The sequence below is a fragment of the Rattus rattus genome, chromosome 18, assembly GCF_011064425.1.
Source record: "Rattus rattus isolate New Zealand chromosome 18, Rrattus_CSIRO_v1, whole genome shotgun sequence".
Taxonomy (NCBI): Eukaryota; Metazoa; Chordata; class Mammalia; order Rodentia; family Muridae; genus Rattus; species Rattus rattus.
This window is the reverse complement of record NC_046171.1, coordinates 35,856,105-35,980,645: the sequence shown is the minus strand read 5'-3', so window position 1 is coordinate 35,980,645 and position 124,541 is coordinate 35,856,105. Positions and strand designations below refer to the sequence as shown.

The following is a 124,541-nucleotide window of genomic DNA, read 5'->3' as shown; positions in this document are numbered from 1 at the left end:
TTCACAGGAAAACACATAAAACGGGATGTTAATTGCATTTACTTTTGTATGAATTACCTTAATTTAAACTTGGAAATCACCTAAAATTCTTGTTTTCATTCCTTTTGTGATAGAAAAATGGGAACATATGCATGATTTGGAATTATCTTTGATTGAGTGGGAAGTAAACTAATTGAGAGATAAGGTTTTTGAAGTGCAGATGCAACATATTAAAATTACATTAGCGCGACCCTCCTTTTCTTGATCCTTCCAACATCTTTCTTTTAAATAAGAAGTTCAGATTAAAATGGCCAAAATAGTAAAAGATATTTTATGGACATTATTATTATTATTATTATTATTATTATTAATTTATAGAAAACTCACAAAAGTATGAACACTGTCTTTTCTGTGGCCATTTTTGTAGCCAGATCACAGTAGGCAAAGAAAAACGGGTAAGAGTAGATTTAAAATCCAGGAAGATGGCTCACTTGTAAACATGCTTGCTATGAAAGCATGAGACTCTAATATTGGATTCCCAGCACCCATCTAAGAAACTGGACCTGGTGCCCTACGCCTGTAACCCCAAAAGGAAATACTTAAACATATATTTGCATCTCATGTATTGGAAAAGGTTTATAGAGCATTCATCAAATCAATTTGGGGAAGCAGAGACAAGGATCTTTTGGATGCATTGGCCATACAGTCTTGCTGGACTCCAAGTGAGCTCCAAGTTCAGTAAGAGACCCTGCTCCAAAACAAACATACACATCATCATCATCATCATCATCATCATCATCAGCAGCAGCAGCAGCAGCAGCAGCAGCAGCAGCAGCAACAACAACAACAACAACAACGACATTAGTAAAGAGTGATAAAGACACTTAGGGTGGTCTAATTGAGAAGTGTCCACCAAAGTCTCAGGGATGTGTGAGGACTTAGTCTCCAGCTGGTGCTGTTTGAGGAGGCTTAGGAGGTGTAGGACTCTTTGAAACTAGAGAGTCCTAGCTTTCTCTCCCTGCTTCGTGCTTGTTGCTCAAGGTATGATCTATCAGCTTGCTGTTCCTGACAACATACCTGCTTCCTGCCCCATCCTGTCCATGGTATCCACAGACTGCCTGAAATGACTAACATCATCTTGTTCTGATTCCATTTTGTGCTTGCTTCAACAGTTCTCAGGTCTATACCTACCCCATCCCCCACGGTCATGGTTGTCTTGGCAATACATTTGAGATTTTCGTGGCTTTGACCCTGATCCAGATGTACTGACTAAAGTAATTAATCTAAAAATAAATAGAAAAGCTATGTCAAAAATAATTGGCATGTCATGTTGTGTCCAAAATAATTACTCTGCCGTGTATGAGCATTTCGAGGCTACTTCGACCCTCATGTAACTTTGATATAAATTAAGGTCTTTGTGAGTTTTGCCCTTAAAAATTGAGCTTGAGATTTATCAGAGACACAAGCCCATTCTTTGTCTGACCATCAATAAAAAGTACTTAAAACTTGTAATTGGCTTGATCAGCATCCCTGTAATAACTATCTCGTGTGTATCATTTCAGTCTCCGTCTGTACCTGTAACTGTAAATTAACTCATTCTTCCATGGGTTACCTTGGTCATAGTGTTTTATCACAGTAATAGAAAAATAGTTAATGCAATATATATTTGGGATTGAGACTGGAAAGATGACTCAGTAATTAAGTGTACTTGTTGTTCTCATACAGGACCTGGACTTAGTTCTTAGTACCTGAGCTCAGTTCTTAGCAACCACATGGCAGCTTAAACAACAACTGTCTGTGACTCTGGTTTTAGGGACTCTGACATCCTCTTCTGGCTTCTACAACTACCAGGCACCTGCATAATACGCACACACGTATGCAGGCAAAACATGCTTGTACACAAAAATAAATATTTTAAAATATTTGAGATTACTCTTTCTGTGTCATAAATGAGTCTTCCTAAGAGAAGTAAAGTCACTTGCTAACGGTAGAGAGTGGCAAAGAATACTAATATCATTGTACTATTTTTTCTTTTTGTCCGAAGGTGGGGCACTTCTCTAATTGTTAAAGGTAGAGCAAAAGATGAATATCTAGCCCCCCAAGAAAAGAAGCTACCAGAGAACTCCAAAATGTTCAAAGGAGATGAAAATAAAGAAAAACATGAACTAATTGTGTGTCGTCCTTTAAAAGCATTTTACAGTGACGACCTCACTTAATCGTAACGGCGACCTTTATGCCATAGATTCTTTCCCTTAGTATGGCGGAGGAGAAATTGAAGATAATCAGACCAAAAAGAGACGTCTCAAGTACCGTGATGACAGGAAGCAGATGTGGGGAAGGTAATATCTAGAGGACACAGCTCAGAGCTGACTCCTGGCCTCACAGTGGAAACCCCAGCTGCTGTTGGTGTGTAAGAGGCATTCTCTTGCTGGGAAGGCGAAAGGGGTTCAGACACAAGAAGAATAGAATCAGATGAATTTGGTACTTGGTTGGATTCTTTTAAACAGAATTCATGGATGTGGAGAGATGAATGACAACCCTATCTCATGAAAGTTTTAATGTCATACAGGAAGTTGTTATATATGAAATCAACTAATGTATATGTATATGCATATGTGTATGTGTATGTATATGTATATATGTATATATATACATATAAAACACTTCAAGTGTTTATTTCAAACTTAATTTTGATTTATGTGTAGCTGGATACTTAAGAAAATACAACAATTGGTTGATTTCATTTCACCATAGCTATGTACAGTAGCCAGCCAACTGAATTTGCCTGGAATTTACCCAGTTTTAACACTGAAAGCCCTTGTTCTTGGGTAAGCAAGCTGTTTACCATGCCACATACAAATTGTAAGCCTGCTAGCAAGTCAATAAAGATACCTGTCTTCAAGAGTTCATTTGGGTCAACCCCAGTTTTCTGGATTTTGCTTTTTCAGAATGTAACAATGTTATTTCTTAAACTCCATCTTGATTGTCCTAGGCAAATCTAGAGAAGGACCTTGTACGTTAAATCTCTGAATTGTTGTGTTGGAATGCTGCTAATCTTTCCTAAGGAGAAGCTGTATGCCTACAAATCCTCCACAACAGCTCTGTTGACCATGTAGGTCCAATTGCTCTGCTCCTGGCTCCTTGTGTGTTGGTGTAGAGGACAGAGACAGGAAGAGAAGAGACAAGAAGATTCTCAGACAGCTTCACCCCTGTGGCAGCAGGCAGGAGCCCAGACGTTGGACTCTGTCTGTCCTTAGCATTCTTGGGAATTTCCTCATGTCCTTGATATCTTAGCCAAATGTAATTTTAAGCTATCAGTCTGTCAACTCTGGATAATTCTTAGCTATGTCATACTGTTGTGGAGGGAATTGATTAATATTTATGAACGCATTATGTGGGAAAGTGGGGTATAAATATTACTACATGCACTGAAAGACTGTTTCCTATATAGTATTATACACAAAGAAAATAAGCCACGGCTGTCATATTCTTGGAACAGTTTTTAAGTGGCGATCAGTTATCTTTGCTCCCCTCTCATCTTTTATTTGTTTAGTGCTTTTGTGATTTAATGTTTTCAATGATGATTTCTGTTAACTTTGTTTTTTTTTATTGTTGTCATGCATTGATGTATTTTGGTTCCTGTTACGTTCAATACATCTTTCTATTTCCAGTTACAATTTGTAAATCATTGCCTGTGATTTTCTGTTTGGAAATTTATCCAGCACACTCAGGATGTCTGTCATCACTTAAGAATGGGCACCGAGACACGCTGCTGAAGAGAACAGATATGCTACTTAGCTTTATTGTATGTAAAGCTCCTATGATGGAAATTCTTCCTTTATTCTAGAATTTGTAAGCATAAAATTAGAAGTAGATTTGACTGAAAACATAGAATTTTGAGTATAATACAATTACAACTAAGTGTTGGGTTACGTTTGCAATTCATTAAGGCAGAAATAGTATATTTTTCATAACCAATGAAATATACTGGTAATAAGCCTAAACATGTTTTCAATAGCAATTTTTGTTATAGTCCTAATGTTAAAGTAGCACTTGCAAATATCATTCTTGTTTTTTTTGAGACAGGTTCTCATGAAGACTATATTAGCCTGAAATCTATTTCCCTAACGATGACCTTGAACTATGGATTCATCTGTGTTCAGCTAGTCATATTATGACTACAGGCATTCACTGCCATGCCTGGCTAGAAATATCCCTTCCTTCCCATGCTTCTAGAGTGACAAGGTGACTGTCTCCTAAACTTTTATTTTTTTTTTTGTTCTTTTTTTTTTGGAGCTGGGGACCGAACCCAGGGCCTTGTGCTTCCTAGGCAAGCGCTCTACCACTGAGCTAAATCCCCAACCCCTCCTAAACTTAAAATTACTATTGTATATGTTTCTCCATAATTAAACTGTTTTCACATTTTGACTGCATTAGTAGGGACAATTACATGGTCCTGTATGGTGTGTTTTCTCCCAAAAATGCCGTGCCACGAAAGGCTGATAGCTATTTCAGACCTAGTATTAGTGCTTTAATAGTGTCAGTCCTGATGCAGGGCCTGATCTTCAGTCATGCACAGTTAGAATCTTGGTGAAAATTAGGTTGGCCAGAAATGACCATGTTTACAAAATATATTCTAGATAATAAAACTCACAAGCCAATGTTGAAACACAACTTTAAAGCATTAATTGCTGTAACAAGTGTATACTGGGTAGTACTAGTAGATGTATTCAGAAGTCTAACACAGAGAAAGATGTTGTAACAAAAGATGCTTGGTGGAAATAAAACTCTAAAAAAGGAAAAATAGATATTACCACTTGGTTCATAATTCTCATCCTAATACATGCTGGAATATGCCCGTTTCTCATTCTTACCAAAGTTCCACAGAAATACCTGGTAATTACAATCAGAATGAATAAGAGACACATCGATCTGCTATTTTTATGCATCACTTCTTTTTTCAGTATTTGTTAATAAATCACACGAGATCTTTCTTTAATTCCTAATGACCTTCCTTAGGACAAATACATTCCATTTTAGGCCCCACTTTATAGGGGTACTTCCTTTTCCAGTTGTGCCCTATGACTTTTGCAGAGATCTAGGAAACACTAGCTTTACCAGAATCATCACTTTATTTAAAACCCAAAATTAGTTTCCCCTCCTTGAACAGATATCTAACCTTAGCTACATCATCAGCAGTGTTAGGTTCAACTCCTTAAAATTAACCCATAAATCTATGAGGTTGAAAACAGGTTATCCCTTGATTAGGTCATTGATCTATGGGAGGGGTCTCTCAGGCTCTGCTTAATCATAGATGCAGATCACTCTTCCTGGGACACCACCATCATTTATGGAAGGAAAAGGAATTCAAGTATTCAAATGTACATTGCTTTCTTCTACAAGGCATCTACCTGGAAGTGATAGGCATCTGTTTTAATCACATTTCATTGGCCAAAGCGAATCACATACACATGTTCCTTTTCACACACAGGAATGGATAATTCTGCCTTGAAAGGGAGGAAACTGGAAATACTCTGAACATGGGAACATATATCACACTTAGTAAGTCAGATGAATCTTTTTTTGTTTAAAAAATATTTTCACTTATGTAATAATGACCATCCGAGTGGGGCAAAATGTGACAGTCCAGCACACATGCATGACCACACCTGAGTATCAGCACCTGAGCATCAATACCCTTGCAGTGCCTCTGTGTGGACAACCTAATTCCTTCTGCTCTCTTGGAAAAGGTCCAGTAGTAAATGGCTGTGATCCCAGTGCTGTGCATTAACATTTACTTTTTCTACCTGCTTAGCCACAACTGGTACCCATTTTTCTTTTTTCTTTTTCTTTTGTTTTTTATCTATCTATCTGTCCGTCCGTCTGTCTGTCTGTCTGTCTGTCTGTCTACCGACCGACCGATCTATCTATCTATCTATCTATCTATCTATCTATCTATCTATCTATCTATCTATCTATCTATCTATCTTTACACTCCAGATTTTATTCCTCTCCCGATCCACATTTTGACTGTTCCACATCCCATAACTCCTCCCCACACTCACTGTCTCCTCCAGAATGTCTCCTTGCCACCCACCCTGCCAAACCTCTAAACTCCCTGGGGCTTCCAGTCTCTTGAGGGTTAGGTGCATCTTCTCTTACTGAACCCAGACCTAGAATCCTCTGCTGTGTATGTGTTAGGGCCCTCATATCAGCTGGTGTATGCTGCCTGGTGATCCAATGTCTGAGACAATTCAGAGTCTAGGTTAATTGAGACGGCTTGCTTGTCCTCTTACAAGATCACCCCTCCTCGACTTCCTCCAGCTTTTCCCTAATTCAACCAGAGGGGTCAGCAGCTTCTGTTCATTGGTTGGATGCAAATATCTGCATCTGACTCTTTCAGCTGCTTGTTGGGTCTTTCAGAGGGCAGTCATGATAGAGCCCTTTATGTGAGCACTCTATATAGCCTCAGTAATGGTGTCAGGTCCTGGGGCCTCCCCTTGAACTTGATCCCCCTTTGGGCCTGTTGCTGAACCTTTCCTTCAGGCCGTTCTCCATTTCCATCCCTGCAGCTCTTTCAGACAGGAAGAATTAGGGGTCAGAGTTTTGACTGTGGGATAGCATCCCCATCACTCAGTTGATGCCTTGTCTTTCTTCTGGAGGTGGACACTACAAGTTTCCCCCCGCCCCCCAATGTAGGGCATTTCATCTTGGGTCCTTCCCCCACCTTTGAGTCCTGAGATCTCTCACCTCCCAGGTCTCTGATACATTTGGGAGGGCCCTCCCCACCTCTTACCTCCTGAGGTTACTTGTTTCCATTCTTTATGTTGGCCCTCAGGTCTTCGGTCCTTCCCCCCCACCCAATAGCAGATCATGTTCCCCTCCCCTCTCCCCACACCTGTCCCTTTTCCCTCCCAGGTACATCCCTCCCTCACCCCTTGTGGTTGCTTTCTTCTCCCTCCCAAGTCTGACTGAGGGGTCCTCACTTGGACCCTTCAGCTTGTTGACCTTTTTGAGTTGACTGTATCTTGGGTATTCTCTACTTTTTTGGGGGGAGGGGCTAATATTCACTTATTAGTGAGTACATACCATGCATGCCCTTTTGGGTCTCAGTTACCTCACTCAGAATGATATTTCCTAGTTTCATCCATTAATCTGCAAAACCCAGGATGCCCTCGTTCTTAATAGCTGAGTAGTATTCCATTGTGTAAATGAACCACATTTTCCTTATCCATTTTTCTATGGTGAGACATCTGGGTTGTTTCCAGCTTCTGGCCACTAGGAACATAGTGGAACACATGGTGGGGCATCTTTTGGGTATATTCTCAAGAGTGGTATTGCTGTCTTTAGATAGATCTATTTCCAATTTTCTGAGGAAATGCAAATTGATTTCCAGAGTTATTATACCAGTTTGTGATCCCACCAATAATGGAGAACTGCTCCTCTTTCTCCACATCCTTGCCAACACGTGTTTCCAGGTGTAGTTTTGATTTTAGTCATTCTGATCGGTGTTAAGTGGAATCTCAGGGTCATTTTGATTTGCATTTCTCTGATCACTAAGGACTTTGAACATTTCTTTAGGTGCTTCTCAGCCATTCAAGATTCCTCTGTTGTGAATTCTCTGTTTAGTTCTATACCTCATTTTTTGATTGAGTTATTTGGTTTTTTAATGGTTAGCTTCTTGAATATATATATATATATATATATATATATATATATATATATATATATATATATATATATATGATATTAGCCCTCTATCGGTTGTGGGGCTAGTGAAGTTTTTTTTTTTCTTCCCAATATGTAGGTTGCTGATTTGTCTTATTGACTATGTCCTTTGCCTTGTAGAAACTTTCCAGGCTTATGAGGTTCCATTTACCAATTCTTGATCTTAAAGCATGAGCCATTGGAGTTCTATTTAGGAAATTTCCCCTTGTGCCAATTAATTAAAGACTCTTTCCTACTTTCTCTTCTATTAGATTCAGGATCTGGTTTTATGTTGAGGTCATTGATGCATTTTGTCTTGAACTTTGTGCAAGGTGACAAATACAAGTCTATTTTCATTTTTCTACAAAGACAGCCAGTTAAACGAACACCATTTATTGAAGATTCTTTCTTTTTTCCATAGTATATTTTTGGCTTCTTTGTCAAAGATCAAGTGTGTGGTTTTATTTCTGGGTCTTCAGTTCTAATCCACTGATCAACCTGTCCATCTCTGTACCAATACCATGCAGTTTTTTTTTTAAATCACAATTTCTGTAATAGAGCTTGAAGTCAGGGATGGTGATTCCCCCAGTCGTTCTTTTATTGTTAAGAATTGTTTTCGTTATTCTGGTTGCTTTTGACTTCCAGATGAATTTGAGAATTGATTTTTCCATGTGTTTGAAGAATTAAGTTGAGATTTTTGCTGGGGAATGCATTGAATCTGTAGATTGCCTTTGGTAGGATGGGCATTTTTACTATGTTAATTTTACTAATCCATGATCCTGGGAGATCTCTCCATTTTCTGAGATCATCTTTGATTTCTTTCTTGAGAGACTTGAAGTTATTGTCATACAGATCTTTCACTTATTTGGTTAGAGTTATCTTAAGATATTTTATATTATTTGTGGCTATTGTGAAGGAATTTGTTTCTCTAATTTATTTCTCAGCCTGTTTATCATTTGTATTGCTATCCATTTTTCAGCCTTGTTTTTCCTACTCTAATTTTCTCTGATGATCACTTTCCTATTCTTTCTATAAAACCAACCTTTTAAGCTTCTGTGTTTGAACAAAAAGATGTGTTATTGCCTTTTAGTGAGCTACCTGTTTTTATTGTATTTAACATAAAGTCTTCTAGTCACACTGCTGTTTATTTCATTATTCTTAAGAATAGTCTGCTTTTGTACACATATGATTTCTTGATCCTTGATAAGCACGGCGTTGGTTCCAAATCAATGCTATTATGATTAACTCTGGAATAAGTGTAGGATATATGCATCTCTCTGATTTGCTCATAGTACACTTTTGAGTAATGAGAGTAGACAAGCTAGTCTAAATTTAGTCTTTTGTGGAACTGTCATACTTCTATCTATTCCTCGTCCAGTGTATACCCCATCACATTCTTTTCAACACAGTATATATCCCATCACATCATTGCCAACATAATATATATTCAATCACATCACAATGTATACCCCTCTACGTCTTTTTGACACATCTGTGCTATTTACTTTTTGGCTTACTGACTCAGCCATGTAACTACAGTGAGATGAGGTTGCACTGGAATTTTGATTTATGTTTTCCTGATCATTACTGACATTGAACATTTTTTTATACTTCTTGACTTTGCATTTATATCTTATTTGAGAACAATCTATTCATATTGATTCCTTATTTTTTCCAGAAAGGGTTTTATAAAAAATTCAAGTAACCGCTCATTTTTAAATTTGATTATTCAGTGTTGATTGTTGATCTGTTCATGGGGTTTTTTTGTTTGTTTGTTTGTTTGTTTGTTTTGGTATATTCTGGAAATAATTCTCTATCAAGTGAACAGCTAGAGATATTTTCTTGCATTTGTAGGCTTTCTCTTTACTCTGTTGGTCATTTTGTTTAAGATGTTTTTTGGCTTAATATAATTTCATGACTCTAGTTTTGCTTTTGTTGTCTATGATTTAGGAATCTTATTTAAAGATGTCATTACCGGTAGTGATGACGTGAAAGTGTTCCTCTCTGTTTATATTTCTTATAGATTTATAGATTCTAATGATTTTCTTCTAGAAGTTTTAGGTCTTTGATCTATTGTATATATGTATATATATTTCATTTTTTATTTATTCTTATGCTTTTGGTGAAGTTATCAAGGATGAGTCACCTGATAATAGAGGTATTTATTTCTGGGGTCTCTATTCTGCTCATTGTTTTCGATCAATGCCATACTGCTTTGGAATTTAAAGAGGGAGAAGAGGTAGCCAAAGGGGATACTACTTCTAAACAGATTTATGCCTTCCTTGATATATATCACCCTTGTATTAATTTAGTGACACTTTTGGTGTGTAATGGTATACTTTATATAGAGGATATTTTGGTCATTTTATTTAATTTTAGACTTCAAAAAGCAGCCCAGTGTCTAATACATTGCAGAAGCCCAGTAGGTATTTGTTGAGGCAGTTAAGCAAAGGAGATAAGCTTCAAGAACTAGGAAAATAGATTCAGGAAGAAAGGTTACCACTTTATAATGGTGACTAGAGTGCATTTCCACTGTGCCATTAGATGACTTAATCTTCTAAGGTAGAAGGTATTACACACAATGCTTTTGATAGACTACCAGATAAGTGTTTCTATCATGAGGAAAATTCTAATTGGCTCTGACACTAACTAGGCAATTAAATTTCAGCAAATGACCTCTAGAAGCTGACAATGGACCCTCTGCTGGAGAAAAAAAAGTGGAGGATGGAAAAAAGAGGGACCAGTTCTATCTTTCATCCACATAGGTCTAGAGTGGTAGAGTGGATTTAATGCAAAACTTACATATATTCCTAAGCCTTTAAGTACTTCTTTTTAAAAATGTGCATTGCTGCCTGTGTGTATGTCTGCGTGAGTGTGTCAGATCCCTTGGAACTGGTGTTACAGACAGTTATGAGCTGCCATGTGGGTACTTGGAATTGAACCCAGATCTTTTGGAAGAGGAACCAGTGCTCTTTACCACTGAGCCATCTCTCTAGACCCTCCTAATGCCTTATATTATGAAATATATCTTAACTGTGTATATGCATAGCCAACCTTGTCATGTTTTCATAAAGAAGAGCACATATCACATACTTTTTATGTTTACAAACATGCATGTCATTATATTCACTGTAACAAAATATACTCGGGTTTTCCTCCAACCAAAGGAAAAGCAAACCACCTTTAGCAATCTTTTATTACATATGAGCACATTTACTTTGTCTATTCTTTATGGCACAGTAAGCCCTGGAGACTTTGTTCCTTTCTTAAAATGAGCAGTTCCAACTTTCAAGACCCAACACACCAACTGGCTGTCTTTGAATTGGTGTTCCTTACACAGCGAGCTGCACACCATAGCATAGCAGATTGTTCATTTTTCAAAATAAACCTTGTTTTAACAAGAATCATTAGGAAAAAAAATAGCTTAGCTAATGAAATCCCAGGCACGTAGCAGACACCTGAGCATTACAGAGAGGCTTTCATTAAGTCTGAAGTATTAAAAGTTATTTACTGTGTCTAAGCACAGCATTTCTTTAACCTTGCCTTTCTGTGACAGAAATTTATGAGAAAAGTGGTGCTCTTTTAAAAATCAAGGATCGAATGAAAAGACCATGCTTAAAGACATGCGAACATTCAAACAATAATGCCAGCAGTAGAAATCTGAATGTGGCCACTTAGAGATAGTCCATCATCAAAAGGAAAAAAAATGCCTAGTACATTGCTAGTTCATCAGGCGTCCAAGAAAAGGCCTCAACCAGGGAGCTCTTGGAGCCCTGCCCAATGGCTTGGCATGGACACTGGAAAATTCTAAATCTGGGAAGTTAAGTATAGTTTTTTTTCTTTGTTTCCATATAAAACCATGTATGTATAAATAAAGAACCAGTTTTTGTTGCTGATAGCATTGCTAATGACTAGTCTCTTAGAAGTCTGTGCATTAGAGATAAGGCTATTATATAGCTTTTAAAGTAAGAAAATACTGACTAGCTTTATACCAATATTCTTTTTTTCCCTTTAGGTTAAGATTATTTTAATTTTATAGGGGTCTTGCAGAAGACCCATTACAGGAAAGGGAAGCCTGTGCTTCAGGATGTATGATTGGTGGCAAATTTTAATTAGAAGGATTTGAAGTAAACGCTATTACCACAATAAAAGCAGAAACCAGGAAAGAGAAGTGAGGGGGATTTAGTTTTGGCCTCCTCTTAAATATTAATTTCAACTTCCCTCCCTTCTCCCCTTAGCCAAATCATTGTTAAATTCCATCCCATGTCCTATGTGCTGGAGGTACAGACACCCAAGTGCTCACCCCAGATCTCCTCAATCAGCATTTATTTTTACAAGATGTCCAGGTGGTGCATATGCTCATTAAAATTTGAGAGGAACATAGGCCTGATCAAGCTTGTGCAAGTTGATGCCCACCCGTGGATGCTTTCAAAGGTAAGGAACTCAGAACCCCTACTAAAATTTCCATTTCTATCTTTAAGTCTCACCAGGCTGAATCCTTTCACATCTATCTATGAAACCATGCAGTTGAGCAAGTTTTATATGTGGATATGATACCTCAGGAAGTACCAAATGAAACTGACCTTAATCACTAAAATGTACTAGTTTTTCAGTGGCTTCTTTTTTATTCTCTCTAGGACACTGAATCTTACATTGTTTGTTTTAATTTGGATATTTCATGACTATGTTTTAGACATTGCTTTTCCCACCCTGTACCTACATTTTTTTTTGCCACGTGTCTTTCTTGGGAAGCTTTTCTTCTATGTATTTTGAGGTATCTCAATAAAATTCCGTTAATAAATTAATGGATTTTACACGAATTCGTACCTAGTCTATTTGCTAATAATCCCACCAACCTCTGTGGCTCACACAGACTTGCTCTCAGATATCCAGAAGTCTCTGACATATGGAAACCAAGAGAGGAAAGCCCCGCCCCTCCCTCCTACCTTGGGGCCAGTACATATCTACTACTTCAGAGACACAGAGTTCTGGGAAAACAGAAACGTGCCTAATATTTTTGGTATCAGAATTTCTAATATTCTTGAAAGGGAAGACCCATGTTTTTGTTTTTAAAAGCTCCTTCCTATCATTAAAATGTTTCAATACCTGGGCTTCAAGTGGTAACTAACCTTGAGTAGTTGGCCCCCCCAGAGGACAATAGATGACCAACAGCTCTTGTGGTCTCACTTGCTTTTAGATACCTTAGGCACTCTCAGATATTGTCTTAGTCAGGGTTTCTATTCCTGCACAAACATCATGAGGAAGAAGCAAGTTGGGGAGGAAAGGGTTTATTCAGCTTACACATTCACATTGCTCTTCGTCATCAAAGGAAGTCAGGACTGGAACTCACACAGGTCAGGAAGCAGGAGCCGATGCAGAGGCCATGGAGAGATGTTACTTACTGGCTTGCTTCCCCTGGCTTGCTCAGCTTGCTCTCTTACAGAACCCAAGACCACCAGCCCAGGAACTGCACCACGCAAAATGTGCTGGGTCCTCCCCCACTTGATCACTAGTTGAGAAAATGCCTTACAATTGGGTCTCATCATTTCTGCAACCGAGGCTCCTTTCTCTGGGATAACTCAAGCTTGTGTCAAGTTGACACACAAAACTAGACAGTACAGATATGAATAGATGTATCTTAGTGCTAATGAGAACCATTCTGGACTTTACATTTTGGTAATCCATTTCAGAATCTTTACGCTAAATCACATTACTAAGTAAAAATAAAGTAGAATCAAAATTTTTACTCAGTTTACATAAGCTTATGTATTGTTATTTTGCTAAGAGGAATATACGAATGAAGAGGTAATGAGAAATGGAGAGAAAAGACACACACACGCACACACACACACACACACACACACACACACACACACACACACACACACACACATACCCTACTCACCCCAGATAGGAAACATATGAAAAACTAAGGTAATGACTGCACCAAAGTGAAACTTGGCAAACCATGGGTTCACTCGTTTTTTGTTGTTTTTTGTTTTGTTTTTGTTTTTACTTTTTAGTTTGTTTTTAATACCAACTAACCAAATATGGGTGAGAGGTTACTTACAGGGGCAGACAAAGATGACTCAAAACCATCATCTGCATTACTCAACCGTCCACTCCACCAATGGTGATGACTCATGAACACTCTAGCCTTGGAGCTCTCCGCAGATGGCTCTAGGGCCAGGAAATCTCTGTAGCCCAGCTGCTCAGTCTCTTTCCCCAGTCGTTGTTATTCCTCTTAACGTGTGAAGGGCCCGTGAGAGTGGTTCTACTGTCCGAGACACTGGACAGATGTTCTTTGTAACTCCAGAGTCTCTAGAGTTTCCCTTTGCTCCTAGAGAAAGTTTCAATTTGGAGGAAAATTCTATATAGCGTATAAGAATAAAATAATTTTGTATGGCTACTTTCGATGGTACATAAAGTAATTTTTGTCTGGTCTTGTCTATTTGTGTACTGTGTACCTCTTAGAACACGATAGGCATTTCTCTAGATTAGTGGCATCTTCCTTCCTTCCTTCCTTCCTTCCTTCCTTCCTTCCTTCCTTCCTTCCTTCCTTCCATCCTTTCTTGTGGCTTTGACCTGAGTTTTTCTCTTTCCTCTATCACCATTTTTCATAAGTTTGCTCTTTTCATAGTGTACCACATTTCCTGGATGTTTCAATATGCCCAGATTTTAAAAACAATTAACATTTTCTTCGACTGAGCTATCCATGTCTCCTACCATCTTCAAGACCTGAAATTCTCTTTTTGGTGCCTTTTAATCTGTTGGTGAGGCTCACCACTGAGGTTTATGTTTGCCACCTTGAGTTTTCATTTCTAGTTTTATTGTTACTTTGAGTTTTTGGGAGTAATTTTGTTTCTTTGTTAACGTCTCCTTTCATGTCTTGGATTATTTCCATTCTTCTATTTAGTTTTGTTTTCATGGTCTTTATTAAAGCATTAATTTACATTCACTTTAAGGTCTTTGAACATATTCATGATTGGTAGTTTGAAGATTGTGTTTTGTGCATCTGCTAGATTGCATTTCTCAGCGCCTAACACAATAGAGTTACTCACTTCTGGAGGAGACATATTGTCTTGGTTGTTTATACTTATGTTTTGCACTGGGATCTAGAAATATGGAGATACGATGCTTTAAGGGTTTATTGGTGTGGGTATCTGGTCTTGTCTTCGTTGGGTGGGTGTTTTGTCTTTTGGTTGCTGTTATCCACTCTGGGTCCTAACCAAATGTGGTGGATGTGGTTTAGACCTGTTCCTGCAGGTGGCAAGGAGTCACAAAGGAAAGGAGATGGGCTAGAAAGAAACGGTTGAAACTAGGGGGGCCGTGGCTGTTAGCATTTCTTCTAGGCTCTGCTCCACAGTTACCTGGCAACAGCCAGGTATGCTTGGCTTACTATAAAAAAAGGGCTGTTTGCCCCCCACTTCATTCTCTTACTTTCTTATTCTCTCTTACTCTCTTCTCCTCCTGACCCCTTTCTCCCTCTCTCCTCCTCCTTCTCCCCCCTCTTCACGTGTTCCTGTCCTGCCTCTCCTCTTGGCTGTCTGTCTGTCTGTCCATCTGTCTGTCTATCTCTACTCCCTTCCCAGCTCCACTTCCCGTCCCCTAAATAAATTCTATTCCATCCAGGGTTGAGGTGGGGAGCGATGCCTCCCCACCAAGGCACCCCTCTCACCTCACCATACCTAGCTCTACAAAACTTATCCTTGGCTCTTTTTTAAAAAAAAATAAACAACACAACAATGGGGCTTCATGAAGAGGCTGAATCCCTAAGGAATGGAGGTGTACTGGGAGCAGAAAAACATAATGCATTTTCTTTTTCTTACCATAAGTTAATGAAGTATATATTTTGCAAAGAAATTGATAGCATTTTACAGTTAAAGTAACTGAGAGCAAGCAGCCATCCATCTTATCCCAAACCACATAAGCACAGGGTGACAGGTCCTTATATTCACAAGCCATTCTGCCTCCCTTTGGCAGTATATGACCATTCCCCATTTTGTTCAGAGAAACCAAATAATATGAGGGTCCTTTGATTAGCTAGTTGGGATTTCATCTTATTTCCATAGAATCTAGTGAATGTTTAAAAGTCTTTTCTACATTAGATAGTTAAAACTTAATCTTCTGACAGGAATTCAATTACAACAGAGACAGAGCTCTTCTGTTCTTATTTTGAACAGAGTTTAGAATATCTAGGAAAGTTGAGTGCTTGGTAGTAAGAAGCTCACTGTAGTCCTACATATGCTCATGTGAAGTCTGCCCAATTGCCCATTATATATGTGAAAACATCAAAGAGAAAATCAGAGAGAGAGAGAGAGAGAGAGAGAGAGAGAGAGAGAGAGAGAGAGAACACAGAACTCTCCATGTGCTTTAGTTTCATATCTTTAGGGAAATTGTGGTGTTATCTAAGATAGTAGCTAGTGTACTTTAGAGAAATGTGAATGATAGTGTGATAGTGGAAGTGTCTGTTTAATGGGTAAGAATAGATCATACTTAGTGGACCATAGATACCCATCTCTATTCAATTTCTCATATACTAAGGCTAGCCTTTATCTGAAAATGAGCTTGAAATTTTCATTATCCCACATCTTTCTCCTATGTGCTGGCATGGTAGGCACATGTCTGTGTCTAAATTTTCTTTTTAAATTTATAATTTTTTTTTTGCTATGCTAGGTATAGAGAGTCTAGGCAGAGTCTCACAGATGCTGAACTACAACTGAATTACATGGTAGGTCAATCTCTATTTCAGAAGTGTAATTAGTTGTTTCTGGATGGTTCTTTGTAGAATTTTTTCACTTATCCTATTGGAAAGTAATCTCTCCATTCACTCTTTTGCATAAATATTTGTAGAATATTGTTTATCAAAATCTTACAACTCTAGATACTCTATGCTTATTCTATTTCTTTCAGTGTCAAAACAAAACACTCAAAGACCCTAAAGTATTGTCTTTTTTCTTTCTCTTTCTCTCTCTCTTTCTCTCTCTCTCTCTTTCTTTCTTTCTTTCTTTCTTTCTTTCTTTCTTTCTTTCTTTCTTTCTTTCTTCCTTTCTTGTTTTCTTTCTCTTCCTCCTCCTCTTCTTCCTTCTCTTCCTCCTCATCTCCTTCTACCTCCTCTCCTCCTTTAAACAAAAGCTGAATTGATTTACTGGCAATTAAGTAAAGTTCTATTAGTAAAGAAATTCAGTGAGTAGTCACTATCGGGAAAATTCATGAGTTTCAAGTGTTAAAAATGAGGTTTCATGGTTAAGCTCTTTAAGTATCAAAGCACTGAGTGCTACCTCAGTATTGATCGTCCATTGTGGTTACTGGCCAGGGAAGACACTGTGATTATGGACAGGAGGGCTCTGGCATGCTAAACTGTCTCAGAGTTTTTGCCTTTCACCATTTAACTGGTTAGATAGAACCAGTAATGGTAAAAACAGCATTTGATATTGATATCTCCTGAGTGCTCTCATCAGTTAAACATTCTCTTTATAATAGAATTTTCACATGGAAAAATAAACTAAGTTTAAATTTGCGTCCTTTCCCCCAGGTACTCTGTTAGGCAACAGCCAAAGATATTATCTAGAAAAGGCATCATTTCAGGTATTATCTAGAAGCGAACAGGAAGATTAAACTGCTGAGTGATGCCATGTTTCAGGTCTTGACATCTTCACTGAGGATGCTGCTTACAACTGAAATGTGGGATGCTTCCCTCAAGGCCGAACACATGACAATAAAATGTTTGAAAGAAGCATAACCAGTGTGTTACTTTGAATATGCCAAACATAACTTGAGGTCCCTGTGAGATATTTTAGAACAGTGAGTGGTTTTCAACCTTTCTAATGCTGCGGCCCTTTAATGCAGTTCCTCATGTCATGGTAACCCCCAGCCATAAAAATATTTTTATTGTTAGTTTATTGTAGTAGTTTGACTACTGTTGAAAGGAAAAATTTTAAAATTGCCTCCTAGACAAAAGTTGAAGCCAAAAGCGGGCCCTGGAACTGCCTGTTCCAGAAACTATATGATCACAGAAAGAGTAATTGCTCCAGATGGTTCAGCCACTTTGTTCCAGAAACTAGCTAACCATAATAGCAGCTGACCATAATAGCAGCTGACCATAGTAGCAGGAACTGGTTAACCATAAAGTTAGATTAAAATCTTAAAGAACAATCATGAGAAACAGGAGGTTCTTCCTTGTGATTCGGTATGGTTTTTCCTTTAAATACCCCTTCTTCCAACCATTCGAGGTTGAACTACTCTACCCCTGCGTGGGATACGAGTGTCAACCCCAATGCATTGGTTTCTGTCATCCCTATCAATAAACCTCTTGTTGATTGCATCAAGATCGGTCTCTCATGAGTTCTTGGGAGGGTCGCATCATTCTGAGACTTGAGTGAGGGTCTTCCTGCTCTGGGGGTCTTTCACTGTTATGAGTTGTAATATAAATATCTGATACACAGGATATCTGAAGTTGGCCCCTTGAAAGAAAGGGTCAGTCCATCCCCAAAGGGGCCATGACCCACAGACTGGGAACCACTGTTCTAGAAGGGTCAGTTCAGCAGGCCAGTAGATCAAAATGTATCTGGGGGAAATATCAGCAATAGAAGTGAAAATACAAAGGGCATAGTTGTCCTTTGTGTGTCAGAGGAAGAAAAGCCTTAACAAAGCACTTTAAAAGAGGAACACACGGAGGCAACATACATTATAATGATGCATCTTGTTATAGACGCATCAGAGATTCTGTCTAATTCCCACTCCCTAGAGTGGGAAGCTAGAGACAGGGATTCTGTGGAGGAAACATACAGTATCTCATTAAGAACTAGTTATTCTTTAACCATTTAACTATTTCTTTAGCATTGCTTAAAGCGAAACTCTCTTCCTAAGGGTGGTTCCTTAACCAAAGACTACCTGCAATATCAGGTCTCCAGCTGGGCCAGAGATCCTATTCTCTTGCCAGGAGGGTTTATTTTTTGTTTGTTTGTTTGTTTGTTTGTTTTGTTTTTCTATTCACATCTCAAGTGAGCTCTTCACAAAAGGAAAGAGATTATAGAGGAAGAAAATAGGTTGTCCAGCTGCTTCCAAACCCTTTAGTACTTTTTCACCTATGGTGCTCTACCTACTTTCCTTTTGGTCTTAGAAGAATTTTAAAGAAAAGCCCTCTCTTTGCTTTTTTTCAAAATGTATCATTATCAGTAAAGACAGGAAAGAAAGAAAATGGGTATCGTGTAAGCAGTAGAAATAACTGTTCTTAGAGGAAAGACGGTGATGTCTGTTAACCAGGTGATATTTCACTGTTGTCTTTAATGCAAGCAAAAGAAATTACATCAACCAGATTCCACGTTTCAGTGCTTTTCTGTGACAAAGTAAGCAGAGAAGGTGATGTTGTGTTTTTATAAAAGGATAAGAAGAGAAGAAATATGTTTGGTGGAGGTGCAGGTAGTTATGGGGAAAGAGGTACCTCCTCAGGCCCATGCTGAGGCATCCCTTACCCCTGAGGAACCAGCCACAGACATACAGTATAGAATATAGTTTATTCAGGCATGGGGAGGGGAGTTGAGAGGGTACTAGAGACAGAGAGAGAGACAGAGGGAGAGACAGAGACAGAATAGAGGAGTTGAGATTGGCCATGAGCACCTGTAGAGAGAGGTGGGAGGGGAATAGGGAGAGATGGGGAAGGGGGAAGAGGACAAAGTGGGGAGCAAGAAGGCAAGAGAGGGAGAGAGAGAGGAGAGGGGCGATCATCCCCTTTTGTAGGGAGTCAGGCATGCCTGGCTATTGCCAGGCAACTGTGGAGCAGAGCTTAGACAAAATGCTAACAGGTGGAGCCCACTGCGTCCGGCAGGCTGGTGAGTGACTGAACAGTAGTGTGGAGATTGAAGAACAAGACAAACCATGAACTGCCCAGAAATGGTTGTGGAGAATTGAGGCCTAACATCATACCAAACAGCAGTGGAAGTTGATGTCACAGCAGTCTGAAAACCAGAGAGGCAGGAGGAGGGTTAAGGCAGTGGCTACTGGGAGCAGGGAATACAGAGCCATAAAAGTCTCAGAAGAAGGGAAATTGGTTTTGGCTGGGATGCCCAGAGGAAGGCCTTAAGGAAGCAATAGGAATTTTATTCAGACTTTGAAATGCAGGCCAAAATCTTCTGGGAAGGAATGCTGAGCAAAAGAATGCCAGAGGAGACAGAACCAGATGTGGGAACAGATAAGGCTCTCTAGGAGCCTCAATAAACTAATTTGGTTGAACTGGAGGACTAATGCAGGGCTGTAATGGAGCAGGATGTCGAAAGGCCCTGTCTGATAGAGTCCGGATAAAGCACGCATTCCTCAGCTTTGATTCCAAGCCATATTTTTTCTTTTCTTCAGGCAATGAGGATCTGCTGAAGGTTATTGTTCAAGAGGGGGACTTTATTAATGTATTCTGGATTACACTGGTGTAGGGATTAGAGAGGACAGTTGCCAGAGCAAGGGACGCTAGCCTGGGTAGCTGGTTCAGTAAAGCCTGAAGTAAGGGTCTAAAATAAGAGCGGGGCCTTCCAAAAGCCTTCTGCATTGTGCTTGAGGCCATTTTCACCCCTCAGACTCTCTCACTTTGCGTGGGTATATAAAAAGTGTTGCTTCACCTCTAACGCCTTAAACCCATTTCCCACCTCCCTCACTTCCTCTTCCTTTCCCTTCTGTCCTCGCCATCTCTGCCCTTCCCCCCATCTCTGTATGCATCTCTCACTTTTCATTCCTGTGAACTAAGTCATTCACAAATATTCTACTACTTGCATTGTAGACGTTACCGGAGGCATCAAAGGTTTGGAGAATAGGGTTCTAGTCTGAGAAAAGCAAATAATAAGGGAACCAAGAGGGACTCAGTGGGCAGCCAAGTAAAAAGTTGGCGTCACACTTCAGGGGGGCACAGAGTACTAACCTATTATGTCAGGGAAAATGGCACTGAAGCCAATGTGGAAAAAAGACAAGGAGGTCATCAGCGGAGTGAGAGCAGGGAGGCTGCAGCATAGTAGGGAATGCGGACTCTCTTGTCGGGAGCTGTTGGTAGCAGGTAGTTTTGGGAACTGAGTAACAGGTTTTACACACAGGAATGAGAGACCATGATGTTGGGGGAGTTCATGGGTCTTTGTGTGTTTTGAGTTTAGTTTTGTTCTAAACATGCTGGAGGGTGCCGGAGAATTTAGACTTGAAACGAGGCATCGGATTTGTTTGTTTGCTTGTTTATGGAGTTGGCAAAGCCAAAGATTTATATTTTTAGGATCTGCAGGGTGCTTGCTCCTCATGATCCAACCACTTGGTGACTTTGGCCCCTTGGGCAAGCCACCTAACCTCTCTAAGTCTCAGTTTCTTCTCAAAACAACAGAGAACCAGTTAGTTCCCTCCTAGACCTTGTTCTCTAAATACTGAATCACTCACAACGTTCCTAGTATGGTTCTCAGAACACAGAAAATTAGTGCTGATACATACACGGCTGCTGCTTGTGCTTTTGCCACAGTCACTGGCCATTCACCTCAGGGTTCAGGCAAGCTGGAGATAAGAATGAGTGGGAAGAAGAGAGGTGAGGCCAGTGAAGACTCTGGAACTTTCTATTTTCTGTTCAGTGACCAGCTGTCATTCACACGGAGGTTTTTTTTTTTGTTTTGTTTTTGTTTCGTTTTTTTGGTTTTGTGTGTGTGTGTGTGTGTGTGTGTGTGTGTGTGTGTGTGTGTGTGTAATAAATCAAAAGGAAGGCTGAGCAGTACTAAGTGACTGACTAGCTTAAAGCATCCAGAGAGTGTGTCAAAGTCACCTGTCAGGCTACAAGCTTGGGTGCACAGGAGAGCTTTGGTGTCACTGACATGAGAAAATTCTTTTGTGTTGGGCTCAGGTTCCCAGTCCACTGTTCTCCTGACATCCTTGGGTGGATGATACTATTTCAGTTTCTTCACCTGCTGTGCTGGGCTGTGCTGGGCTGTGCTGGGCTGTGCTGGGCTGTGCTGGGCTGTGCTGGGCTATGCTGGGCTGTGCTGGGCTGTGCTGGGCTGTGCTGGGCTGTGCTGGGCTGTGCTGGGCTGTGCTGGGCTGTGCTGGGCTGTGCGTTTGTCACTGTCTCATCTCACAATGTTTTGACCTAGTCACAGTGAAGGCATATTTTAAATTTAGAGTAGCAAAGTGTTTGGAGTCTTAACTCCACTCACAGTTGAGTTTGGGTCCACCTCTGCCTAACGGACCTTCCAACTCTTTTTCTGTTTCTAGATCAAATAGATATATCAGGAGAGACCACAGCATCTGCATCCGTGTTTAAAGGCATCAAGAAGATACCACACCTTCATAGTTCATAGTGTTTGGCACAGAATATTTGTTATGAATCATTGGTATCATGATCATTATTTTTATTTCTGTATAAAATATGGAATTACATGTGCATTCTGTTTTGTGTCTCATGCTAGTAAAATAAAACAACAAAATACCTCTCAGAATTTGGCTTGTATCTGTGTGTGTGTGTGTGTGTGTGTGTATGTGTATGACATGTATGGTGGTTATGTGTCTATGTATGGGAGTACATGTATGTGAAGGGCAGAGGATATTGGGGCCTGCTTTGTCATTTTCAACCTTAATTCACTTCAGAAATGGTCTCTCCAGGATGGCAGATGCCTCCTGCCTCCGTTTCCCAAGTGCTTGTGGTGACAGGGTTGTAATCATGCCTGATTTTCTTCACTTGGGCACTAGAATCTAAATCCAGGTCCTCCTGCTCACAAAGCTAGCGTTTTGTCCATCTGGTTACTGCTGCAAGCCTACCTGTGTTTTATCTGCTTCTGCAAAATGTTACTTCTAAATTCTGTATATGATTCTAGGGAATGGTTCTCTGTTTTTTCTCCCATTTTCCTCTCTGAGTTGAATATTTTATTTATTTATTTATTTATTTATTTATTTATTTATTTATTTATTTATTTATTTATACAGTATCTCTCTGTACATTGTTCTGGCTGTCTTAGAACTCATTATGTGTACCAGGCTGGCCTGAAGAACTGACGGATGCCTGCCTGCCGGTGCTACCTGAATGCAGCTAAGTGAAGAGCAGGGCTTTGCCATGCTCAAGGCTATGGTTTAAGAGAGAGATTTTTGGGGCATATGGGTGGGTTGAAGCCAAGGCCTGCTAATTTCCAAGCACATCCCAAATCCCAAGAAAAAATTCTCAAAATGCCTTACACAAAACAGATGCTTTAATTTCAGCCAAATGATGCGTTGTGAGAAATTTTGTGATGTTCTCTACCAGCACAGAGTCTGTGCAGATAGGTTTGCACAGTTGCTCCTGAGGTCTAGGGTGACAGTGGCCTAGGGGAAGCAGGGCAAAGCCTACTTACTGGTGGCCTCGGAATAGCTATCTTAACCTGAGCCTTGGTTTTTCTGAGGTCCTACCACAACCACTACCTAGTCCAAATGAGTATGGACCCGAGGTCCAAGTTCAACAGACAGCATTTCTACAAATGCTCTAATCAACCAGCTACCTATTCCTTCCGTGTGCTTGGGTGTAAGCGCTACAGAAATAGCAATGTAAGGGATGTCTCTGTGGGAAAACGCAACCCTTCAGGTTCTCAGCATTTTATCCAGCTGCTTTTCTACTTTTTTTTTTTTTTCAGAAACTACTGAAGCTATTAAAATCTATTCCTGGTGATTAAAAAAAATGGTAGGGACTCAATGGCTCTTTCCCAATTGCCCCATGTCTGGCAGAACATACTTAAACTCCCAGTTTTCTCTTTTTAAAAAATTCTCTACCAGTATCAAAACAATCCTGCTCACATTTGTGGGGAAATAAATCTCTGCCTTGCATTCTGTGAAGGGAATAGAGCAAGACAGATAGCCATCTGGGCTAGCCTGTTTCTCTAGAGTATGGGTTTTGGCTGCTTTAAGAATCTGGCTTCTTGGTAAGGGGGCTGGTCTATCCTGGGTGTGGGAGGAGGGAGGGGTAAAGCTGACCTGGGAGTTCCTTTTAGATCAGACAAAAAGAAACCAGGAAGTTAGGAGGAATTATTACAGTCTGTACAGCTCAGGATGTTAAAGGCGATAACCTCCACGGCCTGGTTATTCATTAGCAAGAAGGAAAGCTCGGGGGAGAGCAGGACTGGCTCAGCTGCAGGCTTGAAGCTGGGTGAGAGCAGCTGCAGCAGGCCAGGCTGGGAGCTTTCGCCTGGAGTTAGTCTCTCCGTAACTTTTTCCTGGGACAGAGGGAGAGGTGGCTGTTCTTTGTTCTCAGATGTCCCTCTAAATAAAACCTTTTTTATTTTATTTATTGTTGGGTGCCCAGGCAGTCAGGAAGAAGCACTTTCCCACTGGACCTCCTTCTCAGTCCCCCTCTTGATTTTGCCCCAGGGCAGCAGCTACAAACAGAAAGCCAGCTGTGAGTGTCTTCTTGGCCAAGCCCAGATCTGCGGAGAGATCCGAAGCAGGACTTTATAGCTCTTCTCAGTATGGTGAGTTGTAGCTGATTTGGAAGCTGGTGGAGGAGGACAGTGGCTCTGTACAGCTTGTGGGGAGAGGATTATTCTCCCGTGCTACTACCACCAGCCGGAACACCATGGGCAGCGTCTGTATGAGGCTTTGGGCATACCTGCAGCCTTTTCTCCCCTGCTGGTCCCAAGAAGCAGACAAATCAGTGGTGATTGAGAATCCAGGGGCCTACTGTCCTCCAGAGGTCAATCGAAGCCAAGGCCAGTATTTTGTGGCTCTGTTTGATTACGAAGCTCGCACTGCAGAGGACCTGAGCTTCCATGCTGGCGACAAGCTCCAAGTCTTGGACACTTCTCATGAGGGCTGGTGGTTGGCCAGACATTTGGAGAAGAAGGGACCCGGCTTAGGTCAGCAGCTGCAGGGCTACATTCCTTCCAATTACGTGGCAGAGGACCGGAGTCTCCAGGCAGAACCGTGAGTAGCACAGGCCATACTTGATTCTCTTGGGGTTTGGATACTTAAAACTCTGTCCGACTCTCCCTCCTTCCTATCCACGGCCTCTCAGTCCAGATAGGTCCAGTGTATGGAAACACATTTCAGATGCCGTTAATTGAAATATGTCTTTCCCGACAAGTGAGAGAGGACATGCAGGTGACTACTACTAAAATGACTTTGATTATAGTGGGCACACCTACAATCCATTTAATACTGGCCCTCTGCCTCACTTTCATTAGAACGACATTTTCATTTATGGGTAACTATGGTCTCTCCTAACCCTACTTTCAAATCTACAATCTGAGGCTTTTTGTTTAGTTAGTGTTAACTTTCCAAGCATGCCAAACTAATAGTACAAATCCTGCAGCTAATGACAACCATTTCCATCCTGGTAGGGTCACAAGTGAGCTAACTCACATAGAAACAACTACACAATGGTGGTTTCTTTCTGGTGAAACCATGACAGAGAAAACTTTAGTAGGATTCCTCAATCCTGAGGTGTACTATTCCAGCTACGATAGGTTTTGGATTTTAGGATTGAAAGCTGGCCAGGTGTAGACAGCAAATTTTAAGAAGAAAAGTAATGGATATTTCTTTCAAAAGTAGATTTAGATTTCATTCTGAAAAAGTGATTTTAGAATAGCGGGGGTGGGGGGGTGGGCGATGATGAGCACATTTATTATTAGTGCTTCTTTTTTTCAGTTATCTGTCTCCAACTGTGGTGGTTAAACAATTATCTAACCTTGTTAGAAATGGACTCCAAACGTTTGTTGAATACATGTTATGAATTGAATTGGAAACATGCCCTGCAAGCTCAGGTTCTGAATCTTTTTCTCCAGTTGGTGGCGCTTCATTTGAAGTCTGTAGAAACTCGAGGGAGGGAGTTGCACCTAGGTGGTAGACAGGCCTCTGAAGAGAGTACCCAGCCTTTATTCCATCTCGCGCCTGTGTTTACCACTACACCATAACATGAACAGTCTGTCACGTGCTCTTTCTACCCTGAACTTAATCACTATGCTTGCTGTCCCATGACAGATTAAACCCTTCAGTAACTATAAGCCAAAATAAATATTTGAGAGAGAGAGAGGGAGAGAGAAAGAGAGAGAGACAGGGAGAGAGAGAGACAGAGTTTGAGAATTATTACGGTTTATAATGGCACAAGAGAGTTCAGTTAGTATTCCAATAATTTCTACTGTTGGTAATGGCATAAAAGAAGAAAAATTTATAAATTGATTTAAGCTGCATCAATTCATCCATCCACCCATTCAAAGAGCAGGCATATTGGTGGGTTTGTTAGAGCTGTGTGAGTAGGAAGTAGATAAAAATGTAACCTTGACAATGGATATGGAGGATCTGGTGGATTAGAAAGCAAGTAAAGATTCAGTGTTGGTGATGAGTTCCAATGAAATCTACTACAGGGACTATCTTTAGGAAATTGGCTTATAGTAAAGAAGGACTCCTTGCAGGGGTGATCCCTGTGGTCCCCCCATGTTCTCATCTAGAGATTTTTATTTCTGATTACTTTCTTTTATTATTATTTTAGTATGATATTTTATTACTTTTTAGAGAATTGAATACTGTGTAATTTGATCGTATACACTCTGCCTCCTCCATAGCTTTTGTTTCGTTGTGAGCTGGACATCTCTTACTGTTCCAAGAAACAGAATGGCAACAGCAGCTATGGGTCATGGCTGCTCGGTTCCAAACTTAATATTTTTAAAGAAAGGATAGTTTGGTGATTTTTCTAGATTTTTTTCCCAATACCATGAACTTTTAAAATTAAGAAGGCTATAATTTATGCCTAACCAGACAATAATTGACTTAGACTTTTGGCGGGAAGAATTGATGTTATCAAATGAGAAGATTCCCTAGCTGGGCATGGTGGTGGTTTCCTGTAATCTCAGTAACCCAGGGGCCTGAGGCAGGAAGATCGCTACATATTAGAGTCCAGACTGAGCTATAGAGTGAACACAAGGACAGCCTCAGATACACAGAAAAACCTTGCTTCAAAGAAAAGAATGAGTGAATGAGTGAATGAATGAATGAATGAATGAATGGAGTGACTTGAATGAACTCTTCATTACTGTTGTAGTTTAGATCTTCTTAATTTCACATGAAAGCGGGTAGGGGCCGAGGCACATCTAAACAGAAAAGGAAGTGTCTTTCACTCATCCACTGAGTGCTTAATTATATGTATTTCCTAAAACTTTGTTTCCATGTCAAGGATTCTGCATAGTTTACATTTAGTATAATATTCTCAGGACAAACAATTTAATGTTGATATTTAGTGCCTTGAATTCATGATCTACTGGTGTTTAATCATCGTTCACCCATTGTAGCATAGGAACTCCAATTCCTCTGTAAGATCTCTAGCTTGCTTTTTCTCATTTTGTAAGGATGTGTGAATGAAAATTCTTACTTTTAAAAAAATGTGCTGTACTCATTCTTATTGGACTATAAATGCTGCAACGGAGGGGACTGAAAGAAAGTGAGCTATCCCAAGGTGAACATACCCTCGTTAAAAGGTCAGGCATAGTGTCTGGACTAATTTAGACTGCTGTCTAGGAACACAAAATAAAGCAGCTAAAGTATTGTGGTTAATTTTTTTAATTCACAGGGGCTGTTTATAGCTAATAACATTCTTTTTTTCACTTTCATTAGACCTTTACTCTTGGAGGTGATTTTCAACTGTATTTACATCCCTGATAACTCAGTTTCCATAGTAGGTTTTCCTGTGTACTCTCCAATAGAAACTGGATGTCCAAAGAGTCTCTCATTCTGTCTTTGCCAGGACAGGATACCCGTTTCCTTCTAGATACACATGAAAGTTTCACCCAGGTACCTGATTTCTTGCGACCACTTGGCTGAATGCTACAGGTTGCAAAATGTATCTCCACTCCACTAAGAAAAGTGATTTTTAACTCATAGTTTTCAAAGTGAGGATGTCCAAGAGCCTCATACAGTACTTGTTATCAAAGGAATTATGTAAAACATTTTAATATCTTCACTGAGGTTTCTAGCCCATATTTCGGTTTTCCTTTTCAACCCTGTTCAAATTAAGGTGGTTAGTTGAGTTCAATAAATTAAACCAAAGAGCGATTGCTGTCTGTATTTACTTGGTAAATGTAAGGAGGCAATGGAAAGCCAATGAGAGAAGATTCATCTAATCTTTAATTATTTAGTTCCAAATGCAGTAGTATTTCCTTGTTTATGTCTTGATCTTGACTTTCCTTAGTAGGAAAACAATTTAAGCACTTCTGCAGTTATTGCCAACTGGGACAAATCAATTGAAGGTTTTAGTTTGTTGAACATCCACCCCCAACTTTTTTTTTTTTTATTAACTTGAGTATTTCTTATTTACATTTCGAGTGTTATTCCCTTTCCCTGTTTCCTGGCAAACATCCCCCTAATCCCTCCCCCTCCTCTTCTTTATGGGTGTTCCCCTCCCCATCCTCCCCCCATTGCCGCCCTCCCCCCAACAATCACGTTCACTGGGGGTTCAGTCTTAGCAGGACCAAGGGCTTCCCCTTCCACTGGTGATCTTACTAGAATATTCATTGCTACCTATGAGGTCAGAGTCCAGGGTCAGTCCATGTATAGTCTTTAGGTAGTGGCTTAGTCCCTGGAAGCTCTGGTTGCTTGGCATTGTTGTTCATAAGGGGTCTCGAGCTCCTTCAAGCTCTTCCAGTTCTTTCTCTGATTCCTTCAACGCACCCCCAACTTTTTAGATACCTGGAAGTAGAGATGTTGTAAGAACCAGACTATTGTTAAAATGAACCACTGTACTAAGCGGTTGTTGCTACACTTGAACATGCTTTACGTTTCTTGAGTATCTTACAGTGATTAATAGCACCGTTCTTAAAGAATTCTGGTTCTGTGAAGAATGCTTTGATTTATATTATCTTTAATTCAAAATTATACCTATATCCTCTTATAGATGAGTGCTTTTTGTTGCAGTACAAATTAAAAGTAGGCAAGACCGGTTCCCATGCGTCACCACTCCACGCTGACCCCCTGGTACTCTCAGACCTGGGCAGTCGCTCCCTGGCACCGTAGGGCCATATAGAACTAACATTAATTTATCTCAGTGGCAGCTGGTTCCAGTGTGGCACCACGCCATGTTAGCCTAGCTATCTTCTAGCTCCACTGGTCTCTCCACTCCCATTGCTAGTCAATTTGGACATCCCTGACCGGCCAGGAACTCTGGTCCCAACTACCTAGTAACATCAAGACTCAAAAAACTGTAACCCAACAATCAGACATATGTGTTAAATTCTTAATCTATGATACATCCACAGAATAAATGCATTGCCAATTAGTAAAGATAGAAACTACCCACCTAGAAAAGATAAAATTGACCTAGACTACCTGGATTGGAATCATCTTCCTATGTCAAAGATTTCCCTGGCTCCTTCTCCTCTCTTTTTTTTAGACTTTTCCACACCTACCATTCCTTCTCATCCAATGATAGGCTTCACCTTATCCTGGTCCCGCCTTGCTGCATAATGACATCATTCTACAACTTTTCTTCAACATTTTCGATCTAAAATCTGTCAAAAACTATGCTTGATGTCTTGTCACTCAGTGATCCTTTAGAAAATATTATTTGGTGTTTTTAAAGACAGCTCACATGCTGGTTACTATGTGTTAAAGGCTTGGGCACCAGTTGCTGACTAGTGGCAGGTCCTTGGGTCACTGAGACTGTGTCTTTCAAGACTGTAGGACCTCAGTCTCTTCCTTCTTTCTTTGCTTTCACATTGTGAGTGGTATTTTCTGCTGTACCCCCCACTTTCCACTTGTGCTGTTTTGCTCTCTCTGAGGTTCATAGCACTGGGGTCAACTTAGTCTTGGTCTGCAGCCTACACATTTATAAACTGAGAAGACGTTTCCTTTTTTGGTGTGTGCATGTGTACACGTGCTGTGTGCATTGTGTATGTACAGGCATGCGTATGCACATATACATTGCGTGTGGAGGCCGGAGGACAACTTTTGTGTTCCTCAGTTACTGTCCACTTTGTTATAAAGACAGATCTTTCACTGGTCTGTAAATCATCAAATAGGCTAAAATAGCTATCCACTAAGTACAAGGGAGCTGCCTCTTCTGCCTCGCGAGGGCTTGAGTTATCAGTGAATGCTACCGTTTTCACATAGGTTCTGGGGATGAACCTCAGATCTTTGTGTTTACAAAGCCCTGGGTCCTATCAGCACTGTCCAAAACAAAGTCAACAGAAAAACAGGAAAAAAAATTTCCTAGAGGAACTTCTGAGTGTTATTTTTTTAAAAATCAAATTTCTCATCTTTTCGTCTTATACTTTTGTGTGTGTTCTTACTTAAGAATCAACTGCTCTGTTCTGTGACCACCCATTCTGCCAGGAGAGCCACTCACGAAATCAGGAGATTTGGTGTATGCTTTGCTAGGTACAGAACTTGACTTTATGCTCATAAGTGTCTAAAAAGTGTATGAGGTTTCGTTCTGCCCCCTAAGCTTGACCGTGTCTTACCTCCCTGCTTGAGAGGGCTAGAGTAGACTCCAGTCCAGGAAAGTCTCTGTCTTTTGTGATCACCTGGATAAAGAACAAAACATTGTGTGAGAAGTCTTGCCTTCTCCTCTGTTTCCATCCTTAAAGCAATATTTCTTCCTCCCTACTCCCACCTTTCTTTGGCTGCCTTCACAGTATTTTAGAATGTACCTTGGGAAATATAGCAATAGTCTGTAATTGTAGCTTATGAAATATTTATTAATATATTTTAATATATATGAGTGCTTTGCCTGCAATTGTTTGCAAGTGCACTCTGTGCATGCCTGGTGCCTTTTTTAGTCAGAAGAGGGTACTCTCAGAAGGTGGAAAGGTCTCCCATGCTCATGGATTGGCAGGATTAATATAGTAAAAATGGCCATTTTACCAAAAGCGATCTACAGATTCAATGCAATCCCCATCAAAATACCAATCCAATTCTTCAAAGAGTTAGACAGAACAATTTGCAAATTCATCTGGAATAACAAAAAACCCAGGATAGCTAAAACTATCCTCAACAATAAAAAGGACTTCAGGGGAATCACTATCCCTGAACTCAAGCAGTATTACAGAGCAATAGTGATAAAAACTGCATGGTATTGGTACAGAGACAGACAGATAGACCAATGGAACAGAATTGAAGACCCAGAAATGAATCCACACACCTATGGTCACTTGATTTTTTGACAAAGGAGCCAAATCCATCCAATGGAAAAAAAGATAGCATTTTCAGCAAATGGTGCTGGTTCAACTGAGGTCAACATGTATAAGAATGCAGATCGATCCATGCTTATCACCCTGTACAAAGCTTAAGTCCAAGTGGATCAAGGACCTCCACATCAAACCAGACACACTCAAACTAATAGAAGAAAAAACTAGGGAAGCATCTGGAACACATGGGCACTGGAAAAATTTCCTGAACAAAACACCAATGGCTTATGCTCTAAGATCAAGAATCGACAAATGGGATCTCATAAAACTGCAAAGCTTCTGTAAGGCAAAGGACACTGTGGTTGGACAAAACGGCAACCAACAGATTGGGAAAAGATCTTTACCAATCCTACAACAGATAGAGGGCTTATATCCAAAATATACAAAGAACTGAAGAAGTTAGACAGCAAGGAAACAAAATAACCCTATTAAAAAATGGGGTTCAGAGCTAAACAGAGAATTCACAGCTGAGGAATGCGAATGGCTGAGAAACACCTAAAGAAATGTTCAACATCGTTAGTCATAAGGAAATGCAAATCAAAACAACCCTGAGATTTCACCTCACACCAGTGAGAATGGCTAAGATCAAAAACTCAGGTGACAGCAAATGCTGGCGAGGATGTGGAGAAAGGGAACACTCCTCCATTGTTGGTGGGGTTGCAGACTGCTACAACCATTCTGGAAATCAGTCTGGAGGTTCCTCAGAAAATTGGACATTGAACTGCCTGAGGATCCAGCTATACCTCTCCTGGGCATATACCCAAAAGATGCCCCAACATATAAAAAAGACACGTGCTCCACTATGTTCATCACAGCCTTATTTATAATAGCCAGAAGCTGGAAAGAACCCAGATGCCCTTCAACAGAGGAATGGATACAGAAAATGTGGTACATCTACACAATGGAATACTACTCAGCTATCAAAAACAACGACTTTATGAAATTCGTAGGCAAATGGTTGGAACTGGAAACTATCATCCTGAGTGAGCTAACCCAATCACAGAAAGACATACATGGTATGTACTCATTGATAAGTGGCTATTAGCCCAAATGCTTGAGTTACCCTAGATGCCTAGAACAAATGAAACTCAAGACGGATGATCAAAATGTGAGTGCAGATCGCTCCTGAGAGACACAGCCAGAATACAGCAAATACAGAGGCGTATGCCAGCAGGAAACCACTGAACTGAGAACGGGACCCCTGTTGAAGGAATCAGAGAAAGAACTGGAAGAGCTTGAAGGAGCTCGAGACCCCATATGTACAGCAATGCCAACCAACCAGAGCTTCCAGGGACTAAGCCACTACCCAAAGACTATACATGGACTGACCCTGGACTCTGACCTTGTAGGTTGCAATGAATATCCTAGTAAGAGCACCAGTGGAAGGGGAAGCCCTGGGTCCTGCTAAGACTGAACCCCCAGTGAACTAGACTGTTGGGGAGAGGGCAGCAATGGGGGGGGGGTTGGGAGGGAACACCCATAAGGAAGGGGAGGGGGGGGGGATGTTTGCCCGAAACCGGAAAGGGAATAACATTCAAATGTATATAAGAAATACTCAAGTTAATAATAATAATAAAAAAAAAAAAAAAAAAGAGGGTACTGGATCCTTTGGCACTGTCCTTCCAGATGGTTGTAAGCTGCCATGTGGGTGCTAGGAATAGATCCCTGGTCCTCTGAAAGAGCAGCCAAGTGCTCCTAAATTCAGAGTCATCTCTCTTTCTCTAACCCCAATACTTGTAATTTGTGATTATTGCTATTTGATACTCATAGGATAAAAATACTAGAATGTTTTGAAGTATGAAAATAATGGAATTTACCCTGGTTCTTTCAGGATGTATGTTGTTACTTGTGATCTTTTTATAGTGTTGAATGAGAGTTCTTTTAAAATGTTATATAACCTAAAGCCATTGCTTTAGTAGCCCAAAAAAGTAAAATGGATATTTTCTGAAATAGTCACATGTTGTTATTTTAAAACAGAGCAGGTCTTCACTGTTTGGTGGGTCATATATTGCTGAATTTAGTAATGATAAATAGAGGATACACACAGTGGGACTGGGAGGAAAGATTGTGGGAGGGAGTGACTGGGGGAGAGGTAAAGCGAATAAGTGATAAATTAAATAAATTAATTAATAGGAAAAGGAAATACACACAGTGACATCAGCATTTTCAACCCCAGTGTCAGTTACTTTCTTCCTCAGACCTATTAGAATTATACCAGACTTCTCAACAGAGACTATGAAAGCTAGAAGATCCTGGAGGTAAAGCTTTGGTCCTGAGAAGACTTGTTTCCCCAGTGTAGGTAGGGTAATGCCAGGACATTGAGGTTGGAGTAGGTTAGTGGGAGTGGAATATCTTCACAAAGTAGGGGGAAGGGGCAGGAAGTATGGGGGAGGGGGGAAAGGGAGTAAAATTTGAAATGTAAATACATAAAATGTCCAAGAAAAATAAGATTAAAAAACAATAAAGGAGAATAGTACTACTACTCAGCTCTACCATCTGGGAGTACACCCAAAAGATGCTCCAACATATAACAAGCACACATGCTCCACTATGTTCATAGCAGCCTTATTTATAATAGTTAGAAGCTGGAAAGAACCCAGATGTCCCTCGACAGAGTAATAGACAAAGAAGATGTGGTACATTTACACACAGCTATTAAAAACAATGACTTCATGAAATTCGCAGAAAAATGCATGGAACTAGAAAATATAAAAAAAGGAAAAGAAAGCTTACAAAGATACAGTGAAGTAATATTTCCATATTGGTATCTATTAAACTACATTGAAATCACAATTAAAAATTGAACTAATAGGGTTTTAAATAACTAAAAGAGGAGACTTGAGACTTCTCATTATACCTTTGAGAAGCACTATAGTACTATGGTTTAGAATCATTAAGATGAACGGGGTGTTATCTTTTCTCCAAGAAGGATTCATGATAATATTTTGGAAATCTCACTTAGAGTATTTCATTCATGACTATTTTCTATTTAGCAAAAGCATTGACTTTTTTTTTCTTTTTGAATTTTCAGTGAATTACAAACAATAGAAAAATTTATGTGAATGAGATAAATTATAAACTATGAATCCTAAAGTCGAGTCTTAAAGAACAGAACCTAAATTTCAACTTGGTCGAATTTATTTTTTGGTAACAATAGTTTAATGGACTCCAGGTAGCTTGTTTTTGTCCAGATGAGTTCATTTGTTGTCATGTCTTGGGATTTTTATGATCCCTTTTTCTTTCTTTCTTTCTTTCTTTCTTTCTTTCTTTCTTTCTTTCTTTCTTTCTTTCTTTCTCTCTCTCTCTCTCTTTCTTTCGTTCGTTCGTTCTTCCTTCCTTCCTTTCATTCTTTCTTTTGTTCCTTCTTTCTTTTTAACAAATAAAAGGTAAACATGTCCCTCATACACAATCTTGTACACAGTAAGAGAAGAGCTAACTATTCCCCCATGCTTTTTGATTTGCCCTGTGATGACTACCAACAAAGGAAAAAACAATCAGGAATTGTCTCATCTGACTGAAAAAAAATCCCTTTACATTATCCAACTTCCAATATTGTAGTGATAATTTCTATTATAAATCTTAGATCGATACTTCAGGTCTGAGTGAGACTAAAGGACTGATAGAATATAATTTTCGTCGAAGTATTATACTGATTGTTCTTTTTGCCCAAACTGTTATATGTTTCATGACAGGGGTCTGGATTTCAGGGTGGCTGATTTCACATACCTATGTCACTTAGAGCAAGTCATTGATAGCTTTCATATTGGTCCCGATCTCATTTTCTCATATAGATCATGGGAATAGTAAGGATACCTTTTTTTCTCAGGATTCATTCTATGACATGTTTCTGTTCAAAAAGTGCCTTTCAAAAATATTTTAAAGAGGTTTTAAATATTAAAAACCTCTCCATTGTAAGGATTTGATATATGTTACACTTGGAAGCTTCTTTTCTACTTCTATCTGAATGGTTCTCTCTTGTAAATTGCTATTTTAGTATAGGCTCATAATATACATTGTATATAGCAAGAATCCTACATTGGGACCCTCTCAGCCTTAGTGCAGAGCCATGCCTCATCTGGAAGTTTGATCTACAGACAGACAATTCCATTCTGTCCTCCCATTACTCTCTTTCCCCTTCATTACCTGATGAGTTGGAACTTACTGTAGTATGTCTTCCCCTCCAGTACTACCCTACCTTCTAAAGTACATTAAGAGTTTCTGTTAGGTTTTAACATCCTCTGTCATTATGGAAACTTTGGTTTTTGTGTAACTGTAAACTAAACATACGTGCTAAGAAGTAAAGCCATTGTCTTGCCTTTGTCTTGAGTTTAACATAAGTGCAATAAGACTGGTTGGGTAAATTAACAACTCAGTGAATGATTACTGCAAATTTCAGGTCTTCTTAAAGAGCAGATAAAAGGGTATCCTGTCTGAGTTCCCTTTTTAAACTTATTGGAAGAGCTATATTAAGGGCATTGATCCTATCATCATCCTTTCGAGTGGTTCATACTTTCATTTTTTTTTTAATTTTTTTGTTACATTTACACTCATAATAGCATAATCTCCAAACTCCAAAACAATAAATTGTGGCAATCTACCCCAAGACTGACAGACTATCTTTTATAACATAGAATGAATATAAAGTTAGGAAGAAACGATAAACTCTCAAGGAGATTATATCCAGAAATCATCTACATTCATTCTCAACTATAGCCTGCTTATATTCAAAGTAAAGAAACTACTGGGGCAGAGCTTTAAAATGGGAAGCAAACCAAAACCCAATTTACAAAATTAATGTTGTGGGCCAGACTTGTAATTTCAGTTTTTATGGTCAACATATATAATTTCAAATTAGTATGTTTATGAAATATATTTCAGCTTACACATGCTGAAAGTTGACTAGGGTGGATATTAATAGAGTTTCACAGTTATATTATAAACATTACCAAACAAAATAATTCTATCTTCTTTTTGCTAATTTTCTTGCTAATTAACTGCTACTTTCTCTACAGCTTTATCCTTGATTTCCATTTTTAATGGGGTCCTTAGCACTTCTTAGCACTGAAAGCATTGAGCTGCATTCTCCAGGGAAGGTAGTTATGCAGATTAATAGCAGCTTTAACAGTGTTTCAGGGCTCCTTGTAGCTATTTTCCCAAAGCCTGCAACTTTAGTATTAGTTTATGTGGCTGTTTCTTTGAAGATTAATGGACCATCAGAGTTTAGCTAAAATGCAGATATGCAGATATACATCATGTGATCTCTATTACCCACCTTATTGCTTATTTAGCCAAAATTCAGACACTACCCCTTGTATCAGATCTTTCTGTTATGTCTTGCTTTTCTCAAATAGTTTCTTTGATTAAATGTTTTCTACTTAAAATTTGTGTTAATTTGCAAGTCAAAGTCTTTAATATTCTTATGTATTTTTATAATTCATACGATGGTTTGTATTGCCTTCAAGTTTTGAAAAAATTTAATAGGAGACTTTTTCATGATTTCTCTGCCTTTTTGAGGATAAAATCCAAAGTATAATTCAAGGAATGCAATTACTAGGACCTTCTGAACTTCATGTACATAGTAATTTGAAAGGAATTTCAAATCATATTCAAAAAAATATTTCCACTAAACCAAATGTTGCACAGGTCATTGGCAGCTGATTTAAATGGTTCAGAGGAATCTTGTATGGTGCTTCTTAAGGAGCAGTATTACTGATTAGTGTCAGGTCATTACAATGCTAATCTGATCTCACATTTCTGAATATTAATCATATCATATTGAGATGCTATGCCATGAGACTGATTTTTTGTTTTCTTTTTCCAAAGCTGTTGCTCGGGACTCATTTCTAGAGGAGTTCTTGGTGCTTCTCTGTGGTATCATTTGAATACTTTCCTCTTAGTCTCTGCACAATTTCCGATCATTGAAGGGAATGAATTCTAAGTTCTAATTTCAGTAAACACTTTGCTTGTGTGCTCACTGTATTAAAAGTTCTTATATGGGTGCTAAGAATTATTAAGACAGTGCTTCTTTTTAGGAGAATTTTCTAGTCTTAAGAAGTCAGAAGAATAAGTAGAGAATCTCAATGCCTTTGAGCAAAAGCCCTTCAGTAGTGCATCTGTAGTGGTATGTGGAGAAAAGCATACCAAAGAGAAGAATGGATCCTTTCGAAGTAGAGCATTAGAAAAGACTCCTGTGGGCTGGAGAGATGGCTCAGCCATTAAAGGCTAGGCTCACAACCAAAAATATAAGAAAAGACTCCTGTATTTAAGAGTGCAGTTCTGGTGAGGGTGTAAGGAAGAGGGGGTTTGCTCTAAAGGGGATCTATCAGGAAATTGAGATGCACATGCAGATGTTTGAGCATCAGTAAATGTTGTTGAGGCAAAACTTTTTGGAGACTGAAAATGCAATTGGTAATGAAACAGTAGTCGCCCAAGTGAGCCAGGATACATGGGATTTGGTTGTTTGTGTCATTAGACAATGCCTATGATTTTGTGAATGTTCAAATATGTTGTGTAGTGATTTGGTTCCCTTTTTGTCTTGCTCCATCATGATCACAACATGATCTTGTCTGGCATTGATGGCCTATGGCATTGTTTATGTTTAATAGAGAATACCAAGACCTAGCCTTAAGTGTTCAGCTAACTTCTGAATGTAGGGGTTTCTTTTCAATGTCCCGGAATAGACAGGTGCTGATTAATGCCATAAGGAGAGCACAAACTGTCATATTGGGCACATTTGAAAAAAAATTGTGTAATGCATGAATGATGAATGAATGAAGATGAATAGGTACAGGTAGAAGAGTTCAGTCTTGATTGGAGGGTAATGAGACCTTTCAAAGCTCTATTCACATGATCTTCATTCTAGAAACAGTTCTTTATTGAAAGGATTTGCAAATCTGTTTTCCCTGTAATTTTGCCTTTATTATTAGTAGAACAAGAAGTTATAATAAGTGTTGTTTGAGAAGGGTTACCACTGTATTTAACCAAAAACACTCAAGTTAGTTTGTATTATCCTTTATCTTAGAACATTCACATGAGGTGGGCCTTTTTCTTAGAGAAATTTATAAATTTGGAAAATAAAGCTAAATTAACTGTGAAACAGGGATGTTATTAGGACTTAATTTTGATTTCTAGGACTAATTAAAGCAGAGTAGAATTGTGAGCAATCCTATGGCTCAATGTAGAACTTGAAGGCAAAGGAAATAATGTGTTTGCGTGTGTGTGTGTGTGTGTGTGTGTGTGTGTGTGTGTGTGTGTATGTGTGTGTGTATGTGTGAGTGTGTGTGTGTGTGTGCATCTTCGAAATACTAAGTATACAAAAACCAATTTAATTCTTACATGATATCTCTGTCTGTAAGTTTTCCTATCACTGTTTTCAGGGCTGGAAAATTGAAACTAAAATTAAATGTATTCTAGGGTTGTCTTATCTGGTGAGTAGTGAGGGCAAAACTAAATTAGATGAAGGAGAGAGGGCTTGGGGGACTGGAATAAACTGATTTTAAAACAGGTTTACCCCTTTTCTACCTCCATTTGCCATGCCAATTTCGAAGTCACAGTAAGATATCTCCATGGAAATATCTAGAAGAACTCTGGAAACAGAAACATCCAGACAGAGGGGCAAGTTAGTTCTGTAAAGATGGATCTTGAAGTCATTCATATGGAAAAGTTATAATGACACAGAAACGTAAGAACTGTGGAGTGCTGTGGGTTTAAAAGGATTATAAGGGCCATAGTGTAAAAACCCAAGAAACAAAGGGAGGCACAGACCAAATTTTTAGAAATATTTGTAGTCAGGTGAGCAAGAGTGATGTGTAAATTTTGGTAAAATACCTTTTGGGTTGTGTATTATATAATCATTCTCTTAGGCAACCTCCTCCTCATTAACAACTAAATCAGTATGAGTTGACTTGTTTTGCTTAGCAAATGTGGCAGGAGTAGAGACTTAAACATTTTTAAGTTAGTATTTGCCTTCTTCTCTTAGAGTTCTTCAGCTACCATGAACAAAACACAAGCCAATCTCCAGGAAAATGAAAGAAAAGTGACGAGCTCCTTCTGGTCAACCTTTCTTGCCAGCTGACTGTAGAGCCATGATTAAAGCCAGTTAAGAGCAGTGGAGCCCATCCTAAGTAAATAACTTGGAGATTGCGAGCTAATTAAATAGTTGTTATCAATTAAATATAACTCATGCAGGAACAAGAGCCACCCAAGGAAGCAATGGACTAATAGTAGATGAAAACTGAAGTCATCTTCCTCAAAATTGTTAAAAGAATGACAAACAAAAGGTTTTGGGTCACATGCTAAAGAAAAGTCAAGTGAACAAGAGAGAAAGAGGTAGTGGCCACTAATTGGTGATAGTATGCAATAAAGATACAGATTTACAGATGAGCACTGCCATTTCTGTCTGTGACTCTGTACTGGGTGGCTTAGGCCTGTTGACTCATAGTAAAAATATTGTATAAGACTTAGGTCAATCCAGAGAGTCAGCTTTAGGGAATGCATAAGCTGCCTCTACCTCTAACCAGACTTATAGGACTGTTTGATTAGGATTTATAGCCTGTGTCTTGTCTCTAGGTTATCAGTTGGGAGCTATTCAGTATGGTCTAGTGGATTCCATATTTGGCAGTTGAGATAGAATAAGAACAGACTGAGGATGTATTTTTTTTTACCTTAATCAGATTGACTGTCCCCAAACTGCATTTGAAAATGCGGTAGTTTTCTGATTGTAAAAAGCCCCCTTTTAGAGCCATATTGTGGGAAAAGTACACTTGGTGCTAGATCCTGAAAAGAAGCAAATAAACAGATATTGCTTTGAAATAAATTTGATCAGTGCTAGATTAAAATGATGACATGGTTTGGTGCTTATTTGAAAATACCAAGACAGGTTAATAACTTTAAAAATGATTCAATGTGTAGCAATATACTCTGTCTAGACATTGGAAAGTTCCTTTCCAATGGTATATTAGTTAACACTATGAAATAAAAAGAATGCCTCAGAGCTAATTATGCCTGCAACCTACTATGAGCCTCTGTGCGTTTTGGAAATCCCTGAGGACTAAGTTAGGTCTTTCCTGGTTTTTGCTCTGGCATGCCATTACTGCCTCAACAGTTCTGATACAGTAGATTCCATGATGTTCCAGATAAAAACAAAATAAAAAATGTCTCAGTTGAATCTATGCCTGTGTTATACAGTGACAAAACAGGCCCAACTGGTTTTGAGGTTGAATCACTGTGCTCTGGGCTCTGTCTTAGCAAAGGGCTGCCTTAGGGAAGTAATAGTTTACTAAAATGATGGGTACAGTATTGACTTAGGTTTTGGTAAGAAAATAGAAAGCAAAAGATGTACATGACAGTGGAGGCTAAAGAATCATGGTAAGTGATGTGTCACATTTAAAAGGAAATTTGGGGCTTAAAGAAACTCCTGATTCCTTCGGAAGCCTAAACATTTCTAAAGTTACATAGTATTATACAATATTCTAGCTTATCAATAACTTAATTTTTATCTTTTCAGATCAATGTAATAAATATAAAAGAGTGTGCCTTGCTTTTAGGGAAGTTTTGAACTAATGATCTATAAATATCATTACCAGCTTTCCAACATGAAAGCCACTACTAACAGTGGTCCCTTAAGGTTTTCCTTTTCCCAGACTTAGAGCAAAACCTGTTTTCTGTAGAAAATGTTGATAGTAACTCGGTTTTTGAAAGGAAGTGACCAGGTCAATCCAAATGCCCACCGATGAAAGAAGGATCAACTTTGGTTTATTTGTTCAATGATACATGACCCATTGGTAAAAAAAAAATGACTCGGATGACTTGCAGCACCAAGGGTGAGGTGTGAAAGCATAACACTGAAAACAGCAAGTTTCAGAAGACAGGTAAGTGGTAAAAGGGCTTGAAGCACAGGCCTATAAGTGAGTGTGATGGTTCGCCTGTCACTCTAGTGTGAGGAAGGCAAAGATCAGGATCCCGCAGAGCAAATAGGCTCTGTGTTTGACTGAGAGACCCTGCTTCAGGTAATGACATGGAGAGTAGGTGAGGAAGACTCTTAGTGTTAGCACCAGACTGTATATACATGCTCACACATGTGCAAATGCACCCACATGTGTGTACACGAACATATGAATTTTTAAATGTCATCAAATACATTAAATTAAATATATTGCTTGAGTATGCATATTTTGGAAAGTTACAAATCAAAATAAAGGTACAGTGAGTAGATTGTTGTTTGATTTAATTATTTGAGTACTGTAGATTAGGAAAATAATGAGATATTGGCAATGGGTATACAACTCAGTGGTACAGGACACTTGGTTTGTGATCTTGTGATCATGAGTTCAATCTATAACACTGGGGAAAAAAGACAACAGCAACAACAAAAACTACAAGTAACTTAGGTATAAGATCAAAGGGTGGCAAGTCTGATGACCCATAAATTAAACATAGACATTATAAGTATACCGGCCACACATGTCTCCTCCTCCTCTACAATACTGATTTTACCAAGTGCTTCTTTACTATTATATTCCTAACATGAGTAGGAAAGATCTACAATAAGTTGACTTCGTAGAGTCCAACGTCATCATTACACACTATAACTTTTAAGATTTCTCTCTACATTCTGATGCTAAGAGTCCTTGTCCTGTAGCCCATGACTGCTTTAAGATTCTGAAGTACCAGTTACATACTTTGAGATAGTTCACAAGCCTATGATATATATACATATATATATGTATATATATATAAATATGTGTGTGTGTGTGTGTGTGTGTGTGTTTATTTCCCTTTAAAACTTGATTTGGTTCATTACAACAGGTACTAAAACCATGCTCCATGGTCTTCTATGTTACCAAGAAGCACAGAGTACAACTGCATGCCTACCCAAAATAACTGAATTTGGCCTTAATATGGCTTATTTTTGTTCCCACTTGTTTTATTTTAAATATATGTTTACAATTTCTCATCAATAGAAAATTTGTATTGAGGTTAGCTTTTTGTTTTGTTTCATTTTTGGTAGGGGTCTGTATTGCAATCTATTCTAATGCACAAAGAATAATTATCAGTATAAACATAATATATATTTTAAAGCAAAAACATAAGCCAGAAAAATTTTATATGCTAAGCTCTATGCTCATTAAAGTGTACAGTTAAAAAATTGGCTTTCTCATTTATTTGATAGACTACTGCTGAACCAATCAGGGTAGATTGTTACACTGTGGGCTGGAAGTCCAGTCTTTTCTCCCTATGACCCTGCTTTCCCAAATGTTGAGTTGCTTGGTCCTGCATCCTCTGCCTCTTTCTTTTTCTTTTTTTTTTTCATTACTTTTTCAATGACAGTTGGAAACACCATTGTCTGCTAGAGAATTTGACATAACCTTTTCACCATCCTCTTGACTTGTGAGTTTGTGCACACATGTAGTCCTTTGGCTCACCTCTTACCTACAGAATCATGTAGGGAGTGCCCTTAGTAGAGAGGTTAACTCACTGAGAGCCAGGTTCATTACAAGGGAAACAAGGCATGGAGAAAAGAGGAGGCCAAGAAAAGAGGGGTGCACAGAGGATAAAAACACAGGTGTCAAGAAGGGCTGATGAAAGGAGATATAAAAGTAACCTAAAGACTCTGCTCAACAGCAGAGTAAGCAAATTAAAAGGAGATAAGTTAACATTTAAGCTAATCAAATAAAGCTGGAGTGTATGAGGAAGTAGTGTGATTACAAGAAGGATTGATAAGCAGATAAAAGCATGAACTGGTTTGTGGTTGAAAAGACTTGCCCTGGAGTCCGTGCCAAGTATGGAACTATGTCTGATACACATGACTATCTGAGGAGAATGTGGGCACTCATGGAGGCCCCAGGCTTTGATGACTATGTACTTTAACTGTATTAATAATACCCCTGGAGCTCTTGTGTTCATCTTACATAAGCACATATACCAAGGAGATGAGCAAACTTTAGCCTGTCCTTGGTTACTACATCCAAAGTGAAGTATATATAATACTGGTAACTGTCACTGACAACTCTCAATTCTTTCCTTATTCTGCCTCCTTCATGCCATTTGATTAGTCTGTTTGCCTGGATATTATGGATTCTTCCCGAAGTGAAAAGAAATTCTACAACATGTGCAACCCCATTGTGGAGACACTGATTAAGAACTGATTTGACTTGCTTGAAAGGGCATTGGGCTATACAGTAGGCATACTGGTTAAAGCGAATAGGTATTGATATGGAAACTCTTTTCTATTGGTTAATGGAAGATTGACCATAGAGCCAAGCTACTAAAAAAAACTAAATAGGAATAGTGAGAACTAAAGTAAGATAATAACCTTACTTTGGTACCCAAGGAGTTAAGAAATCAGAAGGAAAAAACCACCAATATAGTAAAATGAGCCTGATCATCTCCTCTGAGGTAGACATGGAATACATGCCATTCAATGATTGAATGCTCCAAGAAATGTTATGTAAATAGTTAGAAAAGCATGCTTATAAGTAAGATTGCAAATTGCTTTTTCAGAAGTTAAACATGGGTTGGAGATGGTTTACACAAATTTCTGCATGATTCACACATGCCACATGTCTCCTCATCTGTGTGCAATCAGTAGATGTATATTCATCCTCTCTCATTGTCTCTCATTCTTTCTTCATGGGCAAAATACAGTCTTCTCCTTCCTCAAAGAAATATTTTCAGTTGATTCGACTTTAAAAGTAACCTCACAGTAGCTGATCTTCCTCAGATACAATGGGACAGTATCTCCTAGGAAATACTGTTTGCTCAACAGTCCTGTGACAGTAAAATCCTCCTCAAAGCATGGTGTTTTCCACCTTTCTAACTGTATTGTTGAATTCTCGATGGTCTCTGAGCAGGCTTTCTGGTTGAGTTTTGAACAGTGGGCATTAGGAAAAGAATGATCTCAACTCATCTCTCCAGCCTATGCTTTAAATTAGGCACTTGACATATTTTAGCAAATCGTGGTGGCCATGATTTTGTGCCACCAAAAGGCAAGGGTAGTATAAATGATGAATAGTTTAATTTGATCCAGCAGACAGCCAATGTGTTGGCTGAAAGCAGCGGGAGTGGCCTGCTCCCTGCCTTGGGGATTCTAACAACCTCCTTTAGCTTGTGGATCTCAGCTTGTGCTGAGAGAGAAGGACCAAATAGCCCTTTGCTAGTGATTTGTCCTGAAATATTTTGCCTAGCCAAGGGTACCAACTGATCTAATTTTCAGAAACAAAGCTCATGCTCAAACTGACTCCCCAAATAGCAACCTGGTCTCATTCTGGGGTTTATTTTCTATCGAAATGCCTTCCCTGGGATTGGAAAGCAAAATTAAATTACATTTAATGGAACTTACAGGCAATTGTTAAAGAAGGGGATATAGAAGGAAAGTAGGTGGTATGAGGTCACAAATCTTTGTTCCCCCAGTGTAGTGGGATGCCAGGGTGTTGAGGTGGGAGTAGTGGATGGGAGTGGGAGCATCTTCACAGAATTAGGGGAAGGGGGAGGGGACATGGGAGAGGGGGCAAAGGAGATAACATTTGAAATGTAAATAAAATATCCAATAAAAAAAAAGAAACTGGGAAGGAGGGCAAACGATGCTGGGATTTCTATTACAAAGTTATGGCAAGTGTCCATAAACCAGGAACCTGCTCTACTATAAATAGAAACCATAGAAACGGAGGTTTCACCTGCCTGCAACTTATTCACAGGTAGTTGTTACAACACAGAAACCCTGGACAGTTAAGCTCAGCCAACAATATTGAAAAGAAATCAGTGCAGTAAGGATTAAAGAAAACATTTAACATGAACTCTTTTAGGGCTGAGTGGGTTGAGCTTTCACGTCTATGTACTCCATGTATGGCATTTTCAGTCTCTTTGCTTCTTGATTGTAGCACCGGTGACATGTAGTCTAGGCAATCGAGCCATTAGGCTTTATCACTTTGCTCGTCAAATATAGTAGTGCATTATGTCTTTGGAAGAGTCTTCAGTCAGCCTTATTAGAGGGTTCTGAATGTGTGTTCCTATTGGATGGGTAGGAGGGCACCAGAGTTGTGGTTATATTGGAAAAGAATAAAGTTGTTAGCACATTTAGGATGTATGTGATTCTGAAACATTCTCTGGGCTCAATTGAAGTGTGATATGTGGGTATTGATTTCTTATAAAAATTCTTGACTGCTCTTAAGTTCACTGCTATAATTTAAATTCTGGTTGGAAGGGCACACAGCAGCAGACAAATAAAATCGATATTCTTACCTTTTATAAAACAATTCTTGACTCCATTTCCCCTCTGGCTACTGCTTATGAAACTGCTCTCTCAAACAGCAAAGCTCTTTGAAAAAATTGTCTGAACAAGGAATCCCATTTCTTTTTTTTTTAAGTTTTAGCTTTAAAAATATTTTGTGTGTGTGTGTGTGTGTGTGAAAGAGAGAGAGACAGAGACAGAGAGAGACAGAGAGAGAGAGAGACAGACAGACAGTAACAGAGACAGAGACCAAGACAGAGGGAGCAAGCACATCTCATCTATGGAGCTCTTAGGGCAACTTGTGGGAGTTGGTTTTCTCTTCGTCCACATGAATTATAGATATTAAACAAAGGTTGTTAGTCCTGAGTAATTAATTGCCTTTTTCCACTAAGCCATCTTCCTGGTGCTGCCCTTTTTTTTTTATAGCTAAAGTATAAAACACTTGCTAAATTATAGAAAACAGTGCTTTCAATCCATCACTTACCCTCAAGAACTATCAATATATAGAATTCTTTTAAAATGTAATATTTGTATTAATTCTTCAAAACATCTTCTTAGTTAGGGCTTCCACTGTGATGAAACACCATGCCAAAATCAACTTGGTAAAGAGAAGGTTTGTTTGACTTACACATTCTGAATCGCAGTCCATGAAGGGAAGCCAAGACAGGAACTCAAGCTGGGCAGGAAGCAAGAGCTGGTGCAGAGGTCATGGTAGGGTGCTGCTTACTTGCTTGCTCCCCATGGCTTGCTGAGGCTGGTTTCTCAAACAACCCAGGACCATCAGCCAAGGAGTGGCGGCACCGACAATTGGCTGGGCCCACCTCCATAAATCACCAATTAAGAAAATGCTGTGCAGACTTGACTGTAACCCAGTTTTGCAGAGGCATTTACTCTTACCCTCTTAAAGTTCTCTCGGATGACTGTAGCTGGCGTCTATTTGATATGAAACTAGAATACTTCATGGATTTATATAGTATATTCTACCTCTTATGAACTGCTAATAATGTCTTGCTGAGTTCTGTCTGTGGCAAGTGGATAGACTCTTGCTAGGTACAGACCGATATGCTAGAATCATTCTGATTTACATCTTCTTCTCCTATTTCACATCCAGTCAATCAGTATGTTATTTTGCGTTTTTAAGTTTAGTACATACTTGTAACCCATCATTGCTCCCTCTATATTTTAAGATCCCCTTTGATCTTTCAGTCTGGTTTAGCGAGCTAGCTTTTTACCAATTTTCTCCATTTAGTCCATGCTCTACAAAAACTACACCAAACCTAAGATGAAATGTCAGAACATTAAAAAAATTATTTCCTATTCTAAATTCCCTTGCCCCTTCCTCTCTTATTCAGGTATACCCCCCAATTTCTCTGCGTGACTTACCAGACACTGAGGCTCTGTTTTTTTTTTTTTTTTTTTTCTGGAGCTGGGGACCGAACCAGGGCTTTGAGCTTGCTAGGCAAGCGCTCTACCACTGAGCTAAATCCCCAACCCCAGAGGCTCTGTTTTTATTTACCTCTCTGAGTTCTATTTTCATCAATCAGGTTTGGCTCCTCCTCCTATTTCTGCCACAAGCCATTTCTTCTGGCAAGGGTCCCAGAGACCTAGTTAAAAATTCATTTTGAAACACTTTGTTTGAATCCTCGTGTTTGCTTTCTATTTTTCAGTAAATCATAAAGAAATGGAAAAGAGTTTCTTTATGATTTATTAACCATAAAGAAATAAAAACTCTCAACTACTGTTTGATTGCTGGAGGCCTTTGTGAATGGTCTTGAGACAAGGGACCTGGCTGATGCTAACCCACTGACCTACAATGGTGGGTCCCAAGTGATCCCATATAAAAGGTAGCGCCTTTCTCCGTCTTTGAATGCACACTGTCACCCTCAAGTACTGGAAAACAGTCAGTTTTAAGTTTTATTGATATACATGGAAGTCCCACTATTCTCACCGAAAATGCTAATTAGCTCTTGTCAAGGGTTCTTCTATGTTTGACATTTCAAAAATGAAATTTGAAACATGGCTGCCTGTGTTTCATTGCATAGTCTTGAAAACAGTCTTTTTTACTCATTGATTTTATTTGCACCATAAAAGGGGAAATTTTGAAAGTCTAACAATAGTCTTTAGTGTTTCTAACAAGACAAAATGCTAGGTTATCAATAAATAGGCATGTTATATTTTATACCAGACATTTAAATATATTTATATATTTAAAGAAAGATTTGATTCTTTTAGTGAACTCATTGCAACAAGAATATTTATTAAATATCTTGAAAAAGGTAAAAATAATCTGGGCACTTCCACAGTACCCCCACAAAACAATTGTTTGAAAGATATGTCTCCCTCCCCTAAGAAGCTAAAGACAGTCATAAAATAAAAATGGATATATGTTTGCTGTAATGCCACTTGACATTTTAGTTGTAATTAATAGGACCTCTGATAGTAACCAACATTAATTAGCATGGTGAACTGTTTAAACACAGACTGTAATAACAGTACTCAGTAGACCAGTATTCATCAGTTTACTTCACGTTCACTGAAGGGATCTCTTTCAGTGCTGAATCACTGAATTTATTAAACCTATCACATGAAAGTGACTGTTCTGCTATGTTCATCGGTATGTGGTTATCATTGCTTTCTTAGATTGTGCCTCTGGAGACAGGTCATGTGATTTCAGTTTGCAGGGTATACAGAAGGCCCTTCTCAGGGTGAGAGTATAGCTGGAGAGGTGGTGTTGGGTTGGAACAATACATCCTTCCCCTGCTAATGTTTCTTGCATTAATATCATGTGTTTAAAAAATAGGGGTAAGTATTTGCTCTCTTACAATGTTAAAAACTAGTAAATGCCCACCAGGGATTGTTTAAGTAAGCACCAAGAAATATGGCTTCTGCAGGAATTCAGAATGCTGAATGCCTGCTATAATTTTCCTTTCAAAAGTCATCTTATTTCTTAAAATGAATTTTATCCTTTAGTATGATTAATTGCATCATATTTTAGAGCTAAACTCACCTAGGATAATATGGCCAAGTTCAAAACAGTGTCATCTTAAAAAGAATAGGCCATATCTACTTGTAGCTGATTCCTAAGTATTTTGATGAAGTGTGTGTAGGTTTCAGGACTGTAGGACCATCCCTGGACCCCACTTATATTTGGCTGTGATATATTAAACCTAATGGTGTGAGTCCTTATATACCCACACTGGAATGACAGTTGGGAAGAAGAGAACAGTGTTGTTCTGAGTACACTTGTTCTGGTTTCTCTCATACAGTTTTAAAAGCTCAAGTTTAAATCCAATTGGCATTCTTTCTATTTAGCTACTGCCTCTACACATGATTTTTTTTTTTGCACCTCAGAAATTGACTTAAGAATCTTTTATTCTTTATTATATATTGTCTTATGGTGACATCCAAAAGCATTATTAAAGTATCTTCAAATGTTTTACATCAAAAATACTGCACAGACAGAAGAATGTTTCCCTGACGTGTGTATGCAGGGGTCCCCTACATTGAAGTGGTTTGCGTGCATAGTCTACATTTTTTATGCATTTTATTGTAATCTACTACTTCATATTTATCTTGGTTTTTATAATTTCCATTATAATCCTGTCACATTAATGTAATATAGCTTATTGAAGCTTATTTTAGCGATCAGAATTTAAGCTCTGGGGTATTATTAACTATTTATAGTGTTTTGAATAGTACAATAGTAACTATCTTCCCACATAAAGATTCCACACTCCATATTTCGTAGGATTTTGTTAGTATTTACTCCCAGAGTCAGAATGAATAAGCCCAAGGCTGTACGGCTTGTTTTTCTTATTGCAGTTGCCAAATTTGCTTTTATAAAAGAGTCCAGTAACTGATCATATGATCGTAAAAATCCTTAAAGTTACTTGGAATTATTGTGCTCTTTTCTAACAATGGGAAACCTTATTTTTACTTATCAATTTGAATTTTACCCATACTTTTTTTGTATGTTTATGTCTATCTGTGTGTACATATATGCAGATGCTCATATATGTGCTATTGTATGTGGTCATGGGTGAGTCTGTAGATGAATAGGATGGGGGTAATCTAAGGTATTGTTCTTCAGGCTCTGTCCACCATAGTTTTTGAGACAGTCTTCCTGAACCACACCAATAGGCAAGGCTGGCTGGGCAGTAAGCCCCTCAGATCTGCCTTCTCACCTTGGGGAATCATCATGCAGTGCACCACATCTAGTCTTTGTATATGGCTACTTGGGATAGAACTCCCACCTTCGTACTTGCCTGACAAGTTCCTTATCCAGTTAGTTATATAGCCAGCTCTGAATATTCTTATAAATGTATTTTTCCTAACAAAATTTAAACCTTTGACTATTTGTAAATTTGGAATTTCCCTTACTATGGACTATGCTAAAGAGAATAACAGTTAAACAGATCTCTAAGGTACTATAACAAGATAATCAATTATTTTGTATAGGGTCAGGGGCCCATCATACTCTGAGATGACTTTATCTTAATTTTTAGGAACCTCATTGCAAATGGGGTAATATTCTGATGGGGTCTGGCAATTTAACCTATGAGCTTTTAGGGAAGGGGTGAACCTACTCAAACTCAAAATACTCATTAGTTGGACACTGCTTGATGTCAGATCTGTATTCTCTCTTTGTCTTTAAAGTTACTGTGTGAAGTAGATTAGTGATTATTGCCTTCACTCCATGTAAGCCTCTAATAACACATCTAACATGTCTTTACCAATGTATTTGAGAGCTTAGAATGCCTCAGAGACAGCTCCGTAAGGCTTGATTCTAGCCCCATAGAAGCACAACAACTTGGACCTAAAGCAAACATTATGGCCAGTGTCCAGTGTTTTGGGAGAGACGTTGTGAACTTGTTGTTATCTCTTCCTTGCTTCATGTCTTGTATCCCCCGACTCATGCTCATCTTCCTTGACTGTTCAATCTTATAGTTTTGCTATTTAATTGAACATCATCATTCTCTGAGTTTTTCCTTTCTGGAAGTCATTTGTAGAATAAGTAATAGTTTTATTTCTTCTCAAAATCTTTCCTTTACTGATTACACTCATGGACAGAGGGGCCAGCTCTCTCCAAAGGACTAGACACTTGATTCTCTGAGATACAACTTATCTGTGTTTCTGACATTTTGCCAGTAAAAAAACAAAACAAAACAAAACAAAACAAAAAACCCCACCCCCCAAGAAAAAGAAAAACAAACAAAAAAACACCTCAACACACTTATGGTCTGGTTATGTAGTTAGATTAGAATTAGATTTATATTAAGATAGATTAGATTTGGATTAGAAAAGTTAGCTACCTTTGTTATGGCTGTCACTGACAAGAAGCATGTACAGGAGGAGGGGGCTGTTTGGCTTACAGTTTTAGGGAATGCAGTCAGTCTTAAAGGGTAAACACAGCAAGAGGAACAGGAGATAACTATGTTGCTTTTGCAATCAGGAAGCATGGATCAGTAAGGAAATGGGACTAAGCTATAAATTCCCAAGGTCTGCCCACAATGACCTACTTCCTCCAAGGATGCTCAGTGCCTTGAGCTATTATATCTATATTTGCCCTCTCATTGTAATTTCATTTATACAGCAGGACTCATCTGCTTTCTCACGGGCTTTGAGCTGCGGCACACATGTTAGCCCTCTGGGACTTTTTCCTTTGATATTTTCTTGAGAGTAAATATTTAATCCTTTTCAAAACCTTACAAACATTTGCTTTGTATTTTCTTCCTTGTGGAGAGTAGAAACTGAGTTTTGAATAATGGTGTGGATACCTTTTCATGTTTTTTTTAGTCTATGGTCAGTGTGTAAAATGATGGGTGTCACGGTGACATTTTAATGCATGTGTACAACAAACTTTCATCAAATGTGCCCTTCGTTTGAATACTTTGCGTATACAGCCCTTAAATAGTTTACAGTCCTGTGTGATAGTAATTTGTAATCTAGAAATAATATTAATTTGTATAGTACAAAGAAACTTCAAGTTTTTCTTTTTCTTTTCTTTTTTTTTTATTAACTTGGGTATTTCTTAGTTACATTTTGATTGTTATTCCCTTTCCCGGTTTCCGGGCAAACATCCCCCTAACCCCTCCCCCTCCCCCTCTCTATGGGTGTTCCCCTCCCCATCCTCCCCCCATTTCTGCCCTCCCCCCAACAATTACGTTCACTCGGGGTTCAGTCTTTGCAGGACCAAGGGCTTCCCCTTCCACTGGTGCTCTTACTAGGCCATTCACTGCTACCTATGAGGTTGGAGCCCAGGGTCAGTCCATGTATAGTCTTTGGGTAGTGGCTTAGTCCGTGGAAGCTCTGGTTGGTTGGCATTGTTGTTCATATGGGGTCTCGAGCCCCTTCAAGTTCTTTCAGTCCTTTCTCTGATTCCTTCAACGGGCGTCCCGTTCTCAGTTCAGTGGTTTGCTGCTGGCATTCGCCTATGTATTTGCTGTATTCTTGCTGTGTCTCTCAGGAGAGATCTACATCCGGTTCCTGTTAGCCTGCACTTCTTTGCTTCATCCATCTTGTCTAATTGGGTGGCTGTATATGTATGGGCCACATGTGGGACAGGTCCTGAATGGGTGTTCCTTCTGCCTCTGTTTTAATCTTTGCCTCCCTATTCCCTGCCAAGGGTATTCTTGTTCCCCTTCGAAAGAAGGAGTGAAGCATCCGCATTTTGATCATCCATCTTGAGTTTCATGTGTTCTGTGCATCTAGGGTAATTCAAGCATTTGGGCTAATAGCCACTTATCAATGAGTGCATATCATGTGTGTTCTTCTGTGATTGGGTTACCTCACTCAGGATGATATTTTCCAGATCCATCCATTTGCCTATGAATTTCATAAAGGCATTGTTTTTGATAGCTGAGTAATATTCCATTGTGTAGATGTACCACATTTTCTGTATGCATTCCTCTGTTGAAGGGCATCTGGGTTCTTTCCAGCTTCTGGCTATTATAAATAAGGCTGCGATGAACATAGTGGAGCACGTGTCTTTTTTATATGTTGGGGCATCTTTTGGGTATATGCCTAAGAGAGGTATAGCTGGGTCCTCAGGTAGTTCAATGTCCAGTTTTCTGAGGAACCTCCAGACTGATTTCCAGAATGGTTGTACCAGTCTGCAATCCCACCAACAATGGAGGAGTGTTCCTCTTTCTCCACATCCTCGCTAGCATTTGCTGTCACCTGAGTTTTTGATCTTAGCCATTCTCACTGGTGTGAGGTGAAATCTCAGGGTTGTTTTGATTTGCATTTCTCTTATGACTAAAGATGTTTAATATTTCTTTAGGTACTTCTCAGCCATGACTGGCTTCCTACATGAATGCTGGGTTTGAAACTCAGGCCCTTCTTGCTCTATGATAAGCACTTTACAGACTGAGCCATCTTCCCATCCCACTCTATACTTACCAAAAGGAACCAATATTCTTGGTCTCAAAGTTGGAACCTGTGGTGAGGAATCAGTGGAACAGAGACTAAGCAAACCATGGTCTATACAGTTGAATTCTTCCATTCAAAATATGTTTGATGGTTCTAACCATTGTAAAGAATGACAAAGTCACTTTTCTGTACATGCGGCCATGAAAACAGAAAAAGCAAAGGGCATAGAAAGACAGGACCAGTGTTCTCTGGGCATTTTCTGGCTACTGGTGGATTATGTTGGTAGGATGAAGGCATTCAATAGAAATGTTAATATAGGATTCTATATTTTCCTATTAGGTTCTACTTTTCTCTTTTCAGTAGTTTTGTAAGAAGTATACACTGGGAATAGAGAATGATTACCTCACCTGGAGAAGGGTCTGCATTCAACTGGCATCATAGTAAAAATAAAAATAAGTGTAGAATTAGTAATCCTATTTTTATAGATGAGGAAACTAAGATCAGAGGTCAGATGACATCACAAGCATTCTAATTAACAACTAGCTATTAACAAGTAGCTATGTTTGGATTAAAGCATGAAACAGTGACAACTTCTTCCCTTATACCCTGTTAAGGAACTAACTTGCTTGGGCTGAACTTAATATCAGGTCATTACACTGTACAAAGATTAGTGATAAGAAGCACATTACTGAGATACAGAGTATAATAAGGAAGAATAAAACCATGTACAATGAGCATTTGGCTCTTAGAGTGGTATGGGTCATTTAAAAGGTCAAATGTATAAGCGCGCATTTACAAGCTTGATTATTTCTAGAGAGACCTTGGTTTTGTGGAAAATTATATGAATCAGATGTAAGTCTGTGATGACTTCACCATTAGCATCAGGTGTTTCAGTGAAACACTGCAGTTCAACACAGCAAAGATACCCATATAGATATTTAAAATAAAGTTCCATTCAGTTTTCTATTAAAGGTAAAAATATATTTTTTGATATGTTCCTGGTCTTAGTATGCTATTTCTGACTTCCCCACCAATTAGAAGCATATTTCACCACTTCAGTTATAGATGAGATACTGTTCTGACACTGGATCTGAGATTCTGCTAGATTTCTGAGCATTGTGGAAGTTTCTGGAGCTTTGTAAAGAAAGGAACGGTGGCAGCTGGGCTGAGGTCATTGATGTGTGTTGTCAGGCCTCACTGATTCCAATTCCTTTCCTTCCAAGAGTCTAAAATTCTTGCTGTTCTTTGATTTAAAACCCTCTCTCCAGAAGCCCTTTTGTTTTATCTTAAAGGTAAAGATCCTAACAGGAAGTAGATGTTATCTGTAAGTAGCTCGAATTTCTATATCTAGCCCTTTGATGAGAATAAGATCTTAAAAGCAGCAGAAGACAGAACAATTAAGGGTCTGATGGGGTGTGTGTGTATTTGTGTGTGTGTGTGTGTGTTATGTCTGTGTGAGACACTGTCTCCATGTGTGATGGTGAGTGTGAGGTTAAAGGAGATTTGTCTCTCTGTACGTGATGGTATGTGTGTGAGGTGTTTGGGTGAACCTGTGACTCTCTATGTCTGACAGTGTGTGTGTGATGGTGTGTGTGTGTGTGTGTGTGTGTGTGATGGTGTGTGTGTGTGTGTGTGTGTGTGATGGTGTGATGTGATGTGTGTGTGTGATGGTGTGTGTGTGTGTGTGTGTGTGTGTGTGTGATGGTATGTGTGAGGTGTTTGTGGGAGGCTTTGTTTCTATGTGAGTGATGGTGAATGTAAGGTTGAAGGAGAGTGTCTCTGTGAGTGATAGTGCTGTGATGGTGTGTGTGATGGTGTGTGTGTGTGTGTGGTGTGTGTGTGTGTGTGATGGTGTGTGTGTGTGTGTGTGTGTGTGTGTGTGTGTGTGTGTGGTGGTTATGTCTGACAGTGTGTGTGTGTGTGTGTGTGTGTGTGTGTGTGTGTGTGTGTGTGTGATGGTGTTTGTGTGGGTTTTTGTGTGAAGCAGTGTCCCTCTGTGATGGTGTGTGTTGGTGTGTGTGTGTGTGAGGGTGTGTGTGTGTGTGATGTGTGTGTGTGTGTGTGATGGTGTGTGTGTGTGTGATGGTGTGTGTGTGTGTGATGGTGTGTGTGTGTGTGTGTGTGTGTGATGGTGTGTGTGAGGTGTTTGTGGGAGGCTTTGTTTCTATGTGAGTGATGGTGAATGTAAGGTTGAAGGAGAGTGTCTCTGTGAGCGATAGTGCTGTGATGGTGTGTTTCAGTGTGTCCATGCTGCCTAGTTTTATGCTAACTTGACCCAAGCTAGAGATGGAGTTCCTTTCTCAATTGAGAAAAATGCTCTTACAAGATTGGCCTGGGGTGCATCTTTGGATGAGCAGGTCTAGAAAAGCCATGCAGAACGAGTCCGTAATCAGAGCTCCTCTGCGGCTTCGGCTCCCGTTCCTTTTTTCAGGTTCTCCCCACAAATCCCTCTGAGGGGCGTGGAAGTGGAAGTCAAATAGACCTCTTCCTTCCCAAGTTGCCTTTGGCCATGGCGTTTCATCACCACCATAGAAACCTTAAGTAAGGCAGGGTATGTATAAATAACTTTCTTTGGCACTTCATGTGTATAGGTTGCCAGATGCTCATGGCTTCGGAAACATAAACTATAGGAAGAAGTTTCCTGAGATCAGACTCTTGATTCAGTACACTTATAAACAAGGCCAATCTTGCTACTTTTATTTCCAAACTAAGGAAGCATACGGTTAATTAAAAAAATCTACGACATCAGAATACCATTGCTTTAAAAAATTTTTTATTAGTACACATTGAATGTACAAGAATAATGGCTTTCAATGTAACATTTTCTTTTAAGAGTATAACATATAAAGTACAGCATATTTTAAACATATTCCCCCATTACGCTCTTTTCAGAGAACTAAGGACAGAACTGGGATTTGGTCATTATAGACTTTGATAGATGTAAAATGTGCATTTCAAGTCCAGGTTATTTTGCTGTCCAATTAAAAAAAGTAACAATAGTTTTCAAGAGAATGTGACCAAACCTAGATTAGTTGCAACAATGCTCTGTATTCAACCAAAAAGTACATGCCTGCCCCACAAATTGGTCTTTTAATATAATTTTAAAAAGATTTACTTAGGGTGCTGAGGAGATGATTAAGAGCACTGGCTGCTCTTCCAGAGAATCCAGGTTCAAGTCTCAGCACCCACATGACAGTTCACAACTGTCTGAAACTCCAAATCCAGGGGATCTGACAGCCTCACACAGACATACCTACAGGCAAAACACATCATTTAAAAAGATTTACCTTTGCTGTATGTGTTTGTTTGTTTGCACGTTTGTGCACTTAGCATAGGTATTCCTAGCACACATGAAATCCAGAAGAGGTCATCAGGTTCCCTGAAATTGGACTTAAAGGCCATTAGTGAGCCACTAGTGCTGGGGACAGAACTCAAGCTAAGTGCTCTTAACTACTGAGCTCTCACTTTGAATCATCTCTAAGTAACTTGTATAAAGCACGATTTCACTACAGGGAAACATAGGTCTTAGGTTGCTTTTCAATGAAGTTTAGTAAATTTATGTTTATGAACCATGTATATGCACACAGTTAACATTTCATCCCCTCAGAAACTCTGTGCCTCTTTCACTCCTTCAGCCCAGTGGCTTGTTGCTGTGGCAACATTGCTCCCTACCTTTGGCGTTTAATCCTTCCAACTTATATCCTCTGTTTTTTTTTTCCCTGTGGCCATTTCTGGTTATTATCTTAGTCTTTCTCTTTTAGTATTCTTTTATATTTAATTTTTTCCTTTTATTCATTCAAAGGAATATATCTGTTACAGCCTTTAACAAGCCTTAGAGATATTTGCATTACGATGTTTTTAGGATATTTATGCTATACAAATTTTGCTACTATTGTGTTCTCTTTTTTTCCCTAGAAAATAATGTGACCACAGGTACAAATTAAATTTTGACTGATTACATACAGCACAACGGAGACCACGAGGAGGGTAGAAAGATCACAAGGCAGAAAACCCTTTTATTTTTCTTGTCAAACTAAATCCCTAGGACTAGTCTTTTAAGTATGAGTTGGAGGGACATTTGTACACCTTGGTCAGTTGCCCTTCACAGGGTCTTTCTCATAGCCTCGGCCTTTCCAGCTGCTGTATGAGGTTTTATCCATACCATTGGCATATTGATCACACATGTCAATTATGAAGCATTTCCTTCTGACACATTACTCTGAAAATGTGTTTCTCCAATTATCTGGCATCAAAATGATGAATGGCATGGTTCCACTGTTTTGCCCTTCTTTTTAAAGCAGCCTACTTGAGTGTTTCCCCAATACTAGTGTGGATAGATAAGTGAGCACAGTTTTGTCTTTTATATTATACAACTCACGGTAAACCTCAATGGATTTATGTCTTCAATATATGTTCAGCAGAGTCCACGGATGGTTCCAGGGATTTGGGGCTGACTCATGTTGGTGAGGAAATAAAGAGAAGCGAGGTGGGCACATGGACAAAAGCTGGGACCCAGTGCTCCAGCGTCTCTGCTGAGGAAACCCCAGTGCTCTGGAAGCGCAGAGTGTTTATTCTATGGAGTTGACAGGGAGGCACTGCTATTGCATATAGTCCAATCAAGGAGGTGGGCTATTTCATACAGATAAACAAGGAGGAAGGCTTACGGTGTGCAGCTGGATCGAGGAGACAATTTTAGCTAATCTTAGTAGGAGTAGTCTTAGAGGAGTACTTGTCAGACAGTAAATAAGGGTTAAAAAAAGGAAGCTTTGGTGGATGTTTTCTGCCCACACTGTCAACCTCCACACTTGGAGTAGAGGAAGGCCTTGCTATGCCTCTGAGTCTCACCGTGGGGAAAAGCTTTGCCATTTTTCCATGGGTCTGCAGCTCTTGGGATCCTTGACATGGGCTAGCTCATTTCACCAACACACAATGACTTAGGATTCCACTCAGAGCTGTCTCCATGCCCTACATTCTCCTTTTGAAGGTGTGTCACATTTATAAAACTCGTAAGATAGTCATGAGTCATAAGATCAACAGGTATCCTTGTTGAATTTGGGTTCTGGGGAAAGCTGATTTTAAAACAGAATCATTTATTCTTATTTATGTGTTTATGTGAGCCTCTGTGTGAGTGAATGTCATGTGTGTAAGTTTCCCCATGTGAGTGTCTGTGTGAGTGAATGCCATGTATAAGTGTCCCCACATGAGTGTCTAGGTGAACGAATGTCATGTGTATGCAGATCTCTATGTGAATGTCTATGTGAGTGAATGTCACACATGTATAAGCGTCCCCATGTGAGAGTCTTTGTGAATGAACGCCATATGTGTGCAGGTACCCCTAGGGGCCAGACACAGCTGCTGGATCTGGAATTGCAGTCATTTGTGAGCTGTCTGATATGGGTGCTGGGAACTGAATCTTGGTCCTGTGCAAAGACAGAAAGTGCTGTCAACTGCTGAGCGACCTCTCCAGTATCATATATATATATATATATATATATATTTATATCTATATAATATATATATCATGTATATATTACTATTATTTTTAAAATACATTTAAAAATTCTTGTGATACAAAGCTTACAAAGTTTGTGGTAAGCATATGCATGGGACCTCAGGGAGCCAGGGAGACCATGTCTTATCATTGAACTTTTATGTCTATCAACATAGTTTCACATAGAAAAACTTGAGTCTACAGCATTGACAATATAAGGGGAACTTTGTCTTTATAAAAAAATAATACAAAGTTATATCTTCAAAATTCGACAAGAAAGCTGTATTATCTTTGTATCACTAAGACCAAAATATCCCATAGAAGAAAAGAGGGACAGTACATTTCTGTTCATGATTTCAGAGAGATTTCCTTTCGTCAGATGACTGTAATGTTGTAGTGGAGTGAGCGCCTCTGTGGCGGTGGGGACATGAAGAGGTGGACTGCTGACATAGCCATATCTAGCCATAGGAGTGAGTACGCTATGAAAGCTCTAAGCTTTGTGAGCTGCCCCTGTCAGTAGACAGAGGCTCTGACGACTCTGAGGCCTTCAACATAGGGCCCCAAGAGGGGGATATAGCTTGAATGCTGGAGACATAAGCATGGGCAAACACTTCACACGCATACCAGAACAGAAGAGGACAATGTAAGTAGACTCATAGAAGAGATCATTCCATATCATCTAGAGCGTATGATAGGTAACATCTATTACAATAATTGGAGAGTGTTGACTGACATCATTCTGAGCATTTTTCCAAGAGTTTCATTCTTTCCTACTCTTCAGATGACAGTGATTTTGCAATGCTCTTTCTTTCTTAATTTAACATGCAGTTTGTGTGTGTGTGTGTGTGTGTGTGTGTGTGTGTGTGTGTGTGTGTGTATGCATGGGAGTGTTCCATGACTTGTCATATGTGTGGAGATCAGAAGACAACTTGCAGAAATGAGGCTTCGCTTCTGGTGGGATATAGGTCCATCTAGGTCCAGGTCATTCAGCTGTGGCAAACCCACTAAGCCAGCTCATCGGCCCCACATATCTTCTTTTTTTTATTGAAAGAATGAGAAACAGTTTGATTTACCTTCCGAGAATTTTTTTTTTCGAAATCCTTGTTAGTACTTTAGAAAAGCTTCTTGAAGCGTCAGCACTCATTTTATGCTGCATCATCGCTGTCAGATTGCTTAAGTATTTATTTGATGTCGCTCTGTTTCCTCCTTTCACATTTAGATTTGTAGTGGCCCAAATCAACATCCAAACAGCAGATACAGCTTAATGTTCAGCATCATAAAGTTCTATTGTGCTATTTTCCAAGAAGAAGTTTAGAACCCAAAGAGTTTCTCATCATAGCTCGTAACTGTTAATTATTTCAGACCTGCCCCGGAAAGCTTACAAACCCGTCCACACTGCTTAGTTCCCAGTTTGCCCAGTTTAAATATTTTTAAATCTTGTACTTTCAAACCAACTGTTGTTGGGGTGTGGAGGCACAAAAACTGAAGAGCCAAAAGCTTTGGAAAAGGGAATCAAACCTTGCCTAGGGGAACAGATTTCTGCATGGTTATGGTGGTAGATTTATTATAAAAGACTGAGTTCCACTTACCACGGGGTTACGTCTTAGAGCTGTGTTTAGAACGAAAGCTACCTCCTTCAGATCTAGCATGTCTGAACGCTGTGAGCCCTCCCTTTCTTTCACAGTCTTTTCCTTGGTTTACTTCAGCTTGGACATATTTGATTAAGTCTACTTATTCTTACAACATGTAAGCAACTATGATTTTACCCGATCACTCCAATCCCCAGGCCCAGAAAAGCACCAGGCATTAAATATACCTTCCAAACTGTAAAATAAGTACATGAGTGGTGAGCGAATGGTTGTGTAGGGATGTGAGTCCCATAGTCAAAATTAAAGATGACCAAATAATTTAAGACAATAAAAACTGAACACAGAGAATAGCATCCGAAGTATTGATACAGAGCAATGCATCAAGTCAGATCTGGTCAGTCCTGTAATCAACATGGGGAAAGTGACAAAAGTGCTTACAAGAAGAATTCCACCTCCACTTCAATTCCACTTTAGACATTACAGTGTCATCATCTACACTTTGGCCTCATTCTTGTGATGAAGTATAGGGTAGTCAGGGCAGGGGCGTTGATCTCAGACACTACAATAGGCTGGTGGAGAGTGAGTAGAAAGGAACCAAATTGTTTGCTGTGCAAATAGTAAGCAAGACCCCCCCCCATTACACTCAGAAACAAAATATAATTTAAATATTTTGATTTTTATATGTTTAAGGGAGATGCCTGAAAAATCCTACTTCAAATATTCCACTGTAATTCAATATTCTTTTTTGAAAACATCATGTATACATGAAGTATTCATCAAACAGTCCTGTTCCTTTTAAACAGAATCCTTTCCCTGGTTAAAGAATCATAGAGGTCAAGGAATTCCTCTGACACTGTCACAGCTTCTGTTGTGACACGTCTACACACACAGTGACAGAAAAACATGAAGTGGTAGGCAGGGTTTATTTCTCAATTAGAAGCAAGTGCTAATAGATGTTGTTCAAGCTGTAGCTAAGGAATCTTGACACTGGCTTGTCATTCTCTGAGAGTCTAGCCATTTTTTTCCCACACAACTCTGTTTCTTCTTCTGATTTCATTGACTTCAGGAACACAGAGGAAGACACTCTGAACCTGTCTCGTCATGTTCTGCAGCACATGAAGAGGACATTAAAAGCTCAGCTCTATCTCCGTTTTTGTTTGTTTGGTTTGTTTGTTTTTTTTTTCTTTCTTGTACCCATCACCTTCCAATCAGTGTGCAGTTCACCCAGTGCTTCTGCTTCCTCACTCTCTGGCTGCCTTCAGCCCATCAACCACTTATGTCTGTTCAATCTTTCTTTTTATTTATTCCACAAAAACTTGTCCCCACTCCACCTGCATGACACTGATTGCTAAATAGAAAATAGAATGTTCTCCCCGATATTATCGCAGAGGAATCTTAACTGGCCTCTCTTTCTCCAGCTTATTCCTATCACTAAGTTGCCTTGCACTCTGTTAATTGTTCTGCCTCTGTGTCCTTACAGTTGCGTGCCCTCCTTAATTTCCTACTTAGATTGTTATCACTTCCTTGATACTTTAAGACTCTCATAGGAATGGTTGACAGGCCTTTTGCTTTTTCATCTTTTCACAGTATAGTTAGTATAAAATGGATGTTATCAACATTCTGACATATTAAGTACATAGAAAATGATCCAATTACTAGTTCTGTAGGTAACAGGGTATATTAGGTTAAGAAAAGACTGCAATGCCTTCAAGTTGTTTATAGGATTTCTTTTTTTTTTCTTTTTTTCGGAGCTGGGGACTGAACCCAGGGCCTTGTGCTTGCTAGGCAAGCGCTCTACCACTGAGCTAAATCTCCAACCCTGTTTATAGGTTTTCATTAGGAGTTGACATGGTAGGCATCACTGCAGGACCTTAAAGCCTCATGTTTTTCTGTATCTGAGCTCATGGTGACTGTGTGCTTGGTAATTGGCTCACTCATCTCAGCATTTAGGCCAGTGTAGTTAATGGTAACTCCCAAAGAAGAGGATATTCTGTATAACATTCGAGTATATTCAATACTTTAAATAAAATGGGAGGAGAGCATTCATAACACTGGGAATTCTTTAAAACGGAGTAACTTAACACATTCTCTGAGAGTCTGGAGAAATGGCTCAGTGTGGGGATCAGGGTGTGGATTCCCAGCACCCAATAAAAAGTTAGGTGGCTTCTGTAAATCCAGAAATCCTGTAAGTGACAGAGCAACCCTAAGGCAAGCTGGTCAGCTAGAATACCTACACTGAGAACCTTAGGGGGTCAGCAATGCTCAGTGTATTGCCAGCTCAATGTATAGGGTAGAGAGCAGTCAAGGGAAACACCCGATGTCAAAATCTGTTCTCTGAGTGCACACACACATGTGTGTGTATCTGTACACACATGTGCCCACACAAGTGAACATAATGCGACTCCATACACACATACACACACACACACACACACACACACACACACACACACAAACACATATGTATTTACAAACACAGGCATGTCCTAAAAATTCTTGGTTTTTTCTCATGAGAAGAAATAAGCATCATTCTGCTATGAAAAGGTTAAGAGAGGCAATGAGAATAAACATTTGTGATAATTGTTGAAATAATGCATTGCTGGAACACCCTAAGGTCCGTTGCCTTTGACCTTTGTGGAACAAGAGGAAAAAACTAGCAATTAATGCTTTTGACCTATTCTTCCAGTTTCTTCGATAAACAGGACCACACCTATATAAAAACTAAGCAGACACATTGGAATTTACATTTCATTTTTGAACTGATGACTGGTGTATACTCGTTTGTATGTTATTTCATAGACTAACACTTCCTTATATGTTATTTCACAGACTAAGCAACATTCTTCATATCCTTTTGTACAAATAGGGACATTCTGAAATGACATCATGTTTTGAGATGAATTATTTCTCTGAACCTTGTTGCATTCTCTGTACTTTTTCCCATGGTGAATTCTGTGATGAGTCACATGTTCTTGCAAATCTATGAGGGAAGTGGGCTCAGGTAATAACAAGATTCTTTAAAGAACATTCATTCACCTCCTCCAATGAGGAAACACAGTTTAGTTCCTCCAAAATTTCCCCTTCGCGCTGACTGTTCAGGTGTGCGAGAGCACTGAGAAATGCTTTATCAAGTGATCCAAGAATGAACTTCCTAGTTTCTAATGTGACTAAAAGTCCTACCTGAAATACTGACCTTGAGTGATCAACATTCCTTACATATGGGCTGTCAATTGGCTTTTGTTTCAAAGGGTGGAGAAGTCAACCTTATTTTTTTATCTTTATGTTCCCGAACAAAGCTTCTCTGTCTCTCTGTCTCTCTGTCTCTCTGTCTCTCTGTCTCTCTCTGTCTCTCTCTGTCTCTGTCTCTGTCTCTGTCTCTCTCTCTCTCTCTCTCTTTTGAAGAAAAATGAGGTCAAATAGGAAGATATGGTCTAAGGCTTATTAACGTCAGAACTACACCACAGCTGGCTTCTAGCACACAGACATCTTATGCTGTAAGATATTCAACAGGCACTGAATATTACATAAAAACACGTTATCTAAAGTTCAGTGTTCAGAATCAACATGACTATAAATGCCATGCCAAAGTTCAACGCATCATTTGTTTTATCAAGAATTTTGTTAAGATCTCCAGAGGACATATTGGCAGTATTTGCCATCAAAGATCTGTGAAGGTATCATATGTGGTCCTTGGCCTAGAGAGGTCTTCAGCAACAAGTGAATTACCTAAAATAAACAATTAAAAACTGGCGCGATAATTTCTCATGCTTTGTGTCAAAGCTGAAGTGCGTTCTCTGAATACTGTAGGAATGTGGGAGAAGTAAGTCTAAGTGTCCATTTAGGCAGATGTAGGTGGGACAAGTTGACGAGTGGCTAATGTCCACATGCTCAAAGACCTGACATTCCACTTCAGTACGCTTTATTTCATAAGAAGTCTTCACGAGACAGCTAGTTCAATCAAAGCCAAACAACCAACTCACCAAACAATACCTTGTCCATGTGGTGAGATGTAGCCGGTCATATTTTCAGAGGTTAGATTCAGTGAGGTAAGCCTGAGAGACAGGCAAGCAGAGGCCATATATAAGATTCATGACACCTGTGCTTGGATCCTGCATATGATGACGAGGTAATCATGACTTTTATTAAAAAGAAGAGATGGCGCCATACTGCAGTGATCTCTGTGGGGACTAAGAGAAAGGTTGTGATGAGCGAAAAGCAAAGAATGAACAACAATCTCCTTGAAATTACCTTTTTCTCTTTGTTGTGATTATGCCATGTGAAAAGGTGTAGAGGCAGCAATAGCTGACCCTGAGCCAAGGGGACATTGAACCAAGGAAGAATTCTTGGAAGAGGCAGGGCTTGATTAGTTGGAACAGGAACTTGACAGAGGCCTTCCTGGCAGTGTTATTGAAACAGAGATGCAGGTGGATGATACAGAGTTATGGAACCACAATAGCTTCAGGTTACTCTATGTGGAATGCTTTTGTTTAGTTATGATAGGTGACTAGATACGAATGTGTGTGCCCTGCAGACTGTAGGCATTTTGTAACAGTGCCACTGACACATCCTAAGCCACACTGGTACGAGACAGTAGTTGGTTTTATTCATTAAAGTATATCATGATAGAGGACGATGACAATGTGATATCCTAACCCCAATTCCACTGTTGTGTTGTTCTAACCTACTTTCCACTTAGGGACCCTGTTTGCCAAGTTGACCTGTACTTTCCTTTCCTTGTTTGCTCATGAGACATAGTTCCTCTCTCACCTTGAGGAACTGCCTATGGCATTTGGAAGCCAGTTGCCTTAGCACGTAGGGGCGTAGTGTAAGATATTAGAGGTCAACTTGTATCAACTGTACTCAGCGTTTACCGATAGTGGCGCTTCACTTTAAAGTGTAGGAGGGAATTATATACATCTGTTCAGAATTCTGAGTGACCTAGATACCAATTTTTACCAGTTGATGCTACAGTTCAGACTCTAGTATATGAAATAATGAACTCTTAGTGACTGTAATATTACTATTTGCTTGTTCTTTTCATAGTGGCGTAAATTTTATTTATAGTGATAATATTTAGATGTGATATTATTTAACATATTTCCATGTGATATTCTTTAATACTGCTTTATTTTTGGAAGTGTATGTTGGTTTGTGAGTGGTGTGTGTAGTGTATGCAATAGTGTGGGTACATAAGCTGTTTTATTCCTTGAGATAGGGTCTCTCACTGGAAGTAGGCTGGCAGCCAACTATCCCCCGAGATTGTCCTGTCCCTGCCCTGAGCAGCACTGTCACATCCAGATATTTATGTAGGTTCTAGAGACTTGAACTCACATCTTCATGTTTGTAAAACAAGTACTCTGACCCATGGAACTATGTCTCCGGCTTCTTTATTTTTCTTAATGCTGTCTCTTTTTTCCATATATGATCACTTACTAATCATAATGCAGATTTCCTTAGTACTTTTGAATTAATAAGATGGCATTTGTCAAGGAGAACATAAAGGGTCACTAAGGACAATTAGAGATAGAAGATTCAGCTCCCATGTTAACCACAGTCCTGTCATGACTTCAAATCTAGAATATCCAAAGCACACATACAATTTTTCTCTTCATTTAGTTCTCATCAGAGCTACTTAGCATGACCATGCCTGGACAGTAAGATCTTACACATGTGATTTATTTTATTCTCACAGTAAGTGCAAGGTCAATGCTATAATTCCTACTCACAAATGATAAAGTTGAAGCATAAGGGGTTAAGTGAATTTCCTACTTCGGTGCTGCTGCCATTTCTCTCTCTCTCTCTCTCTCTCTCTCTCTCTCTCTCTCTCTCTCTCTCTCTCTCTCTCTCTCTCCCTCCCTCCCTCCCTCCTTCCTTCCCTCCTCCTCCCCTCCCCCTCCCTCTCACTGTGGTGTGTGTGTGTGTGTGTGTGTGTGTGTGTGTGTGTGTGTGTGTGTGCTCTTTTGAGAAAGGGTTTCTCAGTGCAACAATCCTGGCTATCCTGGAACTCACTTTGTAGACTAGGCTGGCCTTGAACTCAGAGATCCACTTCTCTCTGTTTTTCAAGTGCATGGGACTAAAGGCATGCACCACCATCTCCTGACCATGCTGTCATTCTTAAGTGGCTGACTGGGCTTCTGAGATGCTCCTGGAGTTATTAAGGTTTGACACCCTGTTTGACACATCCCATCAGTTTTTCTGTTCATCTGTAGCTCCCTCTCTCTGATTCCACTGTATTTTTCTTGTATCAGTTTTTATGGTCAACATTTTGAATCTTGACCTTGTAACCCATAGATTTTTATGTGTATTCTTAAGTGACTTCATTTTATTGAGTATATTAGATGTTAAATTGTTCTGCAATTACATCTTCTTACAAATCTTCACAGTGTAAAGAAGGATAGAGTGAAAACTGAAGTTCCCTGTCATTATGTTTATCATGACTCACTAATCTTAGAGATGTGTACACATCTGTATACATGTATACACACACACACACACACACATTGGTTTTAAAAATATTAACAAATATTAACATTCCTATATCCTGTAGTTTAGCATTTTAATCCAACACTCGGATCCAGGTATTTCCATGTCAGTATGATAGATGCCTGACAACTATTTGTAAAACACATAATATATGTCTTATTTGATAATATATGTCTTATTTCCACAACAGGCATCTTAAGGAAGCACTTTCTTTCTCCCAGTATCCAGGTTATCAACGTTTTCTTCTTTTGGATACCGTATGTTATGGTATAATAAAAACATTGTTTTTGTTAAGTATCAATAAAGCATATGAGTTTGTATGTATAGGGTGTCATTTTACTGAATAACTCCTTTTCACAGCTAAGTGTCAAACTCTGGCTTGTTTTTATGCATCTTGTACAAATTCTACATTCACCTGGAAGGTTTCTTATGCTCCTGACTGCTCGACCATAGCCCTGGACGGTCTGCATGAGTAGGTCAGGACTGAGGCCTGAGATTTCCCATTTTAATGGTTCCATGTAAAACTGATATTCCTGGACTAGAGACCACACTTTGAAGATCATACCTACATGACTCTCTGTGGCACTTCCTATGACTTATGATGTTTAGATCTTTTCTTTAGATCTATTTATTTATTACATACACAGTGTTCTGCATATATATGACAGACGAAGGCACCAGATCTTATTACAGATGGCTGTGAGCCACCATGTGGTTGCTGGGAATCGAACTCAGGACCTCTGGAAGAGCAATCAGTGCTCTTAACCGCTGAGCCAACTCTCCAGCCCCTGTTTAGATCTTTTCTTAACCCTCACTGTTTTTTCACTGCCCAAAAGAACAGCAGATTAGACGATGATTGAAATACTTTGGTGAACAGCCAGGCCTGAAGTATGCACGTCCTTCTAGAATGGTGCCAACTAGGTCTCTAAACGTCAGAGCCAATGACAGCAACAGACATGGCAGGAGCTTCAACCTCAAATTAAGGAAGAATTTACACAGGGGCAAAGGGCAGGATGAGTTACTGTTTCCCTGTTAGGCTCGACAATATCGCATGCTTTAAAGATAACAACCAGCAGGTACGTCATCTTCGCGTGTGAAGGATGGCATTACAATGTGGCCGTGAGCCGAGAATAACTTTTTATTTATGTTTTTCTCTTCCTGATGGGAGTAGAGCCAAGCAAAAGTCTAAGTATGACATAAACAGATACATTGAATCAAACCCTTAAATTGGATCTATGTAGGAAAGGCCAGAATTGCTGAGACAGAAGTTCTGAAAATTAGTAAATAGTTTCTCTACAAATGAAGATTGCCTTATCCTTAATCACTGGATTTACACAAATGGCTGGCTTGTATGTATCTCGCACAGAAGAAACACATCATTCATGGGCAATTATCGCAAATACAAATGCAATATATGCACATAAAACTTATATAATGGAGTATTTATACATGAGAATAAAATATAGGGGACATCATCATTTTTAAAAATGTAACTTGCTAGATAAATTGATGCATGATCAATGAGTTTCCTTTGAGTTAGGAAAATGCACAAAGCCGAGCAGTATATTTCATTTCTGTTGCTTCTTTGCTGGAAATAGCTGGTGACTTTTTTTTTTTTTTACCATTTCCGGAACTGCTTGGCAATTTTACCTATTTGTTTTTAATAAGCTTGTACATATTTTAAAAAATATGTACAGTTTTGAAAATGTGCTTAAGTTTTATATAAATGATATCGCAGTGTCGTGAATTGTTATTAGACTCTTTTTTGCACCCTTATGATTTCTTTGTTGTTTATTCCTTGTGATGGATATTTAGGCTCTGTCTTTTGTTTCAGCTTTGCTTTTTTCTTCCTTTTCTTTTTATGGTGCTGACGATGAACCCAGGCCTCACAATGTGCCAAGCAAACATTGTATTACTGAACTACATGCCGTGCACTTGCCTTCCATGTGCCAGTGATAAAATTCTTCAAATTTTCTGGTTGCATATCCTTGAGCTTGTAACACAATTAGGACATGAATCTGAGCAGCACAAAATACCCAGAACTACCAGCTGATGCTGGATTGGCCTCTGAGTGGGCCATATCAAATTATATTGCTACCACACTTGCACAGATGTTCGGTATCTTCTCCAACGCCTAACAATAGGAGGACTTGAAGTTGTTCAGTCGTAAAGTACGTGTCTATGTTTCACTGTAGTTTTATAAATAATACCTAGTTATGGATAGGCATTGGCTATGCTGTTTATTTTCATTAGTTTCTCGAGCTTTCTATTTCTGTGAGTTACCCACTTATACTCTTAGCCAGTTTTCCTGTTTTACTTTTTATAGCTTATTGACTCCACCATACAATCTGAATACCAGTCATATTTGGGTTTTGCACTTTGCAAATATTTTCAAAGGTTTGTGTCTTGTGTTTTAATTTAATCGTATAGTACATTTTTGGAACTAAAACTTAAGGTGTGTTGTAATAAATGTTCAAAATATTATCAGATTTTCTTCACTAGTGTTGCTTATCTTTTCTGTAGATTTTTTGTAGTTGTTTTTCTGGCTCGGTATCCTCAGAAAAACTTAAAATTCAACCTTTTCTATTAGAGCTCCTTGTGAAATTATTGTATATTCTGAAGACAGCATATATGTATCATTTTGTTTAACATGAACTTTTAATGGTACCCATATAATTCACTGAATCATTCATCCTTAGCAGTAATTTGCTTGTTTGGGTTTGAATTTCGACAACTATGCTTAGATTATACTGACTGTGTGAGTTTGAAGATCTCTGTAATTCTTGATTTGACCATATTCACAAGCTGTGTGTTTAGTATTTGACTTATGTGTGAGTGTGTGTGTGTGTGTGTGTGTGTGTGTGAGAGAGAGAGAGAGAGAGAGAGAGAGAGAGCACAGAGAACTTACTGTTAAGCAGAAGTCCTTTTTTATAGCCTGCTCACTGATCAAAGTTTTGATTATGTTAATAAATTTCCCATAAGCATAAGAAATAATTCCATATTGTCATGGGATTTGGTAGTGATGGAAATAGGAAAAAACATTAAGGAATGGTGAAAGTCATTTTAATCGATCCCACTTTAAATGTGGTGGAACGTTTTATGGTAGTGGTGATGTTAACGTGAGGTGTCCATGCTTATACAAGCACAAGATCTCAGAGGGAATTAATGGTGAGGAAGGGTATGGAGCAGGCATTAACCAGATTTCTGCTTTGAATTTTTATTAGTAATCCTGGAGTAGATTCCCAACATTCTGAAAAATCCTCTCAATACCAAAAAGCCACCATTTATATGTGTGATGAATTCACTGAGAATATCAAATGTTTATGATGTTGGAGTGTTCTCTTCTTGTTCTTTATAAAATGAACTCTGATTGGTTAATTGAGGTTCATGTCTCTCTCTCTCTTTTTAGGTGGTTTTTCGGAGCAATCAAAAGAGCAGATGCAGAAAAGCAACTTCTGTATTCAGAAAACCAGACGGGCGCTTTTCTAATCAGAGAGAGTGAAAGCCAGAAGGGTGACTTCTCCCTCTCAGGTATGGAAATTATCCCTTGTGATGGGTGTAGGATTTGAAATTTTGAGGTCATGAACTTACTCTGTGTATCTGAATATGGTAATGTCAAATTTTCCTGATTTATTTTAGTCACAATTTCACCAAAACTAAACCTACCGAACCTCAGGAATAACATCAAAATTAGACAATCCCTCCCACCCCCATGACTAGACATTTCTAGAAACACTTCCCAATATGTGAACTGAAATGAAATGAAAGCCCAGGCATTGTGGGATTGTGTTTCACATTACCTAAGTATCCTTTTGAAGAAATGATTACAGAGAAGCAAATATTGCTCTATTAAAAAGACTGATTTGTAAAAATGCCGTGTCTGTTCTCATCCCTTTCCCCTCTTCTTCCGCTTGCCTTTATTGATAAATAGAAAAAAAAATAGAAATGCTGAAGGAAAATGTAGTTACTAAACCTACCAGGTGCATAATGCTGTCACATACAGTTTAAGACAAAACACATAACTGCACTGCCCTAGGAAAACAGCACAGGGGACTTGAGAAGCGCCTTCAGAACTATAGGCATGCATGACTGTTTACATGTGCTCCAATACATTTGCAACAACGCAGAGTATCCTTGTTTAGAGTTACCATACCAACCCACCTCTAAGTGTGGGACTTTCTCACTCTTACCTCGTTTAGATTTTTATATGTCTAGTACACGTCCTTTTCTTTTTCATTATCATCCTTTTAAGCATGTATTATATTTCTCTGGGTAGATTAAATGTTTTTGGAGTGGGGAGCAAATGCTTTCATATCTGTTTGATGTTAATCCCAATCTTGTGTGACTCAAGATATCCTCTTGGCACACTAGAAGTTGTGATTTCTTTCACAAGACTACACTGAGCCCACCTTTTAGGAATTCAGACAGGAACCATGGACTGGTTATGCACACTTGACACCCTTATCTTTCCACAAACCTGTAGTGCCAAAGATGGGAGGATTCAAAGTCAGTGAAGCAGATACAGGTTTTGCGTTGACTCTGATGATTCTGTCACTGAATTAATATGACATTCTAGAATCAGATGAGACCCAAGTTGATGTTGCTCGACTCTATGGAAAAGAGGATAAAATGATGTTTTGATTTTTATTCTTGAGATGTACCTAAATGCAATCATCCCTGATTTTCGAGATGCTGCTGACATACTAGTAATAACATTATTTAATATTGACATTGGTCACTCATAATAGACACCCTAAAAGGTAAATCCTTTTATTCTTTTACCTGTGTAAATCCAAGTGATGGAAGTCAATATTTCATTCAATAGCTTTTGTTCTTGTTATGAAACTAATCTGTAGAAACAGAGTAAGTTTTAAAAGATCAAAGTCTACAATGCTACTAGTTTTTAATGCTGCAAAACTCTTCCTATTGGCTCCCTTCTATGGCTGACATATATTTATTTATGTATACATACTTACGCTTGCACATTCTGTGCACAGGAAATAAAACAGAGATTATCTTATAATCAGTGAACTATATACCTATGTACACCTATATTTAACACAAGTATATATATGTATATATATATGTATATATATATATATATAAACATTTAGACATCCATAATTACAAGTGTGTGATATGTCAGCCTTATTTTCTCTAACCTCTTACTTGCGTTATCCTGTGAATATTTCTACATGCTCTTTAGAACTTATTCTATACTACCATTTTAGAAGCTACAGAACTTTCCATTTGTATGAGGGGAATTATCATATTATTTGACTTATTTTGTGCTTTATTCATTGTTATTTTCAATTATTTTGCTATTGTAAAGGATGATGCACTGCAAATCTCTTCAGATAAATATTTAATATTTCCATGAGACCATTTTCATGAGAGGACAATCAAATCTTTTTAAAAATCTAGATACTTAATAAAAAGAGCTATAAGAATATTCCTTGCTTAAATGAATCTATATTTGTTTATTTGTGTTTCTTGGTTATCTATATATCCAATTTGGTTGTAGATGTTTATGAAAAGCTAGATTAAATGTTTCCAATTAGCATAAGATATAGAGAAATATCTCCACAGGGAATGCAAACTGGAAATAGAGTCTCATGACTCATACATATCTTTGAATAATGCTGAGGCTATAGTGACTATTCAAAACATTCTCTACAAGGAGTATTATGGGACAAAACAGCTTTACTGGCTTAGAAGAGAATTACAAGGATATTGGCTGCTGTGAGCTGTGAATCCTCCAGAGTTTGCTTATGGACTTAAGAAGTGCTGTAGAACTGCTTTTGGGGACCGGCAAATCATTATAGATTCTTTTTCAACGAAGTGAGACAATTTAGAGTCTTACAAATTATCTGATTGCTGTGTATTCACAGGGGATAAAGTAAATGCATCTGATTATGTTTTGCTGAAAGGAAAATTCTCTTATTAGTGAGAAGGAAGGCTACGCATTGAAAAAAAATGGAAGGAAAAAGGGCTTCAATAGATCTACATACAATAAACAAACAAACACTCCAATTGCTGATGGTTGATTATCACTAAGGAGCATCAGATGCATCAGTCATGGATTTATTTCTTAGTGCTGTTGTCTTTCTAATCAGTCAGAATTGATGGGCTTCAATTTTGCTGACTTCTATACCATTAAAGGAAGGCAAACAATATCCCCTTTCTATTGCCATCTTTCTCACATAACTTTTCTTTACAAGTATTGTGTTTATTCCTTGGGCAGCAAAGGCTTGCTTGCAGCTGTCAGAGAAGAGCTTCATGAGGGAGAATGATTTATTGAGGCTGGGACAGCCCTAGGAAGCAGCAGCCCAAGGTTGGGGTGGGTGCTAATTGGGTTGTTGTGATCTATGCATGGTTGTCGGATCTTGTGAGGTCTGAGGAGATCAGAAACGAGACTTAGGGCCATGACACCTCTCATAAAGGCGAGACACTAATTAGCTATGAATTACAGCAGTGCTTTTGGATATTACATATTATATGTGGTAGCCAGAGAATCTGTCTTCATTAGACACATGACAGGTAGTTTTAGTGGCTCTATTGTTATTTGTCATTGCTGGTGAATTGTTTTCCTGATGAAAAATATAGAATTCTGACTGCACATCAACTGGTGCTACTATTTCTCCACATCAGTCAATTACTTTAAAAGGAAATTATTGTTGCTTTTACCATTAATATTAATTTGATGTTTGGTGTCTGATAATGCATTTGTAGTCTTGTTTGATCTGCTCATTAAGGAATGTGTGTTTCGGGGGCTAACATTGAGCTGCAGACGAGTTTTTCAAAAAAGATTCTGCACTGTGCATTGTAGTTTTGCTTTTGGCATCTGTGTCTAAGAACCTGCAGGGTAGTAGGCTAGCGATCAGAGTCACTGCTTTTGAAATCTTTTTAAGAGAAGACAGTAATAGATTTGAAGGAGTAAGACAAACAAGGGAACCAAAAGCTGATGTTATTTATTTTTATTTTTCTGCTGTAAATTTATGTTATTTATTCACACTTTTTCCTTTTTCTTTGAATGGGCACAGTGACAGTGCACACAAGGTTGTGTGTGTGTGTGTGGGGGGGGCACACAACAGAGCTCAGCATGAAATAATCCTGGAATTGAGTCTACAGGACAATTGATTGTAGTAGAGTTGTCTTATGAGAAAAGAGGGTGCAGAGGCTGAGTCACCCAGAGAATGTCAGGCAAAGCAGAGGCTGCCCTTGTATGTTTTTTGTCAGTGTTTATCATAAGGTGCCAGGACTATTCCTGGCAGATGCCAGAGCTGTGCTTTTAGAGAGGTAGGACAGGTGTACAGTACAGGTGTGTGTGTGTGTGTGTGTGTGTGTGTGTGTGTGTGTGTGTGTAGATAGAACATTAATGATCAGAGTCATGTATCTGTGCTGAGGACTTTTGGACCTTACTCTATAAAGAGAGATTTCAGGGAGAAGATGATTGACTGGTCTGGGTAGCAATGTGTTAGATTTTAACTCATTACTGTGACCAACGTGCATGACAAGAAGCAGTTCAAGCAAGGAAAAGATTACTGTGCTCTATTGTTTAAAGGGGGTGATCATCATGATGGGGCAGGCATGGTGGCCAGATTATGAGGTGGTTGGTTTGATTGTGTCTGCAACAGATAGAGATGACTGCTGCCACTCTGTTCTCCCGTTCTTCTGTGCCCCCCTTTCATCTATTATCTAGTCTGGCACCTCAGCCTTTGAGGCAGTACTGCCTCCATTTTCAGGGTGTGTCTTTAATATGTAGTTAAATATCCATGGCAAAGATACCACAGACATACTTAGAAGTGTGTCTTTTTGATGGATTCTGAATCCACCCAAGTTGTCAATGAAAATTAACCATTATAGCTAATTTGATGAGAAGTGTGAGTGAAATGTGTATCAATAGCGGACTAGGGAGAAGAGGTGTGTGATGTACCCTAGACTCAGTGAACTGTAGTGTCCTAAAAACAAACTTCCTGTGTACTCTTTCTTTTTGGTAGAGGGAGTGTAGTAGAGGACCTAAAACTAGGAATTTAAATATACTTCAGTGTCAAGCATTCTGACTTACTGTCAAATGTTTCCAGGATTGTTTAGAGTTCCAGACACTTCCATTACTATTAAACATCAGTTCCTTTTTTTTTCCTAAGAAGCAGCAACGATGGGGCCATAGGAAGCTGAGGGGATTCTGTGTTGATGCTGGGTTTCTCCCAGAGGGCTCTTTATGATGTAATCTGGAAAAAACTCTTAAGCAGTCCCACTTTGTCTCCACAAATACTAAAATGAATCAGGATAACTGAGAAAACTAGAGAGAAGGAAACGGGTCTGCCTGAAGATGAACTGACAGGAATTTGTAGTTGATCAGATATGAATTAAAAAGAGTAAGATGGCAAATGCCAGATCTCTCTGGCGAGCCAAGAAAATTCTGTAGGATTATTACTTGTCGTCTCTCTCTGCGTGGAGTGTTTGTAGATCCTTCGTGTTTTCTTCAGAGAATTGAGTAAACATGCACAAAATGCAGACTAGCAAAGGATCTATCCAGAAAAGAAGAGAGAGTACAAAATAGATGTTTCTAGAAGGAGCTGTAGGTCCTGAGCAAGCATGCAGTTCAAAAGAGTTTGGTCACTCTCCTCCCCCCCCAAAACCCTGCCTTTTGTATGTCTGGAAAGAGGAATTGGTTTCTAGGGGCACAGTGTTAGTAGTCTGTACTGTGATTGACAGGCTTGGGTTATGTAAGCTGTTGATCATCAACTTATATGCTTTCCTACAAAACATCTGACTTTAAGAATAGGCGTGCTCATGTATGCCAAGGCCTGCATGGGGTTAACATGGCAAGTCAGGGATATTTTTCCCTAAAAGTTTCCTTAGAAGACCCCGCTTGCCTTAGTGTGCATACAGGTCAAACACATTCAGATATGCTGCAGAACTGGAATGAAAGGAGAGGTACTACAGGTTAGAGGGAACTGTAGATTAGAGTGGTTTCTTTGAAGAGGGATGTGTGTGCAGCTTAAGGCAGGTGTGGGCCCCAAGTTTCTAAGTAATTTGTTGTGAAAGGGCTGTAAGCAGCAAAGTGCTGGGTTGCCAAGCCGTAATAACCAGGCTTCTGTTTCAGGAAGGCTTATTTGTAGGGAGAAAGTGTAGAACAAAAGGAAGAGATGTTCAAGGTCATAGGAAAAATTTAGGGAAGCCTTGGTAGTAGCCATTATCTCTTTTCAAATTTTTTTAATTTATATTTTATTTCATGTACAGTGGTATTTTTTTCCTGAATGTATGTTTGTGCACTAATTGTGTGCCGATGCCCACAGGGTAGAAGAGGGCATTGGAGTTACAAACAGCTGAAGAGTTTTCTTCTGTGTGTTGGGAACTGACCTTGGGTCTTCAGGAAGAGTCTCCAGTGCTCTTAACCATTGAGCTATCCCTCTAGCTCACATTCTTTCTCTCTCTCTCTCTCTCTCTCTCTCTCTCTCTCTCTCTCTCTCTCTCTGATTTGTTTCTTTAAAAATCTATGTCATTTTAATTGAGCAAAGAATACTTACATTCTCAAAACCAGAAGTGGTTCAGATTTTTTTTTTAAATCAATTGTGAGCAATACACTTTCTATGATAAAGGGTTGCTTTACTGATCATATAGATTCCATAGATTATTTAAGAGTTCCATAATAGTTATTTATGGTTGTTATGATTCATTTTTGTGAGAGTATAGGATGTACTTCTCTAGGGACTTAGCTCTTTTTAATACACACACATATGCATAATTTTTAGAACCAAAGAGTTTTATCCTTTAAAATATTTGATTACCATCGTTAAAACTATCACATAAACAGCAAAACTCCCTTTGTGAGAAGAGTGTCACTTCACATATATTCATCAAGAATAATGTCCTCATGTGGAAGTGACCAGAATGGTATGATGTTACTACCTGAATACTAAGTATAATAAAGGATTTATCTGAGTGATGTTATAGAATTCTACTATAGTCTATATTTACAAATGCCTCATGAATTAATTTTAAGAATGACTTAAAGAGAATGAGGAGAACATAAGTTCCCTTAGGAAGGATGTATATTCTTCATGTTGACCTTGGGTATATGGTTCACGTTAACCTTGTGTGTATCCTTCACATTGACCTTGTGTGTATACTTTACACTGACTTAGTGTGTATCCTCATTGACCTTGAGTGCATCCTACATGGTAAATTTACACACACAAAGCTTTATTATTTTTGAGCAGTTCTTTCACTATGTGTAAGCACTTTCCCCAGAGGACTGCAAAGTCCTTGGGTAGAAGAAACTTTCCTGTTCCTTCCGATTAATGCATTTCTGTCCTTCCATGTTTTCCTACGAGTTTGCAAAAATGCTAGACACTCAAGGCCTCTGTTCTGTATGCTGTAGTCCATAGGAACAAAGAGAATCAAGGTCACTGACACCTCCTTAAACCAGCAAACCTGGTCTTGCAATAACAGAGTTAATCCTCTTGTCTTCGACGTTTTATATTATTTTAGAAACACTGTTTCATACCCTAACAGGTTAGCTTTTTTTTTCCCCAAGTAATCTGGCTGTGGTAGAGGAAACAAAGTAGAAGATGTCACACTTTATTGTGACTCCTGCCTCACATACCAAGTCCAGAGTCCTGACTCAGACCTGAGTCACACACCCTGCTCAGCCACCACTGTTACTCTCAAACTTTCCAGAGATGCTGAGTCATTCAGATCTCACTCTTGCCCTGTGGCAAAAGGCTCTGTGTTTCCTTAGCAGTCCTTTGAGTTATCCATTCTTCATTGAAAATTAATGTGGACCTCGTGGCCATTAGAGTTTGTCATTAATTCTGTTACTATTAACCATGAAAGTAAATACAATTGTATATCTAGAGCATGAGCCAGTATTAAACTTGCGGAAAAAAGTTGCTCCTTGAATTTATTATGTAATGAAACTTGTATGGATTCGGGGAACGTTTGATATTGGTTAAAGATGTTTGCTTTATAAAAAGTGCACACGCGGCAGAAAGGAAATTGTCTGTTAATAACTCCACTATCTCATATAGAATGTATTAAATTTTAAACATGTTGGTGCCATCTTAGAAAACGCCTTTTAATTAAAGTCATAATTTAGTTGTGTTCAACTTAATTGCAAATATCATTGACTGTAATAGCGAGTGACTTTTCCGTGAGTTATGGTACATGCTGCCTTTTCTTAATGTTGCTACTAAGAAGTTGTATTTCAAATGTTTTAAATACTCTATAAAGTTAAATTAACATTTTATTATGCAGTCCTTGGATTGGTGGTTGTGCACACATATGCAGATACACAGGCAGAAGACCTTTCTCCTCCCTGGGGTGCTGACTGTTGGAGGAAGCTCTTACTGAAACTCATGGCTAATGTTTTTAGATGCTACAGTATTCTTTGCAGGACTTTTTCTTTTCCCCTTTTCTTCTTCTCTGTTGAAGCCATAAGGTCTTTTGGTTTTGACTCCTCTGTCATATTTATTTAAAATATTCTCTATGTTATCATTTTGAGCTACTTGAAAGAAAGCCCATGAAGTAAGCCACATTGTTGCTCTCTGAATGGAAGGAACTCTACAAGAATCAATGTCAGTTAAAGAGAAATTGATGTCATATGGAGGTCAGTGAATTTGATGTCTTTGTAATTCATGATATAACGAACTTTTAGTTCGGCCACATTAAAGTGATCTTTTAGTCCATTTTGTCTCACAATGCCTTCATAGGTTGAGAGAGGCTAACCGTTTCTGAAGGCAGTCTTTCCTTACATTCTGTCCATCACTTCAGGAACACATGAAGAGTGATAGGCTCTTAACAGCCCTGAAAACAATGGGCACTCATAGTGATTTGTTAGAATCACTATATTAGATAGATTCCAACCTTTCCCCTTTTTATAAGAATGTAGATGTAATATAGATATGTAATGGCTAGAATGTTGATATGTGAGTCGCTGTAGATGAAGGCTGGTCAGGAGGATAGTGGAAGGATTCTTCGACCTGTGCTCAGTATGTGCCCTTGCTTTGGAGAGGAAAGATTTTTGTATTGCAAAGGCAGCTACTGCTACCTGCTATGTGGCAGCAACTTCATGAGCCTGGAATTGTCTATATGTCATTTCCTTACTTCCTATATCTGAAGGGAATGGCAGCTTTTATCCCAGCAAACGTTGCTCCAGTTGAAGACAGATAGGTGATAATAGTGTAATACCCACTGGTCTGTGAAACTGAGCTTCAGGAGAAGAACCAATTAGAACAGCAGTTTCTTGTGATTGTTTTCACACTTTTATCTGGTTAAACGTTAACCACTGAGCAGGAACATGGCAGCATCCAGACCAGCGTGGTGCAGGCAGAACCAAGAGTTCAATATCTTCATCTGAAGGCCCGTAGCAGAAGACTGACTTCCAGGCAGCTAGGGTGAGGGTCTTAAGCCCACATGCACGGTGACACACCTACTCTATCAAGGCCTCACCTAATAGTGCCACTCCCTAAGCCAAGCACATACAAACCATCACACCATCACAGTTGGTTGGTTTGAAGTTTAAAAGCACAAAACATTTATTTCTCAGTATTCTTGTGGTTAGGAGATCTGATTTATGGTGCTGGGGATATTTAGTGTATAGGAAGGGGTCGTTTCCTAGTGTACAGATGACCATCTCGTCTGTCAGAGAGAAGGTGCTGGGTTCTTCTTAGGGACTGCACACTCTTGAGTCCTTGTACTTATTCCCAAAGGCTTCGTCTATAATCCATCTTTTAAGTACTTGCAGCCTCAATGTATGAATTTTTGTTTTAGAACAAGCAAACCTTCAGGTCATATCTGTTGTGAAGAACTGAATTGTTTCTTTGTAAATTTTTCATTAGTTTAAGACTTTCATGCAATGTGTTTTGATCCTATATACCCTGCCACCAGCTCCTCCTATTGTTAGCGATCATGCTAGTGAAGTGGAAGACCCAGCCACCTAGCAAAGTAAGGGTTGCTAGGCATTTAAGGAGTGTGATTAGAGGCTGGGTGCTTATGCTCTGCTGCATATACCCATGTGAAAACTGCCCACTCATCCAATGGAGAGAGAATGAGAAACTGGTGTCTATGTTGTTCCTGCCTAATTTCAGATAATTTTACTTACAGTTGCCTGAGATTCTGGCTACTTACAACACAATTTTCCAACTTATGTTCTAAAACATGATTAGCCAACACTCTTATATTAACCACAGATTAGCACTTATGTATATTTAAATCACTGTATAGAAATTTGCTCTGTACCAGATAGACAAATCTTATTAAAATTATCTGAGAATACCAAACCTGATAGTCCCAAACTATTCTCTAAATATTTGTTTTTGTGTTCAGGGATAAGTGTAGTAGTCCTTACCCTTCATTAAGGTAATAGATGGAGGCCATTACAGAAAAAACACAATTAATCAAAATGCACAGTTGTGTAGCCCAGTCCCAACAGAGGAATTCACAAAACAATTCCAGTGTTCAAGGCACAGGAACATTTGAAAAGGGGGGAAAGATTGTAAGAACCAGAGGATCAGGGAGTTCGATGTGAGATTGTGTCTCCTAGTAATAGCAGAAGTTATACCCATAAAGCCTCACCATCATGACTAACTAAACACGAAGCTGAACAATATATATTATCAAGATGAATGGGGGAAGATCACAAAGCCTCAAACTTTCACTAAGAAATATGTGTATATGTATATTACAACTATTAATGAAAAAAGAGGTCATTAACTTGAAAGTGAGCAAAGAGGAGTATATAGGAATGTTTTGACAGAGAAAAAAGGACAAAGAAATGATATTAATAATCAATAATTAATCTTGCCCTTTTAGCTTTACATGGCCTCACTTAAAGCAATAAATCTCTGACTTAAATTTTCTTTTTCTTTTATGTGCATTTCTGTTTTGCCAGCATGTATGTCTCTGGGAGGTGTCATGTTCCCTGAAACTGGAATTGCAGACAGTTGTAGGCTGCCATGTGGGTGCTGGGAATTGAACCCAGGTCCTCTGGAAGAGCAGTCAGTGCTCTGAACTGCTGAGTCATCTCACCAGTACCATTTTCATCCTTCCTGTCCTCATACGTTTCTAGCAAGTCTCCTCCCTGCTTCTGTATCTCTTGGCTTTGATGCCTCCCTGTCTTTATCTCTTCCCACCTCCATATCCCTCTTTTTATTTCATAGCCTGTGATCATACCCCACACAATGCACATGAATATGGACATTTTAAATTAGAATTTGCCTGTGAACAAGAACACGTGATTACTGTGTGTCCCAGTCTGACACACATTGCTAAATAGAATACCTCACAGATCCATCCAAATTTCATTTTTTCTTTAGCTAAATAAAATTCTCTTGTCCTATACTTCATTTTCATTATCCATTCATCTGTTTAGATACATGTAGGCTAGTTCTACTTCTTTGCTATCATGAAAAATACAGCAATAGATATTGATATGTTGGTATCCCCATGGTAAAGCTGAGTCTTGAGTCTATGTCCTAGAGTGGGATAGCTGTGTTGTAGAGTCGTTATACTTCTCATTTTCTGACAATCCTCCATACTTATTACCATAGGATCTGTACTATGTTACACTCCCAGCAACAGCAAATAAGGATTTTCTTTTCTTTTTTTTTTTCTGAATACTCCTCGCCATTTGTTATTATCTTTTTTCTGGGTTGTAGCCATTCCGACCAGGTTAAGATGGAATCTCACAGTAGTTTTGGTTTGCATTTCTCTGATGGACAAGAACATTGCACATATTAAACAGTACTTATAATTCTAGTGTAGTCTTTGATACGACCTTAAATCCTCCTGTGCTTCCTGTGAGAGTTATACCATCTACTGCAATTAGATTTTCTAGCCTTGTCTTCATAATGATTGCTTTTCCTTTCTTTGAACAAAATGTATAGGACTAGGCAGGTGGATCTCTGTGAGTTTGAGGCCAGCCTGGTATTCATAGGGAGTTCCAGGATAGCCAGGGTTTTGTAAAGAGAACCTGTCCTAAAAGAAAAACAAACAAACAAACAAACAAAAAGAAACAAAGTAAAAACAAATAAACAAACAAAACCCCAAGACCCAAACCAAAAACAAAGTTATTTTTCTGTTCAAATAATATTCATTCTTAATAACTTCTTTACTTTTGAAACATATATCATGTGACTTAACTGAGAGTGGGGAAATACTTTCTGCAGTCCACTTTTGAACTCTCAAATAAGAAGATATAAATCTGTATGTTGTTTATCCATTATCACCAACACATCTGAATAAATAACAAAGACATTGCATTGTGCATATTATAAATGTGGCAGGGATAAATTCTGTATGGCCTATATGTGTAAATAGGGAGAACCAATTGAAGCCAACAGTTTTCTTAGTTTGGAGGCTTGCATCACAGTGTAAGCTCAATGATCTCATACTGGAGAAAAAAGATGGAGGATCAAAAGTTTCGAGCTGTAGATGGCAGAAAGGCAAAGGGAAGGAAGAAGAAGTCAAGCTGAGCTGACAGCCACCAGCACCTAGTTACTCTTGTATTCTGTATGCAGTCTATGAGAATGCTTCCTTAAACAGAAAGAAAGAATTACAAAGAAAATCCCCAAACTATGCAAGCTTCCTCAATCCCCTCAGAAACTTGACCACTGGCCAGCTTTTAACTACATCCTCCCTCTTGTGGTATATCAGGAAATAACATCCTATGAAGCAAGAAAACAGAAATATTTTATTGTCTTTTATTTTTACTTCTCACCTGAAACGCTATCTTTAATTTTAGAAGGAGAAAGAAGATCAACATATACAGCTGTAAGATGATATAAAGTATATCAAAGTAATATCAAAATTACAAAATTGTTAAACATGATGTTTAACTTAGTTAATTTTTCATTTAGTTTTCATAAATGTATATGCTGCCTTCATCTCCATCAGTCTCTCCCATTCCCCACTTTTCCTTTGGGTCACTTCCATTAGTCCCTTACTACTTTCTCCTTTTTTGTGCATGTATGACCCAGCAAATTTAGTGTTATTTTCTTCCATTGTGTAGTTATTGAAAAGTTGCTGTTACTCCAGTACATAAACTGCCACCCATCCTCATGCATATTTTCTTTTCATTAAGTAATTTATTTGTATTTTCAGTCTTCAAGACTCAGTGGTTTATAGGGAGGTTAACATCTGATTTTATTGGAAAAGCATTTCTAAAAATGTGTGCTGTGAATGAAAACACCTGGTTGGCAACAATGCTATTTTTATTTATTTTGAAAGACTGACAGAGGTTTAAATTTTCTTATGGTGTCTGGTTTCTATCCAGTGATTGCCATGCAAAATGTGTTCATTATATAAAAAGCAAACTAAATAAATATAATCTAACTTAATAATATGGTAGTTCTAATTTTAAACTGTGTGTTTAAAGTGATACATGCATAGTAGATAATTTATAGCTATTTATTAATATCCCATCAATCAGAAAGAAATGTCTAATACATTTAAAAACATGTTTTGCATTCATTTATCAGAAACTTTGGCACAGGAACTAGACTCTTAGAAATCCTTTTGCTGCCTTAAAAGCCCATTCCTGACAGAGGCTAAATTTACTTTCCTGACTGTTTAGCAGGGTAGGGACTTCCTTTTTGTCCCCTCTTCTTGCAGAGTTATCTCCTTAACACCTGCAAGTATTCACAAAAAACAAAACAAAACAAAACAAAACAAAAAACAGAAAACCAAAAACCAAAAACAAAAAAACCAACCAACCAAACAAAACCAAAACAAAAAGAAACTGATGAAAACTGAAACATGGAGAAGGCAAAGATATAAGAAAAAAACAAATAAGCAAAACTTATACTTCCATTTTTACGTAACTATTTGAGAGGCGTTTTCTGCATCTCCACTGTAAGCCTGCTCCTTAGATGATTCTAGCTTTAAAGAACGTGTGTCTCATTCATCAGATATGTGTTTAGTGCCTTTTATGTCCCTGTAAGTCATCAGAGGGTTGAGCTGTAACAGAAAACAAGACAGTCCCTGACTCATGAACCTATACCCCAGTTGGCAATAGAGGTGAGATGCAAACGGAATAGAACAGATGCGTTCATGTAGGAAAGGCACCTATCTATTGAGCTACTCTGGCCTTTAGCTAAGTAAGAAAATCATCAAAGTCAAGGAAGGTAGTTTTCTCTACATCATACAGAGTTAGAGTAGAAATAGAGGCTGCTCCTTTACGGTGGGGTTTTGGAAGACATTGGAAAGCAGAACTGTGGGATCCAATCCTCTTGGTTGGAAGATCTGGTCATGGTGACGTCTGCTGCATCCTCCCATGAGCAGTGTCCCCTTTCCCAGTAGTTATCTACATGGTAGTTAGGCCACCACAGACAGATATTGAGTATTTTATGTCTTGACACAGTTAGCTCTGGGAAGTGCACTTAGTTACAAATTCACATGTGAAGAAACCCCAGAAATGGAGAACTGGAAGTAGCTTGTCTAAGGTCACACAGCAGAAAGAAAAGAAACTGAGGGTTATATATAAGCAGGCAGTTGGGCTCAGAGCTTTCTATGATGCTTATTCCACCTTAAAATAAAAGAAAAGATGAAAAGTAGAGTCAGATTTAATGTTAGGTAGAGATTCCATCTGTCATTCTTTAAATATAAACATAGCAGCAAGCCTGTTTTATCAATGTTTCTCTTCTAGCCCTCTCCACTCTTCTGGAATGGCCTTGAGGAGAAGCGATTTGACTGTTTGCTCAAGGGGCAGCTCAAGTGGTGTCAGCTACCTGTGGTTTTGGAAACACTATAGTGGCTAATATGCACTGAAAAATGCTCAAATTTAAGTGTCATTATAATGGTCACAACGGTCTTGCAGAGGAGGAAATGGAAGTTAGAGGACATGAATAAAGTGCTTCCCAAGCTTTTAGAGAAGGTAGCTTCTACCCCAACCCTATGGATACCAAGCCCAGGCTCTTCCTTACCCTATGCTACCTCACAAGGAAAAGACAGGAAGAATTCCCTACCATCGCTAAGTAGTGTTCCACTCATAAATCCTCATGAATGAGTTTACCAAAGTTTTCTTAACCACAATATAAGAAATGTTCCCAATGAAGATCTCTAGATCACCTCTGAGTCAGAGTCAGCACACTAAAATAACTTTCTTCAAAATATAGACTAAAAGCATTTACTGGTCCTCAGCACATTCACAGGAGGGTTGGGAGTTGACCATATGATTTGGAGTCTGACTCAACAATCTATATGTTAGCCAATTAGACTTTATCTGAGATGACAATGAAATGGGTAATAAGGTCTTTCCATTGGGACTGAAGGGAATAAAGAATAATAAAAAATAAGAGGTCACTTGAGTCTTTTCCAGATTCATCATTTCTTCACCTGTCTCTTCCTCAGGTGTACTGAGAATTCATTTGTTTACACACTGTGTCAAATGTATAAGGTAACTTAAACTCCATCAATTCTCAGCTTAATTTGATTGACTTTTAAATGTTGTTTAGATATCTTGGGAAGTTTTTTATATTAGACAAATGCTGTAACTGAAAAAAAATCACTGAAAAAAGTATATCTGAAGTTTAGAGCGATGGCTTAAGTTCCCAGGTGTTGTATACTTCCCTGTAATTTTGGTCCTTGTGAGTCTGGGCCAGAAGCATCCTTCCAAGAACTCTGGTTGGTCTAAAAAGATGCAAGGCTTAAGACATCAACCAATTGTAACCTATCTGGACTTCAATTTCACCTCTGGCACATAATTCCTGAGTGCCCTTGAGCAACTCAGATAATTTAGCTTCATTTTTCCACATCAGGGCGGGTTCATTGAAATCATGTATATAAAGCTCCTAGCACCAAATTTGATATATAATAAAAGACCAATAAACAGTAATTGTGACAGTGACGAGACAGTTTTGTGCTTGTTACTAGACTTATAAAGCAATGAAGTTATTATCTTCACAATCAAATGGCTGAGTGTTAAAGGACAGGTACAATGATAATAATAGTAACACTGGAATGTATAACCTCTAGGACCTGTAGGCTGGTATGCAGTGGGAGACTCAGGGTCAAGGGAGACACTCTGTTTAATTCAGCTAGTAGAAAGCTTAAGGAAGGAAGGGACCCTGGGCCTAGCCTTGAAAAATTAGTTAATATATAATATATAAATAAAAGGCATTCTCATTGTAACTAATAGTTTATGCAAATAAACAGGGGTATGAAACCCAATATTACCTTCTGGAATTATAAGTAAACAAACCATGAAGAGAAAGTACAGAGCATAATACTCTTAGGGAGTCTGAACTTCAGACAGTGGGGGAAGTCTTTGAGCATTATCAAGGAGAGCAAAACAGTTAATATTTCCATTTTGTAAAGACAATCATGTTGTTGATGGACGATGGACAACAAGACTGGAGATAACTTGCATTTGACTTTACTGAGAGAACCAGGGACAAAGCACTGATGAGCTCTCAGCAAGATAGTGACAATGGGAAACATGGATGGAGGGAACATAGTGCCCACTGAGTTAAAAAGTCAGGAAGAGACAAGAATCAAAGACGATTCCTTGTCTCTAGCTTTAGCATTGATCCCTAGATCAATGTCTTGGGTTTTTTGTTTTTTGTTTTTTGTTGTTTTTTGTTTTTTGTTTTGATGATCATGTGGAATTCCAGCTAAGAGGAAATTAGAAATGTTGGAGAATGAGAAAATATGAATACATTTTTGTTGGTATAAGTTCCGTCTCAGGGTTTTACTGCTGTGATAAGACACCATGACCAAGGCAACTCTTATAAAGAACATTTCATTGAGGCTGGCTTACAGGTTCAGAGGTTCAGTCCATCATCATCAAGGCAGGGACATGGCAACATCTAAGCAGGCATGGTGCAGGAATAGCTGAGAATTTCTAAATTTTCATTTGAAGGTTGCTAGCAGAATACAAACTTCCAGGCAGCTAGGATGAGGGTATTAAAGCCCACACCCATAGTGCCGTGCCTACCCTAACAGGGCCACATTGTCTAATAGTGCCACTCCCTGGGCTGAGTATATACAAACCATCACAGGGTCACATAGAATGAATTTCAAAAGGATGTTTTCACAGAAATATATAAAGTAGCTTGACCATGTTCCTATCTAGACTGCCACCCTTCTCTTCTCGCCCCAATGCAGCCAATCACATTCGTTCCTCTAGATATGTTAATTTCTGCTTTCATGCCATGTATACATGTGTGGTTTTATGTATTTATTTAAAATATGGAATGAACAATGAGAAAGACATATGACATCTGTCTCTTTAAGTCTGACTTCATTCATTTAACATTGACAATCTATGGTTTGCTCTGTTTTCCTAAATCCAGCACAACTTTCTTCTCTTAAGCTTAATAAAATTCTCTTACAGACACTACATTTTCTTTACTACCCTTATCTCCATTGACAGACACAGTTGATTGTTTAATTTAAGTAGAACTGTAGTAAACATTCTATGTGCAAGAGTCTTTGAAGTATGTTGACTTACTGACCTTAGGGTAAATTACTCAGGAATGATATTTTGGGTCAGATCTTAGTCCCATTTGCATGCCCTCTCCCCACAGGGGCTGGCTGAGTTTACATTACTACCAGCATTGCATGTGCCCCTTTACCTCTATGTTGACTAGCATTTGCTCTTACTTGTTTTCTGAATAATAGCCATTCTGAGTGAGTAAAATGGAATCTCAATGTAGTTTTTGTTTATATTTTTCTGGTGGCTGGTGAATATTCTTTTTACTGTTTGTTGGACATTTGTCATTCATCTTTTGAGAACTATTCGTTCATTTCACTTGTTCATTTAATGGCTGGGTTATGTGCTTTTTGGTACACACACACACACACACACACACACAAACACAAACACAATATTAATTTTGTCAGATGTGCAGTTGACTGGGATTTTTTCCATTCTGTAAGCTATCTTTTTAGTTGATTTTTTTGAATTAAATATTTACCTGTTATATTTGAAGTCCCTGAAGAGAGAGAGAGAAGATGAATGAGGGCAGCTTTTCTGGAGCTCAAGATGTTAAATAAAGAGGAGGACCTAAAGATTGCTAAAATGTTCTCCAGAGGGCTGAGCAGGTACCCCTCCTTTTCCTCTAAGGAATATCAGTGGTAGAAATTAAACTTACCACCATCTCATTCTTTTTTTTGATTTTTAATTAATTAATTACTTAATTAAATTTTTCTTTTTTATTGGATATTTTTATTTACATTTCAGTTGTTATCCCCTTTCCCCCACCAAACCACTCACCCCTTCCCATCTCCCAGCCCTGACATTACCCCAAAACGGGGGTTGAGGGGGAGTCCAGCCTTGGCAGGACCAAGGACTTCTCCTACCTCTGGTGCCCAACAAGGCCATCCTCTATTACATATGCAGCTGGAGCCATGGGTCTGTCCATGTGTACTCTTTGGATGGTGGTTACGTCCCTGGGAGCTCTGGTTGATTGGTATTATTGTTCTTATGGGGTTGCAAACCCCTTTAGCTCCTTCAATCCTTTCTCTAACTCCTCCAATGGGGACCTCATACTCAGTTTAATGGTTGGCTGCAAGCATTCACCTCTGTATTTGTCATGCTCTGACATCCTTTCAGAAGACAGCTAATCAATCAGGTTCCTGCCATCATGCACTTTTTGGCAATATTGTATGGGTTGTTGGCTGTATGTATATGGGCAGGATCCCCAGGTGGGGTAGGCTCTGAATGGCCATTCCTTCAGTCTCTGCTCCAAACGTTGCTTCCATATCTCCTCCTACAAATATTTTTGTTCTGCTTTTAAGGACAGAAGCATCTGCATTTTGATCATCCTTCTTATGGTTTGTGGATTGTATCTTGGGTAATCTGAGCTTTTGGGCTAATATCCACTTATCAGTGAATGCATAGTGGTTTTTTTTTATGATTGGGTCACCTCATTCAGTGATATTTTCTAGTTCCATCCATTTGTCTATGAATTTCACGAGGTTTTTGATAGCTGAGTAGTACTCCATTGTGCGGATATACCACATTTTCTGTATCCATTCTTCTGTTGAAGGACATCTAGGTTGTTCCCAGCATCTGGCTATTATAAATAGGGCTGCTATGAACATAGTGAAGCACGTGTCTTTGTTATATATTGGAGTATTTTTTTGGGTAGGGAGTGGAGGGCTAATATCCAATATATACAAAGAACTCAAGAAGTTAGACTCCAGAGAATCAAATAACCCTATTAAAATGGGGTACAGAGCTAAACAAAGAATTCTCACCTGATGAATATAGAATGGCTGAGAAGTACCTAAAGAAATGTTCAACATCCTTAGTCATCAGGGAAATGCAAACCAAAGCAACCCTGAGATTCCACCCACACCAGTCAGAAGGGCTAAGATAAAAAACTCAGGAGACAACAGATGCTAGGGAGGAAGTAGAGAAAGAGGAATACTCCTTTGTTGTTGGTGAGATTGCAAGTGGGTACAACCACTCTGGAAACCAGTCTGGAGGTTCCTCAGAAAATTGAGCATAGTACTATCTGAGGACCCAGCTACACCATCTCATTCTTAAGCAGGACTTATAGCTGGAAAGTTAATTGTCTTGGGTTTTGAGTAGCCATATAAGATAGCAACATTTAAATCCTTACTCATTCTCAATAGGATAAAATGGTGTGGATTAATACTGTGGATGTCAGTCTCACTGTCTGGTTTTAAACCAAACCATTAATATTTACCTATCCTGGATATTGAAGCAAGGAATTTGCTGTCTGCATGAATTACATTTCTGTCTTTGTCGTAAAACACTGGAGAAAGTTCAACTTAAAAGAAGTTAGTTTTAGTTTTGTCTTATGGTTTCATGCATTTCAGTGCTTGGATGCCTGACTTCATTGTTTTTGGTTCTTTTACATGGCAAACCATCATTGTGGAAGAACATGTGCTAGAACAAAGCTCTTTTTTTAAAAATAGTGTCTGAGACGCAAAGACAACACTGAAGAGATCTGGATTCAGTACATCTTCCAAGGGGTCCAGTGCCTTAGCTTCCTTCAGTTTGGCTCTATGCACCAAAAATTCTATTGTTAAAGACTCTATATACCAAATAGGTTATAAGTAATAATTTTACAGATTCTCCGAGAGTTCTTTAGTTCATTAAGTTTACACGTGAAATAAATCTTTCTAGTGATATATATATATATATATATATATATATATATATATATATCTGGAAAAATGCAGGACTTTATTTTTGCTTGAGGCTTCATTTAATATGATGACATTTCTGGGTATTAAAGCATGTGGTTTTAGAAATATGAATGAATAATTGGGAAATTACCAAGAGTTACCTTTACTGGAGAAAATTCAAGGTTGAAAATAGGAGACAATATTCTAGTATGAAAGTAAATGAGCTATAATGCAAAATGAATCATTCAAAAGGATATTAGCTCTTCTCCTGTATGATAAAGCACACAATAAACACAGCATAATGGGCGACAGGGTTGTTCTGGCTCATCGTCTCAAAGTTTTCAGTCCAGCTGTGCTGAGGCAACACAGGGTGTACAAAGGCAGGAGAGACAAAGCTGTCCACCTCAGCTGTGTCTCAGGAATCTCCAAGAGTGAAAAGGAAGGGGTCTGGGACAGAACACATCCTTCAAAGTCTTACCTTCTGTGACTTATTCTGTCTAACTGGTCATCCACTCTCTATACCTCATCAAGGACTAATCCACTGATGATGATTGGGCTTTTAGGACTTGTTGACACTCAGTTTCACCATCCCTGTATACTGCCTTTCCAGGAATCAATCATTTAACACATAAGCCTCTGGGGGACACTTCCGTATCTAAACCCCAATAGATAGAAACATTTATTAATGAGATCAAATGTGATTCAAGGCATTTTTTATCACTATGCATTACACTTCCTCCAGCATTTTTATGTTCATTTTGCTTAAATGAAACATGGTGAGGAAAGAAAGTAACAATGATCTGAGTTCTAAGGACAAGTAAGAATTAACCTCAGTTCCCCATCATGGTGAAGGTTTTCTGAGAGTTCTGATGAAGAATTGAAGTCCCTCAGAGAGCTTTGGAACATGTAACATGCTTCCTGGAAGTTAATAAATTATCACCTGTTCTTCAATCTATTCAGAGTGGAGGATGGTTGGGGGGTTTTGCCTATTGTGCTAAACTTCAAAGGCCATGCTGCAGGGTTAGACTTGGATCCAAGTTCTGCAAACAACTGACAAATTACTCGAAAAATGAAGGTATTCCTTTAAATGTAGGCATTTTCTCCTTTATTGAAAATTAAATAAACATTAACACAATTCAACAAAATTCTGCAGTTCACATATTAGGTTCTGTTTCTCCAATGTCCCTTCTCTAACAGCATAGTGGAATTTCAAAGCATCTCTTGCTAAATTTGTCCTTTTAAGAGTTCACCTTGGGGTGTCAAAACTTCCATGAGCAGAAATCCTAAAACAAACAAACAAACAAACAGGTTATTTCATTGCTCAGTTCCTTCATTAGAAAGCTATTTATTGAGCATGCTAACACGTGCTTGTGGTCACAGAAGAAAATATTCTTGACACAAGTAAATCTGCTCTGGTATTTGACTGTTTTATCGTTTAACTTGTGCAAGGATTCGCAAAACGGGATAAATTTAAGTTACAGTGTTGGAGCAATATAAAATATAGATAAATATGAAAAAAATCAAAAGAGAAGAAACAATAACTGGCTCTTTTTGGGTCTGCCATGGTAGATAATTATAAGAATTTAGAAATCACTTTAGCCAGGGGTTCTGTAGGAGATGAGGCAGAAGAGGAGACATATTGTGCTTTTTGAGGAGAAAATGGATTACGACTTTAAATGTGAGAGAAAGATGGGTTTCATTGTTTCTTCATATAAAGAACACTGTGTGCCATTCTAGACAATATTTTGATCCAAACGTGTAGATACTAGCGTTAAGTGGGAAACATTTTACATTGTTTCTCTAAAAACAGTAAAACCACACTGGAAGCATTGCATGTGTGCTGTTATTTTCAAAGCTGTGTACTGTTACTATAGCCAACATGCAAACAGATGTACTAAAACACCCCCACATTTGCCAATCAAAGGGTAATCTTCATGTTGGCAAATTTAATCATCTCTGTCCATATGCAATTATGATTTCCGCAAGGAACCTCAGCTGGATCCCGTCATCAGCAAAAGGTTCTGGAGCATGTGAGCTGCCAGCTGTATCCTTATGCTTGTAATTATGATCTTCTCTTAATTGTATATCCCATTTATTTCACTTATTACAGTAAATACATATCTTCCCCCCTCCTGCTAGGTAACATTTTACAATTATTCAATTTCTACAATTAAGTCTCAATTCCCAGATTTGCTACAATTTAACAATCATTTCGTCCTATAAAATGATGCAGTGCATATTTTGCTCATATTGCTTTTCCTCTTTGGGGTGATTAACTGTTGTTTCAGTTTCCCATATGCAAGCTTTTATTGGATTTCAGGTTTCAAATTAGTCCATAATAATAGAGTTTATAAGAACCTCCCATTTGTAGTGAATTGCTGTATTTACTCTTAACAATGTCTTTGCTGATATTGATTGTTGTATTTTTCAAGTTTGCTTTATGATCTGTAGGAGAAATTTATTTCTCATTTTAATATCATAAATATTTAGGTGTGGGTCTTTCTGTCTTTGTGTCTGTCTCTGTTTCTGTCTCTCTGTCTCTCTGTTTCTCTGTCTCTCTCTGTCTCTCTCTCTCTCTGTGTGTGTGTGTGTGTATGTCTAAATTCGACTAATTTTTGATATTTCTCTTTAGGGGATCATGTAGCTGAATGAATTTCTGTCTTTATTGCAAGCTGCTGAAAAGTAACAAAGTCAGATCTCTGACCCAGGTCTCACCAATCAGAATGAACATCTAAAGATGCCATATAGACTTCAGTCTCAGAATCACTGTGGTACTTTCTTTTTGTTTGTCCCATTTTCTTCCTCCACTTACATATTCATTATGTTATTTGTTTCTTTTTCATTTTGTGAGCAGCGATTGACCCAGGGTTTATGCATACGAGACAGGTACTCCACTACTGAAAGATTATGCCAGCCCCCATGCATTTATTTAAAATTTTACTTTATTTTGTGATGTAGAATCTTGATGGTTTCAGGGCAGAGACATAACTAAATAGAGTAATATTAGTATTTGAAAAGGAGAATCAATGGTTATTATATCTTAACCTAGTAAAAAAATACTTTCTGCAGAAAAGTGGGGTGCTATAATGCAAGAATGTTGATATCTGGTGTTTTATTGTAGACAGAATATCAAGTGAAGGGTCAGAACGCTAAGAGGAATAAAGAATCCGGTTGCTTTGTGGAGGGTTTTGTTGCAAAACCAAACACATCAAAAGCTATTGCCATATGAAATTGTATGCAATACATAATTTTCAATAAAGTTTTATTGAAAGTAGTAATTGTTAAAATCACACATTGGTCATTAAAAAGATACTCATTTACTTTAGATAGCAGACATACAAGTAACAAAACTTGCACTCTATTCTTAAAACAGAGGAGTCAGTTGATCTGACCCTGAAAATGAAGGGGCAAATTGACCTATTTCTGTAAGGGGGTTGTTCTGTATGGGTCTTGAGGACAAGTTTCCAGGTGTAGTAAGCCTTGAACAGCTGAATGGCTCAGGATTATGATTTCTGATACACAGCATGAAAAAGAAAGATGAGTGATTATTTGCTATGCTGCCTATGAAGAACAGTAGCAGCCTGTGCAAGGCTAGCCCAGAGTAGTCCTTGAGATTCCCATTCTGTACAAGTATGTCCTTAGTGAGCTTCCTTACCAAGATTTTTGAGTCAACTAACATAGATACATTCGTACTGAATTTTTGCCTAATTTAACCTACAGTTTAACAGTGGAACCTAGTGACAGCACACTGAAAATTTCTGGCTGGGAACAGGGGGTTTGGGGAACCTACAAAATAAATGATACAAGGTAGATATCAGTTTTCTTTTTGTTTTAGTTCATATTATTTTTGCCCTGGGAAAGAAAACAATTCTTTTAAGTGATACCATTTAATATTTTAAGACAGATATATTTTATTTCTCAAGTCCTAGTCTAGTTTTTGTAGAGTCAGAATTCACTATAAAATGTAAGAGATTCTTACATTTGGATTTATTTTTTTATCAATGTGTCTATGTCTGTCTATCTGTTTGGTGTCCATGGAGGCTAGAAGTGAGCTTCAGACCACCTGAATTTACAAGGTTTTGGCAGTCACCAAATATGGGTGCTGGGAACAAAACTCAGGTCCTCTGAAAAAGTAATGACTGTATGTTGAATTTTTCCATCATAATCAATCAATTATTAGCCCTTTTTTTTCATTGAAGTAGAGCTAATTCAGCATAGGTTCTAAGGTAACATTATAGGGAGAGTCTTTGACATAGATTTGAAAAGTTATAACCAAATCTTTTGAAGTCAAGAAAAATAAGATGTTTATAAGTGCAAGGTTCTCTCCCCTTGAATTAATAGCAATTTTTTTCCCACTAAATTATGTTTGGGAACCAGCTACCATTGTTCAAGGAATAGAAAATGTTGCTGCAGAAGTGTCTCTCATTTGCTGACAAGGCTATTTGATATTACTGATATTGTAATGTCGTGCCCACACATTGCACATTGCAAATATCTATCATTCCTTGTGAACAATGACACTAGAAACATCCCTGAGGGGGTATAGAGATACGATCATTATTCTCATTTTCTAGATAAGGAAGCAGAAATGAAATTCTTTGCCTAAGGTCAGAGAACAAATCATGGGCAGAATAAGATTAGGGCCGAGAGTTCTCAATTTTCAATCCTTGGCTCAATCAAGGGAGTCATATTGTTTTACTCGGTGTGGGAACTGATTATTATCATCAGAAGCAATAAGGCTGTGCCTACATGATGCCAAATGCCAGAAGACATGCTGGAAAGTAAGAATTTGCTTAACCATCCATTTATTTATCCCTAAAACAAGAGGCTGCTTACTATGCTGGTCATTTTTCATTGAAATGACTGCCTCTATTACGTTCTGTTCTGAGGTTAGTTTCTGGAGCTCCTATCTTTCAAAACATCTAATTTTGGCATATCTTGACTTTTGTACTTATTTGACATGTTTGATTAGCATGTTACCGGTATGACAGAAGTGGGACAGATTTTTCTTTGATAGATTTAAATTATATAATCTCACAACATTCTTTTCGAGCCAAAACACCCTCTTCTACTGTTTGAGACTGGGTGAAACAAGCCCTTTTTGCCAGGATACAACTGAGCTGGAACTGTCAGCAACTGTACATAAATGTGTCTGGCTGTGGCAAATGATCGAGATCCCATTGTTGCTCCAGATTCTCAAGTTAGTTTATGCTGAGGGCCAACATACCAGTCAGGTAGTCTGTGGTATTGTCCATACAGTAGTTAGATTCAGAAATAGAACTTTCTGAGCAGTCAACAAACTTTTATGGTACTTCTTATACAAGCCAACTTACATCTTTCAATAGATGCTAATTCTTAGACATGTTCTGGTAGCTCGATCACTTGACAGGTGAACATTTCCCTCCAGGTCAAATAGCACAAACTAGAACAAAGAGGTAAACACAGGATCTGTAATCACTCACATCTGTCACGATGCTACTGACTTTTTGATGGATGGCTCCATTATGCTTTATAGTTGGCCTTATTTATGATTTTGCAGTTTAACTACTGAAGTGCCTAATTCTGTGAGCCTACAGCAACTCACACTGACAATGGCTTGAGCATGGTTCTCCATTTATAAGCTACAGAATTTAGAGCAGGGTTGGTTCCTTAAAACAAATCAAAGGAAATGAAAGGAATATAAAAGTCATTTCTCCCCAGTTTTAAGACCCCTGAATTCCCTGCTATTTGGAATGACAATTATGAACTGTGGGAATTTTAGGAATTTGAAATTACTTTTAGAAATAACTTAAATATATTTAATTCTATTTGACAACTCATGGATACATATAATATCAAATATACCTTCATCCTGACTATAGGGTGTTGAATTTCCCTGCTGTAACTCCTATGGCCTAATTTTAGAATAATATCTGTGTTTCAGTTTTGTTCAGATTGAATATAAAGAGTTCATATTTGCTTTGTCATATGGCCCGTGATACTACAAAGGAGTTGATTAATTATATATTCCTACTTTTTTTAAAAAACCAAAAAGTTAGATGTTGTCTTAATGTAATTGCCCTTTAATAGTATTTTATTAGTCTGATTTCTTTCTGTTTAAATACAAGGTTTTAGGGTTGGAAAGATGGTGTAGTACTATACAAGTTGGAGGGTAGAGCTTTTGATCCTTAGGACTCATGTAAAAATAAAGCCCTGGGATGGCAGTACATATCTGTAACCTCAGAGGTCTCTTTCTGTCTATCTGTCTCTGTCAGTCTCTCTGTCTCTATCTCTTTCTCTCTCTCCATGTGCGTGTGCATGTGCGTGCGTGTGTGTGCGTGCGTGCGTGTGTGTGTGTGTGTGTGTGTGTGTGTGTGTGTGTGTGGGTGTGTGTGTGTGGTGGGGTGGGACTGTTATGTTCCTGGTGCTCTTTGGTCAGTGTAACAAAAATAAAATGAACTCTAGGTTCAATGAAGTGAGAAATTTCATCTCAAAAACAGGAAGGAGAGGGAAAGAGGCAGCCACACCCCTGACCTCTGCCCTCACCCATGCACACACTGGCAAGTATGTCTGCACGCATATGCAGATGACATATGCTCACACGCACAGAATGAGATTCTAGGGAAGTTTATTTATGTTCTGAGAGTGCTTGTGTACTATCTCATTTAAGTTTGCGTCAGACTCCTCAGTAGCTTATGTTTCAGTTTTAATTCACTGGTTGATTACTTTTGTTGCTCATTTCAGAGATGTTTGTGAGAGTTGTCACTTCAACCCACCCTGTGCTAGGCATTGGAAGTTCACAGGCCATGTCCTTCAAGTGATATCTTTATTATCAGTGTATGTAAGCATGTTATCTGCTAGAAGCCAAGAGCTTGAGTGCACAGAACAGGCTTGCTGATGGTTTTAAGTGGAGCTCTAGAGAGAGAGGCAGCTGCTAGGCTGGTGATCCACAGGAAAGAATAGTTAAGTGATGTTCAAAATGTTCAATGTATGATTTCATGAAAAGACCGTGGAAAAACAAAACAACAGTTCAGAATCCAGGGAAAGAAAGCAATGGACATCAGAAAAACCTGTACATGAATGCAGAAACATTTGGGAAGCTGGAGCTTGCTAAAGTCTACATTTAATTCAGTGTTGATGACATCAAGGCCCAGGGGGATTGGGATTTATTTCATTCATGTACTAAATTATAGCCTGGATCTCCCCTCTTTTGAAGTGATTCTCTATAGCATGAAATTAAATTATTCATACTGTACTTTGAAACTCTACCTGAATTCCCAAATATTAGTACCTGGTTATGTTAAAGTGTTAAGGCCTGTATTAAGAAAAATCTGGCAAACATTTGCTTAAGCTTTCTTTATAATCAGTAGAAATTGCCACAGCTCTATCAATCATTGTGATTTCCCTCCTTGACTGAGGAAATAATGTAGAGTATTTTAACTCTTTCTTCCTCTATTGATTTAAAAGTCTTGCTTGGAAGCCTTTCAATCTTTTGTGGCCCATTAAATAGAAATCCACAAATTTGTGTTGAATGTACACATAGTCCACTTCAATTTGGAGCCATGAGATGATGGTCCATCTTATTTAAAAATGGGAATTAAAAGCATTGCTTTTCATCATTTCCAATTACAGATCTATTGGCTTGCTAGACATCCCAGCTATAATTGATGCACTTTGCCTTTTGATAAATGGCAAAGCTTAAATTTTCAGGCCAATAAGTTATATAAATTGCAGCTACACTTTATATTTTGCTTCCACTTCTCGTATGTTTTTATTACATTGTGGAGAAATGAATTGGGATTGACGTGGTATTGTTTACAGCTCTCTTCGATTTTTTTTTGTTAGCCTTTTAATCCAGATATAGGAATCTATTATGAGCTAAGTTTTCCATAATAATAAAAGCCTTTTGCTTGGAGATGGTGATGCAGGTCAATTAACCTTGATCCAAGAGTCAGTCAGTAACATTAGTAATTTGACTGATCAGGGTATAAGGATGTACACTATACACTTAAAATTATAATTAAAGAAAATGATACTCTCTTTAAGAGAGCTACTTGTCCAGTTGTGTTTTGTATTAAAAAGAGGAATGAAAGTATGTTTGACTCAAATTTAGACGATGTCTGATTATCCTATTATCATAGTATATTTTACCTTATCATGTTATAACTTTATTCTCAATTTAGACAATTGGATCTTCTATTTGAAACCTGCTGATATAGAGCAGTGGTTCTCATCCTGTGTGTTGCAACCACTTTGGTGGTCTTATCTGATAGCCTGAATATCAGATACTTATAATTCATTACAGCTTCTAAATTACAGTTATGAAATAGTCATGTGTAGCTGACCCCAAGGACTAAGATTTACTTCCTCAGTCAACACTGTTTTCCACTGGGTTGTGTCTCTTTTCAGGCAAATGTCCTCCGTGCTAGAAATTTCTATCAATAATTTAAAACTCCATCAGTAAAACAAACCCCAAAACAAGTCCAGAAAAAAAAATGGTAATGGTAAAATTGTTTTTGTCTTCCTGGACTCCTTTATATGTCTCAGAGTTGAAGCTTCTAGACAGCTCTCTCTGACTTGGCATTCCCAAGATCAGGCTGTGCTTGAAGTCGGCTGAATCTCACCTTGGCAGGAGAGTAAGGACTTTCTGGAGTAAAAGGGAATATTAGCAAGAGAGAGTGATTAGTGGCCAATGACAGAACAAAATTTCCCTGGTCATTCAGACTACCACAAAGTAATGTGGGTTATTGTCCCTGCAGATGCTGTAGAATTTGCCTGTGGATTAAACAATATTGTAGAGGAACATATAAGCCACATTTAAGGCTCCCTAAAACGTCTCCTGTTGCATCTGCTGGATCTTTCTGTTATCAGTCTACACAGAAGGGAGCTTACACAGTGACTCTCACTGACACTGTGGAATTCCTCTGTTTCATTCTTCCCATTATTAGATTTCCTGGGGTAAAAGACCAGCATGGATTGAGCCTTTCTCAACACCTTGTGCTGTTATCTATGAATGCTGTGATTTCTGAGCAGATCAAGATTTTCTTGCTTCCATTGCTAGAACAACTGATTTAGTTTTATGGTTCTCTTCAGTGATTCTTACTAGCCTTCCAAGCTTGGAGTGTTTTACCTTACTCTTACATTTTAGTTTTTGTTCTCTCTTTCCTTCAGTCTGATCTCCAATTGCCCCTGCTTCCCTCCAGAAATTTTGGGCGTTTCTCCTTTGTAAATTTCATACATTCTGTGACAAAGTTGAAAGATACCAGTTTTGTGAAAATTTCATTCCATGCAATGACAATTGAACACACACACACACACACACAGAGACACACACACAGACACACACACACAGACACACACACACAGACACACACACACAGACACACAGACACACACACACACACACAAACACACACACACACACAAAGTTTGGGTTCAGTGATGCCTTTATTGACAGGATTTGTTTTGTGTTCTAGTTTTAGATGAAGGTGTTGTGAAACACTACAGGATAAGAAGGTTGGATGAAGGTGGCTTCTTCCTCACCAGGAGAAAAACATTTTCAACCTTGAATGAATTTGTGAACTACTACACCACAACAAGTGATGGGCTGTGTGTCAAGCTGGAGAAGCCATGCTTAAAGGTGAAAGAATTTCAGCTGAGTTCAAGTTATCATTCAAATTAACACTTTCCTCTCAGACACTCAAGCATTTTTCATTTGCTGTCAGTTCATAGAAAAACACAAACATTTGGTTACTTAGGGCAGGGATAGGGAAACTATTTAGTCAGTACTATCCCATGTTCATTTTTAAAGGAAATTTGTTGGTTTTATTATTTATTTTATAGGAGACACACTGACTCCTTTACTACTTTAGCTATTTTGTGCCCTTATATTAGATCAGTGGTTCTCAGCCTGTGGGTCATAAGTCTTTTTGGGGGGCAGGCTGAACAACCTTTTTAAAGGGGTTGTCACCTAAAACCACTGGAAAACACTGCTACAATCCATACATTGTGATTCATAACCGTAACAACATCAGTTATGATGTAGCAACAAAAATAATTTTATGGTTGGGGTTCACTACAACATAAGGAACTATATTAAAGCATTACAGCATTGCATTGGGAAAGGTTGAGAACCACTGTATTAGAGGTTGATAGCTGCAATAGGGACATAATATGTGCAGTAAACCTGATAATGAGTTTTACCACCTACAGTGCTCCTGTGATCAAACAGACAGAAGCAACCTAGCAGGAAAGATTTATTTTGTCTGCACATGTTGGCAGAGCATCATGGTGGCAAGTGCTTATGGTTGAGCAGGTTCATGGAAGACAGGAAGTATACAAAATGGAGAATACAGGAGGGAACCACATGAGAGCTACAGCTCTAAGGAAACATCCTACTACCATCCAATAGACCCCTTTAAGTATGCCAAAGAAGGCCATCATCATTCAAAAGCACCAAGCACTGACGATACCAGAGCTCTTGTGGCTTACTCAGCTCTGGAAATAACACCAGAGATGTTCCTAGAAGTTTGCTTAACTAATCTCTTATGTTAGTAGTTCTCATTCTTCCTAATTCTGTGACCCTTTAATAGAGTTCCCCATGTTGTGGTGACCTCCAACCATAAAATTATTTTCATTGTACTTCATAATTGTAACACTGCTACTGTTATGAATATTAATGCAAATATTCTGGAGTCAGAGGTTGGCCAGCAGGGTCTGACTCACAGATCAAGAACTACTACTGTCTTACATGTATCTCAGTCCAATCAAGTTGACTATTCAAATAATTGTTACGGTGCTCTGATATATAACTGACCTTGCCAGGTTTATTTACTGAATGGGACCTAATACATGCCCGAAAATTACTTATTAAGTGAGGTAAATGGGTGAATAGAAAAAAAAAGGGCAATTATAAAAATGATTCAAAAATTGTTTTCATTTTGCAAAGAGATGTAATGCATATAATAAGTACAATGGCCAAGGAATGTAGGAAAGACTTGGGAGGGAGGGGGCCTTCCTAGTTCAGCTTCACACGGAGAGGATCCAGCAAGAGAGGAGGCAGAGAAAAGTTTCTGCAGACTCCTGTGAAGATGACTCCAAGTGCTAGTGGGGTGGAAGGATGCAGAGCTGAAACACACACATTGGTGTAACGTCTTAACAGTACAGATTTTAATTTATCATATTTGGTATTTAAAATCAACATTTTCCTTAAAAAGTCAAGATTACTTTTCAATCAAAATGTTATATATATGAGTGTTTGTAGATGCACTTCAGTACAATAGTGTGCATATAGATGTCAGAGGGCAGCTGTGTGTAGGCATAGCTCTCCTCTTAACGTTACATAGATTCCAGGAATCAAACTTATGTCATCAGACTCTCATGGGAAGTGTCTTTGTCCTCTAAGCTAGCACCATATCTTATTTCTGACAAGTATTCTCCCTTTTCTCTGAAACAGATTCAGGTACCAACCCCTTTTGATTTGTCATATAAAACTGTGGACCAGTGGGAGATAGACCGCAACTCCATACAGCTTCTCAAGCGACTGGGATCTGGTCAGTTTGGAGAAGTTTGGGAAGGTCTGTGGAATAATACCACTCCAGTGGCTGTGAAAACGTTAAAACCAGGTATGAGAATGTCGAAGGTTAAATGGCATACATTGATTTTCTTTTTATTACAAATTCCCTTTGTAGATGTCGTAGACTTCATTGGACAGCCGGTGCTGGCAGCAAGCAGATGTTGCCATCATTCTACCCTAGGTGACTATAAACTATAGAGAGCTTTTAAAATAGGAAGGCAAGGACATGTTCTCATTCTGCTGAAGCTCAAAACACCTCCAGTTGTCTTTTGAAAAGTTATGATTCCATCTTTCTTTTTTTGTAATTTACTGATAAAACATACTTTACCAATCAGATGCAGGGGCTGGAGATATTGCTCAGTTGGTAAAATACTTAACATACAAGTGTGAGGACCATACTTTGACTCGCCCCTCCCCCATACGCATGTGAAAAGCCAAGTATGGCAGCACACACCTGAAATCCCAACACTGATACAGTAAGACTCTTGCTGGCCAGCCAGTATTACTGAATCTTAGAACCCAAGTCACCGAGAGGCTTTGTTTCAAAAATAAAGTATAGAGGGATAGAACACTTGATGTTGGCCTTTGACTTACACCCCCCCCACACACACACACAATCAGATGATAAGCTAGTACTATTCAAGGAATAGCATTCTTTTTTTTTTTTTTGGCCCAATTGATAAGATGTAATTGCCCACCTAAACATAGAAAGCCCAATACACATCCATCCCTTAAAAACATTCATAACAACCTGTAGAGGGACAGCGTGGAATCTTAACATCACCTGCCACATTGTCCTGCCAAGGCTTCTCTCCCTCTCCCTCCTATCTCTAGGAATAGCATTCTTTATTAAAGATGAACTGTACATGATTAAAATAGTAATAATGCTAAGGGAACTCTAGCAAAGTTATTACAAAGACTAAATTAGGTCATCGGCAGAGACACATTGTACAGTTCCTGGTTCAAGGTCAGTCATGAAAAAGTATATTGTTATTATACTGTTAGTAAATGGCAGAGCTTTTGACCCACATTTGTCATTGTTGAATTATACTCTATAGAAATGACATTCTTTGGGAGCACAATGTGAGTCACGGGCCACCTCATAGCTACCTCTCATAACACTGCAAGGATTATAACTATTGGGGAGACTATTCCTAGTCCACAGTGCTTAAAATTTTTAGAAGCCTCCTGGGAACTGGACTTAAGAATTTAGAACTTCTTAGACATTATATATATATAGTACTATGTTTTCCAAACTCTGAGTTAAGGCAGTTTTGGGAATCCCAAGGAACTGACAAGAGGAGCTGAGGGATATTGGAAGTAACATCTTGAATATGACACAAAGTTGTTGCACTTAAGTAGTGCAGAGTTTCAGCTTTTGATAGTGTTGTGTTTTTTTGTTGCCACTTTTGACATATCCTTTGACAATTCTATACATGTATATGTATATATAGTGTATTTTAAAAATCATTTTAACATATACCATTATACTTTCATTTCCTCCAATTGAATTGCCTCTTCTTCTACACATATCTCCTTACTTTTATGTCTGTTTTTTTTTATTTGTTTGTTTTTTGATGAAGATGGTAAATCAAGTTTAATCCAGATTGCTTGCAAAACTATGGATGGGGTGATAGTCCCTGGAACATGGGAAACTTTTCAGTAGCTACACCACTGAAGAAAATTATTCTCCCCCCACTTCTCTCCCTCTCCCTCTCCCTCTCTCTCTGTCAGAAGACACTAATTGCCAGTGGCACTCCTGGAAAGAGTAGACCTTCATGATACCTTTCTACATCCATAATGGAATATTGACGCACACAGTTGTGAGCGGGTCTTATACAGGCAACCACAGCTGCCTTGGGTTTCTGCATACAGCAACACTTTCAGAAAAGATAGTGTTTCACGGGATTTCCGCCTATCTGGCACTCTTTCATTATCCTCTCCTCTTCCTTCTCTCCTTTCCAGAATGCCCCCTGAGCCTTGGTATAAAGAATGACAGTAGATGTCCTATTTAGGTGTGAATTCGCACTAGCCACTTATTCTTAGTACTTGGACATTAGGGATTCTGCATTAGCCACTGCCCACCACCAAAAGAAGCTTCTCTGAGCACAGCCATGAACAGGACAGATAGAGGGTTATAAACATAAGCATTTAGAAAGCAACTCAACAACATGTTAATTCAGCAAAACAAGAGTAATAGGTTCCTCCCGAGAACCCATTACCCCGCTAGACATATATAGGTTAACCATGTTCCCAGTTCAGGCAGAGATTTCCTCCCACATGCAAGGCTTCAAATCCCATCAAAAAAGCATCCGGTTATCACCATAACAGTCTTATCACTATTGCCCTAGTGACAATGACTTCCTAGGGTAGCACAATATGAGGTGCTGACCACCTCATATCTAGCGGTAATAATGCTGCAAGGATCATAACTACTAGTTAGACTGCATCTTACCCGGCGGGTCAATATTCTAGAATGCTGAGTTTCCTGCTGAGCAAGATCCACAATGGTTCTCTTCCCTAGCAGCTTGCACGGCATCTTCTCCCCATCCCCCAAACTGTGAAAGCTATGGAGTAGAGGGAAAGCTTTCAGCTTAGTTTCAGTTTGATTCCTCCATGCCAAGTTTTGATGACTTCTATCATCAAATGCGAAATCCACACAAAAATCAACCCAGACTAGGGCATGAGGGATAGCAGCACCTGATCGGATTGTAACATTTGAGAAGTTATGCAGTACGCTATTCTGATTGTGCTACTTTACAAAGTAATTCCCATTTCTCTTTTTAACTCCCCTATATTACCTTCTCAGATAACTGCTAGTTTTAAAGGAAAATAATTTACACTTGTTCAGATCTAACTTAACAATCAAATGAAGGGTTAAATGTTGTTTGTGGCATGGAGCCTTATGAAGAAAACCAGAAGAGACATTAAGGAGGCTAGGACCTGAAAATGTTGGGGTATTGTAGTGTAACAGGTCAGAGCAAGAAGTTTGGCATAAGAGAGATCTGAGTTCAAACTTGACTCCACCTCTGTGCCTCTGGATAGTTCATTAAACTTACTGTATTTCCTCTTCGGTATGTGAGAATCATAATAGTTTCCCATTGCTAGAATTTTATGAGGACAGATTAGACCAGTGGCCAAAAAGGTTCTTAATGCCAGAAGTTCTTAATGAAGTGTTAGCTTCTGGCCCCAGGCAGAGCTCTTAAGAACAGGCTTGATCATACAGGAATTAAGTTCACAGTCACCGTGCAATGCACTTCTAAATGCTAATCTTGTTGACAACTGAGCTGAAACTTTATTGTCCAACCTAAATTATTCTTTTCTAAATATAAATAGCAAGCTGTTCCTCCTAACATTGCTCTCTAAGGAAGGCTTTCTGGAGGTCAAGAGAGAACAACAACAAAAAAATGTCATATTTCTTATGCCAAAAAAAGCCATGATAGTTTGCTCTCCAACAGGAATAATTATTATTGATTTACGGTGTAATAGCAGCAAACAGCTTTGGTGATTGGTTAAATGTCTTCACTTTACTGGGGCCATTAATCAATCTTAGCAGCTATTTATTGCCTGGCAGACTACCACGCAGTAAAGATGAGCCTGAAATCAACTCCCACACTTGCTTTGGCAGGCAAAAATTAATATTTAATGTTGCATTACTAGCTGGCTTGAGATTGGGACTCCCTTCCTCTGGTCAGCTATAGCAGGCCTGGCCACGAAATTTCTGAGTAGCCCTCACCTGCAGGGTTCCCAGTGTGCTTCGACTTCACCTCTTACAGATAGTCTGACTTGGGAATTTTCTGTGTGTCCTGTAGAACTTGTCTGAATGAATGATGATTATAAGGACTACTGTCACTCCAATCTTCATGAGTCAGATATATCCTTTTAAATCTTTTTTTCTGATGAGAGGGTCATACTATAAGATACAGTTTGACCTATATTTGATACAGGTTATTTTTAACCACTGAGAAGAAAAAGTGATTTGGTGTGTCTCTTTTATTCCCACCTACATGTTTCTACTATGATTCTAAATTTTAATCTTTTTTGACCAGTGATAATGCTGGCACTGAGGGGGCTCAGAAATAGCTCCCTATGTAGCAGAGGATGGCATTGTTCAGCCTCAATAGGAGGAAAAGCCCTTGGTCCTGTGAAGGCTTGTGTCCCCAATGTAGGGGAATGCCAGGGCATTGACGTAGTCATGGGTGGCTGGGAGTGGGAGGATCCTCATAGAAACAGTGGAAAGGATAAGGGGTATGGGAGCAGGGGGGAAGGGGATAACATTTGAAATGTAAATACATAAAATATCCAAGAAAATTTTTTTTTTACATTTTCTAGCTTTTTTGCGTTTCCCCTTTACAACCTTGTCTATTTTTCCCCAGCTGACAAAAACCACAATTAATGTGTTTGGTTTCCCTAATCTGTAAGAGTATGTAAAATCAAAACCACCACCATCACCACCACACCACCACCATCATTAACAGTTATTGGGTTCAAGTGTGCTAGGCACTGCTATTATCTCACAGTTTAGAGAGATTAGCCATCCTGCTCAAGACTATAAAGAGCTATTGTATAGCTGCAATAGTTTTAAAATACAGCTTTGAGGGTTGGGGATTTAGCTCAGTGGTAGAGCGCTTGCCGAGGAAGCGCAAGGCCCTGGGTTCGGTCCCCAGCTCCGAAAAAAAAAAAAAAAAAGAATTAAAATACAGCTTTGAGCCTAGAGGCTGAACTTAAGGGGTTTGCAAGGCTAGACTATTTTACTACTTAGTGTGAAATAACATCACATTGACAAACAAGTTGCAGTGCAACCCTTAGAGTGTTGGAATGTATCTATGTCTGGGTTCCCATGTCAACCATGTCTGGAGCAGATGATGAATGGAATGATGTTCTGAGTGAATATCAAGATATGATCAATCATGGTAACACTTCTGGAACATTATATACTAAAAAAAGAGACTTAAAAATTACTGTTGAAATGTAAACTCCAGGCATCTATCTTTTTTTTACATTAACGCTTTGATACATTGCATATGAGTTAGAGTTTATTTAAAGTTAGAGTTTGAGTATCATTTAAAATCAGTCTAACTGTTAATGAGTTTTCAAAGGACGCTTCAGAGCCTCAATCCTTTAGGGCTTTAATGGAGGAACTGGATGGATAATGTAGGTTGGGTACCAGTTTGACATTAAACATATAAAACAGTGAAACACACTGTTAGCTTTTGGAAATGTCCTCAAATATTTCTCAGTTGGCCTACACCATATATTTCTACAAAGTCGATGAAAGGAATGTGGCAAAGTCATAGCTTTAAGGTGCTTTTCAGTTGTTCCCAGAGTGGGCACCAAGGACAGGGCAGAAGTCACTCCTCTCTGGATCTCTGCCTGGAGTAATTAAACATTCTCTGTCTTCCTGTGTTTGTGTTAATGGACACTCTCTCTTTGTGTGAAGATGCCTGTCTCATGTTATCAATTACACTGTCAGTAACTCTCTGTCGTTTCATTTGTCATCCAGACCTGAATCCACTTGGTCTTCACCTATACATCGTGGCACATAAACTGCCTACCCCTGACACAATGGTGCTTGTAGTAATTAGGTTGCCCTGGCTGAACTGATTCCATTCTTTGATAACTCTGAAGATTTGTGGCACTGATGCTCTTAGATTATCGAGAGGCAGGAGGCAATCTTGGTGCTTCCCACCAGGCTGCTGTGGGGATAGGAATGCCTCAGTGACATAAAATGATTTCCTCCTCTTCTTCTTGTTTCAGGTTCAATGGATCCAAATGACTTCCTCAGGGAGGCACAGATAATGAAGAGCTTAAGACACCCCAAACTCATCCAGCTCTATGCTGTTTGCACATTAGAAGATCCAATTTATATTATTACAGAATTGATGAGACATGGAAGTCTGCAAGAATATCTCCAAAGTAAGCTGAAGGCTTAATAAAAGGAAGAAAAGTAGGAATTCAGTTTAGCCAGTCCCATAAATGTCAATTTAGTAAGTCTCCTATAACCCCAAAGATGTTTACAGTGTTTGTATCTGTAAAAATGTAACATTGACCAGTTCAACTACTCTTTAATGGAATATGGTCTCTGTTCTCAAAAAGAGCAAAAATATTTATGTAGCAAAACATCTAATTGTTCACAATAGACACATCAGAGTACTTAAATGTAGTTTGGGAAATTGGTGAGTGGCTATTTTGTGTGTTTCCTTCACCAGCTAATTGAACACTATTAGTCATGAACAATTATCTTCTGTGGAGTACACTTTATGTACCTGGAATACTTTGGAGAAAGATTTAAGAAAAGGTATCTGAGGCTTAGTTTTTAAGAGAGAGAGAGAGTGTGTGTGTGTGTGTGTGTGTGTGTGTGTGTGTGTGTGTGTGTGTGTTATTGAAGTGTCTTCTATGACTAGCCAACCTTAGAAATTTCAGACTAAAAAGTGGAAATATAGTATTGCTATATTCCTGCATTTGATTCCGGCAGTCACAGTAAGGGCACTGCAATATTTATCACAAATGAATAATTCAAAAAATAATAAGCACTGAAACAAGATGCTCAAAATTGAGATAAAGTACCAGGAGAATGATTTGTGCTTGAGAAATAGGGACTTCCTCTGATTTTTGCAATATCAGAGCAAGACTGATAGTGTTGTGAGCAAGTGAGAATGGTGGGGTGAATGAGAAAGTTCAGGGTGATGAGAGCATGCTCTGCTTTTGAGGGGGACCTGTGAATCTGGTAATTCTAAATTGCAAAACAAAAAAGAATGAGACAAAGATGTGTCCTACATAGTGCTGTGAAAAACTGAAGTATACTTAGCTCACTTGCGTGTGGTCACCAAATTTAGCAGCCTCAGAATAGTGACCCACCACAGAAGAATTAACTTCAGCCACTGACACTTCCTGCTTTATTTCCAGGGCAAAGCAGTAGAATACATTTCTGTCATATCTGATAAAGTACTTTGCAAGTTTCATCTATAACAGCCACATTCTGTAGAATTCTGATTCCCAATATTTAGGCCTATCATGAGCACTGAATTAATTGATTTTCTTTTACTTTGTCTTTGCTTGTTTTTTTTTTTCTGTCTGTGATTTCCATCCTCAGAATTCTCAGCAACCAATAGTTCTTCCATTTAAGATGCTCTCCTAATGGAATTCATTGTCTTGTTAATTTCATCTAGTCACAGTGTTCACTCCCATCCTCTTTGATTTTCTTGAACATATTTATAATGGTTATTTCTAAATCATCATCTTGTGTATCATGTAAGTTGTTTTTCCCAGGGAACATAAGTACTCATAAGTACTGTAGTAGTACTAATTTTGTGAGAAGATGTATCATTGCCTTTTCATATTATATAGGACATTGACATCTGGAGTCAGGTTGTTAAAAGTGATTTTTGATATATATATATATCCCACATGTATAGAGTGGCTGTTTAAATCTTTGTTTGCTGCTACCCAAACTTGTCTGATTACGGGCCAGCTGAATGGTATTCAAGATTCAATGCTGGGGCCTTTCAGCTGTCGATGTACAAATGAGTTATCTGAAGAAGTTGAAGATTACTAGATAGAGTTAGGTACAGCTTCTGATGACAGCAACGGACCTTCCAGAGAGTTAACAGGTGCTTGCTGCAAATACTCAGAAGTCCGTGGAAGGCTGCGCCTTTATGCAGATTAGGCTGCAGGTGCTGAGGTCACAGAGGGGGTGGTTACTGCTCCTTGAGGGAGGTATGCAAGTTTTGTGGGGTTCTTAGGTGATAGAGGCTGGGGCTGTGATGGGGTATATGTTGCTAACTTGGGGAGGCTCCCTAGGCTTTCTGTGACCCTTAGGTGGCTAGGAATAAAGTCTATGTTCTACTGTAGGTGGACACTGCCACTTAAGGGAGGTGTACAGGACTCTGCCTGTTCCTCTGGTGGATGAGACTAGACTCTGCTTACTTCTCAGTTCCTGAAAGTCTGCACGGATATTTCCATCTGAGTGCGTGCTTGACTGGATGGGAAGGATAGGAAGCTGTGTCTGTTTTAGTGCTTAAACAACATCTGATGCACAGGGGTGTGTACATGGTGACTAACTGAATAATTAAGTCAAGATCACCTATAAACTAATAAAATTGGGATGTCAACTAGTTTCAAGGCTGAGGTACCAGCGGCAAAAGCCCTAGTTGGTACATCAAAAAACAAAACAAAACAAAACAAACAAACAAAAAACAACAACAAACAAACAAACAAACAAACAAAAAAACAACCGACCTTGAGGATGTACTTGGCATGTAGATGTGCTTTTCTCAGGGCTATACCCCTTGTCTTCTGGATTAGGTCACTGGGGGACATAGTCACCAAGACCTTCATCTTCAAAGATACATCGCAGATAGGAGGCGTGATAGATTTATATTTACTGCATCTAATTCTTTACCAACAAAGAGGTAAATAACCCCGAAAGGCTTCTGCTACCTATATGTAGCCCACTAGACCCCGTGTTGCAGGGTTAAGAGAGTCTTCAGGGATAGAATGTAATAGATTTCCTTCTGCAGATACAAACTGCTGTGTCTTCATGAACTTTGCTGTGGATTAGATGCATGGTGGCTGTGGAAGTGCTGGGACACTGAACGGTTCTTAGGACGGTGGGTTCTTCAGAATAACAAAGCATACTCTCTGGTCTCCCAGTACTGGGCTTGTTGGCGAAAACCTTCCATACTGTCTATTATAAGATTACAGTGTAAAGCATCTTTGAAAGAACATAGACTTTTTTTTTCTATAGAAAACCCTTCACAGTCTCTAATCTTAGCTGATTTGTTTTGGTAACAACTTCAAAATGGAGACGTCCATTAAAATATTTTAGCATCGAGAATATTTTGATCACACACACACACACAGACACACACACACACACACACACACACACATGCACACATAGATATATAACTGAAATTTATCATTTTTACACATATACAATTTTTATTAAATATACTTTTTGAGAAGAATATCTTAAAGTACCAAATTTTATGTCAATCTGGTATCTTAATACATATAATGATTAAAGAAGGAAAGATTTTTAAATTTATTTATTTATTTTTTATTAACTTGAGTATTTCTTATTTACATTTGAATGTTATTCCTTTCCGGTTTCGAGACCAACATCCCAACCCTCCCCTCCCTTCTTTTATGGCTGTTCCCTTCCCACCCTCCCCATTACCCCCCCCTCCCCAACAATCACATTCACTGGGGGTTCAGTCTTAGCAGGACCCAGGGCTTCCCCTTCCACTGGTGCTCTTACTAGGATATTCATTGCTACTTATGAGGTTGGAGCCCAGGGTCAGTCCATGTATAGTCTTTGGGTAGTGGCTTAGTCCCTGGAAGCTCTGGTTGGTTGGCATTATTGTTCATATGGGGTCTTGAGCCCCTAAAGAAAGGAAAGATTTAAATAATTTCAGAAGAAGATAAAGACATGCTTACATCTTTATATGAGGAAACAGTGATCAACATGTAAAATCACCTTTGTGGCAAAATATATTTCAGAACTCCACATTTTACATGGCTTATTTAAAGAAAATGTCTAAACACATGGGCATTCTCATTCTTAACATGAATGTTTAATCAAAAGGATGTAGACTATGTTTTCACACTATGATAAAGTGACAGCATTTCTGTGGTCTGGCAGTGTTACTAAGTGGCAAGACAGAGAAAGATAAGAAAAGCAGGTATCTGGTGTCAAGTCTGAATGGCTGAATTGCCTACCAATCAAAACTCAGGGGAAGAGAGGACTCTTGCATTCAATGAACCCAAATAATGCAGGCTTTAAACAAACATGGACATCATATACAGGGCTGTAAAAATTAAGTATGCTGAATGTTAGTTCCATGTCGCTTTCTACTGAAGATATTTGCTGAGCATACTCTAAGTTATCTGGGTTTTATTATAGATTGAAACTAGACAGTGAAATGGGACAGACAGGATGATACTGATGTCAGTTGGGATGCTCTTTCCAGTGTTTGACTGTAAGTATTGAGGAGGAGTGGGGTGAAAAGCGCTATTTGCACCTTCATAATTAGTATTTGTAAAAGAATCTTTACATATTGGATGCCTTCAAATTGAGAAAAATGTTACACACATTTTGGCAGCAAAGTAAATACTTAATGGCTCACTTATTGACCCTCTAATATATACCATTTAAGAGAAGCTTGAGGTTTAAGGCAATATAATGAAACATGTGTACCTACACACATTAATAACACCTTACAAAGACTTGAAGGAAGTAAATACCTGTATTTGGTTTAGTTTGTTGAGCTTTCTTTTTTGCTCAGTGAGTACTTACAGAACATCTAACAGACATCAAACATTGATGTACCCTTTAAGGAGAAGCGAACACTTTCTGTTTTGATAAGTTATGTCCTGACACATGGTTCATGATTTCCATGTAGATTCTGCTGAACAGGACTGGAGCAGGCAGGTGTGTTATTTTCATTAATGCCCCCTACAGTCAAATATAACTGCATAGCAGTTGCTCTACAGAAACATGGGACGTCTCCATAATCCCTCAGTGGTGTGTACTCAGGAGCCACAGAAAAGGCCTGTCTGGGCAGATCACACAGACCAGCTTTTGAGAGAGCATAACATTTCAGTTTCAAACCTGCCTGATTAGAATTTCTATTCTAAAGTCTGTTCGTATGCGTAGTCAGAAGCCAGTGAAGTAGAAATAATAGAAAACAACAGTTTGCATATTGGTCTGTGCATTAAATTAGGCGACTGACTGGGAATCAAAGACATGAGCTAGCAATGGCACATACATTTTTTTTCTTTAAAAGAAACAAAACAAAATAAAATACTGTAATGCTTACTATGTGGCAGGTGTTTATCCAGATTACTTAAACACATGAGCTTAACTCATTTTCTTGTGAGACAAACAAATATTCTTATTTTATATTTACTGAGAAGGTTAACAGCTCATTTAAGGTGCATGTCCTTAAACCTAGGACTATGATTTCTGCTTTAACGCCATGATAGCACTGATATTGTTTTCCTAGCCTGGATTAGTTATCTGTTGTTATTCTACAAAACATTTATTATGTCAGGTGCTGTAGTTAGTGTCTTGGCTAGTTTTATGTCAACTTGACAAGCTGAAGTCATCTGAGAGGAGAGAGCCTCAATTGAGAAAACGTCTTCACATGATTGGGCTGTAGACAAGCCTGTTTGACATTTTCTTAGTGACGATAGTGACTAATAGGGAACGACACAGACAATGGTGGGTGGTGCCATCCATGAGTTGGTGGTGCTGGGTTCTATAAGCAAAGCAGGCTGAACAGGCAATGAGGAACAAGCCAGTGAGCAGTTCCCTCCACGACCTCTGCATCAGCTCCTGCCTTCAGATTCCTGCCTTGCTTGAGTTCCTGCCCTCACTGCTTTTGATGATGTGTTCTTTGGAACTGTGAGTGAAATAAAACTCTTTCTTCTCCATGTTGCCTTTAGTCATGGAGTTCCTCATAGTAACAGTGACCCTAATGAAGACAGTCAGGAATGTGGCTTACTGGGTTTCGTAACTCAGTGTTCATGGCTAAGGTGTCATCATTTGTCAAAATCATCTCAAAGTTCTCACATAGAGGAATCTATCACCAAACCAACTCATGTTGTTGGCAGGAGCTGGCTCATCCTGTGCTGTTCAGTTGAGGAAGTCAGTTCTTTGCTGGGTTTTGGCAAGAGGTTGTCCTGTGCACCCTCTCACACAGGACGGCTCATAATTTCCCAGTGGTGTGAGCAAGTGAGTAGGCAAAGGAGCAGTAAGCATCCGTAAGATGGAGGGACCGGCTTTTGGGACTTAACTTTGGAAATGTTGTACCTTCAGTTTTTCCGTATTCTATGAGTTAAAGGTGTGTAACTGGCTCCAGCCTAGGCCAAGGGAAGGAGGGAAATGACTAGGAAGCAAGGATCAATGGAGGCCATTGAAAAACTACCTACCATGTATGGCAAGCCCTCAGTGCCTCCTCTTCCCTATACCTTTCTTTCCTTGTTGAGTGAATTTGATATCAAAAGGCAGGTTATTGTGGCCACCAGAGCACTGATGTGTTGTCATTGTGCTTCACGCCGAGCTTCATTTGATCCTTACAATAACACCTTTTTGTTCACCTGAGTAGTTAGTGTTAGAGACTATAGCATATAATTTCAAGTTTTTGTGACTTCACACATGAAATTCACCACTTTTAATATGGCAAAATTGTCCTTTAGGTATCTTGCTGAGAGGTGACAAGAGGATTTACACTTCTCCCACTGGTCTTTACATTATGAAATGTATTACTGGTGCTCCAGACTTGAGGGATATTTAAGGGCCTAGACTGAAGATGCTATTGATTCCTACACACATTCTGTTGCTCCAAGCTGGCAAAGAGGTTCAACTATAATGTGATTTTCTATGTGTGTGTATCGTGGATAAAATGAAATAGGGGAACAAATGACTGGTGAACCATCATTCATATACTAATGGCTCTTGTTTCATGAAACTATGTATGTGTATGTGTCTGTGTCTGTTTGTATACACACAGACACATATACATATACACATGTATATGTACACACACACACACACATATAATACAAATGCTCATGATATTTAACTCTTTCCAATTTCTTTCTTTCTTTTTTTTTTCATCTTTATTATCTTGAGTATTTCTTATTTACATTTCAATTGTTATTCCCCTTCCTGGTTTCTGGGCCAACATCCCCCTAACCCCTCCTTCTGTATGGGTGTTCCCCTCCCCATCCTCCCTCCATTACCACCTTACCCCTAACAATCACGTTCACTGGGGGTTCAGTCTTGGCAGGACCAAGCGCTTCCCCTTCCACTGGTGCTCTTACTAGGCTGTTCATTGCTACATATGCAGTTGGAGTCCAGGGTCAGTCCATGTATAGTCTTTGGGTAGTGGCTTAGTCCCTGGAAGCTCTGGTTGGTTGGCATTGTTGTTCATATGTTGTCTCAAGCCCCTTCAAGCTCTTTTAGTCCTTTCTAAGATTCCTTCAACGGGGATCCCGTTCGCAGTCAGTGGTTTAATGATGGCATTCGCCTATGTATTTGCTGTATTCTGGCTGTGTCTCTCAGGAGAGATCTACATCTGGTTTATGTTGGCCTGCACTTCTTTGCTTCATCCATCTTAACTAGTTTGGTGGCTGTATATGTATGGGCCACATGTGGGGCATTGGATAAGCCACTATAAATGCAGAAAGCATATAAATCATATACAAAGTTCATGTAACTGAACTATGAGTAAGTTAGAAACAATACAGTTATCTTCCAGTTATCTTTCAGAAGTGTCTGAAAATGCTAACACTCATTACCCTTGCTGTCTGCATTTTCTAGTAATTATTTTGTCTTAAACTTGCCATAACCTTTTAGCCTCTTTATTTTCTCCCTGGTTCTGAAGATTGAACTCTATCTCCTGCTAGACAGGAGGAGCGTTGCCACTGAATTCAACGGTAGACCTAGTCTTTTCTTCTTTCAGTCGAGCATTTTAGTGTTTGCTGTTTCATCTGGCTATCTCCACACCCTCCTTACTCATATACCCATAATCCCCACACACCATCTCTAGTAGAACTGTCCTTCCTGCTACCCTGCTCATCAAAGACTTCTCATATCTTTAGTAACAAATGCCTTTTAGCCTTTATCTTGCTGAGTCTGTGTATCAAATTTGACTATGGTGGTAGTTTGCTCTTAAAACCCTTGACTTGTTACAGTACCTTCCTCTTTCATGATTCTAACTCATCCTTCCCAAGTTCTTTGCAGATTTACTCTTCTCTGCCAATTCTAAATGTTGGTGTCCTCATGAATGTGTTTCATTTTAGATAGCTAACATACAACCATTAAATTTGTTTGTTTAGCTGTAACTGTGAGGTCCAGTCCCACAGGCTTATCTTCTTTCTGCAAATGCCACACAGGCAATTCACATATATATATGTATATACATATATATATGTATATGTATATATATACTAGGCAATTAAAATTGCTTCACTTTTGAACAGGGGCAATGATAATTTTAGCATCTAGGATCTATTGGGTTCTTTTCTGGTGCTGGGTATTGTGTTAAGGGCTTTACAATTGTTATTTCATTTGAAATTCTACTTTAACAATGGATACTCTGAGTTAACTTCTGTTTTCACTATGTAGATGGAGATACTCAAGCACAGGGTTGTTAATCCTATTGTTCGAAGTCACAAAGCAATATGAATAGCCTTGATCTCAAGTCTGATACTCTGATGTCATTTTAGTCTTCTTAGTGCCTGTGCAATAGCTTCCTCTGATGTTGGGACTTGTGTCTAAGCCTAATGACCACAAATCCGGTTGACTACCTGAACTAGTATTTGACTGAGGAAGTCAAGGAGAATAAGAGCTTACACTTTTGTCAAATAACCCCAGTGCTCTAGATATCCGAAGACACTTGCGATGAGGATGGTAGTTTAACACACAGATGATATGAAACTTCAGAGTTTCCGAAGGTCGCACTGCCTGCTTCTACTAATGATCAAGCCTATTACACTATGTAAATTTCTGTACATAGCTATATAGAATGAGGTGAAATTTTTGTCCATTTAAGGTGTTTCTGTATCTAGAGAGATGCTCAGAATATCAAGCCAAATTGGAAATTAAAAATGTATTTTGCATGTTGCTATAAATGTAGTGTTTACATTTTATAAGGGGTATAACCTTAAAATTTGTCCATGGCCCTACTTTAAAGAAAAATCTAATGAAAGGATGAAAAAAATTTTACATTTAGCCATACCGTATGCTCTGTGTATGTCTGTGTGTGTGTGTGTGTGTGTGTGTGTGTGTGTGTGTGTGTGTGTGTGTGTGTGTGTACACGCTGGAGGTCATTATTGAGTGCTTTCCTCCATAACTGTCTGCTGTATGATCTGAGGCAGAGTGACAGTCTGGAGCTCACTGATTGGTGAGACTTACTAGCCAGGAAGATCTGGGGTCTTCCTGTTTACAGGCCCATGCTACCATGACCAGATTTTTATTTTACAATGGTGCTGAGGATCTAAAATTTAGGTTTTCATCCACTGAGCCATCTCGATATTCTGGAAATGCTTGAAAGAATGGCAGAAGCCCCCCTTTGACAGTTTCCATGAAGAGGCAAATCAATGGTGTGTGATTCTGAAAGCACACAGGCCAGCACGTGTGCTGGGATGACAGGATGCTTTTGCTGTATTCTCTGTAGATTAGTGTCATGGCACATACAACTACTTTATTGTATTTCTTAGAATACACTTCGCTAGTTTAATGTTTTCCAAAATAATCTCCTATTTCTCTCTCTCTCCCTCTCTTCTCTCTCTCTCTCTCTCTCTCTCTCTCTCTCTCTCTCTCCTTTTTTAGATGACGGTGGGTCGAAAATCCGTTTGACTCAACAGGTGGACATGGCTGCACAGGTGGCTTCTGGAATGGCCTATTTGGAGTCCCAGAACTATATCCACAGAGATCTGGCTGCAAGAAATGTCCTTGTTGGTGAACATAATATCTATAAAGTAGCAGATTTTGGACTTGCAAGAGTTTTTAAGGTAAGATTTAATTTTGTTTTAATTGGTTCTTATAATAGGTTAAACAGCAAAAAGGTTAATACGGCAATAAGTTCACAAATATTATTTAAAACTATTTCTGGGCTAGATGTTGTACTAGGATCCCAACTCTCAAAAGGGCAAGGCAAGAGGACTTTGGGTTTGAGGTCAGTTTGAAGGTCAGGGAGAGCCTTGTCTCCAAGTAATAATTGCAGCAAGAGTAACAAAGCTACACACAAAAGATACAAACAAAACTCTCCTAGGGTCTATCAATTTTATTGATAAAGAGAAGTAGTAGTGTAGTACCTACAGACAGGGTGCCTTCCTATTTTTAGGGAGTAGGCAATCAAGAAAAAATAGTGATCACGTAGATTAATAGATACGTAATTAAATTTGTAGTTGAATTTGTGTTGTACTTGTCAGATGCTACCAGCCCCCACCATCTGCTTTCACGCATTTCTCTTACAGAAAACGATAGAATGTATCTAGCTTTGCTCACTTGACAATAGGCTATATTCCTATATATATCATGATTCTGGAACAATCGTCAAGCTTTGTGTGTGTTGTATGTGTGTGGGCATGTCAGTGTTTTCTATATGTGTGTGAATGTGTGCTCTTGTCTGTGTAGTTACATGTAGAGGCCAGAAGCTGATATTGAGATATCTTCTTCAATCCTTTCTACACCTTGATAAAATGGTTTTAGTAATTCTTTGAGGATTTCATACAATGTATATTGACCATATTCATTCCTTTCCCCTAACTTCTCTCTGATGAAACTCTCACCTCTCTACCCACCCAACTTCTTGTTCTCATGTCCATGCTCTCTCTTCCTCTCCCTTTCCATCTCCCCCAACCCCTCTTTCTTGAGACCAACTACACTTGCTATAGGGAAAGTTTCTCATTGAATCTGTAGTTATGATTTTGGTTGGACTGGCTGGCCCACATGTCTCTAGGGTTCACCTGTGTCTTCATCCTCAGCCCTGTGTTACACAAATGTACTGTATCACCTGGTTTTGATGTGGGTCCTGGTGACCTGAACTCAAGTTCTCATGCTTGCTCAGAAAGTACATTGTCCACTGAGCCATTTCTCTAAAACTAAACCACTGGGTTTCCATTTACCCATACTCACCCTGTTTTGTAACATCAATCCAAAGAGACTAATAATTAGACATCATATGGGGTGTATAAATCTGGATTTAAGTTTAGATTTTCACATCGTTCACTAAAAATGTGCATTTAGAACATGAAACATAGCAGGTAAAGACTCTCCTTATCCTCTTTCCTGTTTTTTAGAAATTAATTAGGAAGCCACTATGTTGATAAATTAATTTAAATTATTTAGATCTTTTTTGGTATTTTGGTGCTTTAGATGATAATCAATGCCAGCTTTTCTAAAAAAATATTATTTATTTTTACTTTGTGTATATGTGCTTTTGCCTGCATTTGTCTCTGTGCATTTATGTCACTGCAGAAGCCAGAAGGTATGAGATCTTCTGGAGCTGGATTTACAGAAGGTTCTGTGCTACCGTTTGGGTGCTGGGAACCAAACCTGTGTTCTTGTCAAGAGCAGCAAATGCCCTTAACTACCGAACCATCTCTCCAGTCTTAACGTTAGCCTATAGCTCTTCACTACTGCATGCAATAGAATATGCTCCTCAGTCTCTCAAGACACATCTTACTATTGGCCTTTTGCTGATTTTCTAGTCATATATGTTTGGAACATAATATTTGCTATTATAATCCAAATTGACCTAAGCCCATATTGAATATTTGCCTCTACATTTTCATGTGACACAGGTTACAAATAAATGAGGGCAGCACAACAAATCACTAACTTGGCTTGAATCCTTGATGCATTAACAGGTGGATAATGAAGACATCTATGAATCTAAACACGAAATAAAGCTGCCAGTGAAGTGGACTGCACCCGAAGCCATTCGTACTAATAAATTCAGCATTAAGTCTGATGTGTGGTCTTTTGGAATTCTGCTCTATGAAATCATTACTTATGGCAAAATGCCTTACAGCGGTGAGTGATTAATTCAGAAGTGGGCCTTTCTGTTGCAGGTCACTTGCTTAGATGTGACTTTAACTGTTTTGCCTAGACTTAGAGGGCAGAGTTATGAAGCTGACCATACCATGTGCCTGGATCAGCCCAACAGATAAAATTTGATGATGATAATTTGCATTAATGAAGTGGTTTATTACTTTCTTCTTTTTTTGCTCTTGAATTGCAGTCTTATAGACATGACTTACTGCAGGTTTTAGTTTAATGTCTACAACCTGGGAAATGGATGGTAGGTTTCATGATGGGCTTCATCAGGGGAAAAAAAAATTCCTTTATAACCCAGAGTTCAGTGTCAACTATAATTTGAAGACTCTGATTGTGCACTTTTTTTTCTCTATTCTATATGTTTTAGGGATGACAGGTGCTCAAGTAATTCATATGTTGGGTCAAAACTACAGACTACCACGGCCATCTAACTGTCCAGAGCAATTCTATAGCATCATGATGGAATGCTGGAATGTAGAGCCCAAGCAACGACCAACGTTCGAGACCCTGCACTGGAAACTTGAAGACTACTTTGAACCAGACTCTTCCTATTCTGATACAAATAACTTCATAAACTAAACAACAAGGAAAAAGAAGAAATATAATTAAGATGTGAAAATGCGGAAGTCACCAGTCCAGAAATATCGTCTTCTCAACCAACTGTGAAATCAGCTTATTTTGACATATTCAGGTGGTAGGATGAACTCAACCATGCATTCTGTATCAAAAAGATCATCTGTGTATTCTATTGACTAGGAAACGCTGCAGGACAGTATAAGATGATGTGTCATTTTTCCCTCACTGCCTGGTAAAATCAATCACACTAAATGAAGTTATTATTTTTTTTCCTTTTAAGAACTCCTCACATTTCTATTTATTGTTTGAAATGCCGATCAAGAGAATCAACAGATGACGGTGTTTACTCAGTTACTGTTGTGGCATTTTCCTGTTTACTGATTAGACTGGTTATTCATTATTCCTCAAATTGCTGAATCCCATCAGGCTGTTATTATGAAGGAATTTGATTGCTTTGCCGCACAGCAGGACCTGTGCTTTGAGATATTTTTTTTCCTCTCTTTTAAAATATCTTGTAACTACAATGATGGCAAAGCCATGCTAAATGACTCGATTGTACTTGAAGTAATTGCACGTATTTTTCCTATGCATAAGAAAGCGAAGCAGCTGTTGAGAAAAAGAATTAAAATCTTCCTCATTTTGTAGGAGGAAATGATGGAGTTTGCTCTATACCTCAGTATGTGTCATCAGAGAATCATCTGCATTAGTTTTAATCTCTTAATGTCAGGAATCAGATTGCAAAGCCGATGAATTGTTATGTGTGGGAATATAAGGGAACTACCACATTGCCTACCAGGTCTGAGAAATAGATATTAAAGTGGCTTAGGGAAGCTAGCAGAGAGCTGGAGGATTGCTGCAGCTTTCTAAGTAATAATAAAAAGTTCCTTTGGCACACTGGCCGATTTTAAATTGGCTGCAAGACAGGCCAAGCCGTGCTTCAGCTCTTGAGGCTAGGAATAATGTCTGAACATGGTTATGAACTGTAGCTTTCGTCTGTTAAGACTGGATGCTTTTAGTCTCTTCATTTTTTTTCTCACCTTGGTAAGAACTTCCCTGTTTTCTTAGGCAATGAGTGTATCAAATGTTCTGTCTCATTGGATAGTTAGCGATACTTCTCTAAAGTCAGCTCCATATATTCCATGATCTTCTAATGTGCAGTGCTGAATGAACGTTCCAAAAGGAACATTCATCCTCCTATAGGACAGAAGAGAATATCTAGATGGTCACAAGGATCCCCTGGGAATTGAAAAACATGTCAGTTCTTTCAACTAGGAACTAGGAGGCAAGGCATCAGGGATTAACTATTAGCAGTTCAGTGATGTCACGACCCTACCTGCGTTTCTGTTGCCATGGTGAAAATCCTGACAAAAAGCAACTTAGAAGAGGCAAGGTTTATTTTAGCTTATAATTCCATGTCATTGTATCACATTGTATCACTGTGACAAGATCTTGAAGCTGATTACACCACGTCCACATTCTAAGAGGAGAGAGACATTCACGGATAGCTTGCTTGCTTCCTGATTTGTGCTCAGGTCCATTTCTACACTCTTAAAAAGTTTGTGACAGCTTTGCCTAGGTAATAGCATGCCACACAATAGGCTGGACTTTCCAGGATCAATTAACGTAATTAAAACAATTCTCTACAGACATGCCAAAAGGCCAGTATAATATAGAGAATCATTGTCAACTCTTTGCAACTCTCTTTCTGGGTTATTCTAGGTACTGACAAATTGGATCACTTAAGCTAGCCATTAGACCACTAAGACTCAAACTTTCCCATCTATAGCAAGCATTGTCTGTGTTCAACTGGTCACAGGTAACCACCAGTCGTAAGTGAGGCTCCTTGTTCCTTTATATTCAAGAAGATAAAATGGGCAACTTCACCCTTAGACATTATCCTAAGCCCAAACACACACACACACACACACACACACACACACACACACACACACACACACACACACACACACATGCATCAAGACAAGACGCAGCATGCACACACACTCACCTCATTCCCATTTTGGGGGGTAAGCAGGTGGCAAACACAGTCCCGTGACCAGTGAACAACAATCCGCACAGTGAATGTAAATGCAAAGTGTTGATTGGCTTGGAAGAAAGTCTGCACTGAAGCTGGGAATATAAACTTCTCCAAGACAAGTTTCTTATTTGAAAAAAAAAATTAGAGATTAGTTCCTGGGTTGGTGTCCAATCACAGGACTGAATTAACTGTTGGAATTAATCTATGTACATGTAAGCATTCATTTATCATCTCAAACATGTCTGAACTGACTTGAATCTGAATCATGTGTGAAGACTACAGACATGCCCAGAGAAGGAAAAGCATTTGTAAGATAAAGTCGCCATTAATATTTTAACCAGTTGACAGAGCATGGGGTAGCTTCCATTGTTTATTTCAGATTGCCTGGTCAAATGTAACCAAGGAGAAGACATTCAACAACTAGGTGGCTAAAATGAAAATTTTAAAAAAGGACTCCTTTTTCTGAGTTCATTTCTTCAGGACAGATTCTACTTGGGGCATATGTAGAAAGGAGGAGCACTATTCCCATTTCATTGTACAAATTCAAATGCTTTGTACTTTTATGTGGTAGCTGATAATAATAAATTTGTAGTAAGTTCTGGCTTTGAAATATAAAATGGTTATCCGTTCCTGCTTTAATACCACCTGAAACTTGTTTAACTCACAGGGTTTGATTCTTGGAGACATTTATGTTCAAGGCTCTGTCAAAGCAATCTATTATTCTTGTTTTTACCCTGATGGATCATGGGGGGGAAATAATGGATTCAGTTATGAGAAGCCATAATAGATTTTTTTTAAACTGACATAAATTTCTCCTTCTGTACAGAATAAAAGGATCAGGAAAGAGATAGGCTGAATTTCCTACAATGAGCCTGCTCTCGTTGAAGTTGCCTCCCATAAATTGTAGCCAAGCACTTTTCCTGTTATGTTTTATTTATGTAATTCAGTTATTTGGAGATGGTAGTGAGGGATATGAGTACATCATTTTATGTGGTATTTCAAATCATTTTTGACAAAAACCTTAAGAAGTTTTGTGATAGGAAAATTCAAAATTCCATTAAGCCTCCTTTTAAGAACATAAGGAATGAAATAGGTTTAAATTACCCAAGGTCAAAGTGGAGTTGAAGCAGTTTCACCAAGCTGAATATTTTGTCGTCAAACACAACGTCGAATCCACAGTGATCAGGAATGGACAACGATGTTGTACGAGTGGGTAGCCTGAAAGCACACCCATGAAGGTAGTGAGATACTACCTTACTCACAACTGCTACATACATTTCTGCATGATAGCCATGTGGATCTAGGGTACCATGAGAAACACCAACCCTTTTTTTTTTTAGCTTTATTAACTTGAGTATTTCTTATTTACATTTCATTGTTATTCCCTTCCCGTTTCTGGGCCAACATCCCCCTAACTTCTCCCCTCCCCTTTGTATGGGCTTCCTCCCATCCTCCCCCATTACCACCCTCCCCCAACAATCAGGTTCACTGGGGGTTCAGTCTTGGCAGGACCAAGGGCTTCCCCTTCCACTGGTGCTCTTACTAGGCTATTCATTGCTACCTATGAGGTTGGAGCCCAGGGTCAGTTCATGTATAGTCTTTGGGTAGTGGCTTAGTCCCTGGAAGCTCTGGTTGGTTGGCATTGTTGTTCATATGGGGTCTTGAGCCCCTTTAAGCTCTTCCAGTCCTTTCTCCAATTCCTTCAACGGGGGTCCCGTTCTCAGTTCAGTGGTTTGCTGCTGGCATTCTCCTATGTATTTGCTGTATTCTGGGTGTGTCTCTCAGGAGAGTTCTACATCCGGTTCCTGTCAGCCTGCACTTCTTTGCTTTATCCATCTTATCTAGTTTGGTGTCTGTATATGTATGGGCCACATGAACACCAACCCCTTCTGAAAAAAAAAAAAAAACTTCTTAGAAAACTTACTATACAGCCCAGATACAATTTCAAAGAGGAAGAAAGGCCTGGATGGCACTATGTGTACTGTCAAGCACATACTGTACCTGCAATCATGTTCTTCTTGGTATAGTTGAATATAAACTATTTGCGTCAAAATGCCTTGCTGGTAGGTTGTTTATGGTGACATTTTAGGATTGTTTTCAGGGGTGCATTGGATATGAACTGGACTTGTGATGAATTAATTAACACCTTACTAAATTTTACAACAATCTCTCACCACTGTTAAAATAAATAGGATTTCTATATCTGACAATATATACCAAGAATGCTCATATGCCAGTGGACTTCTCTGAAAATGGTTAATCTTGTTTTTCCTGGCATCACTTAGGGGAAGCTTTGGCTGTAGTCATCAGCACAGTGCAAAAACTCAGTGTTATAGGAAAACAAAGCTGGAAAAGTTGGCAGAGAACACCTATAAATATTTTAAACCCTTGACCACAGCAATGTTTTACGATCTATAGCACCATTCTGCAGTGCGAAGTTGCACCACTAAACTCTGAGCTTAATCTTTCCTTTCCCTTTATGTGTTCTTACAGGGTTTGTCGTGTACATTTAGTCCTCAAGTCATCCTGCTTCCATGTCCCGAGTCCATGGTATACATGCATTACCAAACCCAGAGTACTTTTTTCTCCTTAAAGAGTGCTGTTTGTTACCTCCAATGTACTTATTTCATTTAACAATAAGGTAGAGAGTGAAAATAGGAGATATTTAAGCATAATGAAGAAAGAAATTATGCCACTGCAAGAACATGGATGGAATTGGATAACAGCAGGTCAAACGAGCCAAGCACAAAAAGACAGAACCGCGTGTTTTCTTTCCTTATATAGAAGCTTAAAAAGGGTGAGCTGAACATAGAAGTGGGAAAGAAGGAAGACAGGCTGGTAGGTCTATTTAAGTTCAAGACCAATTCCAGGATAACCAGGGCTTTGTGGAATGCCAAACAAAACAAAACGAAAACAAACAACTCCTGTTCAAACCCCAACTCTCCCTCAGACTCTCTTCAAAAACAAATAAACAACACCCCCCCCAAAACCAAACCACATAATCCAGGATCTGTGATGTTGTCTTTGCCAAATATGCACTACAGTGTGTGAGTCAGGACAATGGGAAGCCACCACCCATGTGGCCACTTGCTCTGGGTGATAGGCATGAGGGCTTTGCTCCATCTCACACCAGCATTTACACTTTTGGGTTTGGAAGATGTCTGCCAAATTTGTTCCCATTTATCAGTTACATTCCTGTGGCTCTCTGCACCTACAAGAAAAGCTGACTTTGCTGTCCCACTGTGTGTCAAGAACTAAGCTTCAGCAACACTCAGTGAGCAACACAAGAGTCGGTCGTGATGTTACATTAAAACTTCAAGTGATGTCAAATTGTCTACTGCCATATAAACACATCCACTGATTTCTTTCTTCCTTGCTTGCTTATGAGTGTATGTTTGTGTGTATGTGTGTGTGTGTGTGTGTGTGTGTGTGTGTGTGTGTGTGTGTGTGTGTGTGTGGGGGGGGGGGATGCTGGCCTGTGTGTGCATTTGTGGAGGCCAGAAGTTGATCATGGATGTCTTCCTTCATTATTTTGAGATGGTGTCTCTCAGTGAATTTGAAGCTTACCCTGATTATTATACTGCTTGGCTAGAAAAGCACATGATTCCCATGTCATTGCCTTCCTGCCTTTGAGGTTTTCGACTCCTATTAAAAGTGCCCAGGGTTTTTTTTACATGGGTACTAAAGATTGAGTTTAGCTCTTTACACTT

At 38.8% G+C, this 124,541-nt stretch overlaps 1 protein-coding gene across 1 annotated transcript; it reads left to right on the top strand.

Annotated features, from left to right (window-relative positions):
- The first annotated feature begins 23,725 nt into the window (after positions 1-23,725).
- Positions 23,726-120,743, top strand: Frk (fyn related Src family tyrosine kinase). Its single transcript, XM_032888839.1, has 8 exons — positions 23,726-24,573; positions 69,392-69,513; positions 98,544-98,707; positions 100,523-100,691; positions 106,400-106,558; positions 115,986-116,167; positions 118,028-118,193; positions 118,585-120,743. The coding sequence occupies exons 1-8, from the start codon at positions 24,227-24,229 to the stop codon at positions 118,794-118,796; spliced, it is 1,521 nt and encodes a 506-aa protein (XP_032744730.1). The 5' UTR covers positions 23,726-24,226; the 3' UTR covers positions 118,797-120,743.
- Positions 120,744-124,541: the final 3,798 nt, after the last annotated feature.

What these genes read in the sequence shown, in the direction of transcription:
- Frk (XM_032888839.1), top strand. Translation starts at nt 24,227, where the DNA reads ATGGGCAGCGTCTGTATGAGGCTTTGGGCATACCTGCAGCCTTTTCTC. An exon ending in TGGAGAAGCCATGCTTAAAG is followed by an intron (nt 98,708 to 100,522) that starts GTGAAAGAATTT and finishes TCTCTGAAACAG; the next exon opens with ATTCAGGTACCAACCCCTTT. An exon ending in TGTGAAAACGTTAAAACCAG is followed by an intron (nt 100,692 to 106,399) that starts GTATGAGAATGT and finishes TTCTTGTTTCAG; the next exon opens with GTTCAATGGATCCAAATGAC.